The 121,896-nt window shown below is 34.9% G+C and overlaps 1 protein-coding gene across 2 annotated transcripts; it reads left to right on the top strand.

Moving 5' to 3' along the window:
- The first annotated feature begins 21,847 nt into the window (after positions 1-21,847).
- Positions 21,848-95,514, top strand: MMRN1 (multimerin 1). Of its 2 annotated transcripts, XM_038582138.1 has the most exons (9): positions 21,851-22,000; positions 36,299-37,121; positions 56,523-56,642; positions 59,898-60,004; positions 71,845-71,949; positions 73,248-73,421; positions 79,618-81,606; positions 93,274-93,426; positions 94,675-95,514. In XM_038582138.1, exons 2-9 carry the CDS (start codon positions 36,547-36,549, stop codon positions 95,094-95,096), a joined length of 3,645 nt encoding a protein of 1,214 aa, XP_038438066.1. In that variant the 5' UTR covers positions 21,851-22,000; positions 36,299-36,546; the 3' UTR covers positions 95,097-95,514. The 2 variants fall into 2 exon arrangements, with proteins under 2 accessions (XP_038438067.1, XP_038438066.1); XM_038582139.1 differs by lacking the exons at positions 93,274-93,426; positions 94,675-95,514 and adding an exon at positions 82,959-83,124 and having other exon boundaries at positions 21,848-22,000.
- Positions 95,515-121,896: the final 26,382 nt, after the last annotated feature.

Here is a 121,896-nt window from a genome sequence, read left to right as displayed (position 1 = left end):
TTCAACAAATAAGATTCATCATATGTCTTTGTGGAGTGTAATAGAAAATATTATGAAAAAAAGAAAATTAAAGGGTGTCCTTGCTTTCTTGAGAAATTTACAAACTAATAGAGGATAAAAAGAACAGATAAAGAGGGATCCCTGGGTGGCACAGTGGTTTAGCGCCTGCATTTAGCCCAGGGCACGATCCTGGAGATCCGGGATCGAATCCCACGTCAGGCTCCCGGTGCATGGGGCCTGCTTCTCCCTCTGCCTATGTCTCTGCCTCTCTCTCTCTCTCTCTCTCTCTGACTATCATAAATAAATAAAAAAAAAATTAAAAAAAAAGAACAGATAAAGATTATATTAATACTAAATAGAATGTGCTAAACATGTACCAGAAGGCTTTCTCCATGTCTAAACATTCCAAAACTTACTATTATTAAACTTTGCTTCTGCAAGTTTTGATTTAAATGAAATGAAATTGCTATATCATAAAATCTCTTCATTTTTTAAGTGTCTCATGTCCTTGAACTTGTGTAAATATGTTTTCCTTAAAAGCAAATCAGGGGATCATTTGTTGCTGTATGATTTAGAAAAAAGTTTGCAATAAATATCCCTCAAAGGATCTTCATGGATAACCTAAAAGAAAGAAATGAAGAAAGGGTAGGTACTTTAAATGAAGAGAAAGGAAGTTTGGAGTGTAGATTTAGAGAGCTTAGTGTCCATTTTTCCTAAAATAGACTAAATTTGGAAAGTAGGAATGAATACAATGCTGGATGGCCAATTCCCCCACTGTTTTCACAAGTGCAGACATTTGGCCTTAATTCTTTGTGAATAAAAATGTTTAGTCCACAGCCTGTAGTAAAATGTGCTTCTGATTTATTGAACTGAATAGAATGAAAACTGGAGCTCAGTATTAAGCCTCAAAATCTTTGAATATGTGTGTGTGTGGGGGGGGGGGGGGGGGGAATGTATCAGGGCAGGTCCAGAGACATTGATGTGCAATAGAAAAAGCTGTATGGGGGCAGCCTGGGTGGCTCAGCGGTTTAGCGCCGCCTTCAGCCCAGGGTCTGATCCTGGAGTTTAGGGATCGAGTCCCACATCAGGCTCCCTGCATGGAGCCTGCTTCTCCCTCTGCCTGTGTCCCTGCCTCTGTGTGTGTGTGTGTGTGTGTGTGTGTGTGTGTGTGTCATGAATAAATAAATAAATAATCTTAAAAAAAAAAAGAAAAAGCTGATGGTGTTTCATGGGATGAATTATGTAATAATAAAAGGTAGAGACTATGAGGGAGCAGGCAGGTCAGATCAAGAGCATGCTAAACTGGAAGGTTGGATGGAAAAGAGGTGTTGAATATAAACACAAACCTGTATTTCAGCAAAAAAACCCAAACATTTCTATGTTAACATATAGACATCTGGAAAAATGGAAGTAGCTTTAATTGTGAAAAAGAAGGTAGGAAAAAAGCTTGCATTATGAGGAAAGCTGAATTAGGTTTGTTTCCTAACACTTTAACAAACCACTAGGGTAAATACTTCCTTTCACATTGTCTTTCAAAGCTGTAGACCATTGTTTATGAATGTGAGGTATGCTTACCCTAAGGCAGCCTGGCATAGGTGCTAAAAGGCTGTGGAACTTTATCATTTTCTGACACGTAGTGAATCCTTGATATCTCAATGCTTCTGCTATTTACTTCAAATATTTACTATAACCTAACCATGAGCCTAAGTTGGGAGGGGATAATGGACCAACTTGAGGTAAAGTTGATGAGGCTAAATGTGAATGGCTGAAAACAGCAGTCAGATTCAATATAACTTTTTCACTCTCTGTCTTTCTGTATATAATATTATTAATATATTAGCCAAATAAAACTTCAAATAAACATTTCTAATGTATTTTAAGACTGAACGTTTTTAAGACATTTTTTATTTTGAAATAATATGAGATTGACAAAAGACTATGAAGTACAGAGAGTTCCTGTATATCTTTCACTGTAGTGTTAACTTTTTATATAACCATGGTCCTTTTACAAAACACTAAATATTTGAAAGTTTTTGAAACATGAAAGCTTCCACCGTGGTCAGAAGTTTAAAACTTGCCTTATGTTTTACAACTTTATATACACCTATCCATAGGCACATCTTGTCCGATGTCATAAGCAAAATGTTGATTTTCCAAATATTGGGCTGTAACATTTTGTGGACTCTGAGAACATAATCTATAGGTTACTTTAAATCCCTTAAAGCCACTGCAATTGGCCATGTTCTCTTTGAGATGGCTTATATCCAGTGAAATTACTTATTTATTCTGTTAGTAAAATTACAAATGAACATTTTAAGTGGTTCACCCAATAAATTCAAATTGAATTTTCGTCTGTTTAGACCTTTAAATTTTATTTCCATTACTCATTATGAAAACAAGATGACAATTTAATTAAATCAAATACAATACAGAACTGCTGAAGATGTGTCAAATTAGTCAAAACTGATTTTTGCCAACTAAGAAACAAATATTCCTTTATACTCTGGCTTTTAGGCAAATCCTGCAGCAATTTTATTTAAAATACATGGTTAGAAATGTATCATTTATGCCGTGAAAATAATGAGTGCATTTCAACCATTCTAGTTACCATAACAACAGAGTAAAATGCATTTCCTTTATTTTAGTTTCAATCAAATTCATTTGGATTGTCACAATCAAAACTGAGAAAGACGATTAATACAGCATTTGTACTTTTCTACTCAGTTAAAGGACTAGGTTTCTATCTACACTAACTTTTTAATGTGGGTTACATAGATCTCTGTGTTGAGAAATGTTCAGGGATAACATCCAGGTAGAATGGAGAAAGACACATTTTCTATAATCTCTTACAGTTTGGTGGGATATGAGATTAAGTTTTGGCCAATTAAATGTTAACATAAGTGTCACCCTCCTGTAAAGACATCTGCTGCACAGCTTTTTGTCTTCATTTCTTCTCCATATAATACTTTGTTCTACTTCCTGAAATAGAGATATGATGGGGAAAGGTGTTATTGCCATTTTGGACCTTAAGGACATGGGACACATACTGAGGATGGCGGAGTAGTAGATGAGATGTAGTTTTGATCTTTGAAACCTTCCAGAACGTGGTTATCATCCCAGCTCCTGACAACTTTGAATTTCTCCAAAAGAGAGAAATTGTTATTTAAGTGATTGCTATTTTTCATTTTTCTCCTTTTTTGCAATTGAAACTAATCATAACATACGACATGTCTATGAATAGTGGCAATAGGAAAGACAGCACTATGTCTTTTTCATGAAAAATGAATCTTCCTTCATTCATGTACGCATTTATGTGTCACCTGCAAGCACTTGTTTGCTCCTCCCGCTCTTACTCTTATTCTCTAGGTGGAAGCCAGACTGTGAATAGGACCCCAACAGCTCTATCAGTGATGCCAGTCCTACCCTTCCTGAACTCCAGACACCACTGAGTTTTATCTTGGTTTATTCGTAGGTTTGTTTTTTAAAGCATCATGACCTCCCAAGATAGTAACACTCCGGAGTTCTGCACAACCAGGAATGGAAACTGATTTACTTAAGGCCTTTTGTTTTTAAATCCCGGGAAAATAGATAAAGACAATTAAATCTTATTCTTGGGATCCCTGGGTGGCGCAGCAGTTTGGCACCTGCCTTTGGCCCAGGGCGCGATCCTGGAGACCCAGGATCGAATCCCACGTCGGGCTCCCGGTGCATGGAGCCTGCTTCTCCCTCTGCCTGTGTCTCTGCTTCTCTCTCTCTCTGTGACTATCATAAATAAGTAAAAATTAAAAAATAAATAAATAAATTAAAAAAAATAAATCTTATTCTTGATGTTACTAAATCAGCAAAACAAATGCACATTGTTTATGGTAGAGTCAAAATAAATGAACAAGCCATTTATACAAACTTAGTAGAGAAGTGGCAATAGTGAAAGTGTAAACCACAGTGTGGGTATCTTCTGAGTTACACATGAGGGATATTCTGTAACAGAAAAAAAAGTATATTATTAAATGGGATTAAAACAGTTACATTCAAAATCCATTTTATGAAGCATAATCAAGAAGTTGAAAAGAATGAGGTAGGAGGGACCCCTGGGTGGCTTAGCGGTTGAGCTCCTGCCTCCCACTCAGGACATAATCCCTGGGGTCCAGGGACCGAGTCCCACATCAGGCTCCTTGCAGGGAACCTGCTTCTCCCTCAGCCTACTGTCTGCCTCTCTCTGTGTGTCTTTCATGAATAAATAAGTCAAATCTTAAAAAAAAAAAGAATGAGGTAGAAAACATGGAAAAAACTAAATCTTTAATATTTTGCTAAGTAAGGAGAAAAAGATATATAATTCATTTTTGAGTGACAAACAGAAAAAGTACTTAAAAAAAAGATATAAACAAGAGAAATGGGATAATGATAGATCAAGAGAATATTTTAGGCTCAATTTCCAAAATGTTGTTCTAAGAAAAACACTTGGCACAACAGAATGATATATCACTGGCATTGCTGAAAGTGGGACAAAATACAACACATAAACAGATGAGCACTTGAAGTTGGCAACCCTACCTCTGGCCCTACTTGGCAGAGCCAGGATGGACCAGAATAAGAATAAGAGAATCATCAGGATAAAGTTGCTAACTAAACTCTTCAACCAAAGAACTTGTGTTTACAGCATAGTTTCACAATAAATAAATCTGTTCTTCCTATACCAGACTGGAATATCTCTCTTCTGTGAGAATGAACCTATTTTTTTTCCCATCTTTCTTCCTTCTTCTCAGCTCTTTCCCCATATGTTCTTCCCTAAACTACACTTCTTGAGGGAAAGAAAATAACAGTTTGGCAAATTTTATTGGTTTATTTTATTTTAATTTTTAGTGTTTATTTTACCTTTAGAATCCATGTGACCATCAGGCCTTGCTTGGGCTTCCTGATGGCTACCATGTTCTAGTGTACTTCAACGCAGGCTTTTCCCTCACAAACCATCATAATCTCTGCTCAGAGGAGATTATTCTAGGGGATTTTTTTGTTTATTTTTTGTTGATTCTTTTTTTTTTTTAGATTTTATTTATTTATTCCTGAGACACACACAGAGAGAGAGGCAGAGACACAGGCAGAGGGAGAAGCAGGCTCCACGCAGGCAGCCCGACGTGGGACTCGATCCCAGGACCCCAGGATCACACCCTGGGCTGAAGGTGGCGCTAAACCGCTGAGCCACCCGGGCTGCCCTTGCTTTGTTTTTTAAGAGAAAGAGGGGGGCAGGAAGAGAGGGAGAGAATCTTAAGCAGGTTCCATCCCTACATGAGCCCAACTCAGGCTTAAGCCCATGACCTTGAGATCATGACCCAAGTTGAAATCAAGGGTCCATCACTTAACCAACCAACTGAGCCACTCAGGTGCCCCCAGATTATCCTAGTTTTAAAGTGGAGTGTTCCAGGGTTATTAGCGTAATCAATTGAATTAAGAGTTTGATTTCCTTTGTTTTGATGTTAATGCCTCCAAAATTTAACCAATTGGCTTTCAACTACTATCAGATATTAATTCTGAAAAAGCAGTTCTGCAAACGTTTTTCCTCAGGAATTAATGTCAGTAAAACTATATTTGTTGAATTAAACCTAATTGTGTTTCTGAGGTTAAGCCAAGCATTGCATTATGAGTTAAAAAAAAAAAAAAGTTTAAGAAAAAAAAATAGAAAAAAAAATATTGTAAAGTGAATCTAGAATTTGATACTGCCATCTGCTGTTTAGAAACAAAGTTGCATGTACTTTAAAGCTAAAATTTCTTTGTTAGTTTCCAAGAAAAAATAGTATAAGACTGATTTATCCTATGCTATCAATATGTTAAAAAGAGAGAAATATGTGGCGTTTTATTCATACTGTATTTCTAAATTTGTATTTAAGAGCTTATATCATTTCTTTTATATTGTATAATGTGTTATAGCTTTGAAATTTTTATAAATATAAATATTACATAACTATCTACTTAAAAGTTAGCAATGAGGGGTGCCTGGGTGGCTCAGTCAAGTCATAATCCCAGTGTCCTAGGATGGGGCCCCACACCTGGCTCTCTGTTCAGTGGGGAGCCTACTTCTCCCTCTGCCTGGTACTTCCATTGCTTGTGCCCCTTCTCTCTCTCTCTCTGTCAAATACATTTTAAAAAAGCAAAAACAACAAACTGAAATCTTGCCATTTGCAGTGACATGAATGGAGTTAGAAAATATAATGCTAAGTGATATAAGTCAGTCAGACAGACAAATACCATATGGTTTCACTCATATATGGAATTCAAGAAACAAAAACAGAAAAGCAAAGGGAAAAAAATAAAGAAAAGGAGAGAGAGAGACATATCACGAAACAGACTCTTAAGTACAGAGAATAAATGGTAATCAGAGGGGAGAGGGAATGGGGAGATGGGCTAAATAGGTGATGAGCACTAGGTGATATACAGAAGTGGTGAATTACTATATGGTATTCCTGAAACTAATAAAACACTGTGTTAACTAACTGGAATTGAAATAAAAACCTTAAAAAAAGAAATCTTCAAATACTTTATGTAATTAATCTTATGGATGCACACAAAACTAAGATTACCTTCACTGATTCACTAAAAGTATTTGGAGCTTTTATATAAAATCATTTCTATAAGAAATATATAAATATATTTTTAGTTATTTGAATGATACAAAAATATTTTTATTTTATTATCTTTAATTGCTATGGCCTTTGTTTTTACTTTGCCAGATGATTTTAAGTATTGATAATAGCAAATCAACTAATTAAATATTGTTATTCATGAAGAAAATAATTCAAATCATACATCAACTGTGATTATTTGTTACTAAAAATCCTAAGTTTGTTAAAAAATAAAATAATTCCAGCATAGGATCTATATTTTGGATAAATAGAAGCAAAATCCCAAAGAAATGTATTAAATTCTCTGTTCCATTTTCCTTTCATAACTAGCTAATAGTCTTCATATGGAAATTATCTACTGCTTAATCTTTGTCATATTTGTCTCCCCATTTAGTCAAAAAGATATTTTATATAATGAATTTGTTAACATATGAACAGATAAAAGAAAATCCAGGGAAGTTCTGAGCAATTTAGATTTGTGATATTACAAAAGGATCATTCATCTGGGCTACATTTCAAATGACTTTATGTTGTTCACAGAGGTAGTTTAACATTTACATGCTAAGTCACTTCAATTTAGTTCGTGTCAGGGTCTTTTCTAATGTTATTAAATTTACAAGTAGAACTGTAAAACTACTTTTTAGAATTGGATTCTCTTTAATAATTACTCTAAGAATACTCTAGAATGGTAAAAATAGAGGATTCCTAATTTTTTCCAGAATGTGCTAGACACTACTATAGCTTACATAAGGAAAGAGTTCATGAAGATTATATTCTTCTCTTATGTTTAATTCTAAATGAGATTCATTAGTAATAACCTCATTCTAGGAATAAATTTATTTTAGAGTATTTTAAGTATAACATATCAGACCAGTACATGAATCCAAATGTTTAAAAAAATCTTCCATCCCTATCTCTCCAGCAGATAAAAACCCCAAAAGAAATTGAATTAGGAAACTTCTGCTTCTACCCAAGTTGGAGTTAATAGGGAGTGACTCTATCCTCTTGCTTGATATAGCTACAAAAAATCAGGAAGGATATATAAAATAATGGCTTTTTAGGCATTGGATATCAGGGAACAGTGATTGCTGACACAAGAGCAATTACCAAGGTGAACCTTGTGGATATCCTAGATTACTGCCTGGATAAAGTGCCCAGGCCATGGCACAGCAGGAGGATCCTAAACAGAGCACTGCATTCTCTTCAAGTTGGTGGATAGAATTGGGAATTGGAAAACCAAAGGTGCCTATAGCTTACAGGACAGCATACTGGAGGGAAGAGGGCTATCCAGAGAGAAAACTGCAGAGTTCTGCAGAGGGCCACTTTATAGTATTTAGTTGGATACTGCTGAATATAAACATATGAGGAAATATATGGGAAAGGACCATGGAGAAAGTATGAAGGGGACAAACTCCTGAGATCACATAGGACCAGGAATAGTGTCTGTTCCTCATACCCAGAGTAGAACACCACATATTTCACAAGGCATTGGAATACCAGGAATTATCTTGCCTCAGTAGTCAAGAGAAACTAGCCCTTAATTAAATGCTTCTCTGGTTCTACCTGACAAAAATTAAAAGTGAGAATTAAAATGAGCACGCTATTTCTGAGTAATTTAACCATATACCAGAACAACACTTAATATTTAAAGGAATACAAATATATCTAACACTCAACAGGAAAAATTTGCAATGTCTGGCATACTATTGAAATTTATAAGACATGCAAAGATAAAGGAAAATACAACTCATAATGAGAAGAAAAACAAATCAACTAAAAATGACCCTGAAATGACACAGAAGATAGATTTAGTAGATAAGGATATTGAACACTTTTAGCTGTATTCTATTCAGTCAATAAAGTAGAAATAAGGTTAAACATAGTAAGTGTGAACAGAGAAGATATAAAAAACACTCAAACAATGTCTAGGATGGAAAATACACTGGATGGGATTATTAATGCAGATAAAACATTGCAAAAGAAGATTAGTCACCTTGAAGATCTAGTACTAGAAATTGCCCATGATGAGACCTAGAATGAAAAACAACTGAAAAAGAAATAACACATCACTAGTGAACTGTGAGATAACTTCAAGTAGCCAAATATATATGGAACTCTCAAAAATGGAAGAAGAGGGTATCCCTGGGTAGCTCAGCAGTGAGCGTCTCCCTTCACACCCAGGGCATGATTCTGGAGTCTGGGATTGAGTCCCACATTGGGCTCCCTGCATGGAGCCTGCTTTTCCCTCTGCCTCTGTCTCTGCCTCTCTGTGTCTCTCTTGAAAAAATAAATAAAATCTTTAAAAAAAAAAAAAAAAAAAAGAAATTGCCTAGGAAAAACTCTCAAAAGCAGCCAGAGAAAAAAGACACATTGTGTAGAGGGGAACAAAGAACAAAGATAAGGATGTCAGTACTTGTTTTTTCTTGCTTGCTTTCTTCTTCTTCTTCTTCTTCTTCTTCTTCTTCTTCTTCTTCTTTTTTGTCAGAAACAATGCAAACTAGACTTTGGAGTAACATCTTTAGAGCACTGGTGAAAAAGACTACTACTTAGAATTCTTCACTCAGCCAAAATATCGTTCAAAAGTAATAGTGAATGAATCAGTAATTGCAAAATAAAAATAAAATAACAATAATAGTAATAGTAAAATGAGGCTTTGTTAGACATGAAAACTGAAAGAAGTCATCAGCAGCAGACCTGCATGATAGGAAATGTTAAAGGAAGCTTTTCAAGCAGAAGGAAAATGATACCAGGTGAAATCGCATTCCTATACAAAGGAATGCAGAGCACAAGAAATGGTAACTACATGAATAAATATAAAGGTTCTTTGTCTTATTATTTAAATCTCTTGAAGAGAGATTTTTTTAAAAAGATTTTATTTATTTATTCATGAGAGACACAGAGAGAGAGAGAGAGAGGAAGAGACACAGGCAGAGGGAGAAGCAGGTTCCATGCAGGGAGCCCGACGTGGGACTCGATCCTGACACTCTGGGATCACGCCCTGGGCATAAAGGGAGGCGCTCAACCTCTGAGCCACCCAGGGATCCCGAAGAGAGAATTAATTCAAAAAATTAACGATGATCTATTGTGTGGTTTACAACGTATGCAGAAGAAAAATATATAGCAAAATAACACAAATTGTGGAAGAGCAGAAAATGCAAAATACTTTTGTAAGGTTTTTCTAGTTTACAGGAAGTAGTATAATATCCCCTAAAAGTAAGCAGTGATGATTTAAAGATGGATAATAACACTACAGAAACCAAAATGATGGGCAGCCCCATTGGCGCAGCGGTTTAGCGCCGCCTGCAGCCCGGGGTGTGATCCTGAAGACCCGGGATCAAGTCCCACATCGGGCTTCCTGCATGGGGCCTCCTTCTCCCTCTGCCTGTGTCTCTGCCTCTCTCTTCGCTCTCTCTCTGAATGAATAAATAAATAAATCTTAAAAAAAAAAACCAAAATAATATTATAAAGAGTTATTGCTAATAAGCCAACAAAGAAGAATCATGAAGTATATCTTAAAAACAAAGAAGACAGGGCAAAGGAAAAAAGGCAAGGGTGGAGGATGTGGTGGCAAGGGACAGATGGGATGAATAGAAGACAAATAGCAAGATGATAAATTTAAATCCAACTATATAATAATCAAACATAGTGATAAGTCTAAACACCCCGATTAAAAGGCAGACATCAGATTAAACAGTAACTATATGCTGTCTTTGGTAAATCCAGATTAAATATAAAACAAAAGCAGGTTACAAGTAAAGGATTGTAAAAGATATTCCATGCTAACATTTATCAAAGAAAGGTAAAGTGGTTTTATTAACATCAGACAAAGTAGATTTCAGATCAAAGAGTATTCCAGTGGCAAAGAAGTTTGTTTCATAATAATAAAGCTTCCAATTAATTACGAGGACATAGAAATCTTAAATGCTTATGCACTGTTTCAGCTTTCTGCTGCTTTGCATAACAAATTACTTCAAATGTAATGACTTTAGAACACCTATATGTTAGGTCACAGTTCTATAGGTCAAAGTCTGGGCACAGTGTTCTCTACTCAGTTTCAGATGGCTGAAATCAAGGTGTCAGCTGGCCATGTTCTAATCTGGAGGTCAGTGTCCTATTCCAAGTTGACATACTTCTTGGAGAATTTACTTTCTTGTGGCCACAGGACTAAGGTCTCCATTTCCTTACTGGATGTTATTGAGAGGCCTCTCTCAGCTCCTAGAAGCCCTCTGAAGTCCTTGCCACATGGACCCCACCATCTTCAATGCCAGGAACAGGGAGTTTCCCTCACACAGAATTCCTCTCATCCTTCAAATCCCTCTCACTTGGACACTTGCCCCCCCCCCCTTTATTTTTTTTACACTTGTCCCTTTTAAAGCTCACCTGATTAGATGAGGTCCACCAAGGAAACACTCCAAGGATTTTATATAGACAGGTACATCAGGGGGCAAGATCCCAGGTCTTAGAATCTCAGAATTTCAAGGACTAATAGACAAATCCATAATTACGGCTGTAGACTTCAACAGTCTTTCCTCAACAATTATAAAATAACTAGACAGAAATTTAGTTAAGGATATGAAGGACTTAAATAACATTACCAGTAAACTTGACCTAATTGATATTTTTAGAACTCTCTCCCCCGAATCAGCTGCATATACACTATTTTCAAGTGCATATTGAAAGTCTAACAAGATAGACCATATCCTAAGTCATAAAGCAATTCTCAACACGTTTTTAAAATAATTAGACTCATACAAAGCATGTTCTCTGAACATAATGAAATTAAATTATAAATCAATGACAGAAAGCTTCCCCAGAAAATCCCTAAATGCTGGGAAATTAAATAATACATTTCTCAATAACACATGAGCTGAAGAAGAAAGAAATGGGATATTTAAAATATCTTTAAGAATGAAAATGAAAACACAGCACATAAAAATTTGGGAGTACAGATAAAATAAGGACATACCAGCACTAAATGCCTATATTAGGGGCTCCTGGGTGGCTCAGCTGTTGAGCGTCTGTCTTCAGCCCAGGGCATGATCCTGGGGTTCTGGGATCGAGTCCCACATTGGGCTCCCTGCATGGAGCCTGCTTCTCCCTCTGCCTGTGTCTCTGCCTCTCTCTTTGTGTCTCTCATGAATAAATAAATACAATCTTTAAATAAGTAAATAAATGCCTATATTAGAAAAGACATAAAACCAGGAAAATAAGTGCAAGTAAAACCAAGAATAAGCAAAAGGAAAGGAAATAATAAAATCAGAGTGAAATCAATGAAGTAGAAAATAGAGGAATAAATTTCAGGAATAAAAGAGATGACATTAAAAAAAAAAAAAGAGATGACATTACTACGTAACCTACAGATATAAGACGGATAATAAGAAAATATTCTGATCAACTTCTGGCCAATAATTTCAAAAATCTAGAGTAAATAAATGAATTCCTAGAAAGACATCAACTGCCAGGTCTCACTCAAGAAAAAGTCACATCAGCAGATAACCTGAATTGCTCTATATTAATTAAAGAAATTGAACTGAAATTATAGTTTAAAATCTTCTGACAAGAAATCCCAGGCACAGATGACTTCACTGGAGGATCCTATCAATCATTTAAGGAAAAAATAATATCTATACTACACAGACCTATTCAGAACATTGAAGAGATGTGGATGCTTTCTATCTATTCTGTGAGGCCACCACAACTCTGATACCAGAAACAGACAAACATATTTAAAAATCTAACATAAACAAACATATATGTAAAACTTTTAAAGAAAGAAATCTACAAGTATTAAACTCTTTTAGTATATTTTTTGATATTTAAGAATGTCTACAATTTAAAAAGACTGACCAAATCAAGGATGGTCAATAATGTAAAACAACTGGAATTCTCACACATTTTTGATGAAACTATAAAATGATGCAACCATTTCAGAAAATAGTTTGTTTCTTAAAAGTTAAATATACATCTGCCCAAGAAAAATGAGAGCATATGTCCATACAAAGACTTATATATGAATATTCAGAGCAGCTTTATCTAATAGCCAAAAAAACTTGAAACAATCATATGTATATCAATAGATAAAAAGATTAACAAATTGGAGTGCATGCACAGAATAAAACTGTACTCTGAAATAAAAAAGAATGAACTACTGATACATGGATAATTATAAAAATAATTATGCCAAAGGGTGCCTGGGAGGCTCAATCAGTTAAACATTCATGATCATGATCTCATGGTCCTGGGATTTGAGCTCTAAGTCAGGCTCCTTGTTCAACAAAGAGTCTGCTGGAGATTCTCTTTCTCCTTCCCCATCACTTAGTTTACCCATCCCATGACTGACCCCCTCTGGTAACCACCAATTTGTTCCCTATAGTTAAGAATCTATTTCTTGATCTCTCTCTCTCTCTCTCTCTCTCTCCTCCCCTTTGCTTTTTGTTAAGTTTCTCATATTCTGCATGTGAGTGAAATCATACAGTATTTGTCTTTCTCAGACTGTCTTCTTTCATTTAGCATTATACTCTCTAGCTCTATCCACGTCCTTGCAAATGGCAAGATTTCATTCTTTCTGATGGCTGAATAATGTTCCATTGTAAATATAAAAAGGCCTTCATCATTTATCATTTTCACATGAAAATATTTGTCACTGGGATGCCTGGGTGGCTCAGCAGTTGGCTCAGAGCGTGATCCTGGAGTCCCAGGATCGAGTCCCACATCGGGCTTCCTGCATGGAGCCTGTTTCTCCCTCTGCCTATGTCTCTGCCTCTCTCTGTGTCCCACATGAATAAATAAATAAAATCTTTAAAAAAAGAAAATATTTGTCATTTCTTGATTGTCACAGAAATCTTTTCTAAGAAATTCATCATAAAGTCTGAAAAAATAAAAGATTTAACTTTCTGAAGATGTTATTTTAAAACACAACTTTTGACCCAAGTGGAATCTTATGGTGTGGAATGTTGTATGAGATATTTTTGAACAAGAAGACGGTTTCTGGGACGCCTGGGTGGCTCAGCGGTTTAGCGCCCACCTTAGGCCCAAGGGCATGATCCTGGAGTCCCAGGATCGAGTCCCACATTGGGCTCCCTGCATGGAACCTGCTTCTCCCTCCTCCTGTGTCTCTGCCTCTCTCTCTCTGTCTATCATAAATAAATAAATATTTAAAAAAAAAAAGAAGACGGTTTCTGTGCTTTCTGGTGACTTTGAGCCAAACCACACTTGAGTTGAACCACACTGCTCTTCTTTCGATACTCCCTCAGTCTCAGAATCCTTGCCTGGTAATCACAAATGAAAGTATAACAATTGCTGTATTTGTACCATTCTATTTTTAAAATCTGCCCTATAAGTTTATTTAGCAAGTACTTGAAATATTATAGAGACTGCAGTAGGAACAAAATTCTGCCTTCACGGAATTTACAGTGTTATGGAGAAGGGGTGGGCAACACATACAATTATGAGTTTATTGTCGAGTACATGATGAAATAATAAGTGCTGAATAAGAAAAATACAGCAGGGAAACAGATACAGAATATTGGGGCAAGGCAGGTGGGTGTTCCCATTTCGAAGAAAATGATCAGATCTGATGCATAATGTGACTATAGTTGATAACACTGTATTGCATAGTTGAAATTTTCTCAGAGAATAGAACTTAAATCTTTTCTCTCTCACACACACAAAGATAACTATGTGTAGTGATGGATGTGTTAATTAACTGGATGGAAGGAATCCTTACACATACACATATCAAATCATCACCTTATGCACTTTAAGTATCTTACAATTTTGTCAATTATACCTCAATTCAAAACATAAGTAAATAAATAAAATAATCAGGGAAAGCCTCAATGAGCCAACATTTAAGGAAAGACCTAAAAGAATGAGGGGGCAAGCATGAGGATCCCTGGAAAAGAGTGTTCCTGATGGAAGAAACAGCTTACATAAAGGCCTTGACATAAAACTATTCAGGGAGGCCAGCATGCAGTTTACAGTGAGCAAGAAGTAGAGTCATGGTCAGATGTGGCTAGGCCAGAGCTATATGGCCATATATGTCATTCTAAAAAGGTAATCAAGTGATCTTGAAACAATGACACACAACACTCATCCCTATGGAGGGCTTCTTCTGTTCAAATCATTTTCTGCAAGAGCATAACGTAAATAAGCAAAATAGATGGCATTTAAAAACTATTAAACATATTTCTTTTTTAATGCATTTCCTAGCCACCAATTTTTCATTGCTTTTACACTCAATTATCCTTGTAAAAATGTATTAGAAAAAGAGAAAATAATAAAATAAACTCCCATACCAAAACCAGAGAATCAAGATTTTTATAAAATTATGGATATTTTATTCTTTTTCTCCTTTCCTGAAATATTTTAAGGCAATTCCAGATCTACTCATTGCACCCTTACACATTCATTTGCATTGCTAAAAATAGAACCATATTCTCATGTAACTGCAAAACCATTATCACAGATAAGTATATCAGATTATTCCTGTTCATTTAACATAGTTCATTACCAAATTTCTCTGATTTTTCAAAATGTCTTTTTGTGACTTGTTTGCACCAATACCCAAACTCAATGGCACTTCCTAAAGAGTAATGACAATTTTACTGTCTATGTGGTCTCACCTTAAATCATCTTATTACTAAAATATTTTTGTCTTCTTGACTACTAAATTAGAGAATTAAGCAGTTAATTATAATTACAAGCACAAATTCTATACTGTGTGTGACTTTAAATGAAGATGTTCAAAATTAATGCATTAGTATTAATTTTATTGCTGCTATTACTAAATCAACTAATTCATTATACTATTACCTAAATTGTAGATCTGTTGTTTTATTATTATTTTTTTAAACCATAGAGGGCTTAGCTTACATACATATAGCTTAGATATATTCAAACTTTATGCAAAATCACTACAGGAAAGAAAATAGGAAAAGCAGCCCAGGTGACAACAGCATAGAAAATAAACTGGAGAATATTATGCTGAGTGAAATAAGTCAATCAAAGAAGGACAATCATCATATATTTTCACTCATATGTGGAATATAAGAAATAGTGAAAGGCATTAAGGGAAAGGAGGGGAACTGAGTGGGAAAAATTAGAGAGGGAGACAAACTATGAGAGATTCCTAACTCTGGGAAACAAAGGGTTGCGGAAGGGGAGGTTGGTGGGGGGGTAGGGTAACTAGGTGATGGGCACTAAGGAGGACACTTGATGGGGTGAGCACTGGGTGTTATACTATATGTTGGCAAATCGAACTTAAAACCAATGTAAAAAAAAATAAAGCAGAGGTCTTGAAGTGACCTCCAGGTTAATACTTCTAATTAATTAATTAATTAATTAATTTTTAAAAATGGTCCCAGCAGGGATAAGTGGAGGCCCAGTGTCCTTTCAAATAAGGATTTATTTTGCATATTACTATTAGGAATGTTAAGCCTTAGTTCCAACATTATTGCAATACATTTACAAAACAGCATTTGATTTAGGTCATATGAATCCGTAGCAGAATTTTTACAAAGCTTCAATTTCCCCTTCATATATTTCTCTGAAGCTTACTCATGCATTTTTATAAAAAATAAAAATTTCTCTCCTGTTTTAGTTCAAAATCAATGATAGCATCTCTCTTTTGCTTCATGTATTTGTTGAGTTTTGGCCTTCCTTTATTAAATATTCTTCAGTAGCAGATCACTTGGTGTAAAGAATGTAGAAAATGAGTTGATACTGATGGCCCCATTTATCAAATACCCGGAAAATATGATTTTGTGTTATCTTCAAGTATACATTATTGAAACTTAACTGAACAAAGGACACAACTTTAATTAACTTTCCTCTCCTTTCCCAAAAATCATATGCTGACTGATGGTAAACTTTCCGGTGTCCTTCAAGTTCAAAGGAGAGGGGATTTGAAGATTCTAACATATTAAAGTCACACATGTAAACTTTTCATAATGGAGGTTGATCTCTGACTGACATTGAGTACCATGACATTAACTTCCCACAACTGGAATCATTTTTCCACCTTCACAAGTATGCCTTTTTTTAAAAAATATATTTTATTTATTTATACATGAGAGACACAGACTGAGAGAGAGAAGTAGAGACATAGGCAGAGGGAGAAGCAGGCTCTCTGAGGGAAGCCTGATGTGGAACTCGATCCCAGAACCCCGGGATCACTATCTGAGCAGAAGCTGACGTTTTACCACTGAGCCACTCAGGTGCCCCCACAGGTATGCTTTAAATGTAAAATATAGTGTAGGTTTTCATTGAAGTTTAGGGACACAAGGTTGAAAACATGGGTTATACTAGTCTCATTATTTTGTAAATAAGTAGTATGATCTCAAGAATTAGGAAAAACTGAAATATCCAAGTTAACTTATGATAGATTTGATATGTTCTCCCATTATCTCTCAATCATATTAATTTGCCTAAAAATGATCACTTTCCTATAATTATTGACTGATTGATTCAAATTTCAAAACAATGTTTGAAGCTCTGTGTAATTTACTCAGTTAGCACTTAGGTTGGATGCCAATCACTGGAAATCCCCATTAACTGTGGCTTAAATTGTATAGAAGTTTACTTTTCTCTCTATTCAAAAAGTCTGGACATGGTCAGTCCAGCATCAGAGAGATATACCACAATGTCAAGGACCCAGGCTCTTCCATGCTCATACTTCTCCCCACATGGATTTTGTTTCCAAGCTATTCTCTTGATTCAAGGTGATTGTCAGAACTCCAGATACTTCATTCAAAAAGAAAGAAGGGGCAAAGAAAGATGCAAATGCAATTCTTTAAGAACATTTTCTGGCAGATCGACACAATCTCTCATTACAACCCACTAAATTTAGTCACATGGCTGTAGTAGACTGCAGGGAATACTAGGACATGTGGCCTTCATTCAGCTAAAATAAGGGGTCCTTTACTATGGAAAAGGGGGAATTAGATATTTGCAGATGTTACAGTTCAATGTCTCTGGGAAACAGATTATAAAATGGAGATTAGGGGATCCCTGGGTGGCTCAGCAGTTTGCTGCCTGCCTTTGGCCCAGGGCATGATCCTGGAGTCCCGGGATCGAGTCCCACGTTGGGCTCCCAGCATGGAGCCTGCTTCTCCCTCTTCCTGTGTCTCTGCCTCTCTCTGTCTCTCTCTCTCTCTCTCTCTCTGTGTCTATCATAAATAATAAATAAATAAATAAATCTTTAAAAAAATGGAGATTACTTCCAAGGGTGTTTACTAGAAAGTATTCCTGAGAGCAACAGTTATGGAAGGCTGAGGGAGTAGTTGTGGGCTGGGAGACAAGTTGAGATGCTTTTTAGTTCCAGTAAAGACCTAGGTCAATCCATTCAGAATTATCCGTAGTCAGCCTGAGGAAGCTGAGTTTTTATATTTCAACTTTGGTCACTTGCTGTGGGCTACAGTTGGGAAAAGGTCCAGCCCTGAGCAAGGCAGTTATTTTCAGCTGAGATAATTCCCAAAGAAAGTTGACAGTTTCAGGCTCTCTTCCAGCAGTTGGGGGAATAAATTCTTTATTCCTGAAGAGGAACCTCGGTGGCATCTACCACAGCAGACTGCAGATTGGTGCTATGGACAACTGAAAAAAAAAAAAAAAAGAAAGGAAGGAAGGAAAGAAAGAAAGGGAGGAAGAGCACATCCTGCCCTGTACACTTGAGGACTTAATGTGCCAGTTCTATTCCAAATAGCTCTAACACAAGTAGAAAGGATTAAATCTTTAAAGAGAAGTACAAATAAAAAGCTATGGGAATTCAGAAGTTACTTTTCATCTACTCAGTTACAATTCTTATCAAGAACCTACTGTATGTTAAATCTCATGCTAGGCAATGAGATAAAACAAATGAATGTGATTAATGTGTTCCTTTGCCATCATGGAATTTCTCCCTTTGGGGGAGAATGATTGAAAACAAGTAAGTGAAATAACAGCTAATTGTGATATGTGGTAGGAAGGAAATGAATACTAAATAAACAACTAATTGTGAAATACATATTTGAAGGAGATACTTGTAAGGAAGAAGGAACAGTTGAGAACTAATTGAGAATTAATGATGAGAATAAAGCACCCTTTGGAAGACAGATTTCTAGGCAAGGGGCTCCCAAATGTTCAATGACAAAGTAGCAAATTTGAGACCAAAGGAACATCAGCATGACTGGGACACAGTAGGCAAGGAAAAGAGTAGTGTAAGGTGAGATTGAAGTAAAATCATTAGTGTCCTGAGAATCTGGGTTGCATTTTAGGCATTGTGGAAAAGTCAAGAATTGAACACAGGAACACACATAATCTGATTAGACTTTTATGTAAATTACCCCTGGCTGCAGTAGAGAAAGTGATATTTAGGGATTGAGAAGGCTTCAGAAAACTTGACATTACTTTTTTTTTTTTTTAAGATTATTTATTTATTTATTTATTTGAGAAAGAGAAAGAGCATGAACAGAGGTGGGGGGAACAGGGGGAAAGGGAGAAGCAGGGAGCCTGCTTCTGAGTCCTCTGCTGAGCAGGGAGCCCAATGCGGGGCTTGATCCCAGGACCCTGATATCAGGACCCGAGCAGAAAGCAGACGCTTAACCCACTGAGCTACTTAGGCACCCTAACTTGACATTACTTTGGAAAACTGCTTTCAACAATTATTCTGGAGATGCAATAATGAGATCAAAAGAAAAATTTTGACTCATGAAGTTTCTTTTCCACAAGGAGATTCTCTCTGTTTCTCTCTACTTACATACACATACCAGCACATAAATTTATGAAAATCAGTATGGAAGAAAAGTAACCTCTGAATGACTCCCATGTCTCTTTATTTTCTATTGGCTCTTTAAAATGCTTATTCCTTGGGGTGCCTGGGTGGCTAAGTCAGTTAAGTATCTGACCTCAGCCTAGGTCATGATCTCTGAGAACTGGGATTTAGCCCCACCTTGTGGCCTGTCAGACTTTGCACTCAGTGGGGAGTCTGCTTCTCTCTTTCCTCTCCATCTGCCCCTCCCCTGCTCATGCATCTCTCTCTCTCTCAAATAAATAAATAAAATCTTTTTTTAAAAAATGAAATGCTTATTCCTTTACCTTGTATTAGAGCTATTTGGGAGATACACACACACACACACACACACACTCTCTCTCTTTCTCTTGTTTATATATATATATTTCTTTCTCTTGTTTATATATATATAATTATATATTCTATATGCTATACATGTACTTATGCATATATACATATATACATTATGCATAGATACGATATATACATAACACCACATAGACATTACATATAATATACTATATACTAAATTATGTAAAAATAATGAGTTTTCTTGTTTTTAAAAAATTTGAGTAAGATACTAACTTTATTAGAATACCTTAAATAGTAGAATCTCAATTTTATCATGCCTAATGCTACACATATGCTCACACAGTATTTTCTGTTGAATTCACATACTTCTGTTTATATATTTCTGTGAAAATAATTTTATATTTTTCTTGTAATGAACAATTATTGTTTTAAATGCTTTTGCCTCTTTTTCAATTTTATGTGAAATTATATCCATCCAAGCATAATTTTTTATTTTACAATGCAATGTTTAAGTCATTTAGTGCCAAAGCAAAAATATTTTTATTTATCTATGACTCATGATTCAATTCATTCTATTTGTGATGAGATAATACATTTATAAGGTATTTCAGGAGTTTTCTACCCAGACTATAAATAGGACAGGCCTGGGGAGCATAGAGAAGAGCTAGATACAATATTCCTCATGACATTGTATTCTTTTTTTTTTTTTTTTTTTTTTATTTTTTTATGACATTGTATTCTTATAGAATTCTGGATAGAATTTTGAATTACTTCATGTGAGAGATTAATGATAGTATTTTATGGTTCTACCTACTTCTCAAAAGTTAGATAGCTAATGGAATACATGCCTCATTAAAAAACAAAACAAAACAGAAAAAAACCCCACTGTGTTCTAGTTATTCCTTTTTTCTCTAAAAATGTCTTTGTTTATATATCTCTATATAATAGATATATAATTTGTCCCTCAAAAATAGACACTAAAAAACTCACTGAAATTTAGTTATAATGACATTTCCACCCATGTGCATCTAAACTTTCAAAAATGTTTCACACAGACACATTTGAATGCCCTAAAATCTGGAGACTGTGGGTTTTTGTTTTTTTTTTTTTTTTAAGATTTATTTATTTATTCATGAGAGACACAGAGAGAGAGAGGCAGAGACACAGGCACAGGGAGAAGCAGGCTCCATGCAGGGAGCCCGATGTGGGACTCGATCCCGGGACTGCAGGATCATGCCCTGAGCCAAGGGCAGGCGCTCAACGGCCATGCCACCCAGAGATTCCTGGAGACTGTTTTTCAACAATGAACAATGTGTTTGGTTAGGGAATCTCAGCTGACTGTAGAGAAAAATCTCTAAGGGAGCAAAATATACTTGAGGAAGAACTCAAACTTGTGTCAAAGCTTCCACTGCTTTTAGCTACAGGGGCAGGCACCCACATACTTATTGATCACCTACCCTGTGTAAGATTGGTTCTGAGGATTTAAAAGACAACAGAGCAGGGGTCCTCCCTTGGCTTGCATAAGATTTGTTTACTTTATAGAAGAAAGGTGACAAATGCTAAAATAGGCAGAAGCTGAACTGAGCGGATTCAGTTGACTGAAATCTATGTTCTAGAAAAATTTTGTCTGAGATGCAAACTTGGAAGAACTCATTCTCCTCCCACTTACAAGAGCTGTAGAAGAAACGATAGAATGTTCTAGCAAAGAATTAGATTTATCAGTGAGGTGTGGCTGGCTCTGAAATGCTCTCAGGAATGCAGCCCAGGGCTGCAATAATGGTGTTCATCAGAAAGCTAGAGCAGTTTACCCTAGTTTCCATTACAGTTTTTCTTGTTTCTAAATGGGATAGAATTAAAAGTCGAACTCTTAAAAATGATGATTTACATCTTATGCCTGCTTTCGTACAGGCTTAAATATTACAGATTAACGAAATATATTGCCATCAAGAAACTGGAGAAAAGTCTTGGCCTTGCATTATTTGGAACACATTAATCACAGCGGTGACTAAACCTTCATCTTGGGTAACACTTTTTAGTAAGAATCTAGGATTAAATGCAACACTGAAAGGACAGGAGGCGGGCCGGGGTCAGTGCCCTCAGGCATCTTAGTTTCTTGGTCTCTGGGCTTCTGTTGCTAGGCATTCACAGAAAGAATAAAGGCAAGGCCCTCCTAAGGGTGCTTCCCCCCCTGCTCTTCTTAAGCTCCTGTTTCTCTGCTTCAGCAAACAAGTGAATATTTGTGGAGACAGCCTAAAGAGAGTCCCACAGAAGTTTCCACATGTATATATCCTGTGCAAAGGATATTAAGGTAAGAACGACCCATGATTTCTTTTTTTAATCAACATTCTGCCTGAAAGAAAAAAATCCTAAAGATAGAGAGAAGTTTGCTATTTATTGTTGCTTCTAACAAGATTACTGGTCACCTTTGAGTTATTAATAGTGTTAGCACTTCTGTAACATACAATGAAAAAGAATTTTACAGCATTTTTCCATTAAAATTTTTCCAAAACATTGTAATCCAGTAGGCATGTGTGTAGATAAAATCTTCTGGTCAAATTTCACGCTTTTTATGAAAATAGCCTGAAGAAAAACATTTCATTGGAAACTGTTGTAATGTTATTATCACTCATGGTACAGTCAATTGCATGGCTATTCTTTTAGTTGATAGACTAACTCATCTACTAAATCAATAGTCTTTGTTTCATGAAACTGTTACTTTTTTGGTGGTTGTATGTTGCTGCTTTAATTTCACAGATACTCTGCTCTGGGTGTAGAAGCCATAGGGAGAGACAATTAGTATGTTTGCAAATATGGCTGCTTTCTTTTGAAACCAAGCTCTGTGTTCATTGTTTCTACTATTTCCCTAATGTAACAAGAAGTTGACTTCTATTGTTAACAAAAGTTAAGAATCTAAATTAATATGTGAGATTAGGTTAACCTGGGAGAGAAGGTTTAGTTTAAGCTGTAGGCTTAAAGGATCTGGATTCAAATGGCAGTTCTGTCATTTTCCAGTAAATACCCTGGCCAGTTACTCGATTTCCTGGTAAAATGGAGATTGTGAGTCACATGTCACATGCCTTAGAGAAATTGAATAGGATTAATTTAGTTTATGTGGCACTCGATGCAATGCTTAGCACAGAATCAGTGCATAATGAGCTAACAATCATAATTGTCAGGAGAAGGCAAATCAGTGTTAATCTGTTCTTCTATTGGCCTAACATCTGTCCATTGAGAGTTAATAGAACAGGGGAGCCATACAGAAGGCTTTCTAGTGTGTAGAGTGAGAATAAAGTTTAAAACAAGCAGGGATGGATGGGTCCAGGCTCTTGTCTTGGTAGGAGGAGAGGAAATGTAATGGAAATTAAACTGAGGATTGGTAAAGTATAGCTCTGGTTTTGTGAGATAATAATATTCCAACTTTTATTAATATATGACTTTACATTGTATACAATGGTCTCATAGGCCCTGAGCCATGTAATCATTGGAGGAAGAATACAGAGGAGGTAACTGAAGCTTGTCTAGACCAAGACACATGTCTAAAACCATACCAGCGGTACATGACGGAATGAGATGAGAAAAAGATCCTGGGTTCAAACCTGCAGCCATTTGACATGCTGCCTTCTTTCTATGCCCCCTGCCTATGGTTCTAAAAAGAATAAAGGATTTAGAAGAAAGCGGTTCATGAAAATACGAGAGAAACATTGTGTTTTATTAGGCTAGATGTATTCAGGGGGGAGATTATTATCTCTTGGGATTTGGAGGCAGCAGCACTGATAAAATTAAGGGAAGGTTATTTGTTGGCTTTTTCATGAAAATCTGGAGAATTTCTGTGCCTATATTCCTAGGAATGTTTTGAGCAGATAATACCCTTTTCTGGTTCTTTAATTTAACCAGTGGTACGCAGATTTGCATACTGTAAGATAAGCAACAAACTGTAACTACTGAGAGAGGTAATTTCTTAATTTTATTGTTGTGTTGCTAGCATCTAGCTAAATTTAAATCAAATGTAAATTCTAATCTAGCAGATACATACTTCCAAACTAAAAATTTCATATGTAAATTTGAAGCTATACATTTATAACACATTTCTTAAATTTAGTAATTGCTTATTCTAAGGTATTAAGGTCTCCAAGGGAATGTCGAGGTTTCTAAGTCATGACATACAAAATCTTTAAAATTTGAGAATTAATATCAGGTGTACTTGTTTTGTTAAAATGAGTTCTTCTAACTCTAAAAACAAGTGTTCTCGTTTTGTGTGAATGATAATATATGAATAAATTATATATGCCTTTTCTTTCCTTTTTTAATGAAGGCCTGAGAAAGGAATATTAATGAAAGGTGTTTTGTGTTTGTCAGTGTTGCTCAGGGCGAATGTAAAATGTCATTCTGATTGCACTGTTACTACAACTTTAGTAATGGTGTATCTAGCATTGATACATAATCCCACCTTCTTCCATCTACTGATGTATTGTTGCAAATTATATATTGAATCCATTTCCACAAGGCTTCCTTTCAATTTATAATTTAGCTTTTGAGAACTGAACAGTAATGATACAACTAATGAAGGAATTTGGTATAATAAGTTATGTGTCAAAGTTACTAAGAATACTTCCGATGAAAATGAAGTGTTTTGTGAGCTATTTTTGTTCTGATTATAACACTTCTTTACGACATCTGGCCATTTCCTAAATTTATTACTAATGAGGGTTTGTCAGCAGCTGATATATCTCCAAATTTAAGTTAAATTTATTTAAATTGAGGGGTTATATTAACCACTTTCCTGCTGCTTAAGAAAAGTAACCCTTGCAGAAAGATTACTTTCATATTTTGATGATATCTATATGTTACAATGACATTTCAGTAGAACAAGCATTCTCCTTTAATTTAATTCTATAATACGGAGAAATATTATTGGCTTTTCATTTTTCTACCATAAGTGGGTTTTGTTGTGATAAAAAACAATAATCATAATTGTTGGATTTATCTTCAACTACTTAGTATTAGGTCTTTTTGTAATTGCTGTCTTATTACAAAGTCATGCTCTTTTTTAAAAAAAAAAAAGATTTTATTTATCTATTCATGAGAGACACAAAGAGAGAGGCAGAGACATAGACAGAGGGAGAAGCATGTTTCTTTCAGGGAGCCTGATGCAGGACTCAATCCCGGGACTCCGGGATCACAACCCAAACCAAAGGCAGGTGCTCAACCACTGAGCCACTCAGGCATCTCATAAATCTATGATTTTGATATTTAACCATTTTTACCAATATTTTGGCTTAACAGTAAATATAAATATGGATATATGTAATTAGACATGTGCATATATATGTATATGTATGTGTATGTGTGTGTAAATATATGTTATTGAAACAGTACTTTAACATTTTCCCCCATTAATAAAATTAGGACAAGTCTAAACTCTAAATTTATCTGGGCTTATGTGGTTTTAAGAGAATGTATTATGAAGACAGAGTTAAGTATAGAAAGACTACTGACTTGGTTTTAGAAAACCTAAATTTTAGTCCTGGTTCTAACACTGAAGTTTCCTTAATGTCCCACTGTATTCTTATCCTCCATTTCATGTCCCAGGCATATGAAATTTTTGGTAAATATCAAGCCAACTTAAGATGACCCTCTGTCCTAGAAATCATCTCTGCTTCACAGATGGATGTAAGAATTAGATTTGTTTTATTTAGAAAAGGAAAGATTGTATACTTAAAAAAGATCAACTCGCTGCTGAAAAGAGGCAAACATTCTTGATTTCAAGCTTATTAAGTTATTTTTCTTACACTTAAAAAATTAATGTGTAAATTACACACCATAAAATGTTCAGCTCTTCAGTATTCAATTCATTGATTTTGACAATTGTATATACTTAGTACCCACAACCCAAAGCAAAATGTAAAATATTTCCATTATCCCAAACAGATCTTTCATGTCTGTTGCTAATAAATCCTCCTACGCCCAGAGGAAGCTACTTTCTGATTTTTACCATAAATTAGTATTTCCTGTTCTTCGATTTCACATACACAGAACTGTAACATAGATACTCTTTTCTGCTTCAAATCTCTCACTCAACATATTAATTTGGAAGTCATTCATGTTATTCACATACATCCGCATTTTATTCTTTTTTATTATAGTTGTATTTTACTATTAGACATTTCACTCTTCATTTATACCTTCTCTTGATGGACATTTGAATTGTTCTCAGTTTGGGGTTACTACTACAAATAAGACTTTTCTAAATCCTCTTGAACGAATGTTCTTGTGGACATGTTTTTATTTCTCCTGGGTAAGTACATCAGTGTAAAATTCCTTTGTCACAGGTGAGGTACCTGTACTTTGTTGCAGGATTTCAGGGTTCTTGTCCCACGAAATCGAAGAATGAATCTCGTGGTCACAAAGGGTGAAGTGAAGTGAGAGTTTACTAAGTGCAGGTGAGAACAGAGAAGAAAGAAAAAAGCTCTCTAGAGCAAGAGGGGTCCCGAATGGGTTGCCACTGAAGGTTGTCAATGGCAGTCTTTTATTGAGAACTGACTAGGAAACTTGTGGCCTTGAGACTTTTGTGCCCTTCCCTTATCTCTATTCCCCTCTGTCTTACTGTCTTCACCTGCCAGGAATAGTTTCCTAGGCAGTCAGGGGAGGCAGGGGCTTCCTCTCTCTCCTGCCTACCACTTACCCTCTTCCCTACTCACGGGACCACATCTGTGGGCAGAAAGAGCTATCCTGGGATTGTGAGAAGTGATTGATTATATACTTTTTAATTAGTGTCGGTGAGGGATGGTCCCAGTCTCCAAAGAATATGAAAGCAAGGCCAGCTGCTGCCATGGTAAGGTTACTTTTAAACATAAAGGCACAAAGGCAGCCACAAATTCCTTGAGGAAAGTTATGCTCTTCATGTCTCAGGGACCTCTCAGTGCATGGCCAGCTGTAGGAGATTTCAATTTAAGCTACATTTCCTTTGCCTTTATTTCCCACATCACTTTCAACTTCATAATTGCCACACAATTCTCCAAAGTGGTGGTACCATTTTATATTTCTACTGGAAATACGTGAAATTCTGATTACCTTATTCCCTTCCAGCACTTGGAAACAAAAACCTTGTTTTTGTTTTTTACTTTTAGTTTTTCTAATGCCTGAGAAATGGCACCTAATTATAGTTTTAATTGCTTTGCTTTGCTCTGATAACTGAATATATCAGGCACCTTTTCAGGTATATGTTGGCCATTTGTACATCTTCTTTTGTTATGTGTCTGTTCAAGGGGCTTTTGCCAATTTATTAATAGGATTGTTTGTATTTTTATAATTGATTTATAGGAATTTCTTTTATATTCTGGATGAGTAATTTGTTTAAATATATAAATGCTTATGATTTTTATTCAGTGTAGGGCTTGCTATTCATTTTCTTAATTGTGTCCTTTAAATAGCTGAAGCTTTTAGTTTTGAAGAGGTTCAATGTATCACCTTGTTTATGGTGCATACTTTTTGTGCCCCATCAAAGAAATCTTTTTTAAGATCATGAAGCTATTCTGTTTGCTACTTAAAGGTTATGATTAGTTTTTATTTAGTATTTAGTATATGATCCATCTTAAGTTTTTTTTTTTTTTTTTAATTTTTATTTATTTATGATAGTCACAGAGAGAGAGAGAGAGAGGCAGAGACACAGGCAGAGGGAGAAGCAGGCTCCATGCACCGGGAGCCTGACGTGGGATTCGATCCCGGGTCTCCAGGATCGCGCCCTGGGCCAAAGGCAAGCGCTAAACCACTGCGCCACCCAGGGATCCCGATCCATCTTAAGTTTAAGTTTAAAGTGTATTAGAGGTGAAATTTCATTTTTAAAATTTACATATTTATTTGCTCCTGTATCTTTTGTTAATAAGATGTTGGTAGGGGGCACCTGGGTAGCTCAGTGGGTTAAGTATCTACTTTCAGCACAGGTCATGATTCCAGAGTTCCACATTGGGCTCCCTGCTCAGTGGGGAGTCTGTTTTTCCCTCTCGCTTTAAGCCTCCCCCCTGTTCCTGCTCTCTCTCTCTCTCTCTCTCTCTCATTTTCTCTGTCTCTCAAATAAAATATTTTTAAAAAGATTTATTATTATTATTATTATTATTATGATCATCATCATTGAATTGACAGTGCTTTTTCTCAAAATCATTGTGGATTGATTCCTTGGCCCACTCTTTTCTTCAAGTGTTCTATTTTAAGAGAAAACTCTCTTACCCTTACATTATTTGAAACACCAATATTACACTGTTCTGATTATTATAGACTAAATCTTAAAATCAGATAGTGTGAGCAATTCAATTCAGTTCTTTTAAAAAATTTCTGGACTATTTTGCACCCATTATATTGTGAATTGCCTAAATTCACTGATTTGTAGGATTTTTTTTTTGAAGATTTTATGGAATTTCTGTGTGCATAGTTATGCCATCTTATAAAAGCATTTCACTTTTTCCTTTCTAGTCACTATGCTTGTTTCTTTTGTTTACCTTGTTGGAATGGCCAAGATTTCCAGCACAATAGTGAATAGAAGTTGTCAAAGCAAACATTTTTACTTGTTTTTTATATTGGGGGAAAAACATTTAAAGTTTCATGATTAATAAAGATGTTATCAGCACATGTCTTGTTGATGCTTTACTATTTCTAGTGTGCAGAGGTATTTTAATATAAACCAGTATTTAGGGTAGCCCTGGTGGCTCAGCGGTTTAGCGCCGCCGGCAGCCCAGGGTGTGATCCTGGAGACCCGGGATCGAGTCCCACCTCAGGCTCTCTGCATGGAACCTGCTTCTCCCTCTGCCTGTGTCTCTGCCTTTCTCTCTCTGTCTCTATTAATAAATAAATAAAATCTCTGAAAAAAAATAAACCAGTATCTAATTTTGTTCAATGCTTTTGCTGTACTTATTTAGACACATACACATACTTTTTAAAAGTTAACTTATTTTCTTTTGCTAATATGGTGAATTACATTGCTTGATTTCTAAATGTAACTCAACCTTGAATTCTTGGAATAATCTCCATGTGGTTATGATATATTAGCCTTTTACATAGTGCAATTTAGTTAGAGTATTTTGTTTTCATGTCTGTGAAGGATATTAGTCAGTGGTTTTATTTTTATTGAAATATTTGGCATTGTAATAGTTGGTATTCGTGTTTTTCTGGCTGCATAAATTGAGCTGGGATATATTATTTCCTCTTCTATGTTTGATAAAACTTCGTGAAAACTTGTGGTATTTCTTCCTTAAATTTTTGTTAGAATTTGCTAGGGAAGCTATTTGGGCCTGGAGTTTTCTTTGTTGGAAAGTTGTTTTTATGAATGGAGCTTTTTAGATTTTTGTTTCTACGTCTCTATCACTTTTAATGATATACATTTCATTTAAATTGTCAATATATTGGTATACAGGTCTTCTGGAGACTAATTCTTTCAGGGTTTGCCTAATAAATATATCTTTATTTCCCCTTTGACAGATATTTTTATTAGCTGTATAATTCTAAACTAACAGATTTCATTTTTTCTTTGAAATCTTTAAAGATGTCATTTGGCTTCATCTCACATTGACTATATTTAATGAAAAGTCAGCCATAACTGTTCCACTCTTTATGTAATATGATTTTTTTTAAATTATCGAGTGCTTTCAATATTTTCTTTTTATTCTTGGTGTTTCAGGATTTTACCTATGATATGCCTAGGCATAATTTCCTTCCTGGGGTTTTCTGAACTTCTTGATGTTTGAATTGATGTGCTTTATCAATTTTGGAGAATTTTTATCTATTACCTTTCAAAATTTATCTTTTGTTCTAATTTCTCTTTTCTCCTTTATTTTTGTCTTTATGTACTCCAATTATATGTATGTCATACTTATGAAAGTGTCTCACAGATCTCCAGCACTGTTCCTTTCTTTCATCTACACATTTACCTTTTTTGTCTTTCAGTTTGGATAATTTTTTTTGACCTGTCTTCAAATTAGCTAATTACTTTCTTTGATATTTCCACTGTGCTATTAAACTTATCAAATGAGTTTTCTATTTTTGATATCATGTTTTTTTATATCTAGCATTTCCATTTAATGTTTTTAACAATTTTGTCTCTGCTGAAATTCTCTTTGTGGTCAGACATATTGCCTGCATTCGCTACCACATTCTGTCATAGTTATGTTAACTTGTCTTTCTAATATACCTAATATCTCAATCTTTCCAGAATATTTGTCTGAGGATGTTTTCTTTCTTGACTACGGGTCATATTTTCTTATTCCTTCATTTGTCTCATAATTTTTGAGAAGCATTACGTGTAAAAGAACTGTAGTAAATAAACTTTGTCTCAGATAAGAGCATAACCTTAGTCCTGTCAGGCCTTTAGTGTGGGGGCTGAGTCATCAATTTGTAGTTGAGCTAGATCTAATCTAGACTAAAGTTGTTTTATCTTTTATTGGTTTTAACTGAACATAGCCTTTAAATACTTTGACAGCATGATCAGGATTTTCCTTCAAACTAAGCATTCTGAACACAGACAAAACTCCAGAGAGTTCTTACCCTTACAACACAGAAAAAAGGCTTTCTGAACTGTATGTGGTATAAGGTCTAAAATTAAGGTGCAATATTATGTACTGCCTTGACATGTGAAACACAGAAGGCCTTAGATGGCCTAACCACAAGTTGCCTTCCCCACTTTGTTCTGGTGGATAAGGGACTCTGGTTAAACAATCCTCCTTATCAAAGGGACCAAGCACATTTCCTGCTTGTCTCTAAGTAGTGGGTTTCAATTCCCTGCCAAGCTGTAGAATTATTTAAACAAGCCAAGTGCATCCTCCCATCAAAGCCAGGAGACAGCCCACCCTCTCATTTTTACAAAGCCTGTTTCATATAGCCCTAGTTGTTCACTCTGTTTCTGAGTGCTACCTATGTGTGGCCCTGTTTGATAGATGATGTTGTCATATGAACTGCTGCCAATCTTATCCATCCGGTGTCAGCTACCGCCTTAACCCTAGGGTGGGAATTCCTCCCTCATCAGTGGGGTGAAGAAGTGATTATTACACGGGGGAGACCTCATACTTTGTAGTAAGAAGCCACTTTTTAAAAATCTTTGGTGGGTTGTCTTATTTTTCTAGATATGAATTTTTTCACCATGAAGATATCTCTCTGAACTTTTGCCTTATCTCCAGTCTTTTGGGGACCATTGAAGTGTACTTAGTGAGGACCTGGAATGCCTCAAAGCTTTTTTTCTTTTTTTTCCCCAGTCCTCTTGCCCTTTACCCAGCCCTTGTAGGGTGATAGCACTGACTAGTCAATAGAGCTCCTTCAATGATGAAATTCCTGGCTTCTGTATTGGCCTTTTCTGACACCCAAGGGAGGGATGTGAGCTGACACCTTATTGCAACATTATGAGGGTAGAAGTCTAAGGCTCTTCGTTCAGTCTTTGCTGGCAAGGGTGGAGATGGGATCACATTTTTTCTGTGGTGTTTGGTGGGGGTAGTGCAGCTATTGTCTGAATAGATTACTGTCTTTCTGAGCTGGCCATTTTTAAGTCCTTTTTGGCTTTCTTGGGGCTTTTGTTGTTTGTGTCATTGGTGTTTCTAGTTTGACAAATTCTCCAGCACTGGAAAAGAGACAAAAAGAAAATTCAGAGAACTCAGTGTTGTACTGTTCCTGGGATCATCCGAGCCAGTCTACCTTTATTTCTCTACCTTTCTGAGTCTTCTTATGTTTGTTTTATAACTACTGTGCAGGATTTTTAGATGTACTTAGCAGGAAGAATAATGGAAAATTATATCTATTCCATATTTTTGGGAGAAGTCACTCAACAGATGTAAATTGGGAAATGAAATATTTTTCTTTCTAAAATTCTCAAAAGAAGTTAGTCTTAATTCATTTGAAGTGTAGTGCTCTACTTACATGGGAAATTTAAATTAAGCATTAGGATAATGTTGCAAACTATCAATATAGACATTTGCTTATGAGGAATATTTTATCTTGTTTTATCAATGTGTTTTTTATGTTCTTAATTATAAAGTTAAAAATCTAATATTAAGACAAACTATGTTTTCCTACCAACCCACTAAGACCTAAATTTTGTTCTTCATTTTAATTTGTTCACATACCTTAGATTGTTCTCTAGTGTTACCACTGCTTCATTATCCTTTATTACACAGCTCTTAGGGTTTGCTTTGATCTTCATTTGCCTGTGATAGCTTCAAAATAACCTACTTAAAATATATTTTGAAAACAGGTGAGGTAAAAACAATGGGCTTTCTAAATTTTTTGTAGGACAGATTTACAAAAGACAATCTGGTTGAAGGGGTATTTTAGGAGACTTCTGAAATTCTATTTGTAAAGTAAGTATATTGTGCTCATTTAGACTGTTTTTTGTTTCTCTTGTGTGGCTATGAGTTAGAAAAATAGATCCCCTTTTTAGCCCTCTGACAGGTGCTTTTACTGAAGTACAGTCACAGTTTCATCCATTCATTCATTTATTTAACAAATATTTATTGAATGCCAACTAAGCACTGTTCTAGATGTTGGGGAGGTTCCATTCTTTTTTTTATTTTTATTTTTATTTTTTTTTTTTAAATTTTATTTATTTATGATAGTCACAGAGAGAGAGAGAGAGAGAGAGGCAGAGACACAGGCAGAGGGAGAAGCAGGCTCCATGCACCGGGAGCCCGACGTGGGATTCGATCCCGGGTCTCCAGGATCGCGCCCTGGGCCAAAGGCAGGCGCTAAACCGCTGCGCCACCCAGGGATCCCTGGGGAGGTTCCATTCTAACAAATAAAAGAAGTGTAGTATTGTGCTGCCGAAAATAAGGCAATGTCATCCCTTACAATACTGCACAGAAATTGAAAAAGGCACCCAACCAAAGAGAAAAAAAGCAAACAAACAGAAAAGTTTAGACTAAAAGCAAACTTATAAAAACACAAAATTTCCCCTCTAATTCCTTAAACTCAAACTAATTGAAGTCATTAAATTATTAGTGTACCTCAATATACATTTAGCTGTGAGATAGAAGCAAAAATAAAAAAGTTAAAAATCATTGAGGATTGAATTTGAGACAACGGCAATTATTTTCCTCAAATTTCTGTGAATTTAGAAGTTTTCTACGTCTTTTATGGGGTGTATTAATAGATGGTGGAAAGAATCAGAATAAGACATAAATATCTGCTCTGTCAATTACTAGTGTGTTACGCTAGGAAATTATTTAACTTCCTTAAGCTTATTTTTTTATCAGCAAAATGAGAGTAGAATACTTACCTATTAAGTATTCTATGTAATAATTAAATAATATGCCAAATTTAATTTATCTAGTACATTGTATGGCTTATCAAAATCTCACTTAAATCTGTTTCTCTCCCTCCCCTGGCCCATGAACAACTCCATTTGTCTATATATACATTCAACAGATTTTCAATATTTTCAAGCAACGTAAAATTGAAAAAGGCTTAGAACATTGTTTTCTCTGATTATTTTTGACACTGACAATTTATGGAATAAGGTTATAATGAAATATTATTTTAAAAGTTTTAAACTATTTTTAAAAATAAGAATTTCTCATGTGAAAAGAAAACAAAGAAGCTGCTAAGAAATCCTATTAATCTAGTTACTCTACACCCCAACATTCTACAAGGAATAATACTCTTACAGCCATATGCTGAGTGAAACAAGTCAAATGAAGAAGGACAATCATATGTTTTCACTCATATGTGGAATATAAGAAATAGTGAAAGGGACTATAAGGGAGGAGTGAAACTGAGTGGGGAAAAATTAGAGAGGAAGACAAACCATGAGAGCCTCCTAATTCTGGGAAACAAAGGGTTGTGGAGGGAAGGAGAGTGGAGGGATGGGGTGACTGGGTTATGGGCACTAAGGAGGGCAGTTGATGGGATGAACACTGAGTGTTATACTATATGTTGGCAGACTGAATTGAAATTTTAAAGAAAGGAAAAAGATACTCTTACACCCATAAAAGTGGCTTTAAGTAATATATAACAACATGTACAATGAAATCCTTAATCTAAGATTCTCTTTTAACTCATTTATATTTTTATTTCAACATAATAAACTATTTTTGGTTTTTCCTAGTGATTAGAAAATTGACTAATGCATATTATAAGGGAAAAAGAAAAACACAATGAACCCAGTATCTCATTATCTAGAGAGAACTCATTTTGCAATATGTATTCAATCCTATGTCTATGATACAATGAAAAATGACCAAAAAATCCTCCTAATAGCATATAATATAATGAGTTTCATAGTTCTTTTCTTATAAAATTACTCAAAGTGAATAAATGGCAGTAAGGTAAAACATACTGTAAGCAAGCTAGTGGGCAATGGGGAGGTGTAGCAAAATGATGGGATACATGTATATAAAACTCTGATGGTATAGTTTAATCCACAGATAGTATTTAAAATAGCTAGAAGAATGGATTGAGTACTCTCTAGGCAGTAATCGCAGGGATATTATTTTTCTTAATTGTTATTTGATGAGTATTAATGAGTCTGAGAAAGCAGAATTTGAGGTTAGGCCTCTGACAGTCTCTGGAGTACAGATATTTTATGTCTCCAATTACAGGATGATCCATACACCTAAAACCTCTAAATGAGCTCGGGATTCTCGAGGGAGTTACATGGCAAGATGGCTTGGTGGATTGATAATGAGATACAGAACCTTTAGCCTTTTGATCACAAGGTCATTTGTAAGCTAGGAAGAGGGTAACCAAAAGTCATTATTGGTCAATACCTTACAAGAGCAAAATGAATTGCTTAGCTCGGTTCAGTTTTTATTACCGTTTGAGAGCTATTTGTTACCAGTTATAGATCCAATGAGTGACCCTTTACCACTGAAATTCACTTGTCCTGAACAGGATCAAGATGTGTTTTACAAACCATGAAAGAAGAAAAAAAATCTTTGTGTGCCATTATTCTGGTTGTTTTTTAAACTTCAGGATAGTCTATTCATCTACTTTTCCTAATCTAGAAGAATGGATTTTAAATTGTACACTAAGTAGAAAATTTTTAATTTTTCTGAATTTTTAGTTTGCTCTAAGCCAAGGCTAGTTGTTTGTGTCTTTTACAGATAGAGATCCTGTATTGTCTTTTCCTTAGTATTGAAAAAAACATGTTGTATTATGAAAATTAGGCAGTTTCGTTGCCCTTTTTAGTGATGAATTGCTGTCTGGATTGTCTGTGCTGGAACTATTTGCTCTTTTACTAATGCAAGGCTTGTAGGATTGTTTTGTAGTATATCCAAGAAACAGAGCCTTGTAGTTCATACCAAAGTTAATTGGGGTTGCTGCTGATTAATATGTGTCTTAGTTTAAATAACCTCATATTATGTGTCTCTAATTTGACAACAATTTACTTGTAGAAATAAATGGCAAAAACTAAGGGGAGAAAAAGTATTAAGACCAACTAGTTAATAATTCAGAGAAAAATTAGGCCTGGTGCTCTGTATACAGGATTAGGGACTGAAGTATATATCTACAATAGTATATAACCCAACAGGCAAGAGGTTTCCGGTTATCCAATTCTGAAAGAAAAACTTCTATGAATATTCAGCAAGAGCCTAATGCCTGGCACAAAAATTAGCAGAAAGATTAGTTATACATAGATTTAGCTTTCAGATAATATAATAGACCATAAGCAAATAGAGAGCCAAGAATACTCTTGCTTTATAATCTCAGCACCTAAGAGAGTACCTTGCTGAAGCTGACTGATGGTTGGGTAATTACTGAAAGAATGAATGGATGGATGAACTGTTATAACATGTTATTTATATGTCCAAAGAGTCTGCTGTGGAATTTTTTTTTTACAGATGAGAGAGCTTAATTGAAGCCTGAAAATCAGAGATTTGCTTTAGTAGTGAAATCATAAATCCCATGAAGCATCTCTACTAGGAAAACAACCATAAGAAAGTCTTTGATCAATTTAGCTCTCTATTATCTGCAGCTAATATATTTTTGCACCACAGCAAAAGTACAAAAGCATTATATATGATTCCATTCGAATTTATTTTCATGTGACTTCATTTTTTTCTTCATCCATTATTACCCAAAATTCTGATTATTCATTCCATTAACTGGTTCTGGTAGAAGTTCTGAGAGCAGAATTTAAAACGAGTTCCATGTATACCTGTATAACTCAATAATTTATACTTTTCTTTTTTGTTATCACTCATCATCGAGAATAACTTTTTTTTTTCCCATTGAGAATAACTTCAAGTAATGCTTTGGTTGAACTATATTTATAAAAATAGGGGTATATAAATATTTTTTCATAATTTGGCTTGTGATGCATAAAAGGTTAGAGACTCTATCAATGAGTTTTTGTTTATGTATGTGCATGTGTGTAAGCACTTGAACAAAATGTGATTCTCTGGATGGGGCACAATGGAAAAGAATGTCACATATTTTTTCTCAATTTCCCTGTGTAGTAGAACAAAATGTTAAATTCCTTGATTCAGCTCATCCAAACAAAATTCCATACTCTCTGTCATCAATGTGAAATTTCTCTTCAAAATCAGCAACAAATGAAACATGAGTGGACGTAGGAAAGGACGTGTTTTTCTCATTGGTTTTCCTGATAATAATTGCCTGTTTTCCCATTTACCCTTAGCCTCGTCAGAAACCCTTCACCACCTCCATAGATCCATCCTACCAGAGGTCACAGATCACACAAAACCTACAGAAACAGGAAATCAAACTTCCTGAGTCCACTACAAAACACAGAGACCTATTTCCTCTACACATCTCAAATTGGCAAAACCGTGTCTTAGCGGATTCAGTGTGGAAGCAGCTGTTGAAAAGACTAGGAGGACTATATCTCCCAATTTCACATGAGCTTTCTCACTTCAAACTACTGAGATGAAGGGAGCAGGGCTATTTATTCTGTTTTTTAGTTTATGGAATGGGGGCTTTGGGCTTATCGACACCACGGACACTTGGACTACCCCTGAGGATGCAAGCTCCCAGGAGAACATAGCCTCTGCTACAGTTTCTCAAAATAAAATGCTACCAACCCCTCAGATCACATCAGCTGAGATAGCCACAATTCCTGAGGCAAGAACCTCTGAAGAGAGTCTTCTAAAATCCACACTGCCTCCTTCAGAGACAGGCACACCTCCTGAGGCTATGAGAAGCCAAACTCTCACATCCACAGGGAAGACAGAAGGGCTGCTGAAGTTACAGACTCCTGCCCTCCCAGTCAACCCTAGCCTCCAGTTGAATCCAAGAGCAGAGTCAGTGGTCCTTACCAACTCTACACTGAAATTTCTTCAGACCTTCATCAGAAAGTCGAACCAACAAGCGATTGCTCCCAATTCCATTGAAGGCAGCATGGGGAATCGATCACCACGGGAAACCTACCTCAGCAGAGGTGACAGCAGTGGAAGCCAGAAAACCAACTCTCAAAAATCAAGTTTTGAAACAACAAGAGGAAAGTAAGAAACAGTCTTTTCTTTTCTTGTCTCTCCCTAACTGTAAAGTCTGTAAAGATTGTAAACTAACAGTTAAATTGTCTCACTCTCAGAAAATGTTTTCATGTTCAAGATGAAATTGGATCACGTTTCAGTTAGATAAGATAATTAAGCATTACTTTATCTAATGGAAAAAAGATGAACAAAAAAATGGAGCAATTTTGTTTTAATTGAACCAATCAAAGTCACTTATAAAAGGGCTTTTACTTGAGATATTCACTAACAATGTAACACCACAGTGACTGTTAGTTGTTTATTCAACTCAAGGATACGTTGGCGGTGCTCAGGACACCCACAACATGAAAGAAAAAATGACAATACAGTTGGGAAATGAACAGATTTAAAAACTGACATAGCCTGGCTATGGAGGGTATAGTTATGAAGATCAAGCCAAGGAGAGCTGGTGTGGAATCATGTCTCCAGTATTGCCTAGTTTTGTGACTTTGAGCAAGTTAATTGAGCTCCCTGAAACAGAGGAGTTTTTTTATATGTAAAATACAAATATAGTATAGGAAGTACAGATAAAAATACCAACTTCATGGGGTGATTGTGCAAGGTTCAGATTAATCAGATATACTTAGATGCCTCCTTCTCAAAGAACAGGTGGTAAGAAACATAGTTTACTAGTACTGTTATGTTGAGTTATGCCATTATCATGAATGTGATGAATAGAAAAGCCAATTTTTCAAGTTGATTTTGATTTAAAATTCAAGCAAATGCTATGTGAACTGTTGAAGTAAAAAAAATAAAACTTTAAAAAGGACTGTTAAAGAAGACGTGCAAAAGGACCAAAAAAAATCATACTAATAAAAAAAAAGTATTGTGAGAAATTCAGGTCAATGTTTTTATTCGTTTAATGTTCAGAGTGATCTGATTGGAATGCTAGTAGTTTAGTGTTATGAAACTAAACTTTCAAATACCTTTTACCTGGAATAAAATAATTTCAAGACATCAGATAATGCCTTGGGATCTTAGTTAAGTTAAAGATCATACTAACTATATAACATAGTTTAAGTTAATGATAGGAGCTTACACCTGCTCTGTGAAAGGTATTGTGTCAAAGTTGTTGTTGATATAAATATAAGGAGATACTGGAAAGAAGTCAATAGATTCAAATGTAATGTATTCAGAGGTTATAGAATTTTTAAAAATATATAAGTAAATCTGCTTTAAACTAAATACTTAGTGGAATTTAGAACAATCCAAACTTACAGATTACAAAATGTCCAACTTAGGGTTGGATAAACTTTCCCTATAACAGACATTTTGACAGATATGAATTAAACATTTTCATGTTAAGGGGCAACAGAATGTGGTCTATTAAATAATGATAGCAAATGCCATGCCACTTATATGATCATTTCTATTAGTCATATTTTATTAGACTCTATAATTTTATTTTCAAACCAATTATATAGAACTCTTAGGCACTCATTGAAAATGATCATGAATTTTTGAAAGATGCTGTCATCAAGAGATTTTTCAATAGAATATGAAATATAATCAAAACAAGAAAGGGAAAATTCACACTAAAATGTCACTTAAGTTTTATATAGAAAGTGGCATATAATTGCTTCATAATTAGAACTAGTAATTGATCATTTGAGAAATGCTAGCTTTTAAATAAATGCTAATTGTTTTATTATGTGCCTAAGACTATTCTAGTTTCTAAGGATATATAAAATTGTAAAACTAAGAATGATTCTGCCTGCATGGATGTATCTTATAAAAAGTAAGCAATAACATATCTTCAGGTTTTTAAAAACTCAATATGTGTTAGGAGGAAACGATATTTAAGGTGTAACCCGCTGAAGAGAACTTACTCCATGGATTTTCCAATGAAAATAATTTAAATTTTTTCTAGAGAAAAGTACTGACTGTACTTATTCAATAGCCTGAGGCCCTGGAAAGCCTGAGGTTTTCTTTTGGTAATGCTTTCCATCAGGTCCAAGATTTATTACTTGTTTGCCATGCAATTGAAATGGTGCTAGAGAAAACAGTTCCATGCCTTATGGACACAATGCTGACGCAAAGAAGCTTTGATGAAGTCTTTCATTTTTTCATTTGATTAGGAAATAATAACAATAGCAAACACTTTATGACACCTGTTCCTAGCACTGTATTGCTCTGTATTGCACTTTTCAATTATTTAATCTCTATCATAACTCCATGAAGAAGATTAAGAGAGATTAAGTAATTTAACTAAGATCACTTAAAAGTCAATCTCAGGGCAGAGATTCAAGCTCGGGTTGGCTGGCTTCAGGGACATAACTTTCAACCCCTACACTATACTCCTTTAGCAAGTGCAGTCTGTTCTCCCAAGTGGGTAAATGAGAGTTACGAGTTTATTTCCCTGCTTCTGAGTCTTCAGAGGATATTCCTTGCTTCCGGAATAAAGCCCAGATCCTTACCCAATTAGTTATACAATGTCATCCTTGATCTGACTTCTGCCTACCTCCCCAGCATTGTCTTCTGTGACTTGCTGGCCAGTAAAATTTGTGAGTCTCTGGTCTACAATATGCTATTCATTAAACCTATCATTGTACCCTGCTTGTCCCTTGTCCCTTTGGCTAACATGGTTTTTTCTCATCATCTACTTCCTTTACACCCAATAATAATAGCTCCAGGAAGCCTTCTCAGGCTGTCAGGTGGCCCTTCTAACTTTAATAGAGCTCTCCTTGAATTCTTCTATCACTACACTTACAGTAGTGTATTATAATTAGAGTGAACTTTGTGATCTCCTTTCTTATGGAGACATATTATGAATGCTAGCAAAGTCTCTGGTTTATAATAGGTACACAATAAATATTTAACAAGCTGGATGCAAAATTTAGAGATTAATATGTGAATATAAAGAGGAATCCTCCCCAAAGAAATATTCTTATTTCTCTATGATGAAATCTAGCGGATTCATTTTAGGTTTTTGTTGTTGTTACGTTGTGTTTGTTTCTTACTGCCCTTGGAATTTTATAGTGATTCTAAGTAAAAGGAATACCTCTGTCTAAAGATTTTTCTGGCATATTTTTGTCCCATCTTGTACTTTCTCTCAATTTAGTGCTGCAGAAATTCCTGGTTACCCTAGAGCTGTGGTTTCCTATCTGGTAGAGTGGTTGTTGGTCAGTGATCAAGCACTTTGAAATAAGCAGGATAAAAAAAAAATAGAATTAACATATTTATACATTGAACAATTATTTGCTGAGGACCTAATTTGTCTCCAGCATTATACTTGTGCTGAGGGTAAAATAGTGAACAAAAACTGCCACCTCTTCTGCCTTCATGGAGTCTACAGTCCAGAGGTAAGAACATTGGAAAGAAAAACAGTGAATCACAAATGCTGATATTGAATCCAAAGGGTAGTAAACATTCTGAATGAAGCTTACAGGAGTATGTAACAGAGTGAATGGCCTACTCTGAAGGTGAGTAAGTCTCCCCTAAGAGCATACTAAGTAATATGAGGTATTGATAGATGTCATTGCCTATTTAAGTTCTCCCACAATTCCAACCCCTGCTTACATATATGTGAATCTTCACCATCCATTAAATCTCTAGTTCTGTAACTAGAAACCCTGGATATATCCTTGACATTTGTCTTTCCCTCCCAGCTTTTATCTAATCTATCAAGAAGTCTTATTGGTACTCCCTCTACTATATCCCCAATCCCTCTCTATCTTCCCTATACTCTCCTTTCTTAGCCATCATTATCCCCCATAGGAATCGTAGCTTGTCCACATGTGACCACTCTTGCCCCTTGTAATCCATGTTCCACACAAGCAAGAGATTCTTTAAACTTAAAAATAAATAAATAAATTTGACATATATCATTGTGTAAATTTAAGGTGTTTAAACTTTTAAATTGAAATAATGCATTTCTTTTGATGTAAGACTTCATCTTTTGTGATATTATTTATCATACTAATAAGAAAAATATATCACTATTTCTTACAATTTTTAGATTTATCTCTTAGAGGTTATTTTTATTTCTATATATACATGTCACTCTTGCATACTTAAAATGAAAAGATAAATGAAACTGGTCAAGGTGTCTCTATAGCAATGCAATAACTACTATCTGACAATAGTGAGTGAAAAATACCAATGATTTTAAAATGTATTCTTGATTTCAGAGATATTGTCTTCAAATCTGTGGACTTTAGCATTTGGCACACTTGCTAAAAATCACTCAGTAGATTTCCATTCTATTTAGAATAAAATCCTAAATCTTCACTGTGGCCCACAGAGTCTTGCTTGTTATGACCCCTATCTCCATGATCCCATCATCATCACACTCTAAGTTCATTCAACCTCCGTTCCTCCAGCCATACAGGCCCTCTCCCTGGGTACTGAACTTGTTCAGTTTGTATGCATCTCAAGGAAGCTTCCTGTTCATTCTTGCTAGAATGCTCTTCTTTCAGTATATGGAAAGAGAGAATTCTTTTCCTCATACACCTTTAGCTTTAATATCCCTCCTCGATGAGAGGGATATTACCCTGATTACATCTAATTACCCATATGGAAATTTGCTGTTCTTATTGTATCACCTTTATCTTTTTTCTTCATGGCACTCACATGAAAATATTGGATTTATTTATGTAGATGGTTGTATCTTTTGTTTTTCCACAATAGAACATATATCCCCTGAAAATGGGAACATTGCTTTTCTTATTTTTTTTCTTTTTTTGGTTTCAGAGTAGAATTTAGTAATTCATCACTTACATATAACACCTAGTGCTCATCACAAGCGCCCTCCTTAATATGCATCACCCATCTGTCCAACCCACCCTCCATATCCCCTTTGGTAACCCTCAAGTTTCTCTGTAGGTAAGAGTCTCTTGTGCTTTGATTCCCTATCTCTTTTTTTCCCCTTCCCCTTTGTTCATCTGTTTTGTTTCTTTTCTTTCCACAGGATATTCTTTCCTGATTTGTTGAAAATTAGTTGACCATAGAGTTGTGGATCCATTTCTGGGTTCTCTATTCTGTTCTATTCTCCCCTCCCTTGTATTTTAAAACAAACAAATAAAAATGAACAAAAAACTCCCCTTAGCCAAGTGTCCATATTTCTATATTTTACAAATTTATATCTCTAGTCTTAATCTCTGCTTTGAACTTCACATCCATCCAAAAGTTAGCGGCAACTATGGCTAGTCAGAGAGTTTTCTACTTTTTATTATGTTATTTTATATACATAAGGGTCATCAATAGGGTAAAATGTTAATGAAAGATTCCAGAAGCAAAATAAAAGTTGAATATCAAGCAAGATGAACATTTTATTTGCTAAATTTAATGACCTTTCTTTTAGAACTTTATTCTTTTCCCATAAGCTATATAACTTGCTTTATGCACAAATAGGTAGTTTACTTTAAATGAATTATGACTTCTAATATAATGTATAAAATGGTAAGTTCTCCAAGATCTTTCACTAGACCACTTGTTCTTTTTTCACTAGACCACTTGTAAATAAACATTTTAAGCACCACATTTAAAAACATAATGCTTGAAATTGCAAAACTAACCATTAAATTAATTCTACTAATATAATGTGCATTTTGCTGCTTATATCTTTGAATTATGGGTAGGTTTTATGTGTGAAAAATTTGATCAGTTAAATTTATATGTTGTCTCAGTTCCTTGTGGCTGCTAGACCAAAATAATACAGACTGGGTGGTTTATAAACAACAGAAATTTATTTCTCACAGTTTTGAATGCTGGACATCTGAGACTAACATGGGCAAGGGAGAGCCCTTTTCTGGGTTTCCAGATTTCAAACATGATAAAAGGAAAGAGGAATCTCTCTAAGGCCTCTTTAATAAGGGCACTAATCCCATCAAGAGGCACTGCCATCTCCCAATGACCCCAGTCCCAATATTATTATATTGGACATTTGGATTTTAACATGTAAATTTTAGTGGGACACAAACATTTGATCTATGTCATGTGTATTTTGCAAAGTTATTATCAGACCTAATAGAATACAAAGGGATTGCTCTCACAAGCTATAAAATTCTCAAGAGAAATGCACCATTATGTTACAGTATATTTTTTTAATTTCTTCGGGAAATAAATGCATCTACTAGATTACTGCCAGTGAAAACTAACACTCAGTGGAGTACATTCTGTGTCTTAATTTTTTCTCATTAATCATTTCCTTTTATTTCATTCCTTTCATATTTCTCCTCTCTAAATTACTATTGAATATATAAATACATACTCTATTATACATGCTAGAGTTTAAGGAGTGCTTATATAGTCCTAGGTGGTTAAATGAGAAACTTTTGTATTTCCACACCTTTGGGCTTTTTTTAATATGAAAATATTACTTTAAACACCTATTATTTAAGACAAAATGCTAAAAGAGTTAGTTTACAGGAACAACTAGAGTAAGTATAGAGCTAAGCATCATAGCATCTGTTAGCCTGCCTTTTCTGAGGCTTTCTGGTTTGCACACTGTGAGAGCCTGACACCTACTGGAGTAGAAACAGTTTACAATGTCTCCAAATAGGCTGAAGTCACAGTGTGGGGAAAAGAAACAAAAAATAAAAAAGTTAGGTGAAATACAACAAATTTATGAAAAAGGTTATATTTAAGTAACTTTAAGAATTATTACTTATAAATATACAATTATATATATATATGTTATATATTTCTAATTCAACGCGTCTCTTAAAAATATATCATTAACTTTAAACTTTAAAAAATAGTGGATTAAGAGCAGCCCGGGTGGCTCGACGGTTTAGCGCCGCCTTCAGTCCAGGGCCTGATCCTGGAGACCAGGGATTGAGTCCCACGTCGGGCTCGCTGCATGGAGCCTGCTTCTACCTCTGCCTGTGTCTCTACCTCTCTCTCTCCATGTGTCTCTCGTGAATAAATAAAATCTTAAAAAAAAAAATAGTGGATCAAAAAGCAAACTCCATACATATCCCCTGGAATGGACACATTCGGTTCATTCTCCTAAAATGAAATGAGAATATTGTATATACACAATAATTTGTGACTCTGAGGCACTGTACAGTCATCTATCATCAGAAATTCAATTACATTTACCATACACTGCCCACGATGGAAGGCAAATTAATGATGCCTGCCAAAAGACTTTAATTGCAAAAGTTGGTATATAAAGAAAGAGTTTCTTTTTAAAACCTAATTTAACCAGAAAATTAAAATATTAGAATACCAGAAATTCCCCATGATCTGAGCTTTGCATGATTGCCTTTCAAAATTTGTTTTAAACATTTATTTACATGACTCTTTTATAAAACTAATACTTCTATCCAAGTTTAAATATTATGTGGAATTTTGAGATAAAGATGGACAATATAAAGGTACTTGCACTAAAATATTAATGAATTACAAACACAAATTTTATTTGTTTGAAAATAGTTATTTTCTTAAGGAGATTAGATGAAAACAAGTTATTTTCTTAAGGAGCTTAGTATCTATATGAAATTACCTTTGGACTATTAGCCAAACTAAATGTAAAAAATCTAATGTTTTATTCATGTGTGATTTACATATCAAGAATCTTTTTACTAAATCTAAGTACTTACGTTCAATTTCTATTTTTTTCTTTCATATTGTGTATATATACATATTTCCTTTGGAGTACTTTCTCATTTATGACTCGTGAACTCATGTAAATTCTAGTGTCTCAAATTAATAATTTGATAAAGGTATTCTTGTTATAATTTGATTAAAAAATAAAGACATAAAATAAAGATTTCATAACATTTGGGAAGTATTTATGTTCATAATTTTTTAAGACTATAGAAACATTTTAGGGTGCTTGGGGTGCCATATATGTATATATACATGTATGTATATATATAAAAGCAATTATGGTTAAGATAAATTTATCAGGTTATTAAAGAAGTAAAAAAGGAGCCATGTCTCTCTATTTGCATATATGACAAAAATTGGGAGATATATAAATATATAGATAGATATACAGACATGTATTCCCTTTATAAAAAAATCTTACAAACTCTCTGAATCTTGTAATCTTCAGCAGCAGCAAGGGTTTTATATATATTATATTAATTCATTTGGTCTCACAACAACCCTGTGAGATAGGTTATATTATTATACTTATTGTATAGATGAGGAAGCCACATTTAATGAACAAGCTAATAGCTAAGAGTTGTAGAGTCAAAATCTAAAAGTAAGCAGTCTGACTTGAGCATAAGTCAACAACGATGTTCCCTCTCTAGTTAGGGAAATTTTTCCTTATTATTTTGTTTCGATTATGCAGGTATACCAGTCTCTGCTCTTCCTCTTCTGCTTCATTCAGGAGAAAAAACAGAGACAAAAACTCCAGACACATAAATGCAATCTCTTGTTCATTTGCCCGCATATGTGGAGTAAAAGAGAATAAAAATCTTGCTCAGGAGGTAGCCCTTCATCATCAGAAATGACCTTCTGAGTCTGACTTAGAGAAGTGAAAAAAGCCTGTGTTTGTGATGGCTATGAAGTTGAGACAAACCCCTCCTTTCCCTTCTCTTCCTTTTCCTTCTTTTTTCCCTTTTCATCCATTCATATTATAGCATGTGGCTGAATTCCCTTCCTTTTTAAGGCTGAACAATATTCCATTATAGATAGATAGATGATAGATAGATGATAGATAGATACCTATATATCACATTTCTTTATCCATTCATCTGTCATATGCACTCTGTTTCTGTCTTTTGGCTATTGTTATTCATGAAATTTTAATGATGTTCTTAAATTAAGATAGTGTGCTAGAGAGAACATTTATCCTGACTGGTAAATCTGTTCTCTTTTTACAAACGTAGAACATATGTTTATCCTCCGGAACTTACAATAGTTCAATAGCAATTGAACCAAATAAGGCTTTGTTTGATTGTTTTCTTTCCTAATTATTGACATCAATGAAATTAGACTTGTGAGGATATATTCTTAACTTTAACATTTATTTTCCTTTTAAAGTGCATTACTTTTTACTAATTTATAGAAGAAAGAAAGGCAAAAGGAGAGAAAAGAAATTGACTCCATATGTTATTGAGAAATGAGTAGGTTGGATTTATAAAAGTAGTAAACACTTGTCACTAAAAACACATGACTGCTTTTCATATATTTAGAATATGTTCATCTCACTTATCACCTTTGAATTTGGTGGGAATTTAATTGCTCTGTATTTGAGGGGTTTAGTGTACTACACCATAATTTCGCTGTTAAACAGTGATGGTCAAACTTAGCTCAGGTACGGTTTTTTTGGAATCTATATCCATGTAATCACCATCTTGTAATAAAAACAAAAAGGTTCTTCATATGATAAATTAGTGGCAACATGAATGAACTGGGGTTTTTTTTGTGAAGGATTAATTAATATTCTCATCTATAAATTAAATCCCATAGAAAACTTAGCCCTTTCCCTGAGGCACTTATGAACTCATTAATACATGTATACATTTTTATCATTTGTAATTTGTAGTCATCTTTAGGTACAAGGTAAAGAAGGTTCTCAAGTTAGAGGCATAGGTGGATGTTAGGTGAGGTGTCGGAGACTGATAGGAGAGTTACAAAATAATCCTCTTTGAGAATGCTTTAATTTGAGTTCCCTCTTGTTCCTCATTGAATTCCTAAATCTATCTCAATAAGGAGATTGCGGGAGACAAAATCATAAAGATCCTTCACTTCATAAAGTCTCCCCAAACACAGAATCTTCCCCAACTACCTAGAAAAAAATTACATACCATTGGGTAATTTATGGTGAGGATTTTGCTGGCTTACCTTGATGTCTAGTGAATATCCTCAGGATCTGTTCCTTTTGTGCTATTGTGTCAATTTGAGCCACAGATTATCATGATCCAAGTTTAAACATTCATCCTTTTATGAATATGGTTGCAAGCAATTTATTAATATGAGTTTTAAGGACTAGTCTAAATGGACATGTTGATTGTTATCTTTTATTTCTTAAAGAAAATATCTGTTGTGGTCATTATTTAAATGAAACCTTTATTGCTCAGTCCACTCTTGGTTCAGGATAAGAATGGATATGATTGGGTCATGGTTTGGTCAGGGTATGCTGCAAATCACAAATCACTAATTAATGGAACATTTTTTTTTAAATTTAGTCTATTTACTAGCTCCCTGGAAGACTGGGTTTCTAAAACATTTCAATCAAAAGTACAGTAGATTGTTTATTTACAAAGCTTCTCTTAGTTCATTATCCATAAGACTTTGAGTTGTGGAAGTCAAACTAGAATCCTTTTTCTCCCTGCTATTTTGTATGCTCTGCAAGCTAGGGGGGTGTTCACAAAAAACCAAAACTGCCTAGTTTTTCCTAGAACAAATCTTTTACCTATTAACTTGGAAAATCCAAAGAATCAATACAAGCTTTTTTTCAGTACACGTTGCTGCACAAAAGAAACAGTGTTATTACTCTTATAGAGAATCCCAAAGGCAGTATGCTGTTTGGAGGGTTATGACCCCATGGAAAGCTAAACACTTCAAAGTAACTGCTCATCATCCACCATAATCAGTCTGGAAAGGTACAAAGGATTTTTAGATTCAGCAAAATGCTTGTCTGGGATCATTTGATTTGCCTTTATACTGTCTGTCACCATTTTACCATCCTTAATTTTCTGTTTTGAAACTTATATTTTCTGATAATTTGGTTTTAAATTTTCTATTTACATTTTCAACATCCCTTAATGAGCTTATTTCATCAGTAGCATAAACCCAATTATGAGTCACACCAGGGGCTCCTTGGCTGTGGATAGTTCTTCCAATTTATACCGGATCAAAGATTGCCGGGCCATGAGCGATCTGCTGGTTTGCTTTTTCCCTACTCAACTCTCTCAGTCATGAGATTGTTTCAGAATTTGAGAATTTAAAAAATCTCTCCAGGTGACACTGGGATTTATTCTCACAAACAATATCTATATCTATCATCTGTCTATCTATCCATCTATCATCCTTTTTTCCAAAGCCCAGAATACATAGGGATGGCAGTACTTTATTTTTCCTGCCTCATACACCGCCCTCAACAGTCATGCAGCCAATTCATGTGACAGACTTTAACTGCTTCTGTTGAAGTTAGTGATTCTCTATAATTAGGATAATCAGTGGATTTGCATAAAAAATCTAATTAATTTTTTAAAATACCCCTTTTTTTGTGATCGTGTCCATTTGAAACCTTTCTTAATTATATTTCTTGCTTTTGCCAGTACTTGGTTTCATATTATTTTTGCAAGGATCACCCTGCTTTTATAAAATGTGCCAAAAGGTCTTTATCTTTATGGAACTAAATATTCAAACTTCTCATTCAAAAGATCCATGCACAATAAACTATATGGTGCTCAATATTTTTGCCATGGGTGGATGAATGACTGAGTCAGCCTTATTTGTAAAAAAAAATTTGGTCCCAAGAAGCCTAAATACTCCAAACCAGAAGCTTACTAACTTCAGTGGCTCTAATATCAGGAAAAACTGTTCCCCCTTTGGTCTTTTAGATTGATTTTTGTATTATTTTAATTATGATTTTTATTTTTAGGCAAAATAGATTTCAAATCTTCTACTGACTTAGAGGCATGTATGTCATACTGATTTCTACTTGTAGCAATTAGATTATACAGCCATACATAGAACATTTGTTTTAATACCATACTTTGTAAATCATTCCTGCCCCTCCCCCCCAAAAAAAAAACTCATCCTAAGTGGGAGGGTAGAATATAAATTAAACATAACGAGCTGCATTTATTTACTATAGAAAAAAAATAAGGAGAAAAAAATCAGATCTAATCATTCAATTAACCTATAGCTATTAAGAATTTTCCATAGATTGGCACAGAGTCTTTTTGATAGAAGAGCTGGTATTGCACCAGGAGTGAAGCTGATTGCTCTTTTTCTAAACAGTATTTAGATAGATAGATAGATAGATAGATAGATAGATAGATAGATAGATAGATATATTCTGCTGCCTACCTTTAAAAATTAGAGAAGAGGGGATGCTTGGGTGGCTCAGCGATTTAGCGCCACCTTCAGCCCAGGGCGTCATCCTGGAGTCCTGGGATCGAGTTCCCCATCAGGCTCCCTGCTTGGAGCCTGCTTCTCCCTCTGCCTGTGTCTCTGCCCCTTCTCTGTGTCTCTCATGAATAAGTAAATAAAATCTTTAAAAATAAAATAAAATAAATAAAAATTAGAAAAGTGATTTATGTTACATTATAAGCACAATAAAAACACTTTCCAGACTTCTGCCTATAGCAACTAGATTCACCCATCTGTGCTAGATAATTTATTTTCTCATATAATTTGTTTAATAACTTATTTTTATGCAATTGCAAATAATATTTTGTGTCTACTCTTATTTAATAGGTATTATTTAATTCTCTCTTCATCCCATACAACTCCATTTGTAGCACTAATCTATGTTTACAATTTAAAATTCCTTGAGGTAAGAAATATCTTTAAATATCTCTATTGCTTTGGATGGCTTCTAATGTTTGAATATCATCTAAAAATACATACTAAAAATACAAAATAAAGGCTATTTTTGTCTGATCATGACATTTTTGTGGCAAATGACTTTGATGTGGTGAAAGTTTCCCAGCTATTTCTATCCTATTTTATATGTTGAAGAGAATAAGGATACATGGATGGATATAAAGAAAGTTTCTTAGAAACTGGTTTGAGAAAAGTTATAGATGCAGTATGGTCTAATTGATAAGACGTGAGTATCAGAACAGCAAGTCAGCTAAATCTATAAGACAGGATTTATTTATTTTACTCGTGATCATAACATTTTAAATTATGCTATATTTGGTTCATATAAAATTGTTGCATTATTAAATATAATTTTACCAAATATATAGGTATCATAACAATATACTATTGACTTTTATTTTTTAACTTTATATAAGAAAAAAAGCATCATATTATATTTCTTCTGTAACCTGTTTGTGTCACACAAGTTTAATAAGCTAAATTTGGACTATTGGATAATATTATATTATATACAATATACATTACATATATATTCATTTTTCATAGTGAATAATGCCCATTGTGTATATATTTCAGCACATATTTCTCCATCCCATGTTAAATAGACATTTGAGTTACTTTTAGCTTTTGATAATTATGAATAATGCCTGCTGCTATAAATATATATGATTACTGGTATACTTCTGCAGTCGTTTCTCTAAAATATATATCAAGAAGTATAACCAGTGGGTCAGAGGGATTTACATGCTCATTGTTACATAATATTAACAAATTGTTTTTCAAAATGGTTATCTTCTATCAACAGTATTTACGAGATTCCTTCTATTCTCTATCTTCTGAACATGTGAGATTGTCAAATTCTCAATGTTTGATTATTCTGGAACATAAAATATTATTCCATTTTGATCTTAATTTGCACCTTTTTGATACCAACAAAATGGACCTTTTTTTAAAAAAATATGTTTAATGGTCATTGGTATTTCCTTGTATAAAAAGTTTGTTCAAATAGTTTGTCCACTTTTCTATTGTTCTATTTTTTCCTGTCCTTATCATACTTATTGATGAAAATTTGTTACATATTCTGAATGCTAAACTTCTGATTTATAGCCTCTCTCTCTCTCTTTCTAGAGAGAGAGCAGAGGGACAGAGGCAGAGGGAGAAGGAAGAATATTAAGCATATTCTTATTCATATTAAGAATATTCAGAATATTCACCTCGTAAAAAAAAAAAAAAAAAAGAATATTCACCTCCTGCCGAAAACAGAGTTGCATGATGCTCAATCTCATGACCCTGAGATCAAGACCTGAGCCAAAACCAAAAGCTGGACACTTAGCTGACTAAGCCACCCAGGGGCCCCATAGACTCTTCTTTTCTCATCACTTCTGGTGTCTTCACATGAACAAAAATTCTTAAACTTTATACTGTTAAGTATTTTATTTAGTACATATAAGTATAATTGATTTTCCTGTATATTTGCTTTAGATCTTGCTAAATTCACTATCTTCAATAGCTTTTTTTTTTTTGTAGATTCATCATGATCTTCTACATAAAACCCAAGTTTTCTGCAAGGAAACATAATTTTACTTATTAATTTTTAGTCAGGGTGACTTCACTTCTCTTTCTTGCCTTATTACGCTAGCAAGAAATCCCAGTTCATGCAGATATATGCCTTTGCTTTTTTCTAATAGTTTTACAGTTTTAGCTCTTAACTTTAACTCTTTGATCAATATCTAAGTTGATTTTTTAGATCTGGTATGAGATAGGAGTCCAACTTTCCCTGCTTGCCTGTGGTTACCCATTTTGTCTTACCATCATTTGTTGAAAAGAATATTCTTTCCCTCTTGAATTGCTTGGCACCCTTGTGAAAAATTAGTTGACCATAAATGTAATAAAATAAAGGTTTATTTCTGGACTCTGAATTCTATTCCATTGATCGATAGCACTATTCTTACACTGGTCAAATACACTTTCAATTATTGTAGTTTGTAATAAGCTTTGACATTGGACAGTGTGAGTAATGAGCCCTCTATTTTTCAATGGTGTTTTGGCTATTCTGAGTTTCTTGCATTTCTACATGAATTTTAAGAACAGCTTTAAGTTTCTGCAAAAAATAGCAGGAGGGATTTTGAATGGGATTGTGTTGAAGCTGTAGATCAATTTAGAAACTATTACCATTCTAATAATATTAAGTCTTCCATTCAGTGAATGCTTTCCATTTATTTAGGTTGTATTTCTTTCTATGATATTTTGTAATTTTTGTACTTCTTTTGTCAAATCTATTCCTGAGCATATGCTTCTTTTTGATGCTATTGTAAATGGAATTGTTCTCTTAATTTCATCTTTGAGTAGTTCATTGCTTGTGTGTAGAAATACAATTGCTTTTTGTATATTGGGGTCTTTAAAAAGATTTTATTTATTTATTTGCGAGAGAGAACAGAGGCAGAGGAAGAAGAATTAATCCCATGACCTGAGCTCAAGGCAGACACTTAACTAAGACACCCAGGCATCCTGCTTTTAGTATATTGTAAACTTGCTGTATGTGCTTATAAGTTTTAGTAGCGTTTTTGTGGGTTTTAAATAATTTTCTAAATAGAAGAAATGAAAATACATAATTGCCTGACTAGAACCTATAGTAAAATGTTAAATAGTTTACAAGAGCAAACATTATTGTTTTGTTCCTGATCTCAAAGGAAAGTTTTCATTCTTTCAGTACTTAGTATGATGTTAATTGTAGGTTTTTCATGGATGTCCTTTACCAAGTTGAGGTAGTCCATTCTCTTCATAATTTGCTTTGTCTGCTTTTTGCTCTCTTTATGTTTTTTGTCTGGAATTTATAACATGCTTAAGGTAAGTTTTACTTTGTGGTCATTCTCCGGGATTCATTGAGCTTCTTAGATCTGAAGACTGATATTCTACCAAATTTAGAAAATTTTAGCCTTTATTTCTTCAACTATTTACTCAAACTTGATCTTTCTGCTTCTCTTCTAGAACTTTAACTAATATATTTTAGACCACTTGAGTTTCTTTTCATTTTTACTTTAATCATTTTTCCTCCAAACTTCAGTTTAGATGGTTTCTTTTGCCTTGCTTCCAAGTTTATTGATCTTAATGTCCAGGGTTCAAACTTCTGTTAATGGGACAACCTGGTGGCTCAGCGGTTGAGCATTTGCCTTTGGCTCAGGGCATGATCTGGGAGTTCCTGGGTCGAGTCCCACATCAGGCTCCCTGCATGGAGTCTGCTTCTCCCTCTGCCTATGTCTCTGCCTTTCTCTGTATGTCTCTCATGAATAAATAAATTAAAAATCTTAAAAAAAAAAACAAATTAACAAACTTCTATTAAGCCCAATCCAGTCCATTTTTATTCATATCCTGCATGTTTTTGTTCTATTTAATGGTTCTTTTTTTTTTTTGAGATTTGCCATGAGTTTATACACTATACTCATTTTTTCCCTTGATAATCTTGAAAAGGTTTACAATAACTATTTTAGTCATTGGTTACTAATTCAACATCTGTGTCATCTCTGCTTAGTTTTGTCCCTGTGTATTGGATTTTAACTCAGGTTTTGTCTTATATTCCAGCTTCTTCACATGTCCAGTTTTTATCATGGTTTGTTTTTTATGCTGGGTTGCTATGTTATGAACAGATTTTCTTGTCTTCCACTAAAGAGCATTGACTTCTTTTCTGGCATGAAGTTATTTATATCAAGGGTTTTTTTTTTTTTTTTTTTTAAGTTTTGTTGGGGTGAGTCTAGATTAGCCTGACCCTACTGGATGCAGTCATTGTTAGCTTCAGGTGAATACTCAAATGTTTAATAAGAACTCTCTCTTTGGTGATCAGAATTCTCCACAATGGGGTAAAATCTGGTATCTCTGTTCAGCTCATGCAGCTTCATAATACTTGTTCTCTGGTGGCCTTGCAAAGACTACTTTTTGCAAGCACTGCACAGTATTCAACCCAAGATTTTTTTAAAATCCTGTGTTGATTTTTAAGATGGCATCTCTGTTACTCTCGCTCATTCTATGACCTTTATCCACATATTTTAACCACCTCCGTAAGCCCCAAACTCAGATCCCTGTTTCCTTTACCCAGTACTCTCTCTCTTTGGGGCCCACCCCTTTGTGATGTAGTTTGAAAATTGTTTGCAGGCAGAAAACTAGATTTAATATAGAATTCACATTATGTTGGTCCCTTCTCTCAAAAAATCATTTCTCTGCATTGTCTGTTGTTTAACATCTGAAAATTATTGCTTCATATATCTTGCCCAGCTTTATAGATTTTACCAAGGGAAAGTAAATCTTTCCCATGCTCTGTTATGGCCAGAGCCAGAAATTTCTGAAATTCATGTTTTTTAGTTTATTACACAAAAAAATCAAATAAGCTTATGAAACTTATATCAAATTAAGGTTTTTTTTTTTAAGATTTTATTTATTCATGAGAGACACAGAGAGAGAGAGAGAGAGAGGCAGAGACACAGGCAGAGGGATAAGCAGGCTCCATGCAGAGCCTGATGTGGGACTCCATCCCAGGACTCCAGGATCACACCCTGCGCCGAAGGTAGGCACTAAACCTCTGAGCCACCCGGGCTGCCCTCAGATTAAGGTTTGACTTGAAAATGAACTAAATCTGTAGATTAATTTGAGGAGGATTGATACATATACCTTGGCTGTTACCATCCATTAACAGGATTTTTTGTTGTTGTTGTTTTTTGTTTTTTTTTGCCACTGGGGGAAGTTTATTGGGAAACCTCGAGAGGGGTGAGCACAGGATGGGCAGGCCAGGGTGGGGTGAGGAGCAAGTGCGGGCTCTAGGAGGCAGAGTCTCCTCATACAGGAGGAGAGTTTCCTCATACATGGAGGCAAAAACTCCTCATACAGGAGTTTTTGAATATTTGAGATAATGCAGTAATATCTTTCAGGCTTTTCAATAAAGCTTAAAAGTTATATATATTATATCTTATACTTCTTCATTGGATTTAACAAGAATAATGTTATTTTTGCTATTGAAAACAGTACCTTTTTTTATTGGAGTTCAATTTGCTAACATATAGCATAACACCCGGTGCTCATCCCGCCAAGTGCCCCCCTCAGTGCCCATCACCCAGTCACCCCAACCCCCCGCCCACCTCCCTTTCCACTACCTCTAGTTCGTTTCCCAGAGTTAGGTGTCTCTCATGTTTTGTCACCCTCACTGATATTTTCACTCATTTTCTCTCCTTTCCCTTTATTCACTTTCACTAATTTTTATATTTCCCAAATGAATGAGACCTATAATGTTTGTCCTTTTCCGATTGAGTTACTTCACTCAGCATAATCCCCTCCAGTTCCATCCACGTCAAAGCAAATGGTGGGTTTTTGTCTTTTCTAATGGCTGAGTAATATTCCTTTGTATACATAGACCATATTTTCTTTATCCAGTCATCTTCTGATGGACACCGAGGCTCCTTCCACAGTTTGGCTATTGGGGACATTGCTGCTATAAACATTGGGGTGCAAGTGTTCCCGCGTTTCACTGCATCTGTATCTTTGGGGTAAATCCCAGCAGTGCAATTGCTGGGTTGTAGGGCAGATCTATTTTTAACTCTTTGAGGAACTTCCACACAGTTTTCCAGAGTGGCTGCACCAGTTCACATTCCCACCAACAGTGCAAGAGGCTTCCCCTTTCTCCACATCCTCTCCAACTTTTGTTGCTTCCTGTCTTGTTAATTTTCCCCTTTCTCACTGGTGTGAGGTGGTATTTCATTGTGTTTTTTTTTTTTTTTTTTTAATTTATGATAGTCACAGAGAGAGAGAGAGAGAGAGGCAGAGACACAGGCAGAGGGAGAAGCAGGCTCCATGCACTGGGAGCCCGATGTGGGATTCGATCCCGGGTCTCCAGGATCACGCCCTGGGCCAAAGGCAGGCGCTAAACCGCTGCGCCACCCAGGGATCCCCTTCATTGTGGTTTTGATCTGTATTTGCCTGATGTCCATAATGCGGAGCATTTTCTCATGTGCTAGTTGGCCATGTCTATGTCTTCCTCTGTGAAATTTCTGCTCATGTCATTTGCCCATTTCATGATTAGATTGTTTGTTTCTTTGCTGTTGAGTTTAATAAGTTCTTTATCGATCTTGGATACTAGGCCTTTATCTGATCTGTCATTTGCAAATATCTTCTCCTATTCTGTCGGTTGTCTTTTAGTATTTTTGACCGTTTCTTTTGCTGTGCAGAAGCTTTAAGTCCCAATAATTCATTTTTGCTTTTGTTTCTCTTGCCTTCATGGATGTATCTTGCAAGAAGTTGCTGTGGCCAAGTTCAAAAAGTACCTTTTTAAAATTTATTGTTGGTACATTGAACTGTAACTAATGTTAACTACATGGCTATACATTTTGATTAATTATAAAAAATGTAACTTGATCTTAACTACATTGCTAAACTCATAATCATTTGCATCTAGACTATGTCATAGTTTTTTATTCAAAGTCATATCATCTGATGCTAGTAACAGTCGTTTTTTGTCTTTTTTTATTCTCACCGCATTTATTTATTTTCCTTTGTCTTACTGTACACTGTTCAATAGAAGTAATGGACCTAGGTCTGGGTCTCTAATTTAAGTACTAATACTGGTATTTGCCATAAGAGCAATCTTGGATTTTGACTTAACCTTACAGCGGAACAATACAAGTTCTGGTTTAACTCTTTTTTATTAACTTCCTTTCATCTTGTAGTGTGTCTTTACTTTTCATGTTTATAGCAATGCATTAACAAGTATGTTTTCTCTTGTCTCCAGATATTTTAAAGCTAGATACCAATTTTTCAAATTATCTAATCCATAACACTGATAGCAGTAGATGCAGGCCTATGAAAATAATTTTAATGGAAAGAATTCTTTTTGACAATGATTTCTTTTAACAAAAATTGTTTCTTCCTTAGGAATTGGTGTGCTTATGTACATACCAGATTATCTCCTACAGTGATCCTAGACAACCAAGTCACTTATATTCCAAATGGAAGAGGACCCTGTGGCTGGACCAGTGGATCCTGTCCTCAGAGGTATGTGACATTTTTTTTTTAAATAGCCACTGCTTATATTGTATTCGTGTATGTCTCTGAATATATAGAGAAAGTTAATCATCTCAGGTATATACATATAATAGGGTCAGGGTGGGGTCATCACAGTAAATTATATGCATGATTTGGGGTAAGTTAAAATGCAGATACCAATAATACATGCCTCATACAGGAGTTTTTGAATATGTGAGATAATGCAGTAATATGCTTAGTAAAGGGACAGGTAATTTGTGAGTCTTCAATAAATGTTAACTTTCATGCTTATTTCCATTTTTACTATTACTTTTATTATATACCTGATCAATAATCCAGTCCTTGAATTCTTATAAAATTCATACACGGTTTTAAGATTTTATTGATAATTTCAGCTTCATACTAGGTAAGAGAGAAGTCCATAACTTGGCAAGCCACTAATTGCAATGGTGCATGATAAAACAGCTAACTGAGGCCTTTCTTTATATGCCTATCTTAATGATTCATGTTATTTAATTTCCATTTTTTTAAAAAAAACCTATTTAGGACATTTAAAAATTGTCCTCAGATGTGGGGCTGAGTAACTGATAAATTCTCTGCATTCACACAGTCACAGTAGCTTATCTGAGGGTGTTTCAGAAGACCCTGAAATAAAAACTAAAATTATTATTCAGGCCATGATGGCTCATGTTATGCAAATTGTCATACAAATAATTCAGGCAATGAATCTGACACAGTGGCAATCAGGAACAATGCACAGTAAGGATATGTAAAATCAAGGTGTTTCTTACTCTCTGGAGGAATAGCTAAGGTTCATGATCCAGAGAGCTAAGCACACCTTAGGGATTTGGGAGAGCTGAGCTCCAGTTCTGCTTTCAGCATTTACTCCCTTTGTGGCAATTTCCTCATCGACAGGAGATACAAAGAATGCATTGTTAATTCCTCAGTAATGAAAATATTACCACAGTAACCCCATTATACTGCCCTTCTGAGTTCAAGGTGAGTTTTTTTTTCTCTCTCTCTCCCTTTAAATGAACCAGAAATACGTATCTTTATTCTCGTCTCTTATCTTTCTCTATCTTTGAATGGGTCTCTCCATTCATTCATTATTTCAATCTATACACAGTGTTTGTCACTTTTTCTTTTATTATGTCTGAGCCACATTTATCAGGGATCCAGTTTGCTAAAGCAGGGACTCTAATAATAATGCAGCTAACTGCTTGAATTCATCCTAATAACCTCTAAAGAGTCCTTTTCCAAACAGCCTTACCTTCTATTCAGCTTTGGCTACTGGACTGGAGATATTTCACTGACAAGAGTTATTTACTGAATATAATTTCCTGAAATAAACACGATAAATGCTAATTTATCTAGCCTATTTTTAGAAATGGAAAGAATTTATAGCTCATTTTACAATTAAGAAATAACCTTACCCATATTGAATTACCCTTCAAGTCACAGCGGAAACTAAAACCCAAGTTTCCTAAAGCCCAGTGAATTCCAGCACATTCCCTTCACATGATCAGGGTTTATCCATGAAACTGACTATTGTTGTCTCCATATAGTTGTACGGGACACACTCTAGATAATAAAACAGAGACTAACCCAAGCAGTATGCATTAAATTCCCACCTCGATCACTTTTAGATTCGAGACTTTGAGCAAGTTATTTCATCTCTCTGTTCCTCAAGTTCTTCATCAGCATACCAGGAGAATAATATATTTTCCACATAGAATTAATAAGAAAATTAAACAAGATATTATATAGTCATTTCATAAGCCCACTTGATAAATATTAGCTAAATATTGAAGTCACGGGGTAAGGATAATATGGCCAAATTGTATTTGTGATTTATATTTACATATAAAGGGCCTACAATTTAGTACTATTCACCATTTTATTGATTGCCATGTTAAAATGTTACCATTTCTTCATTTCCCTTCCATGTTTTTTTTTTAATTTTTTAAATTTATTTATTCATGAGAGATACACAGAGAGAGAGAGAGAGAAGCAGAGACATAGACAGAGCAACAGGCTCCATGCAGAGAGCCCGACACAGGACTCGATCTGGTGACTCCAGGATCATGCCTGGGCCAAAAGCAAGTGCTAAATCACTGAGCCACCCAGGGACCCCCTGCTTCCATGGTTTCTTCTCAGAAATATTTTCTCATGTTGGATCCCTTTCTTCCTCTCTCTCTCTCTTCCCCATTTCTTTCTATCAGAGACAAATACCATATGACAGAAATAATATTAAAAATAAAAATGTTAAAAAAAATAAAAAATAAAAAAAATAAAAAAAATAAAAATGTTAAAACTTTTTTTTTTAATTTTTTATTTTATTTTATTTATTTATGATAGCCACACAGTGAGAGAGAGAGAGAGAGAGGCAGAGACATAGGCAGAGGGAGAAGCAGGCTCCATGCACCGGGAGCCCGACGTGGGATTCGATCCCAGGTCTCCAGGATCGCGCCCTGGGCCAAAGGCAGGCGCCAAACCGCTGCGCCACCCAGGGATCCCAAATGTTAAAACTTGAGAAAGGAAAAAGTGCAGGTTAAAAATCATAGTGGTTATCATAATTTCAATGAGATCACTGATATACAGTTTTTATTTTATTTTTTTGATATACAGTTTTTAATGTTTGATGTTGATATGTTTGATGTTGATCTGGGGGAAAACAAATCCTTTTAATTATAAAGATACAAGGAATAATAAGAATTGAAATCAAAGAAATTATCCTCATAAACTATTTTAAAAATAAGATTAAATAAGTTTTAATATTGGTTTAGTAAAAAGTATTATCAAGGAAAAAGCTATACTATGTTTGGAGAATGTAAGGATGGGTATAAACTTAAAATACCAAATAGCATAACTCTTCATGCTTTTTGTAATTTATTTAAAGAAATGTAAGTTTAACAATAATACTGATGAGGGACACCTGGTGGCTCAGTTGGTTAAGCGTCTGACTTGATTTCAGCTCAGGTCATGATCTCAGGGTTATAAGATTGAGCCCCACATCAATTCTGCACTGTGTGGAGCCTGCTTATGATTTTCTCTCTCCTTCTCCCCCTACTTCTTCCCCTCCCGACCCACTCTCTCTCTCTAATAATAATAATAATAATAATAATAATAATGTTGATGAAGATTATAATAATAATCACAGATAACATTTACTGAATGCTTCTTGTATTTTAGGCATTGTCTCCAAAACTTTAATTATCCCAACTGATAATTTAATGTGAGACAAATAATTGCTCTCCTCTCCAGATCTCAGAAGATATCTAATCCTGTCTACAGGATGCAACATAAAATCGTTACCTCATTGGAATGGAAGTGCTGTCCTGGATTCAGTGGAGCAAAATGTCAGCTAAAAGGTATATTCTAATAGTAATTTTATAATAACACCTAGAAGCATAAAACTTATGAAGAATAAGCAAATAATTCTAGTGAAGAAGAGTTGTATTTTCCCTTTTGAACCACAGTTAATGAACAGGTGGCCAAATCATTAAAACTGTTACCTCTTGGGAGCTTCCTAACTTTGTAGCTACTCTAATATCCTAAATCTCATAATGGGATATCTTATATATTCTTATATTGTTATGTTAGTTTTAGATGATGAGTAAGTGGAGATCTCACTTTTTCTTAACTATATGCTGTGGAGGCATGCCTCATTAAAATATCAGAAATCCTAATTTTGTATTTTAAATAATCACTAGTAATGACCCTATATGAAAAAAAAAACTACCTTCTAGTTTTGTTCCAGTTCAATTATTTGAAATAATATTATGTATGTGAACAAATTCTGTTTTAAAGAAGGGCACTTGATGGGATGAGCACTGGGTGTTATACTATATGTTGGCAAATAGAACTTCAATAAAAAAATATATTGAATTAAAAAAGAATATACAAATGTGGCATGAATAATTGTGCTTTTCTTCTTAAATCCTAACAGAGCCATTTTATCAACTGTGATTTTAAGGATTTTCTGGTGGCAAGGCTAATCAAACACATGGTAACCTGCTGTGGGCTAACATCCATGTGGCTATTATTTTGCTTTTGGCTTTAAACAGGTTTCCTTTGAAAAATAAGATATGGCATCAGCATACATATTTTAAATGAATGAATATTACAAGGAAGACCATTAGCAGTGGTGAGGAATTCAATCAGCAGTATGAGAGACTGTGATTAAAAATTAATGTAAGTGTGGAGAAACCATTATGATTCACATTTGAAAAAAGAAAGTTGTAATACAAAAGCTCTAGGAAACTTGCGGTTTCGTTAGGGATGTCATAAATGGTTTTTCTAGCCCATTCAGGAGAATCTGTAGGCAAATTCAACTGTAATGTTATTTGTTCTGGGTCTGGCCTGAATTTCAGAAATGTTATACAAATTTAATACATTTTCAGGGTCTAGTATGAATATGTACTTCATTCATAATCAGGTAAAGTAAACTTTTTTTTTTTTTTTTTTTTTTAATTTATTTATGATAGTCACAGAGAGAGAAAGAGGGAGAGGCAGAGACATAGGCAGAGGGAGAAGCAGGCTCCATGCACCGAGAGCCCGATGTGGGATTCGATCCCGGGTCTCCAGGATCGCGCCCTCGGCCAAAGGCAGGCGCCAAACCGCTGCGCCACCCAGGGATCCCTTTTTTTTTTTTTTTTTTTTTTTTTAAATTTTTTAAATTTAGGTAAAGTAAACTTTTAAATAAAATATCATCTATACCCAAAGTATTTAGAAACAAGGTAATTTAGCATATTCTAAAAAAGTCCAAATATGATCTCACTTTCAAATGATTCCTGAATTTTGTTAGGTGCACAAATATATTCACAGTGGTAAAACATATTTTTGTATGATCTATATATAGCAGATGGTTAAAAGTTCTGAACAGTATTTAGAATTGTATTTCTAAAATCTAAGACCAGTTTTTTTTTTTTTTAATTTTCCTTCTTCTACAAAGAAGGACATCTTAGGAATATATATTTTTAAAGATTTTATTTATTTATTTATTTATGAGAGATATATATAGAGAGGCAGACATGGGCAGAGGGAGAAACAGGCTCGCCCTGGGGAGACCGATGTGGGACTCGATCCTAGGACCCCGGGATCACAACCTGAAGCCAAAGCCAGATACTCAACCACTGAGACACCCTGGTGCCCTCATTTTAGGAATATTAATTCAATTATTATTTCTTAAAGATTCAAGTGTTTGTTCACAGCATACTTTTCTAGAAATTTAGAATGTCATTACACACCCTACTGCACCTAAGGAACTGAACATTCATGTATGGCAGAAAACAAAATCTTTATGTCAAAGAATGCCGTGAGCTGCGGCTAATAAGAACTGCCATTACCTTATACTTTGTCCTTTTATATCTACTAATCTACAGTCCACTAAGGTGGACAGTATACACCTGTGAGGAAAAATCATAGAATTCCATCATTATAAATGTACATACAAGAAACAAGGCTAGTTGACAGTTTTGAATATCTACTATATATTGTCATCCTCTTTTTTTTCAAAGTATCACACAGAATATTTAAATTAATTCAAATAGTTTAGCTCTGATTATTTAATGACATCTCATGTTCTAATTGGAAGTAACCTATGGATATTTTTAATACTAGATTTACAAATCATTATCTTTTATATCCATTAACAAAAATGTTCCAGAACAGATCTGACGATGACTTTCTGTTACATTAGTGTAATTAGAATTACTCATGATTCAGGCATCCGCTGATTAAGCTGTGGTAGAAAGATCATCTTTCTATTGAAATCTATGGTAGGAATAACTTCCTGATGGCAGCTATGCCCATTGTGTCATGTCATACAATCAATTCGTTATAACGGTGATTCCAATAAAACCTACTGTTGCTCCCTATGATATTCTGACCATCCCGCTCTTCACTTTTATCGCAATACATAAAAGCTATTGAATTTTTTATTAGTGTGGTTGATGCACTGGTAATATCAAGAACTACTGTGTCCCTTTGTCCCTTGAATCAATCGTGATTATTTCATCTATCCTGGGCTTCTTTTCCTTCCTTCCTTCCTTCCTTCCTTCCTTCCTTCCTTCCTTCCTTCCTTCCTCCCCTCCTTCCTTCCTTTCCACATTTTCCCCCTTCTGATTCCTCCCCTACTACATCCCAAATCGTCTACCCTCCACCCACTCACCGTATCACACTTTATATATGTGCCAATAATTTTGTCCTTATATGGAAGTGAAAATTGTCAGGTTTCCTTTGACAACACTCTCCAGCATTGTCTCATATGACAAGCAGCCCCAAATATGACAAGAATAATCAGTGTGGCTCATCCATTCTTTAAACTTCTTCAGAGCCCTCACGGGTTTGGAATAACTGGTCATGTAGCTACTGTGATAATTACTTCAGTGCTAGTCCTTCACATCAGGAGATTATTTTACCCATGGAAAATTTATAAAATACTATATAAATTTTACAAATCCCTACTTCCCCAAAATTTTCATCCCCACAAATAAAATAAATGTCATAAAAGAAAAGTAACAATCTCTTTTTCATTGAGAGTGCAGAAGGGAGATCTTTTTAAATATACAAGGAAGATCCATAGAAGGAATAAAATGGAAGAGCTAGCAACTGTATTTTCTTTTATTTCGTCTCCACTTCTCTACATTTTTCTTCTTCTTTCTCCCTCCACCCCTCTATAACTCCATCTCCAACTGTTAGAAAGGGATGTTGTGATTAGAAATCCATGAGGCAATTCCTCCTGTTTTCTTACTCCACAATATGCTGTTTCTAATATTACTGAACTTCCATACATGCTCATTTTGCTACAATTTAGATAATAAAAATTCTGGCAAAATGTTCTAGATTCACATATTAAGAATATTAGTCATACTATCAAGAGGACACATATTTGTAAAAGTCTAAGTGAATAGCATATTGTTGAGAAAAAAAGGGAAGAAGTATTAAGTCTATTAGGAAAGTAATAGTTTTGATGTATTTTACATTTGTTATACCTTTCTAGGGATCAAAGAATTTCAGAAAGGGAATTCAGAAAGGGACCTAATTTTGTGATTTGGGATACAAGACAATTTTTTTGGAACATCAGCAACAATATACTTTTTAAACCAATTTTATGAAATTTGCAATAATGTGCTTTTCCAGTAGATGTCTCTAAAATGTTCTGAAGTAGAACGAGGAAATTGTGGCTTGCTCTAATGACACAAAAGACAGGAATTTAAGTTCAAATAATGTTAGTTTAGAGAGGAGGAAAGAAAAGCTTCTTCATAAATCTGTTAAAAAAATGTCCAGTCAGCTTTAGTCAGATGCTCCATATAGGAAAATTATGTTTTATAAAATGTATCACAGGTATTATGAATGCTGAAAAATGCAATCATGCAGTTCTTGAAATAAACTGACCCCTGCCATATGTTATGAATATATAAAAATATTTCATTTTACAAATGCTGTGAAATAATTCAATAAATTTTAGAAGCTATTGTAGCTACTATTTTAATATGGGACTACACCAGTAAAATTATTTTAAAATATTGCTTCAATTAATATAATTATTTAAAACAGAAAATAGTCTCTATATTTCCTGTGTATTTGTATATCTAATTCATTCTGGTGGCGTTTAATGTTTTCCCTTTAAGACAGAACATGATTTCCTATAAGCATCTAACTCAATTATGATACATTTAGTCAAAAGTCACCATGTATCTTAGTTCTTTGTTGCCTCAAATTGCTTTCTTTGATTTGATTGCCAAATCTCAATAAATCTTTATATCTGTACTGAACATCACCAAGTGAGCATTCACCTGGTATTGCAGGATCAGTGGGAAACTGATCTGGTCACACAGGAACGTTTCTAGTTGTAAGAGCAAGCTTCCTCATTTCTGAGTTACCATTAATGACCTCCTCTATATGCCTCAAAGGTCTAGGGAAAAAAAAGAAAACACTCACGGATAACATCTGTCTAATAGGAGGGGGGAAGATGAGGGGGAGGAGGGGAAAGGAAAGGAAAGGAAAAGGAAAGAAAGGAAAAAGCACCTAATAAGGAAGTTATTGCTCTTGACACTTGCTGACCTTGCTCTCTAAGTCCTTGATCCACCATGGTCAGAGTTTGCATACAGGGGGGAAAAAAGAGTAATTGTATTGAGGACATAGAAAAAAAAAAAAAAAAGAATCTTATTTTTTAAATACATTGCATTTTTTTTTTAATCTGGACATTAAGGAGGGCACGTGATGTAATGAGCACTGAGTATTAGATAAGACTGATGCATCAGTGACCTCCACCTCTGAAACCAATAATACACAATATGTTAATTAACTGAATACCAATAAAACTTTTAAAAATCTGAAGTGCATAAGGATCTTTAAAAGTTATTTGACTTAAATAAATGTCCTTCTGTCCCAGTGCCTATCTTTCAGAAAGAACCAAGAAAAAGAGACTTAGAAATCCGCTCTATAGAACAAAGCAAAGGTCTGTGCTGAACTGCGAGATAAGATTGCCTGGGAAATCTAGAATGTATAGCAGTCCTTGTGGTAGGGAATACATTTGTGAAGACAGAAAGAGTGCTAAATGAAAAAATAAAAGAGCATCGATCAACCAGGAACTTTATCACAGGAGAGTAACTGACTCCACTGTCAGCGATCCTATCAGCGGATCTCCATCGGCTAAAACCCATGCAATAAGCTGAGATGAATGCAAGTATTGAACTCCAGGCGACAAACAGAGCTAAGAAAAGATAAACTATTGAATTTGTTAAACAGGCATGTCAAGTTTTTAACAGCCTTGGTAGGACCCATGATCCAATGAATTTCAGAAAACAGATTCATATGACAATTGGATCTCAAGGATCTTAGTGTGATGGTTAACAGTTGTTTCTTTTACTTAGGAGTACAATTTCCTCACCTGGTTCCTCTTAAAACAATTACTTTAAAAGTAATTATGTTAAGAACAAATGGAAAGTTTTACATGCGCGCACACACACAGTCACAGTAGTTTTTGTCATTTAATATTTAAAGTATTTTTCCAATTACATTTTCTTTAAAATCAATCTTAACTACAAAAATATGGAGAAAATTTAATTTTTCTTATTTCATGTCTATTATGTTTTCATAAAATGAGGAGTGAATTACTGAAGATTAGTAAGCAAGAATACAAAAGCTTTCACTTGATACCTCTATGTATAATTCTTTGTCTTCTTTAAATAGCTTTCTTTTTTTCTCTGACAGTTTTATTTGCTTTCTCTTCCATTTGTCACTGATTCTACAGGGTTTATTTTTTGTCTTTTTAGTTTTTATTTCTAATCTTCTGCCTTTCTTTAGTATGTCACTTTCTATCCCCTTGTTTACAATGCAGTAAATAGCATTTTTCCAGATTGCATGAATGGTATTTGTCTGAAATACTTTTGACCCTAAGGGAAATAGAAAATCAGACTTGAATCCTCTTCATTTACTTCCTTTTTATTCTTACCCTTTTACTTTTTGCCCAGATTTGTTTTTCCCTCTTGCACATTTAGGATCTTGCCTGGACCACATGACACTGAGAGAACTGTGACTTAAGGAAGTAACTAACCAGTCAGATATGATTCTAGAAGACTTAAAATACCCTCTACCTCCTTCTATGTGTGTGTGATATTCTGATTTGCTGGTCCTTCTCAAATGAGAAAGGATACTAAGTGAAGTAATGTTATAATCTCTACATTAAATTTGCAACATGTAATACGAAGAGTGAGATACAGAGACTTGATCTCACTGGAATATAATACAACAATTAAAAATAATGCATTACTATTTATAATTAAGCTTTAGCAAAGTATTTTTAGCCTCTGGAAATAAACCCTTTTTAAAATGCTGTCATGATTTTTATTGTGTTACTCCACTCCAAGATGATGAGCACCCAAGCTGATCTGTCTCTTGATTATGATGATGGAGTGAGAAGGAGCAGGGGCCATATTCAAACATCTTAACAACTAATTTAATAATATCAGTTAATATATAAATCAATATAAAAATCAAAGGTTAAAAATGTATTATTTTTATGTTAATGCATATATTTTCAATGCATAAATATATTTCATAAAAATAAATATTGTGGATTATTTAAATAATTAAATATTTAATGATAGTGATTATGTTTAATAATTGAATATTTATAAATATATATTTATTAATTTAAAATAAAATATAAAATATAAGGTAAAAGAAACCATGACACAAATCATTCATCTTATTATTCTAGTAATTCTTAAATAATTTCTTAATTTTGGGACATCTGGATGGCTCAGTGGTTGAGCATCTGCCTTTGGCTCAGGGTGTGATTCCATAATCCTGGGATTGAGCCTTTCATTGGGCTTCCCACAGGGAATCTGCTTCTCCCTCTGCCCATGTCTCTTCCTCTCTCTCTGTGTCTCTCATGAATAAAATAATAAAATCTTAAAAAATAATAATTTATTAATTTCTAAAACTTACTGGCATACTCTTTTTTTTTACATGGGTGATACCAGCTAAATGATATCTCTATCAGAGAGATGATTTAATATAGAGTACCATCCTAAACTCCTTTAAAGAATTCTCCATCAGATTTAGAGACATTGAGTGGTATCAAGACTCAGCAAGTTGATCACTTCTATTAACATTAATGATAGTGCCATCCTGCTGAATTATCTACTAGTCTTTACTGAATTAACAATGATCGCATTCAAATTTTATCTAGCCCTTAAATACTATGTATATCTTTAAGTATTCAATGTATTTATTACTAACTAAATCATGAAAATTGTAAGAATGTCTTATTTAATTCAGTCATAGAGTTTTGCAAATGTCATTTGGTCAAATTTGTCGCACAATAAATCAAGGAATGTAAACATTCATTTTTTGAGTTTTGTCATATAAATATTATTTTCATATTAGAAAAATTGATGTTTTCTAATGTAATTGATCACTTGTTAATTTTTATTTCAAATACTCTATATATATTTTTCATGTCAGAAATGTCTTTCAGTTTTCAAATTATCTCCAGTTTAACAAGGTGACTTTTTTCCCCTATAGAGTTAAAAAAGATTGACATCTCTAGTAGAATGTCATTTCTGGAAGTACCTGGTGGCTCAGTGGGCTAAGCATCTGAATTGATTTTGGCTCAGGTCATGATCTCAGGGTTGTGAGATCAAGTGCAGCCCCTGTTCAGTGTGGAGTCAGCTTGAGATTCTCTCTCTCCTCCCTTTGCTACTCCCCTCCACCCTGCTCATGTTCATTCTCTCTCTCTCTCTCAAATAAATAAATAAATAAATAAATAAATAAATAAATAAAGCAAGCCTTTTTAAAAAACTGTCATTTCTGAAAAGCAATTCTCTACTTTTTAAAAACAAGGCTTATTGTCCAAATTCTAAACATAAATGGCAATGATACATCTATATAGAAATTATATTAAGTAAGTTCTATAATATTTTCTTTTTTAAAACAATCTATTATTTAAATTATATAATGTTAAAATTTTAATTTTATTGCTTAAGCATTTTCCTTTCTTTTATAGATTTTGTAATTAACACTATTTGATAAAGTGTGGAATTTTTTTATTATTTCAAAAATTTTGCTTTACTTGAAAATTTTTATTTCAAAAACTTATTTCATGAGACTAATTCCACAAAGTTCTTTAATATTTTCCTCTTGAAATAAATAAAATCTTAAAAAAAAAAAAAAAAAAGGGCAGCCCCGGTGGCGCAGCAGTTTGGCGCCCCATGCAGCCTGGGGTGAGATCCTGGAGATCCGGGATTGAGTCCCACATCAGGCTCCCTGCATGGAGCCTGCTTCTCCCTCTGCCTGTGTCTCTGCCTCTCTCTCTGCGTCTATGAATAAATAAATAAAATCTTAAAAAAATATATTTTCCTCTTGATTGCAAATGAACTTTAGCAGAAATTGATTGTCATGAACAATAAATCTAGTCATTTTAATTTTAAAAGACAAAAATTTAGAGCATTATTTGAGTCAAAGTTTATATAACATGTAAAAATCCACAAAATTTATTGAAAATAAAATCAAATTAATTTCCATTCCAGAATTACATCGTTTTATATTTAATTGATTTTTTATATCAACTGATGTTTTACGTATCAAAAGATGTCCCAGAATTATATTTTTTCTTTAAAGAGAGAGAGAAGTGGTGGGAAAGGCTCCATATCACCACCCTGAGGTGTTGGCCTAAACTGAAATAAGAGTTGGTTGCTTAACCCACTGAGCCACCTAGGCATCCCCACTATTGATAAAAATTTCTGTCATTTTTTCTTTTTTCAAAAAAATCACATTCATATGAAGTGCTTCCAAAATTTAAACTTTTGTCTCTTTTCCAATGTTTTCAATAATATATCATAAATTCCTCAATTATGTTTATTAAAATTACTTCCTTTATATAAGGCCTACTTTTCTACAGCATGATTGGAGACTCAAAGTTGTCATTTATTAGAGTTTTAATACATCATGTCTTGGGACACCTGGATGATTCAACACCCAACTCAGTGGTTGAGCATCTGCCTTCAGTCCAGGGAGTAATCCTGGAGTCCTGGGATTCAATCCCACATCAGGTTCTCTGCATGGAACCTGCTTCTCTCTCTGCCAATGTCCCTGCCTCTCTCTGTGTCACTCATGAATACATAAATAAAATCTTTAAAAAAAATAGATCATGTCTTTAACATATGTTCTTGTTATCAACAGGCAAGTGTGGTTGTTTAAAAGTCTATGAAGATCAATTTCTAGATTACAATTTTAATATAAAAATATCTGGCCCAGGGCAATATCCTGGAGTCCCGGGATCGAGTCCCACGTCAGGCTCCCTACGTGGAGCCTGCTTCTCCCTCTGCCTGTGTCTCTGCCTCTCTCTCTCTCTCTCTGTGTTGTGTCTCTCATGAATAAATACATTTTAAAAAATCTTTAAAAAATTAAAAATAGAAAGGAAATGGGAATTGTCACCTTGTTTGTATCCCACAAAACAATATAGTCTTTGCTTTTACTACAATTGTGCATTGCTTCTTAACAAAGTACCTTCTGTCTACCGTTTTATGGAAGGCTTTTAAATGCACCAGCTCTTTTTGTTTTCTTACTTTTTGGTTTTGTTTTCCTGTGATTTGATCAAAAAGTTAAGCAGTAATAAAATGTGAAGATCATTTGTTCATCCTTTTTTTTTTTTTTTTTTTTTTATGATAGTCACAGAGAGAGAGAGAGACAGAGACACAGGCAGAGGGAGAAGCAGGTTCCATGCACCGGGAGCCCGATGTGGGATTCGATCCCGGGTCTCCAGGATCGCGCCCTGGTCCAAAGGCAGACGCCAAACCGCTGCACCACCCAGGGATCCCTGTTCATCCTATTGAAGCTGCATGTTCCTTTTGCTGTAACTACTTGCCCGTATTCTGAACCTTCTTCCACTGCTTTGAGAAATAGGGAAGGGAGTGAGGTAGGCAGTTGCTAGGAAGACCTTCATGCTTTACTCCAGTGGTTCTCAAACTTCAGCGTGCATTGGAAACATCAGCAAGGCTTGTTAAAACACAAATTACTGCCCCACTCCAGACCTTTTAGCAGGTCTAGGATGGGGCCTAGAAGTTGTATTTTCAGAAGTTTGCAGGTGAAAAAAAATGTTACTCAGAAAAGTTGGTGATGCTGATACTGCTGATCTGGGGACCCTGTTTTGAGAACCATCACTTCACTTTTGAGTCACTCTCTTGCATAGCCGGAAAAATGCTTTGTACATCATCTAAAGAGGAAACTTGATAAAAAAATCTATGCAATTACTTGATAGATATATTTATATGAATTAATTTGAATTTAGGCTAAAGGAACCTTATTGCTAGGATCTAAGAGAAAATGAACACTTTTTGCCACTTACTGCAGCCCAGAAATAAGTATAATTTCCCCAAGCTGTGGATCATTTTCTTCCAAATAAATCAATAATTATACAGGACTTTATAATACAGTGAAGAGAAAAAAGAAGCAATATCAAAACAAAAACTGTGAACATGAATGAAAATTTGTTAGTTTACCTCAATGCCCTGAAGAAAAGCAATGCAAAATTCAGTCTAACAATAAAGACTCGCATTAATGACAAATACATTATTCTTTCTATGGAGTAGAGATCCTTCAGTACTATTGTCAAAGCTACATATGCCTTAGGGAGCATAATTTTTTTTAAATATTTTATTTATTTATTCATGAAAGACACAGAGAGAGAAGCAGAGATATAAGCAGAGGGAGAGGCAGACTCCCTGTGGGGAGCCCTATGTGGGACTCGATCCCAGATCCCCAGAACCAACCTGAGCAGAGGGCAGATGTTCAACCACTGAGCCACCCAGGTGCCCCAGGAAGCGTAATTAACATGTGCCCAAGGTACAGTTTCATTGCTACATAATTTTACATGGGAAGAAGGATAGTAAGACACCAAACACTTTTCTCATGTCTGATATGCAGACTTCAATGAATACATTTGTTTATTAAAAGTCTGCAAATTACAGACCTACCTTACTTGATGTGTTCAAAATGTTTAATAAATTTTCGCTCTAAATTGTGTTCTCCAATGAAAAACTATATTTCCATCTGAAATATTACCTGGTTCATGGGAAAGGGGAACCAATTCTTTCACAGAGTAGTTTTATAAGAATTTCTATTTTTCTGAAATTTCACTGATTCCCTTGAGACTTGCCATGTGAGAGTTTACTTTTACCTGTAGTCCTTATGTTTTGAGTCTATGTATTTCCTAAAAATCTAGGAACAACTCATTTATTTAAACAGATATTCTTTCACCAAGGAACCTGTAGCTTTCCTTTATTTCCAAGGAGACATCAGTTGGAAATTGCATTGTTAAACAGACAGCTTTTGTGGCAGTCCACTTATAAAGCCACTATAGCTTTTAACACAGCTGATTTTAAAGTCCCCTCAATTTTGCAGGCAGGTTACATCAGCCAGTTTGCACAGCTGCCACTAACTACCATCCATTTTCTCCTAAAAGGAGACCAGAATACTTTCTTTTTTTCCAAACAGAATTAGAGTCCAGCACTTCCAACACAAAGTGGAAGCACATTACCCTCCGGGTGGGGGCGGCGCAGCTCACTCAGCAATCATCACAAACCATCATGCTTCAGTACCCACCATAAATGAATGGTAGCCACAGCACTGCTCAGAGTGGGAAAAAAATGAGGCAGTCCCCATGCTTAACCCCCTCTCTTCTCTTTTTGTGTTCATCCAGCCCAAGAAGAGCAGCACTTGATACACAGCAACCAAGCTGAGAGTCACACTGCTGTTGGCAGAGAGACAGCTGAGAAACAGCAGCAGCAAGACTGTGGTGATCCAGGTCACAGATTATCACTACTAACACCCCTAACCCAATTATTGTCAACACTATTTATAACAACTTTCAAACAAGAAATCACTTGGCTGTCAAATGTTTGATGCTGACGCCTTAGCGTACCCCTGAATCCTTTTCTATGGGTACCCCATGTTGGGAGAGAAACTGTGGATGAGCCATAGGTTCCCAGCCTGAAGAGACCACGTAAATTTTGAAACCCTGTGTACAAAAACAGAAGACAATTAAAAATGCTGTTATACTAGTTGTAAGGAAATCACAGTTTCCCAAATTAAGGTAAAACTTTTTTCCTCTAAAGAGTACAATCATGGAAGAATCTTGAGGTAGAAGGAATGAGGTGATCATTTAAAAGAGCTGAGACAGCTCCTGTCCATTGATTGATAAGAGATCACCGAGATTGTGGATTACTGACTAGGAAAAAGAATTGTGACTGAGAACTTCACGTTGATCCAAAGTTGGCAAGCTACATACTTTTCATCTTTCTAATCATAAATATTTTACTGTTTCTTTTAGGCCTAACTTTATTTCTTAGAGACATAAGGTTGGTTACCACTGAAAACATCTCTATGTGTTTGCCGCAGATCTAATCATACTAAATAGGGCACTCAAATTGAGAAATGGGATTTAGGGGGAATAAAGATGAATATATCATAAAAACTGTACTTTTTTTTTTAAGGGATTGGAACTCAATATCTTCATAAAATACTATAAAATCTTCCTTGAATTATTGAAGTGCAAGCATAAAAGCATGGAAAGTATCATTGCTATGTTAAATGATTCAAACTAAATCTGAATCTTTATCATTCATTAAAGAATACCTTAGTGAAAAATAAAATCCTTAGACTGTAGAAATGACTATATACATATATATAGTTACACATATTTAATTCTGTAATGTTGGATTTGAAAGCAGAAGATGAGGTATTAGCTCTGCAACCTCAAACCAGTTACTTTGGTTTTCTGTCCCTTGGTTTCTTCATCTCTTAAGAATATAACAATAACTCTTTGAAGTTAAAAAAAAAAAAAAAAAAGACTGAAGATTCCGGGCAAAGTTAAAGCATTTTAGAAGTCTAATATATATATATTTTATATTTATACATTCTATATTTATATAGTATAAATATTCACCCTTGGTGTAAAATTCAGGCTACCATTTGCTAAGTGCATATACAGCAGTCTGTATTTTCAAATATATAGAACAAAACATGATTTATTTGTATATATATGTATATAAATATATATACTTTTTTTAAAATACTTCCAATATTCTTTTCTTCTACATGCAGCAGTGACACAAAAGATGACTGAGCAGATGAACTACCAGGCAATGAAACTGACCCTTCTCCAGAAGAAGATTGACAATATTTCTTTGGCTGTGAGTGATGTAAGGAACACGTACTCCTCCCTAGAAGGAAAAATCAATGAAGATAAAGACAGAGAATTTCAATCTTTTCTAAAAGGTAAAAGTAAAATATTCATTCAGTTGAGACAAAAATTAAATGACTCATTTATCTTTTCTCATATTTTGGAATCTTTGCTTTAGATTAGGTGGTATAAAAGTCTAAGACTTATATTTTTGGAATAAGATATTTGTAAATCAATTTCTATAATAATTTGAAACATCTAAATAATTTTATACTGCATAGCCAATCTTTTACTCGATATTTCATCTGATTTATTTTTATTAAGTACTAATTACAGCTTAACTTATTTCTTTATAGTTAAAATTAGCCGTAATTAATTTACTTCCATTGGGGTTTCCAGTTCAAGATGAAGATGAGGTTAAAAAAGGATTACCAAGGCACTAGATAATATGGTTGTATTAATAATATTGATGAAAATATTGAGAATAAATCTAAAGTATGTTATTACCCCAGAAATTATCTAGTTTATGGAGTATAATCAGTAAAATATATCCTAAAACATCTAAGGTAATAGAAATAATAATTTCTTTATAAATGTGAATCAGTTTTGCCCAACTTTTGTGTTCTTAAAACAGCAGGCTGTATTTCTTCCTGGAGGTTTTATAGGATAATCCATCTCCAGTTCATTCCAGTTGTTGTCAAAGTTCATTTTCTTGTAGTTGTGAGACTGAAGTCTTATTTTCTTGATTGCTATAAACTGAGGCTTATTTTTAGCTTCTAGAGGCCACTACATTTCTTGGTTCATGGCATTTTTCCTCCATCTTCAACCACCAGCAACACTGCTGAGTGCTCGTGGTGATGTAGGAATGACTTAGGGGCAGATGGGACTAGGCAGGGAAAGATAAGGGAAAGGGCCAGGGTCAAGATCCCAGAAATCTGTGGGCTCCCATAAACCCTAAGGACACCAAAAGGCCCGGGTCAGGCTCCTACCCATCCCAAGAAAACAGAGATAAGCTAGTAAAAACAGAAAAATAATAAACCTGGCTCCCTAGCTCCAAAATGTTAGGGAGTATCTCCCTATAACGGCTACTAAGTAATCACAAAAACACCAGACCACAAAGAAATGTGTCATTAAGGGATTATCAATAGTCCCTGCTCAAACCTAGACTGCACAAGAATCTCAAGGCCGTGGACTCCCTGGCTAGGTTCTCAATAAAAGACTGGCACTAAAAGTCCTCGGTGGCAACCTTGTCGGGACCCCACTCACTTCTGAGAGCCTTCTCTGTATCTCTGCTTAATAAATTTCTATCACTTTGCTCACTCTATTGTCCGCAAGATTCATTCTTCTACTTCATGAAACAAGAACTAAGCTCTTCCGTATCAATGGCATATTTCAAACCCACTCTTCTACCTTCCTTTTCCTCTCTTAAGGGCTCAGTTATTACATTGGCCAGACCTGAGTAATCCAGGATAATCTCCTTGTCTCAAGGTCTTTAGCCTTAATCACATCTGCCATGGCCCTATTGCCAGGTGAGGTAACATATTAACAGGCTGAGGAATCTAGGGTGTGGACATCTTGAGTAGAGCAGCATTATTCTGCCTACCATGGGGATCTGTATGTAGATAGTGAGTAATTGGTATAGTAATGTTATACACAGGGTACAATGTGACCATTTGATAGTTTCAACAAATCCAAGCTAAGGACACCAGAGAAGACTTCTACAAAAAGAAACCATCTCAACTAAGAAGCTAGGGACCAGGAGGAATTAATTAGGCAAAGGAGTTTCAAGGAGGACCTGGATTTTTTAGGCAAGGAATTTTGTCACTAGGAGTATCTCAGTTCTCCGGACTTATTGTATGTTTCCAAATTTCAGGATTACTGTTCCCTTTTACTTTGTTTTATACATAAACATATACTCATTGTACAACCCCATGACTATAATGTTATTTTTTCTTTATTTTTCATCTGTGGTTCGCAGGTAAAAGATAAGGTGGAGGTTTCCATATCATCTACCAGTATGACAGCAACCATGATTTTTTTTTTAAGATTTTATTTATTTATTCATGAGAGACACACAGAGAGAGGCAGAGACACAGGCAGAGGGAGAAGGAGGCTCCATGCAGGGATCCCAATGCAAGACTTGATCCCGGGACTCCAGGATTACACCCTGGGCCGAAGGCAGATGCTCAACCACTGAGCCACCCAGGTGTCCCCATGATTTTTTTAAATTATGTAAATATTTGATGCTATTAAGCCCCTGAAAGCAAGACCCTGCCCTACATTTCTGGCATGTCCCCCCTATGGCCAAACTTACCAATGACAAGCATGAGAGAGGAATATATTTTCTCTGAAGTGCTAACATGAGAAAGAAATCAAATAGAAACAGCATATAATTGACTAACACCGCCATAATGAAAAATTTTAAGCAAAATTTGGTTATCATAACCAAAGAGAATTAGAGAGAATTAGGCCTGTCAACAGCTTTTTGTGAAACTACTAACAAAAATTCTGGTAATGACATAGAAAAAAACATCCATTCATAAGAGCAACAACAGAATTCTCCCCTCAATAGAAGGCATTAGTTGTGTATTAAGCATAATCAACTATGAAAACCAGAGAGGGACACCTGGGTGGCTCAGCAGTTGAGCCTCTGCCTTTAGCTCAGGGCATGATCTCCGTCCAAGGATCCAGTCCCACATCGGCCTCCCCACAGGGAGCCTGCTTCTCCCTCTGCCTGTGTGTGTGCCTCTCTCTCTGTGCCTCTCATGAGTAAATAAATAAAATCTAATCTAATAAAAAAGAAAGAAAGGGGGCAACCCCAGTGGCGCAGCGGTTTAGTGCCACCTACAGTCCAGGGCGTGATCCTGGAGACCTGGGATCGAGTCCTGCATCGGGCTCCCTGCATGGAGCCTGCTTCTTCCTCTGCCTGTGTCTCTGCCTCTCTCTCTCTCTCTCTCTGTGTCTCTCATGAATAAATAAATAAAATCTTAAAAAAAAGAAAGAAAGAAAAGAAAGAAAGAAAGAAAGAAGAAAGAAAGAAAGAAAGAAAGAAAGAAAGAAAGAAAGAAAGAAAGAAAGAAAGAAAGAAAGAAAGAGAAAAGAAAGGAAGAAGGAAGAAAGCAAGCCTTAGAGCTTTGTAGTTAATGAATGTTCATTCAGATAACAGAAACTAAACTCACCCCAGGGTGCTGCACTTGGCCTAACAAAACCACAGCCTCTTCTCTTTCTTACTCTACAACCACAGTGAGGAATCCGGCTTATCTACTAGTAACCACAGAAATTGTCCCAATTCCTTAAGACGTACCTGAGTGTTATTAACAGGCCATACATTCACAACCACAGAGGGACACGCCCACGTGTCTGATAACATATCTATGGGTTTGATATCCTATGAGTCACATGAAGGAGAATCAAATAAAGTTAAAATTATGTCCCCATTTCAGATATTGACATAAAGCACTTTGATGTATTTTTGCAAAATCAGGTTCTTGCAGACAATTTTTTAGCAATAAATTATAGAAATGTTATCTGAAAATCTCCTTTTCCAGAGAGATCTGTTTTTAAAGCTAATAGTCTGTTTGATTTCTTTTCAGACACTGCTGTGATTTTACCCTTTATCCAGTGTATTTTTCCATTAAAGATTTAAAATATAGTAGCTAAAGCACCTCCTAATTTCCATAGTCGCCGTTTACTTTTTTCCTAGTTACTTTGATCAAATACTCTAAACTAAGTTTTGCCTATTTGCAGTGCTTTTACCTATCATTCTTATTTTGACTTTCAGATCACATAGTTGGGTTTTTTTCTTTAAAGATTTTATTTATTTATTTATTTATTTATTTATTTATTTATTTATTTAGAGTGTGTGCACATGAGCTGGGGAAGGGGCAAAGAGAGAGGAGAGAAAGAATCTCAAGTTCATGCTCCGCTGAATGCAGAGCCCAACCAGGCTGATCTCATGACCCTGAGATCACAACCTGAGCTGAAACCAAGAGTCAGATGCTTACCCCCTGAGCCACACAGGTACCCCAGATCACATTGGTTTTTGTTGGCTGAATTTAAACAGCTATTTTTTTGTCCACAATTATTTAATTCAGTTATACTTAAGTTTTCAATCTTGAAAAACATTTTAAGCAAAATGATATAAATTCCAAAATGATCTGATCCCTAACCTTAAATTTTTTATTGTATTTCATCAAGTTCTCATGAAAATTTAAGACCATTTTAACCAACAGGAAATGACTAAATGATCTTGTGGGAAGTGCAGTAAAAATAACTTTGCTATTTAGTAGCACCTTATACTGAGTGAAGCTAATATATTCTATTTATAGTATCAGAAATCTAATTTTCCAAATTTTGTTTTCTGTGTAGTATGCAGAATATGCTCAGTGAAGATTTGTTATGTAAATGGGTAACTGACTAAATGCTAAGTAAAATTAGGAAATAAAAATACTTTTTAAAAGTTTTTTAGTGTAAAAAAAAAGTCTTTTGGTGTGATTATTCATACTATTGCATACAAAGGCTAGGACTCTATCAGTATAATTTATCTTATTTGTGACTGCTTAAATTTTTCTAATTACTTTAACCTTTCCTTAGTACTTTGGTGCTGTGTCATTATTTAGTGTTCCCATACTTCACATTTTTACTATTATTTTTTCCATTACATACAAGTTGATTTTCACTTACTTATATTTTTGGACTTTTAAATGTATTTCAGGGGCAGCCAGGGTGGCACAGTGGTTTAGCGCCACCTTCAGTCCAGGGCGTGATCCTGGGGACCCAGGATCAAGTCCCACATGGGGCTCCCTGTGAGGGGCCTGTTTCTCCCTACCCTATGCCTGTGTCTCTGCCTCTCTCTCTCTCTGTGTCTCTCATGAATAAAGAAATAAAATCTTTTAAAAAATAAATGTATTTCAGTTTTCATTATGTCTAGAAATGTAAAATATTATATTTTTACTCTGAAAATACTATTCACTAAAGATCAATTAGCAATATTGACCTGTAGGATTTCCAGGGAAATATTTGTTCATGTAAACATTTACAGCTTCCTCTTTGTACCAGATTAATATCAGGATGCTCAAGCAATACATCATTCTATTTGTTATAATTGATCTTTCATGTACTTTTTATGCAAATCTCTAGTGCATCTCAGATTCTTTTTAAAACTTGCTTACAAAATAGAGATATGTAGAGACTGTATATTTTTATTCTACAATTACCTTTCTTAAATAGACTTTAGGACAGCCATAATTCATTTCACATTTATGCAGACCTTCCTGTTCAAAATGCTTTGTAGTATGTTACTGGTATTTTACATTACAGTCATTAGCTACATTTTGGATTGGAGTGGAGATATCTTCCATTTATATGTGCTTCATAGCTAGGTTCTATAAATACACCTAATGCATTTGTTTTACTTTTTCCCATTTTCTGTATTTGTATGTAACAGGTTTGGTTGGTTGGTTGTTTTCCATTTTTAAATATTAATTTCCCATTCTGAATAGTTCTGAGTTCTGAGTACTTCAGGATTCTTTTCCTTTTTTTTAATGCTACTTTTAGAGCGTCCATAATTCTGATTTATGATCAGTCCATGCTTTCTAATTCTGGAAATACCAATATGTGTTTCATTAATGGCAAGTTTCCTTTTATTTTTGTTAAGAATTAATGTCATATTATGGTAATCAAGCAAATCTCGAATTCCTATTTTCATTTGACTTTGTTTTGTGATCCCCAAACCTCTCATTATTATTTTATTGTTGCTATAAACTATTGTTGAATCTTGTAACTATTACTTCATATTGTTCCTTATTTGGGAATCTCATTAAATTTCTCCTCTGCAGTCGATTTATTAGTTTTTATGAGCTCAAAACACAAGCTCTGAAACCTAATTACTAGCAACTTAATAACATAGTCATGAGCTAACACCAGGTATTATTTACTGAACCAGAAAGCCCAAAGCCATTTATTTTCATACCAGAGTAAGACTAGACTTAGAATCATAATGTACAAGGATCTATTAACTAAAGTTAGTAGCAGTTCCTTCATGTCTTTTGTTTTTGGTTCTGGTATGTTCTACATCACAATTGATTTCTCCCCTTAGACTTATCAATTAAGAAAGTCATCACCTTCTATAATTTGTAATTTGTAAAATTTCAGAAGTGTAGTAAAGATGTATTTTTATTATTACATGTTATTACTTCTTAATCTCCAACTTTTTATCTTTTTAGAGATATCTGAATTTTACATAATTAAAATGATATATCATTTATTGTTGCTTAATATTTCTTTCTCTAGGTCTAAAATCCAAAAGCATCAATGATCTGGTAAAGAACATAGTAAGAGAGCAATTTAAAATTTTTCAAAATGACATGCAAGAGACTGTAGCACAGCTCTTCAAGACTATATCGAGCTTATCAGAGGACCTTGAAAACACCAGACAAATAATCCGACAAGTTAATGAATCTGTGGTTTCAATAGCAGTCCAGCAAAAGTCTGTTTTAATGCAGGAAAACAGGCCCACTTTGACTGATATACTAGACCTAAAAAATCACATTGTGAATATAAGGCAAGAAATGACTTTTAAATGTGAAAAGCCTATTAAAGAACTAGAAGCAAAGCAAACTCATTTAGAGGGTGCTTTAGAACAGGAACATTCATGGAACATTTTGTATTATGAATCCCTCAACAAGACTCTTTCTAAAATGAAGGAAGTGCATGAGCAGCTTTTATCAACTGAACAAGTATCAGATCAGAAGGGTGTTCCAACTGCTGAATCAGTTAGCAGAAATGTCACTGAGTACATGTTTGCTCTACATGAGAATATAAAGAAGCAGGGTTTGATGATGCTGCAAATGTTTGATGATTTGCACATCCAAGACACCAAGATTAACAATCTCACCATTGCTTTGGAGATGGAGAAAGAATCTGTCAGGGGTGAATGTGAAGACATGTTATCCAAGTGCAGAAATGATTTTAAATTTCAAATTAAGGACACAGAAGAGAATTTACAAGTTTTAAACCAAACATTGGCTGAAGTTCTCTTTCCAATGGACAATAAGATGGATAAAATGAATGAGCAGCTAAATGATTTGACTTATGATATGGAGATCCTTCAACCGTTGCTTGAGCAGGGAGCACCATTTAGAGAGACAATGGTACATGAACAACCAAAAGAAGCAATAGCTACAAGAAAAAAAGTGGAAAATCTGACTAGTTCTGTCAACAGTCTAAATATTCTTATCAAAGAACTTTCAAAAAAACACAATTTACTTAGGAATGAAGTTCAGAGTCGTAGTGATGCCTTGGACAGACGTATCAATGAATATGCCTTAGAAATGGAAGATGGCCTAAATAACACAATGACTATTATAAATAATGCTGTTGATTTCATTCAAGATAACTACGTGCTAAAAGAGACTTTAAGTACAATACAGTATAATCCTGAAGTCCATCATCAATGTACCCAAAATATGGAAACTATTTTGACATTTATTCCTCAACTCCGATATTTGAATGATTCTATTCAGATGTTGGTCAATGACAATCAGAGATACAACTTTGTTTTGCAAGTTGCCAAGGTCCTTGCAGATATTCCCAAAGATGAAAAACTAAGTCAGTCTAGCTTTCAGAAGATTTATCAAATGTTCAATGAAACCACTTCCCAAGTGATAAAATATCAGCAAAATATGAGTTATTTGGAGGAAAAAATACTCTCAGCCACAAAGATTTCCAAAAATTTTGAAACTAAGTTGCAAGATATTGAGACAAAAATTACTAAGACACTCATACCTTATTACATGTCACTAAAAAAAGGTGGTGTGGCTACAAATGAGAGAGACCAGGCTCTTCAAATGCAGGTACTAACTTCCAGATTTAAGGCACTGGAAGCAAAATCTATTCACCTCTCAGTTCACTTCACTTCACTTAACAAAACTCTGTATGAAGTTTTAGTCATGTGCCATAATGCCTCTACACGTATCTCAGAACTGAATACAACCATACCTAAGCAGATAAAAAGTTCTCTACCAGATATTCAGCTTCTTCAGAAAGGTCTCACAGAATTTGTGGAATCAATAACTGAAATAAAAACTCAAATTGCCATATCTAATTTAACTTGGTATATAAATCGAACGCTGTCTGATAGTCTTGCAAATGTTGTCAGGTCTCAGAAGCAAATAAAACCATTGCTGAAGAAACCCAATTCACTTAAAAAACCAACAGTGAATCTTACCACTGTCCTGATAGGCCGGAACCAAAGAAATACAGACAACATTCTAGTTCCTGGTAAGCTATTGGTAAAATAATAATTTTTAATCTCTCTTTCTATTTAAAGGGTATTTAGGAGATCTGTGGGGTTTATCAAGACCATAAGATATAAAAGATACTTTCTTGAACTTGGGCAAATAGTTAAGTAATTCAAAGGTCACTAAAAAACTATTTGAATCTGATTCCATATTATGTAATTAGGCATCAAGTGCTTATGTTTAAATATTTGTCTATATTTTCTTAACTTTTTTCTGACACATCCCCTATAATACAATCAAACTTGCCCGTAGAACATTTATGCTTTCATATGTGATTAAGGAAAACTATTAGATAATGAGTTTCTTGATGAAAATGACCAGACAGAGTCTTATTCATTTTGGCATTCTCTGAAAAAATGTCTGGTATACAATAGGAATTCAATAAATATCTGTTGAATGACTGAATGAATGAGCACAAAAGTGAGCAGGAATTCTATTTGTGTAAATCACAGCAAGCCACAAATACCAGGCTAAACATTCGTGCTACTGTAACAAGATACAAAGACCAGGTGGCTTCCAAAGAACAAAAAAGTATTTCTTGTGGTTTTTGAGACTAGAAAGTCCAAGATGAGGGTGTCAGCATGGTTATATTCTGGTGAGGGCCCTCTTTCTGGGCCACAGCTGGTGACTTCTTGCTGTGTTCTCCCATGGTAGAAGATGTGAGAGATCTCTTTGGGGTCTCTTTTAAAAGAACACTAATCCTGTTCATGAGGACTCTACCTCCCCACCTTCTAATAACTTTGGGGTTTAGAAATTTTTCTTTCTTTTTTTAATTAAAGATTTATTTATTTATTTATTTATTTATTTATTTATTTATTTATTAGAGACGGGGAGCCCAATGCAAGATTCGATCCCAGGACCCTGGGATCATGACCTGAGTTAAAGGCAGACCTTCAACCACTGAGCCACCCAGGTGCCCTAGAATTTCAATATATGCATTTTGAGCAGACCCATCATAACACTAAGGCATTTAGACATGATTTTGTAAGAGTGATCTTTGAAAATTTGGAGCACGGTTATACATGGTGGAAACTGTGTCTCAGAAACATGAAGCTAGCAGTAGTAAATAGCACGACTACAAAGAATGAAATTAGAGATACCAGTTAGGACAGTATTAGCAAGAGCAGTAAGAGCCAGATCCAAAGAAGAGTAAATTGAAACAGAGGGGACAAATGTGAAACATGTGAAAGTAAAATTAACAAGCAGCAGGAGAGTGGAAAAATTGGTGATCCAAAGAACAGCAAATCATGATTCTGGTCCTGGTTGTTTCAGTGATTTCTCTGTAAATTTAAGCAAATTCACCTCTCGGGGTCTCTGTTTCTTTCTTTTCAGTGATGGGATTGCAGTAGGTATTTTGCTGAGCTCATTAGTAGAAATATGTTACCGAGCGCATTATTGTAAAAAAAGCGTGAGCTGTTCACAGTCTGAAGGTAAGGCACTTGCAGAGGAGGTGATCTAGAATACTCTGAAGTTTAGGATTTGGGAAAAGAAAGGGTATCATTAATAGACATTGTAAACACCAGAGGAGAAGCATAAATTTGGGTGGAAGGAGGAATCCAATGCAGTACATATAAACACTCAGAAGTCTTTCTGTATGAAAGAAGTGTTTCATGAATATGTTTGGTGTATAAGTAATACTAAATAATCTTTCTGCAATGAAAAGAATAGCTACTGATTCTTACTAAAAGAAATGGCAATATTTCTCTCATATGAGTCTGCTATTAAATTATATGTCCAACTGGATGAATTTTTTATTTTATTACTTTCTAATTACAGAAGAGTGATCATTGTCCTGACATAATATGACTCCATATTTAATCTCTGAATGTTTCAATAATATCAAAAACCACAGACTAATACAAAGCTGCATTGTTTCTTGACTACTTAAATTACTGTATTTATTTATGACTTCTTTTCAATTAGTCTGACCCAGGAAGACTGATCTTGTAATGCGGAATCACAGAACAAATGATTCAGATGTACATGTTTCCTAGAGAAAGGTAGTAGTAGTCCAATATGAGATGTTCTTATAATAATAATTTTAGGAAACATAATAACTTGTTCTTTTTCCATTTTATTACAATCTTTAGTCTTCCCATGGATGTTGCAAATGAGTCAGTGAAGCTCTACTGCAGCACATGTGATCATACATCAGGCAAACCACATCATTTTTTTTTCTTAAACCAAAAATGCCTGGATCTGTAGAGTAAATATAAAATTTAGATAGCTTCAAAACTAATTGAGGTAAAAGGTTTAGTAGGACATAAGAACTTATAAACTTTTATAGTATAAAGAATTCATGTTAAGAGTTTATAAAAATTGTATTTGGATGTTATATAGTAGCTGACTCAATATTGGGCTTAATGGGTTAATAATTAACTTAGTTCTGATTCCCTTTTTTTTTTCAATGATGCCCTGATAAAATTGATTCCTGTTCTTTTATGTATTGAAATTAAAATTTTTATAGACTTATCTACCAAAATTAATAATTAATTTAAAGTTCTTTATTTCAGGAAAGATTGCCAACAATGTCAGGGCAATAAATATATATTGGCCTAATTTCATGACCTGGTGGATATTCACTTTATGTAGAACCAGCAGCATAATGTGTAGGACCCTTTCAGTGGGTGTGTAGATATGCATGCTCATTAAGCCAGCTCCCGTGGGCCATAAAACTGACAGCATTCATTGGCCATCTGAGCTGGTGAAGTCTGTGCCTGGTGATGGAACCTGTGGACTCAGAGTAAGTTCTCCTGTAAGACTAAACAAACTGTGGGCACCTGGATTGCTCAGTCAGTTACCCTTGGTTTTGTCTCAGGTCATAATCTCAGGGTGGTGAGATCAAGCCCCACTGTGGGCTCTGGGCTGAACATGGAGCCTGCTTAAGCATCTCTCTCTCCCTCTCCCGTCTCCCCTGCTCATGTTTTCTCTCTCTTTCTGTCTCTCACCCTCTCAAAAAAAAAAAAAAAAAGAATAAACCAATTGCAATTAACTCCTTCATTTGATACCCTGTTTCATACCAGGTGTATGTGCCATTGGCTAAATTTGGCTGTGTTTCCTTTGACCTCTGCTATTACACTATAAATACCATGTAGCCATATTACTCCCCTACCTAATTAACATTGGAAGATAATTCATCATCACCTTATGAACTGCACAATATTATTCAGATTAGAACCACTATCATTTGTAGAATAGTAAGTGCATTTAATAAAATGAAAAAACTATGAATTTAGTTTTTAAAATTTAATCTTAATTTTAATACTGGTAACTTCTTTTGAAGCCTAATAATAGTAGTATTATAGTAACATAATATTGGATATTTCTTATTAGCCCTATATCATAGGTGCTGTACAAATTATACTATATATGTTAGCTCATTTAACAACACTTAGGAAGTAGCTATCATTATTGTTTTTTGAATATAACTAACTGTCACAGAGATGAAGTGACCTATTCTGCTTAATTAAGGTCATGCAACTGGTTAGTGATAGAGCCTGAATCCTGGTCTGTTAGACTCAGGGCTCAGTCATCAACTACTGTTCTCAAAGAGATTATAGAGTATGTTCACCAGCCTTTCTCTTCCTTCTCCTTCTGTTCAGTGCATCAGATCTATCTCAGAGTCTGGCCATATCTGAATATTCCAGATGGTTAGAATCAATACTCCAAGAGAATTTCCCTTCTTGAGGATCCCACTACTGCTGTTCATTTCTGCACTTACCAGGAAGTAAAGGTGCTACTTTTCAGTTTGGATTTTCTGTGATATGGCTGATGGGCAGTTGTCATTGAAAGTGACCATAAATTATTCACAAGATCTTTTTTTGACTGATGTAGAAGGGCAAAATTCAGAGTCCTCATCCCTGTCACTTCCTGTGAGGCATCCCTAACATTCGGTTATGTTAATTATGATTCCTCCTAGGCCATTGCTGATAAGCTGTTCCGGTTGAATCACTAAATATTTGATTTGTGTCTAAACAATATTCCCATAGACACGGAGAGGGTTTTATTTCATCTTTGAAGGTTTGTTTGTACAGCAATTGGCCAACTCGTCCCTGCAGAGAGGGTTTGGCTGCTTGCCTTCTAAGAGGAGCTGAATCGTGCTGTAACACATTGGCAGCGACATTGCGGAGGACAAGCACTTGCTGCTCGTGAGACTACTGACTTTTTATTGTGACCATTTCCCAGCATTTACCAGATATACTTAACTCTCATAATAAACCTCTTTTATTCGTAATTGCCTCCTTAAACACTCCTTTTAAGAAAGACCACATTCTATATAAGACTTGGTAGTGTATAAAACACAACTTTTTAAAATTATCATTGCTGAGGATAGAAGCAATCTAAAAGAGAAAAATAGGAGCCAAAATTTATAACACATGGTCTGACAACAAAGGAAATGGAACAGAACACCAAGTCCCATTTACGTAGACACTCAACAGGCTGAGGTTCTTTAACAAGAGTCACAGCTATTTCTTAACAATTATATTATTTCTTTGGCACTCAGGAGTCGAAACCAAATTTGATTATTAACTAATCTACAATTAAATACAATGAATATCTAGATATCTTTCTCCTAGTCATCAAAACCACTATAAATTCAAAATTGCCCATGTGGTATTATTTTGTGTTATATTGCCCATCAAATATGAAAAGTTATTGGGATGAGTAAATCACATATTGTGAACCTACTTTTTAAAATCTAAACTCAGTGACTTTATGTAAACTAAGAAATATGCTTGAAAATCTCAAATTGTAATGGAAAAAACCTCCCTTCCTAGCAAAAAAAAAAAAAACACAAAAACAAACAAAAAAAACCCTCAAATTATGTATCTACCTCTACATCTTTTAAAAATACCTTCCTAGATTAAAGGTGAAATAAAAGTACAACAAGATAATTTATATTATTCAGTGTGATATTAGCTCAAAATGTGCTCAAAGATGTTTAAGCAGTTTTTTTCTTAGGGTCAAATAGATGTCTTTAGAGTTATTACTGTTATTTAAAAATAGTAATCATTCATAATTGTTCAGTTCAATTCAACAAATATAATTGAGTGCTAAATGGAATCAGATACTGTTCTAGATACCTCACATATATCACAGTGTTTTAAAAAAAGTTATCTTCCTAGAGTTTACACTCTTGCGGTGATAGAGAAAAAAACCCATAATAAATAAAAATATAAATTATGTTATATGTTAAAAGGTAATAAATTCTATGTATAAAGGAAAAAGCAAAGAAAGGTAAGGGAGTCTGTACTGTGGGATGTACCAGAGTATGCTGAGAGCAGCTTGCAGAATTGTTAAATAAGATGATAGGATAAACTTTAATTGTGGACAAATAGTGAGCTCGAATAACTGGGACTAAAAAGGGAAAGAAAACAAGGCCCTGGTTCAGAAACTTTGTAATTTTATTTTAACAAGAGTTGATGGTGGAGGATGTACCTATACAGCAATGTGATATTTGGTTGTTATTATGTTCTATGTATTTTTAATTTCTTAAAAATTTTTCATATGTCTATGAACATCACATTGTTATGACTATGTTGAATATGAAAGAAATATACCAAAGCATGTACTAAGCACTTAATGAGTGTTATATGTCTCCATTATTATGAGTTGAGTTTCTTATTGAGAGCTAGGTGTTTGGGCAAATATCATGTAAGAGGTAGATTTGGGCTGAGTATTCACTCAATCAATCATTTATGTCTGGTGTTGAGTGTACTATGTTTAGATTCATTCTGTTGGTAACCAACATTTTTAAGCAGGAATATGGCTAATCATGTATGTGCGTTTTTAAGTTTTTGTTCTTCAGATAGACCAATTAGAAAATCATTATAACAGCTCTGGCAGGAATTGATGAAGATCTCAACTAGGTGGCAGAGACAGAAATAGAAGCTGGAGTGTCAGTTAAATGTGAATATATATTTATTACAGAACAGCTAATTGAAAATACTAAGTCTTAGAATGAAGAGTAACATCAAAGTTTGAATAAAGCATCAGTGATGGGAAGTTGATCTTTCCTCTAATGGAAGTAGGAACGTTAAGGAGGAAGTTCAAATGTTTACAGGAGGACAAATTTAGTCTGTGATACGTTAGTTTAAAGATCCATTATCTCTATGGAAAAGTCCATAAATTAGTTAGTAATGTAGGCCTGGAACCAGAAAATTGCTTGCAGGTAAAAGTTGGAAGTTACTTGCACAGAGGAGATATTTGAGGACACAGAAGTAAATTAGATAGCTAAGGACAGAGAAAAGAAGATAAAAACATGGAGATTTCCTATATTTGATGAGAGTAGGGGAGAGAAAGAGAGACATCACTGAGGGAGAAGAGGAGTGATAAGACCTAGGGATGTGGAAGGATATGGCAGACTGAGTTTTGACAAATGCGGTCATGTAATCACCACAACAGTCAAAACAAATGACATTTCCATCACATCTCAAAATTTCCTTATGTATCTTTGTAGTCAGACTCTACCCACACACCCCGTCACTGTCAATAAGTGGTCTGTTGTCATCCCTCGCAGTTTTATCTTTCCCAGAATATTTTATAAATGAAATGCATGTACGAAGGCTTTTGAGTCTGCCTTTCATGGTATAATATGTTTGAGATTCATCCATGTTGTTACATTTATTCCTTTTTATTACCCAGTAGCATTCCACTGCGTGGACATACCCCAGTTTATTCATCCATTTACCATTGAAGGTATTTGGATTGTTTCGAGTGTGGGGTGATTATGAATAAAGCTGCTATAAACATTCACACATAGGTTCCTGTGAGTATACAAGTTTTCATTTCCCTTGAATAAATATATAGTAACAGCATATCTTGCTTATAAATAAGCATAGCTTTAATAAGTAATGGCTAACCACTTGCCATTTCCACTGGTAATTAATGTACAAGAATTGTTCCAGAAGCTTGCCAATACTTGACATTCTCAATATTGTTTATTTTACCATTTTAATAGGTGTGTAGTTGCATCTAACTGTGATTTTATTTTGTATTTTCCTAATGACTAATGATGTTAAACAAATTTTATGTATTTTTCATTTTTTAAATAGTGCTTTTGATTAAAGGTTATAACTTTTAAGAAAAAGGTGAAAAGAGTTGATAATATCAAATAAAAACATTTCATTTCCTAGGTCATGGCTTATAATGATATATGAATGATAATTTAATGACAAAGGTTAGACTAAATCTTCTGGGACAGGGCTAATACATTTGGTAATGATTGCTTATATGATTAAATGAGCTTTAAAATTATATTTGAAAAAAGAAGAAAAAAATATATTTGAAGGGCTGAGAAAAAAGATCCCAGAAGCAATATTAAGAACAACAGATATGATTTAAAAAGAACAAAAATAAGAACTAATCATTTGAAGGAAAAAGTAGTAAAGATTGTTGGAAACAATATTTCTATCCATCTATATGGCATGGACAGAATATGAGTAATTAGAACAATACATTTAGAAATTTAATATAAACAAATAATTATTCACATTTCTTGAAGTTGTTGGAAAGGAGCATACAGAGTATTTTTAGAGCAATGGAAGGATAAACCTTATTTAATAGGAACAATTTTGATAAATGGGGACACAGCATAGTGCTGAAAGTTAATGTATCCATAAATGGAAGAAATCGTTTTAAAAAGGCGAAAGATTTATGCGATCTGAAGAGACACCAGAGGATTGGAAGAAATGATTTTAGAAAGCATCAGAATTGGGATGAAAAATAAAGTCCTAATGTTGTGTGGACATGTTACCTTGAGCAAAGTAGTGTAGTGGATTTGTATATAATGTGTTTCTCCATGTCTGACAAAACTGGCCCAGGGCAATGCTAGGTTTCCTCACTAATCTATTGGAAACTCCACTCTGCTCTAAGAGAGATCAAGGTGATCTGCCTTCTGTAATGTTATTGTTTAATTAGAGAATGAAAAAAAGAAAATATTGGTGGTAAAACAAGACTATGTAATAAAAATACTAAATAAAATAAAAATAAAATATATTATATAAAACCTATACATTAGTTTCAGATGTACAATATAGTGATTCCGCAATTCCATACATAACACTGTGCTTTTTTATTTATCTTTAAAAAGACATTTTAGTACTTGGTATGTGGGGCGCTGTGCTAGTTAGTAATGACACACAGTTTAGTAGAGGACCCAAGCCCTGACTTCACAAAAGTTCACAATCTAATTGGAAGTCAGAAGAACATGGGAGCAATTACAGTGGAGTGTGATAAATTCAACAAGAGAACTTCTGAGCATCTGACAATAATTGAGGAAATTAACATAATTAATTCAAATGACAGGGATAAGAGACGATTTCAAAAAGAAAATTATGCTTTTGTGGGGGTCTGATTTTTGTTGTTAATTCAAGAAAAAATTGCCTTTTGAGTACAAATATGTGCAGAACTTATAAAGGTGCCTAACCATTTTTAAGTATTTTAGTAATAAAGTAAAAATATATAAGTTGGATGATGTACAAATGTAGATTTTTAGCTGATTGCATATCAAAATGTACAAAGTTTCAATTTATAAATCAATGCCAAACCGTCTTTAGTTGCTATAAAGCTCTATGCTTGACACTGATTTTTATTAGTGACTTGGATGAACACATAAAACATAAATTTGGAAATGATGAAGCTGGGAGAGTTAATTAAAACATTGTACACAGAAGTAAAACAAAGAACAGTTTCTATGGACAAGTAATATGTCGAAGTTTAATAAGATAAATGTAATTGTTGGTAATGATTGTAAATTCATGCTACGATAAATTAAATAAATATGAGATGTTTTGACAATTTCAGTGACATCGGGACATAGAAGACCTGTTACGACACAATGTAATACAGATGCAAAAAATAGACAATGAACACTTAATGCCTATATAATGTTAACAGAAGTATAAGGTCACTTCATTTCAGTACAAGATCATACTGGCAATTGTTACCGTAGCCTGCTCTAATTAGTCTATTCTAATATACCCAGTGTTCGGAGCCATGGGCATAATTTTATGTATCATAATGTGAATTATTTAGGCAGTGACTTGGAGACCAGAGCTGTCTAAAATATCAAAGAAGGCAAGAAAGGAACTTAAAACATGAGTGACAGAAGCAGGTGCAGACAAATATGTGAGGCACCCTGGACAGGAATTCAGTGGGAAGATGAGAGGTGCACCAGAGGCAAACCATGTGTACTCTCATAGTTCGAGCTACTACAGCAATAGGAGATAGCAGGCTCCAAGCAAACTCAAGTGAACCCTTTCTCCAGATGAATGACCCTGCAAAAAAATCAGAATAAAGGGCAAAATGGCATCCTCTAAAACGACTCAAAGAGAACAAGGAAATACCCCATTCCTAGAGGTAATGGAATAGAGGGGGGAAAAAAACAAAAGGTGCATCCTAGACATTAAACAGAAGGCAAAGGACCTGGTCATGTAGAATCATAGTAGAGCCAATAGCAACACAAAATTGTACATTTCTGTTTGATTCCTGATTCATGCATGGGGCAGAGTCTACAGGTGAGAGTATCATTTCCCCATCTGGGAAAATAAGAATTACAGAGTTAATCAGATTGGATAAATAATTCAGTGTCCCCCTAGCCCCACAGTATAGTTGATTAATTCCTAAGGGAAACACAGTAAATGAACACTACCCTGTGAGTCGATCACTGTTCTAGATTCAGAAAATGTGAAAACAAATGAAGCCAGTGCTTTGACATCAATAATTCACATTTCCATAGGTAATAAAGAATCATTGAAGTTTTTAAAGCTAGGAAGTAATGGGCTAGGTTTTAGAATGATAGCTAACAGTAAATGGAATGGTTTAATAACCTATTCATTTGGTTAGGAAATGATGTTAAAGAAACATAAGCCAGTTTGAAACATTTTTGAAAAGATATTGCACATATGTAATGTTTTCCATATGTGTCTTAATGAGCAAAATAGTTTATGGAATATTGCAGAGAATATACCAAAATAATGTAAACCAGTTTCTAGTTGCATAAATAATACCTATTTTCTTTGCAAAAAATTCTAATAATACATGCATGTAGTTTGGTCACATTCTATGTGAATTTGAATTATTTAAACATGAAACATAATGTATATAAAATATTTACAGATCTCACTGCTTGAGAAAAATGTTAAACAAAACAAATAACCCTAGATTTAAAAATCATCAACAATAGGATTTGAAATGAGTGAATTAATTTTAAACTGTTTACACTTTTGTCACGAGGTGGCGCCATAGTGGTAACTGTGGCCAGAAATGTATTCTTCCCCGATCTTTTTTCTGTTTATATAATTATGTATTATGTTTATAACCATATTCATAATTTGAGGTTTTCTAAATAATTAGAATTATTGAGTATCTAATGTGTGAACTGAAGTTTGCTGCCTTCAGTAAATCCAACGTGTTGGGGGATCTATCTCATTCTTTAAAACTGCTGTCTAATATTCCCCAGGGGAAAAAAATACTTATAATTTATTTAACAATGAAATGGTCATTTAGGTGTATCACAATTTTTCACTAATGCAAATTATGCCGTAAAGAACATTTTTTAGCAATTCTCTTTGTATATATAGGCATCTCTGGAGTATATCAGGATATAGCAGGCTCCAAGCCTGCTAATTTTAATTCTGATAAATATGGTTAAATTGTTCATTCAGAGGTTCTAACAATTTAAGCTCTAATCAACATTGTGTGAGAATGCCCATTTTCTTCATGACTGAATATCTTTTTGAATGTTGGCACCTGATATTAAAATGTTGGTGGTGAAAATTTATTATTCCATAATTAGCAATGAGGTTGAATAGGCTTTAAGAATTTTGATTAACTTTTGTGGTTTTGTTCAGTAATAGGCCAATTCCTATCATTTGCCCATTTTTCACTATTTTCCCCACAATCTTTTAGATTGGTCAGAACTTCTCATGTTATAGATATTATTCATTAGATCTTTGTGTCTGTCAAAACATTTTTCTCTTACTCTGTCACTTATATTTGAACCTGATAATGGTGATTTTCACTGCAAATGTGTTTTAATTCTTAGGTGGTCAAAGGTCAGGACTTTTGTCTTATGGCTTCTGGATTTTTTGTTTTGTTTTGCTTTGAGTTCTCCAAAATTTTAAAGCTCTATGAAGATATTCCTTTTACTTGATTGTAATACAATCATATGGGTTATTGTTGTTTTTGTTGTTTTTACATTTAGTATTTTTGTACATGTGGAAAGCATATTTTTGTGCGTATTCAGTTATATTAGCACCATGGATTGAATAAACATTTTTCTTCTCCAGTGCTTTGAAATATTACCTTTATTATGTATCAGTTCCAAAAATATATAAATCTGTGTCTGAAACCCTTTTCTGTTCTATAGTTGACCAAAATCTTAACATTTTCACACAAAGACATGCAACAGACTATCCGCATTCTGAATATCACAAAATGATCCTTACTTCAAAGAAGCAGTAGAAGGAGCTCAGAGAGTTAAGAGGTTTATATGAAGTCCTGTGACTACGCTGGCAGCCAGCCTGGAGCTGGGGACCCATTTTTCTTATTTCTACTTCAGTGTTTTTCAGTGTTCTGTTGCAAACCATAAGATCAACGAGAAAATAGGTCACTCTCACCCTCTTTTATCTTGGTTCTTTTTCAGTAACAGAGGAGTATTCAGACTGTAGTAGCTCCCCATGCCAAAACGGGGGCACCTGTATAAATGGAAGAACTAGCTCTGTCTGTGCTTGCCGACATCCTTTCACTGGCGACAACTGCACTATCAAGCTGGTACAGGAAAATGCTTTAGCTCCAGGTATGAAAGTACATGCATCCTTGGATTTGCTCAGTATCCTACACATAAACACTTTCTGAAAATACTTACAAATGAATATTGAAACCTGGTTATCTGGACTCATGTGAGGATTAATTCCTTTCACTTCTGAAATTGACTGAATAATACACATGATTTACAGGTGGAAATGTCTGTCAGGCAAATCCATACACTTGTTGAAATTTTCAATACTGATATGACAGAAGCAGTCTTTTTTTTTTTCTTGTGGATTTTGAAAGAAAATACAGATATATATAGATATAGATATAGATATATAGATATATATATAACTGATTGGTATAAACTCTTTTTGAAACAAGTTGATAACGAAATATATCTTTGATTTGTATCAGATATGATTATTTAAATGAAGATTTTAAAAAGTAATTAGCAGCATGTCTTCCATGAATGTTAAGCTAATAGTGTCATTTTGCCTGGGTGAGGACTCTTAGAACATGCTCAAATGGATTGAGTAGGACAAAATACTTTTTTTGTCCATTTCCCTTCATAAATATTGCTTGTTATAAACTAGCTTAAAGAGTGTACCATTTCTGATTTCTATATAAGAAAATATGTGCCACATTTAAAATATATTTTCTTTATTGACTGCAAAAACATATTCCAAATCAGGCTTTTCTTAATAATACACTGCATAGCAAAGAGTAAAATTTTTGGCCTATTATTTAAATTTCAGCCTTTGTAAGTACATTTGGCATTAATTACATGGAAAATTGCTTTTGTCTACTTCTCTATAGTACGTATGACTTGGTTTGGTTTCCGTTTTAGCCTCTAGGAACTGTTTGACAAGGTGCTGGAAAAATTGTTTCTGCATCATGTCAGCTTCAATTCCTGCAAGGGGCTTTAAAACACTCTGGCATACCATAATAATCATAGAGCACTTTGAATTCCTTTATCTCTGGAGAGATCAAAGCAACATGCAAATTAATCTTTGAGGCATTTCCATGTGAGATGTATCAAGCGCTATTATCATTCTATCTTGACAGAAATAGAGAAACTGAGGCTCACAGAGAGCAAATGATTTCAGGTAATTCAGCCAAAAGAAGAGGCAAGAATCCAGACACCTATACCCTTGTTAAAACTGATGAATGATCTGTTTTCCTTCTGATAACCCTTTTTATAACTGAAATAAAATGCTAAAGAAGTGAAGAAAGACAAAACATGATAAAAAAAAAATACATGAAACCTGACTCCATTTTTTTCCTCCAACAGATTTTTCCCAAGGATCATACAGATATGCACCGATGGTAGCATTTTTTGCATCTCACACATATGGAATGACAATACCTGGTCCTATCCTATTTAATAACTTGGATGTCAATTATGGAGCTTCCTATACTCCAAGAACTGGAAAATTCAGAATTCCTTATCTTGGGGTGTATGTGTTTAAGTATACCATTGAGTCATTTAGTGCCCATATCTCTGGATTTTTAGTGGTTGATGGAATAGACAAGCTTGCATTTGAATCAGAAAATATTAACAGTGAAATACGCTGTGACAGGGTTTTAACTGGGGATGCCTTATTAGAATTAAATTATGGGCAGGAAGTGTGGTTGCGACTTGTAAAAGGAACAATTCCAGCCAAATTTCCGCCTGCTACTACATTTAGTGGTTACTTATTATACCGTACATAAATTAGTATGAAAGACAGACTATCACCTTTACTGAGAAGGAACCAGTGTTTTTACTTATCTTTGCATGCACATCTGCTCTGTTTTTGGCTTTTCTACATGAAATGAAAATTAACTTCTTTTTTAATCTGAATGAGGCCATAAGTTTGTTTATGTCATAAAATTATTTGAATATCTTGTGGATAACCTGTATATAAAGAAGTTCTTGCTCCTAAATAGATTTAGTGGCAGAGACAATGAAGTGCATTTAATAACATAACGACTTTTATTCTCTTGTGTTAAGTCACTTTATTGTAATGTAATATGATTAAATGGCAATCATTCAATTGTGTTGGTCACAGTAGTCTTTCCAATAAAATGTTTACCTTTTGTTTATAGTTCCTAAATTCACAATTCAAATAAATTACTCAAAGACCAAGGAGTGGGTTTTTTTTTTTTTTTTTTTTAACTTTGATTTTTACTCTTCACTCTTGGGTTGATCAACTTTATATATTTAAATTTTCATTTGCAATCAAAATTAAGAAAGTTGTACTTGAAACTTAAAATATGCTTACCTATTGTTATCCACCTATAATAAGAAGCCAATTAAAGTTGGGATCCCTGGGTGGCGCAGCGGTTTGGCGCCTGCCTTTGGCCCAGGGCGCGATTCTGGAGACCCGGGATCGAATCCCACATCGGGCTCCCGGTGCATGGAGCCTGCTTCTCCCTCTGCCTGTGTCTCTGCCTCTCTCTCTCTCTCTCTGACTATCATAAATAAATAAAAATTAAAAATATAAAAAAAATAAATAAATAAAGTAATAACTGACAAATAATTAAACATTTACATCTCTATTTTATTGCCTCCATTGTACAATATCTCCAGAGAAAAAATAAAGGCTTCCTCTAATGAATATTTTTCCGAGGCAGTTCATGCAAGCCTGCTCATATTCTTATAAAGGGCACATAACATTCCAAAGTATTACTATGATTTACGAATGTTCACTATGTCCTGATTCTCTTCTAAAGAGATTACCTGTGATGTCTCATTCATTCTGCACAAAAACTCTTATAAAGAGGATATTAGTATTATCATTTTTACAGATGAAGAAACTGAAACTTTGAGAGATTAAGGAATGGACCAAGCTCCACAACTAGCTAGGACTGAGGCAGGATTGAGAACCAGGCCAGGTCTCCTCCAGGGCCAGCTGTCACACTTTGTCTATATTGCCTCCAACAGATATACCACAATTTATGTAATAATCTTTTTAGATTGTTTATAGTGCCTTTTTTAGGACTTTATTTATTCATGAGAGGCACAGGCAGAAAGAGAAGCAGGCTCCCTGTGGGGAGCCTGATACGGGGACCGGATCCCAGGACCCTGGGATCACGACTTGAGCCAAAGGCAGATGCTTAACCCTTGAGCCTCTCAGGCATTTCTATAGTGTTTTATTATAACAATATTGTTGTAGTGGACACCCTTAAAGGTACATTTCTTACATATTTGATAAAGTATTTCTGAAGAATAGGTTCCTATAAGTAATAGTAAAAATAATAATGGAAAAGAATTTTGGCATGGCAAGCATTTTTCATGAATTAATTTATTTAATGTTCACTATAATCCTATGAATTACATATTAAACCTATGAGATACATATTAAGTGTTATTGTCTTTCCACTACCAGGAAACAGAGATACACAGAGGGTAATTACAGCAAGTTATGGGGAATTTCTGGAATAAAAGATAAACACATTTTTTAAAATTTTGATAAGTACTATCAAATTGCCCATGAAAAGTTTGTGCCGATCCAAAGTCCCATTTTGCCCATGAGAAAGTGTTCTTTATTCCCTCTACACCCTCATCAAAATTGACAATTTTTAAAATATTGCCAATCTAGGTGAAAATGGTATTTTCTTATAGCAGAAGCTTGAAAAGATTTCAGATTTGCCAAAAGTTGAATGCATATGTCCATACAAAGACTTGTTTGTAAATGAATGTTCACTGCAGTTTCATTTGTGATAGCCAAAAACTAGGTACCACCCACATGTCCAGCAGCAGATGAATGGTTAAGCAAACTCTAGTGTATCTATGCAGTAGACTACCAAGCAGTAAAAAGGAATTAACATGCAACAACATGTATAATCTCATAATAATTATGTAGGAGAATATTTCAAACTGTAGCTTCATAAAACTTGGCCCACCCTGCAGAAAAGTATAGCACATTTACACAAAATGGAACAGAAATTGCAAGTCACCAATAGATAGTGTAATTCTTAAAATTTCTCATCACTAATATATATATATATATATATCACTTTTTTATGGAGTGAGTTTTTTTTAAATTAAGATATAATAGACATATAATTTTGTATTAGTTTTAGGTACACTATATGATGAATTGGCACATGTACATATTGCAAAATGATTACCCAATAAATTTAATTAATGCTTATCACCTCACACAGTTATAACGAGTGTGTGTGTGTATATACATATATATATATTAGTGATGAGAAATTTTAAGAATTACACTCTAAGCAACTTCGAAATATACAACTTAAGTGTCCTTAACTTTAGTATTGCCCATCAACATGTCTCATTTTGAGCCGAAATAGCTTATAGAGCCTCACAAGGTAAGAGACTCAGGCTACCAAGGAATTACGTGAGCTAGATACTGGTAAGTATCTATCTATCTATTGGTGACTTGCAATTTCTGTTCCATTTTGCGTAAATGTGCCATTTTCTTTTTTTTTTTTAATGTGCCATTTTCAAAAATATTTAGAAAGTTTTGATAGTTTCTTTAGTCCTTGCCTAAAATTGCATCACAATCTAAAATGTTTTTCATTGTATTTCTTCAAGTACTCATAGATGAAACAATTTTTGTCTTACAAACGTACTTTCAATATAGATTCCAAAGACTTCAATGTACTTTATTTTTTTAAATGTACTTTAATATTAACAGAACAAGGGTGCCTGGGTGGCTCAGTTGGGTCAGCATCTGATTCTTGGTTTTGGTCTAAGTCATGATCTCAGGGTCCTGGGATCAAGCCCTGCATTGGGCTCTGCACTCAGTGGGGATTCTGCTTGAAGATTCTCTCTGTCTGCTCCTCCCTGCACTTGCAAGCTCTCTTTCTCTCTCTCAAATAAATAAATGAATGGAATCTTAAAAAATATATTAGCAGAACAGAAGTAAACCATTTGACAATATTTGACACTGCCATGCACAATTTAGTTAATTGATTTTTTAATTAGATAATTAAGAACATTTAGCATTAAATGATGCTTTGGTGTTTGGAATTTTAATTATTAATATAATTCTTTATTTTTATACATATTTTAGAAATATACATATGACAAATTGCTACCAATAGCAAAGAGACATTGTAGCAACTTTTAAGTTGCTGTGATCTTGTTTGGCTATTTCTTTTTAAATCCACCCAATATAATGTATTTCTAATTGTCATGACCATACTTATCCATGTGTAAAAAATACAGCACTGGGGTTTTCTTGATTTCTCCTATGGAGACAGCAACTTAATGGATATTATTTTGTAGTTAAATTCTGGAGCCCTTCTCTAGTGCCAGATCCTCCTGCCCAGCAAGCTCCTGAAGTATAGTTGGACTCTAGTTACTGATGACAATCTCATATCCATTCCTTAATCAATTATTTAATAAATACCTACTTTGTGACAGGCAGGATAAATCATATTTTTAAATAACATAAAAATAAATATCAAATAGATCAGTACAGACAGATGCTGCATTTGAAATACATTATCCAGACTCATGCTGACATTTATTACCACTGAAATCATAAGTAGCTCTGTAAGGATGGGAAATGTATCTTTAATAACAATCCCCTCTTTTTTTCTGCATCTGTGACCAAGCTCCCATTGCCTCCTTTGTATCACTCCAGGAATTGAAAAAGTTCATATTCAAAGCCAGGTGTGCCTAAGTTGTTCTTCCTTATTCTTTTGTAGCAGTCAAAACTCTTCTTTTGGAAGAATGAGCTAGTATTATTTGAGCATTAAGAAATAACAATTTAAATTTATTAATATAAGCCATCTTGATTTTCGGTCGACTAGCCTATTTAATCTCCTTAGAGGGGATTTTCTTTGTCATTGTAAATCTGTTTCAAAGTTTAAGTTTACTGGGGATCCCTGGGTGGCGCAGCGGTTTGGCGCCTGCCTTTGGCCCAGGGCGCGATCCTGGAGACCCGGGATCGAATCCCACATCGGGCTCCCGGTGCTTGGAGCCTGCTTCTCCCTCTGCCTGTGTCTCTGCCGCGCTCTCTCTCTCTCTGTGACTATCATAAATAAATAAAAAAAAAATTAAAAAAAAAAAAAAAAAAAAAAAAAAAAAAAAAAAAACAAAGTTTAAGTTTACTGAATCAAATGAATTTCCATTTTTTTAGATTATTTATTTATTTATTCTTGAGAGACACAGAGAGAGAGAAAGAGAGGCAGAGACACAGGCAGAGGGAGAAGCAGGCTCCATTCAGGGAGCCTGATGAGGGACTTGATCCCAGGACTCCAGGATCACGCCCCAGGCTAAAGGCAGGGGCTAAACCACTGAGCCACCCAGGCTAATTTCTGGTTTGTAGAAGCTCAGTTACATTATATATAATTGTGTTATTTATAAATATATTTGTATTAATATTATATATGCATTCAGTCATAAAACTTAAAATTTTCATTGATCTAATATATTTAACATAAATATATATTTATCTCATATATAAATTATAATATATATTTATAAAACTTAAAGTTTTGATCACATACTTTTCATTCAAGTCTAAAGAAAATGTGTTGACAACCTTTTAAAAAAAATTATTGCTACTATCAACTTTTTCTTTTTTTTTTACTATCAACTTTTTCATATTAAAAACTAGTTGAAAAAAAAACTAGTTGAGGAATATTCTTCATCTTCATTAAAAAAGATCTTTAATGTAACAAAATTTTCCTTATTATTCAAACTGTTCCTGTGTCCTCTATCCTTGCAAGGCGCATGCAGGACACATTAAAGCTAGAATGCTAAGGCTGCCCTCTTAGACTGTACAGTTAGTTGGGTGGATCTCCCTTGTCGGAGGCAAAGATGTTTGCTGCCCCAGTGGTTTCAAATCTGAGGTTTCATCAACAAGCCAAGGAGAGTTATAAAGCCTCTTCCCTTGAGAGCTTTTATCACAGCTCAGTGAGAATCTTCAATGAGCTATACTGTGTTTGTGTTTAGAGAAAACAACAACAAAGTAGCATTCATTTCTCTGGGCTGACATCCTAATTAAACAATCCTAAACTCTGGAAAAAGTCCAAATTTTGGAGTTTTCATTACTTCTTTTCATGGATTGCTTCATGAATTGTCAAAGGCTTTAGTCAAAACATCTTACAGTTACCAAGCATTGAATGTAGTAATATTTAGAATATTTTAAAATGTTATTTTCATAGTTCAAAAATGTCACTCTATAGTAGATTCTGGTTGTAATGTGATTTCCTATTAGATGCAAATAAATACTCATATCAAGCCCACTGAAGATCACAGTGAAAATGCTCCATGACATAATCTGGGAGTTAGTTGTTTTGGTTTTTGTTTTTGTTTTTCTTCCAGTGTCTTTTCTGTGTATCTGAAACTAAATCCAAAAATTTGGTTTCAAATACTTATTTGAGTTTTCTACTTTTTGAATTAAAATAAATACTGTTTCAAATTATTCAAATTAAGGGTGAGAATACTACATGACACTACCCAGAGGGTGGGTGTTGTTTTGTTTTGTTTTTTTTAAATACTACTCTACTTTGCTTACTTCAGCCACTAATGAAAAAATAACTCACTAGATTCTTTTTTTTTTTTTTTTTTAACTCACTAGATTCTTACCAGGATATAATTACAAATATTTTCTAAACTTTTTTTTTTAATTTACTTACCCTCATTTATCTTTGCCACCACCATCACTACCACTAAATCATTAGATGGTGCATAATTTGTATAAAGGGAACCACATGTCTATTTCTTTATCTCTATGAAATCTGTAGATTAGGATGACAGTAATTTGTCAGAAAAAGTATAGGAAAAATTCATTTATTCATATTACCTAGCCATTTCCAAAAATGATTTGAGGTTGCTAGATGGATAACATATGATAAGAGAAATATTAAACTTTGACAAAGATAGTGGCTACTTATACATCAAATATACATCAAAAACACTTTTTAACCTTAATTTCATAGATTATATTCACATGCACTGATTTTCATGATTTATCACAGAGTTATCTTGCTGTTAAGAGAATATCCCACAGAGATGCCTCCCATAGTCTCATTCTCTTTCAATTCCCTACTATCCCTTACTCCCTCTCTCATCATTGTAGATTTGCTATTTAACGAATATGTTTAGATCTCTTTAATCCTGCTGAGGAGCCAGCTAAATAGTGTGGAAATTATTCTGTAGATGAAATTTAAAAGACCCTCCAGAGATCACGTGTCTTTTTAATGTGACTTTCCTTGTCCTTTCTGAATCTTGTCATTAAATCTTTTGAATCAGGATTCTATTTCATATGCTCTAATGTTATTTCCTTTAGATCGTCAGCACACTAAGAGGTCATCAGTGGGTTTTAGTCCATAACGCAGCTGTCTCCACATTCACAGCAAACTCTGAACTCTACCCTCTGCAATGAATGGAAGTAATAACCAAAAATGATCACAGCATTTCTGTATCATTTTGGCTTCTCATATGCAAAGTAGAACATGTTTGGGAAAACAACAACACCATATAACCTAAAGACATTCTTGAGTACCATAAAATATTAATACATTGTAGATATTATAGAGCAATATTGATATCTGAAAACTGATTTATCTGAAAACTGATTTTGCAGTCTGTTCTGAAAAATGGACAGACTAAGATGCCTATATAGCCTCTGAAAATTCCTTGAGGCCTATTGATAATGTTCTTGGCACTGCAGCTAGTGGAAGGTCATTGATATTAGTAAATGCACAGAATGTGCTGAGGTTGTGGAAAGAATGAAATACTTTAAATTCATTAAATTAAATTTTAGAAATTTAGAAAATTTTCTAGGAAAACTAATTTACTCAGACTAATGGAGACCTACTTGAATTTGTAATCATCAATCCCAAAACTATTCCAATTTTTCTTCTTTTTTAATCTAGAAAATTAAAAGGTGACATCTGTATTTGGCTAATGTTATCTTTGTTAGAAGTTTTAGGTCTATGATGACAACATGAAATTTTCTTGAAATGCTCTCATTCTGGGATGTAGCAAATAGCTACTACATGCTCCAGATGTAACCTTAATATATTCATGTAGTTTTGACAACAAGATACATCTTTTTCACACCAGTGGAAAAATTATCTTGGCAAGTGACCTTGTGAGACAACTATTTGCAATAGGGCCAGTTACCACCTCAGGGGAAATTATCACTTTCAAGAGTAAAGAATTAAAAAAAAAAAAAAAGAGTAAAGAATTAGGCAGAATTTGGTCTGCCATTTTCTTTTTGAGGTACACAAGACCTCAAGTTACTAATCTCTCTTACATCACTACAGTTTACAAGTTATAACATCATTTCCCCCTACAATTATAAAGTCAAAAGCAATGCAAACTTCAGGGAGAAAACTCCTATGTATTTTCTTTCCCTTTTGTTTCTGGTAGCTGTCAGAAAATAGCAGAGATATGAAGAAGAAGTAGAAAAAAGAACAAATCAGAAATAAGGAGGAGAAAGAGGAAGAAGAGTGGGAGGAGGTGAGTGTCAATGAGAGGAGAAAGGCAGGAAGAAGGAAAAAGAAAAACCAAGAGCCAAATTGGGAAAAAAAAAAAAAAAGAGCCAAATTGGTCAGTGGTGAGAGATAGATAAAGAGTGAAAAGCAACTGAGTTGTAAAATACTGCTATCACTTCATCAACTTCTCTCTGGCCCAGATAACATAGAAGACTAGCAGAGGAAATTTTTTGATTTTTTTTTAAAGATTTATTTATTTATTTGAGAGAGAGTGAGAGTGAGAGTGAGAGAGTGAGAGAGTGAGTGGAGGGAGGAGCAGAACTCGAAGCCTGACATGGGGTTCCAACCCACAACCCATGAACAAAAAAGAATCTTATGTTCAACCCAGGGGCCCCCAGAAGAAATTTATGATAAGGAAATTACTGCCTCTACTTACCCCCCAGCTGCCATTTTGAAATCTTGTGAATTTGTCTTGAAAAATTTTTAAGACATATTGGCCTTTTGACTTTGGGGAATGCTAGTCTGTGTAATTGTAACAATAGCCCCACAAACTAGGAAGGAAAGGAACACAGATTACTCCCTAAATCCCAAGATTCTTTGTGGTTAATGTGTTCTTATTTTTCCTTCCCTTGTTTCTTTAAATATGGCGAATTGTCAGACAAATTGTCTAACAAGAGAGAAACTTAACACCCCACACATATTCTTTTAGTAGAATCCCAAGATAACATGATTATCATATGTTGTTCAGCATACTTCTTGAAGTCCTATGAAGCAGCTCTGTAAGTTAAAATAAAAGTCATAAATGGGGAAAGGGGGTACATTTTTTAATAAATAGAGCTTAAGCTCCAGTAATGGAATTGCTAAGTTTCTACACAGGCATTGCTGCTGAATAAATGTAGGAAGTAAGCAAATTTAGATTTTTTTTATGTTTTCTGAGCTCTAAGTGAAGAAAATGCTATAGAATTTTTTTTTTAATTTCTTAGAGTAGCGGCTTTAAAATGAATATACACTGAATTCAGATTTCCATTAATATAAAGTAGGTTCAGCATAAAAATTGATCAGAAAATGGTTCTAGGGCAGCCCGGGTGGCTCAGAGGTTTAGCGCCGCCTTCAGCTCAGGGCGTGATCCTGGAAACCTGGGATCGAGTCCCATGTCAGGCTCCCTAGGTGGAGCCCGCTTCTCCCTCTGCCTGTGTCTCTGCCTCTCTCTGTCTCTGTGTCTCTCATGAATAAATAAATAAAATTTTAAAAAAGGAAAGAAAATGGTTGTAATAATACATATTTCTCTCTCTCCAAAACAGCTCTTAAAAGAGAAAACTTCCACCTGAACTAAAATTTCATCAATTTCACCTGCATCTCTTTTGGAAAAAGGAGAGAATGCTTGTAAACAAACATTGAAATAAATAACTGTGGGAGTGGAGCTTGGAAGGGGAGGTTTTTATAAAATCTCAGAACAAGTATCAGAGGCACATTCTTCTGATTTTCCCTTCCTGAGACAGAACACCATCCAAGATTAAAATGACAATTTTTCAGGTTGAATGGAAAGACATTCTGGAAGTTACACTACTTTGTTTTCCAAGCCTTTGGTTGGAAAAAGCAAAGAAATAAGAGTGATTCTGTTCCACTTCTGCCCACTTTACATCTTACTAGGACCTCTAGATTCACTCTCCCTGTCTTTCCTCAGGAGCCTCTCAAACCACTGCATTTACCCAGTCACCGGGAAGCTTCCAGGTGCAGACAAAGGGCAAACACAGTACCTGAGAACTAGCCAAGACCTAACTGCCTCTCCCCAGGTCCCATTGGCAGGAACTTTTATTCATTTCTGCCCCCCACACACACATCCACTCTTTTCTATGAAAGCAAGCCTCAAGGCAGGATATCACCTTTCCATTACCCAACAGCTTGATTCTCTACGTGAGCCTCTGAACGTCCGCAGAGAATGTCTGGCCTTGCTCTGGAAAGGAAAAGCTTTGGTCTTTAACTTTCATGACTGCTTCTTTTGTGACTCCTTTCTCCTCTTTCTCCTTCCCCTTTGCCCTTCCTCCCTGCCTCTCCTTCTCCTCTCTTCCCCTCTTGTTTATCTTGTTGATCTGACTGTATTTTCTCTGCTTATCTCTGTATTCCTCTTCTTTTTCGTTCTCTTTTCTGCTCCCTCCTGTCCTTTTTCCTTTCCACTCTGCATTGCTTACACACTTTCCCACAAAGCATTATCTAAAGAATGGATAGATTATAAAACCTTGATGTTCATTTTGCCATGTTTATTTTTACCCCATTTTTTCTAAGGTCCAATAATAATTCAAAATCCCAGGAAGTACTGTGTTTTCAATGAAATTTATTTTCGTTGTATACAGTACTGAAGCAGCCCTACCTGTATTTTCTTTATGAAGGTATCACTGCTAATGTGCTGCTCATAGGATTCTATAGCTATCTAAATAAACTGCTATCTGAGCAGTATATCTCAAAGAAATAATTTAACATCATTATTTACAAATTGTATCTAGTTTAAGAATAGATGATATTTTACTTCTGTAGGTGAAATATCTGCCATGTGCAAAAAACAAACAAAACTTTTTTGTTTTGAGCAACAAAAACAAAAAAAGATTCTATCTATAAAAAACAATAGCTACCTTTTAATCAAGTAATATGAACATAATACACAACTAAATAAAATCATTTATTTATTTTTAAAGATTTATTTATTTATTCATTTCCTAGAGAGAGCACATGCACATGTGTGCACACAAGCAGGGGAGGGGCAGAGGGAGAGAGAGAGGAAGCACCCTCTTTGCTGAGCCAGGAGCCCCACTTGGGGCTAGATCTCAGGACCCTGAGATCATGACTTGAGCTGAAAAACCAAGTGTCCCATGCCTAACACACTGAGCCACCTAGGCTCCCCTAAAAAAAAATTATTTATAATGGTGAATAAAGAAGTCCTTGGGGTAAATTAGCCATTATACAAAAAAAAAAAAAAAAAAGTCCCAGTCAAAAAATTTATTCCTAAGTATCAGAAGCCTTTGAGTGTACAGAGCTCACATTACTGAAAATCAGGACATTTCAATTGATGAAGATTAAGCATGATGAATGCTTGATTGTCTCCGATGAAATCACATGTGCTGACAGGACATCTGTTACAGCCTCCCTTCTTGTTATTTTATTGCAAATTTACAACCTATTGCAATTAAAATAACATGATTAAAATCATAGACATTTTGAATAAAGGATAATTTATAGACCTCTCTAAATAATCAAAGCTACTTTGCAAATGACTGAAATTTTTAAAAAGAAAAGATTTCTGAAACCCTATACATACTGCTTTTCATGACAAAGAAACACTGGTATTTAGTATTTATATTCAGCATAGCTACTGAAGAATTTTTTTTTAAAAGGGGAGGAGGGAAGAAAAAGAATCCCAGAATCAGAAATCTGCAATACCTACTTCTTTGTTATTTTTTGTTTTTCTTGATGTTTGCAATATTCACAAGGTTCAGCCCAGTGGCCAACATATAGCAGGCATTTGTTTACTATTTGTTTACTGAATGCTTGACTTGAAAAATAAATGTATGAGTGAAGTGTTCATAGGACATATGTTTTCGTTGTGCACAAATATGTCATGTTGCCTAAGAGAGTAACTAAAATTACCTCCACAGAAAGGTGTCATAAAAATTGCTTGATTTATATATACAGGTGTGTGATATAGTAAAAGTCATATTAAATGTTCATAAAAACTACCTTTCCCTATAACTGCAGTTCCCTGTAATCCTCTGTTCAGTGTAGCAATTAAATTAAATCCATGGAACTGGATCAAATCCAAATAGAAGGCTATAAGAATCATTTATATACTACAGTTTGACTATTTGTGTGTTGCTAAAAGTTTTTATTTCATTATTTCTTACCTTATGTCAAATTCTCTGACCAGATTAATCACAGATTTAGGTGCCAAGAAAATCAGGTGTTCCTTTCCTAACAAGGCCAGAAATTGAGACAGGGAAACTAAAGGAGTCCCCTAAAAATCCACTTTTTTTGCTCCTTTTCCTACTTCTATTCTTACTAGGTTCTACACCCCTGCCACCACACGCCTTATACAATAAATTATGTTCTCCACGTAAAGGTCAAAAATTTAATGATTTTTTGGAGTCTTCCAGAACAATAGATAACATCTAAGGAGTGACTAGGCAGAGTCACCATACACGTCTTCCAAGACCACTGACTCATCAGGACCCCTGCCTCCAGGGTACAAGTGACTTATGGAGAACACCTAAACACTTGTCTTTGTTCCTGGATGCCTGACAAGAAGGGTGCACTAGACCACCACCCTCAATAAAATACCCAGACCCTGAGCAAAGAAGAGACTTACTCTTCTTTCCTTTCTAAGTCTTCCAGACACTCTTGTTCACATCTACACTCTCTCTACATCTTTTTTTTTTTTAAGATTTTATTTATTTATTCATGATAGACATAGGGGGAGAAAGAGGCAGAGACACAGGCATAGGGAGAAGCAGGCTCCATGCAGGGAGCCTGATGTGGGACTTGATCCCGGGACTCCAGGACCGCGCCCCAGGCCAAAGGCAGGCGCCAAACCGCTGAGCCACCCAGAGATCCCCCTCTCTACATCTTTAATAAACTTGGCTCCCACTTCCTCTCAGCTCATTTGATTTCCATCCTGCTCAAAGCTTTGGACTCTCTTGGCTGGTCATGCTGGATCCCCTCTGGGTTCTTGGAACTGGCCTGCCAGCATCAAAATCAGCTGTCAGTTGGTCAAACCCAAAGGTCACACATGGTTTATGTGAGAGGCAATCTATAAAGGATGGGGGATCTGAAGAGCGAGGATGGACTGTGTTCAAACTCCAGCCTTCGGTCATTTGACTTGAACTTTTTTGTGCATTTTCTTTATTTGCAAATAACCATAAAAATTAGTTCCTACTTATTACTAGGATTCTCATGTGGATGACAATGCATGTAAAACATTAAACACAATGACTAGCACTTAGAAACTGATCAGCTAGCATGGTCATGCTAGGAAGAAGATGGTGAAGGGGAAATGGGGGATGCACAGAAAAGTAGAGGTGATCAGCAAGCTCTCCATAACTCCTTATTGTTGGATTTGAGTTTTAACAAAGAAAAAGAAAAGTAACAAAATGAATAGAATTAGTAGAATAAGAAAGCTAGTGAAAATGAATAGGGCAAAAAATGCCACCAGATGTCACCAGAGAAAACTTGCTCAAGCATCATGTGACATTGAAAAACTGAAGGGAAAAAAAACAGATAAAAGATAAGTCCGGCAGGCTGGATTGCATACATCTGAAAGCAGACTTTCCCTCTATTTTGACCATAGTCTGTACTTATTAACTGATTAAATTCTTCTTCCCAGTTTATCTCTTACCTCAGGCAAAAGACAGGGCAGGCTAAGCATCCTGTGACAGAACTGAAACAACCCCCTCCAGCAATAGGGACTGCACTGATGTCAGCAAGTCCCCACGCGATTGACCTCAAGACAATGAAATACTTGACCCTCACTGCCCACCTGCAAGTACTCACCAACCTTTGATCCATATATAAACCTTCTTTATATAAACCTAGAAGTATTTTCAACACTTTGTGGAGACATTCCTTGAGACGTTAGTCCACTGTCTTCCGGGGTTGGTCTCACCGAACTAAATTCCATTCTTGTTTTACCACCACTCCTTTCTTTGCATTTGGGTTTTGTCAGCAGCCAGTAGCCCAAGGTGAACTGTTTGGGGCCCCCAGCCAGCTGTTCTTGCACCTTGAGCCCCAGTTATAATTCTGAAACGAAATAGCCTGTTACCTCATCCTGAACTAACACATCAGTGTTTAGGGAAATGAAGATATGGGAAGAAGAAAATACAACAGAAAATTATTTGTTGAATTTCAGGTGCTGTATTAATTCACCACTTTTGTTTATGTTTAGTGACATGTTTTAACTTTGCAGGGATATAAAAAAGTTGGTCAGTTATAGAAGAATATGAAAAAAATCATTGCTAAGCTAAAGCAAAATCTTCACATGAATAAATTTGTAAAATCTACTTTTAGCTTGATGGTTGTCTTTTTAATAATCAGTATCATTATAGTTTTCATAGATTATTTAGGTGTTATATGAATCAGAAATGTCAAAAAAAATCACATAGAAGAGGTAGAAGCTAAAGCTGTCCAACTTCACAAGCTGTTCTAATGCATCAAAATTGCACGAAAATTAAGGAAATCATTTTATATCACTAAAAATTGTTTGGTTCAATATTGGTAAAATCCCTTCACTAAACTTTCTTGATTGAACTATCTAAAGTAAGAATTTTCAAATGTTGGATAAAAACATTTATGCCCTTCTCTGGCACGCTGGAAAAGACATGAAAGGAAGGCAGATTAAAAGGTTTTAAGAGGCAGAAAGCATAATGGTCACAAGCAAGGATGCTTAGCTCAAAACCTGGCTCTGCCGCTTACTTGCTGTGTGACCTTTAGTTAGTAACTTAATCTCTCTGAGTCTCCGTTTTATCTTCTGTAAAATAAGTAATAATAATAATTTGTAACTCCCAGCTTTGGTGCAGGGATTGAAATAATTAATATGCAACATTTAGAATACCAATTGGTACATGGTCAGTAGTCTTGGAGTATTCACCAGTAGCGTTTCTGGAATTCTTCACTTAAAAAATGATGGCAAGAATTATTTAACAACCTCGAAGTAAATACGATGTGATACAAACTTTTTGGGTGTCAGTATAGTGTTGCTCAGAGCTGTCCACTTCAATTTATTATCTAACAAAAATTTTTTTCTTAATTTCAAAGAGACATCTCTTTGAAACAAATATTTTGAGATTCTTCAAATCTTGCCTGAAACAAATTTAAGGACAAAGCTATAGAAAATATGTTTTAAAGAATCTCTTGAGTAAGCCAGTGTAGAACAGAAATACTCCAGTGCTAAAATCAATTTCCCACTCATGATTTCCTTCTATCTTTGTTGTCCTGCTAAAGCTTTTTTTACATGATGAAGTTCCTTGCCTATGTTACAGGTAAATCACAGGATTCAAACTTAACCCACTTGGATTCCTGCATGCTTGATATAGTTATCTGTCACTGAAGCAGAAGGTCAGAAATGTTCTGATTAGGTATTTCACAGAGTGGGTAAATCCACTTGTGATGTGGGTGATATAATGAGAAATGAATATTTGGTCTTTATCCCAGGTTCCTGGCACAAAGTCCCTAAAACCATTGTAATTTCTTGAGTGTTATGGTTGAGAGGAGTGTCTTTTGTTATTCATAAGCCTGGTTCAACCACACCTGAGTTTATATTAGTTAGCTGACTCATGGCTGGAACCTACAAAGAAGCTTCAGGATGAGGGCTGGTTGCCAGAGGAATCAACCATGTGATTAAGGGGTTGAAACTTTCAGCTCCACTTGTTTGACCTCCAGGAGGGAAGAGGTGCTGAAGATTGGGTTAATCATTAAAGATCAACGATTAAATCAATCATGTCTAGATAATAGAAACTTTCATTAAAACCTTAAACAAAGGGGTTCAAAGGGTTTCGAGGGTGATGAACACATCTGCATGTGGGAGTGTGGTGTACCCCAAACTTTTGGAAACAGAAGCGCCTGCACTTGTGACCCTTCCATTCCTCACCCCATGTACCTCAAAATCTGACTGTTCATCTGTATCCTTTATAATAAGCTGGTAATAGTAAGCAGAGTTTTTCTCCTGAGTTCTGTGAGCCACAATAGCAAATTATCAAGTCTAAGGAGGAGGTCATAGAGACCCCCAGTTTGTAGCCAAGTTGGACAGAAATGTAGGTAATCTGGGGACCTATTACTTGTGATTGGCATCTAAAGGTGGGGAGGCAGTCTTGTGGGACTGAACCCTTAACCTACGGATCTGCACTAACCTTGAGTAGTTAGTCAGAATTGAATTAAATTGTAAGACACCCAGTTGGTGTCTACAGAGAATATAGAATTGCTCGGTGTGAAAACCCTACACATTTGGTGTGTGAAGTGTTCTGTATAGATAAAACACAGATCAGAGTAGTAGACCACTGTAAAAAGGTATTGTGAGTAAAGGACTATTCATGAAAGAATAAGCATATTAAAACAACCCAACATCCACTGACAAAGAGTATAGATAGGTAGAGCAGGATGGGGCTAGAATTAACTAGGTTAAGACTGACTCAGTTGTGCTATTGGATTACTGATTTTGGTAGAGGGAAAGAAAAGCAACACGATGAAAATTGACAATGAATTAACAAGACACTATGGTTTTTCTGTCACATGTATATACATATATATATATGTATATACATTTATGTATACACATACATCTGAAAAACAAATATTGGGGGGAAAAAAGCACCAAGAGAAAATGGTATTGTTCTCTGGATTTCCCATCTACTTCTGAAATGCAAATGTGTCATTAACCCCTAGTAAAGCAGTCAGTCTGTGAGGAAAAAGCTGGATATTTAAAATGAGAGTATAGACAAGGGGAAATGTAATAGGAAATTATTTTCTGAAATTCAGAATTCCACTTATTTTATGCAATTGTATAAAATAAGTGAATATCTTGTTCTGTTTAGAGTTGAGAATAATAACACTGGCATGAATTATAACATGAATATAGATTGAAACTATATAAAAAGGCCAGATTTTGAGAAAAAAAATACCATGATAATATTTTTAAATTGTTTTAGGATATGTGTTCACTTAACTATAACAAAATATTGGGGAAAAATTCACCTTAACATTCAATATGAAGAAAGGACCAAGCTACTTGTCAGGTGTAACAGTATCAACCCGCCAGGAAGACAGGTGTCAACTTCGTTTCCCTTTCTCCTAGTACTGGCTCCCTCCAGATGAAATCTAACTCCTGACTTTGAGATCCTATGCAGGGAACATGACACCCTGGGGAATCTAATTCAGTCACACTTCTTAACCCTCATCTCCCATCTTCTTCCCTCTTATGCCTGCTTTTGTCTTGGAGAGTGGCTCCCTCGCACAGGCCTTTCTGTATCATTGAGAATAAAAATTTCTTCCTTTGGTCTAGTCATTTGATCAGTCATGAATTAGGAGACAATACAAAGAGTAGATATATAATCAGAGTGGGGCAACATTTTTGATATTTTTTAAAAAAATCCATCTGCTTAGTATGGTAAGATATAGCTCTTATGCCACACAATGGACTGCACAGTTGATTCTCTGGTGAAAAAAACAGGGTGCATCAGTATATAGTGTCTTTTATATTGAGGAGAACACAACTGCATAATACAAAAAGAAGTCATTAAAAAGAAGTTCTCAGGCTGATTTTTAAATTATTAAATTAATAATAGTAATAAATAAACAAATTTAATAATAAATTAAAATAATAATTTCATAGTAAATCAATTTAATTATAAATTATTAAATTAAGAAGAATAATATGGTAACTAGCCTATTGTATTTCACAGTCTTTGACCTTCCAAAAACCCTGGATGCCTTCAGATATTAAAAGGGCATGCAGCTTTGCACATATCTACAGGGTTCTTTTCTCTGGGTACAGACAAATCAGTAATTGCATGCAGAATTTAGATAATATGCAAATAATCCAGTTACATTAACAGAAATTAAAAGAGAAGAGTATTTCATGGAAGGTGGTCTAGGGATTATCCTGCCTCCAAATAGTTTATTGGGTGGTGGGGGTTATTACATAATGAGAAGCCCATTCTATTTTAAGGCACATACATTGTTCTCAATATTAAGGTAAAATGCATTTCCTGTTATTCTCACAAATGAGTTTAATTCTGTTACACAGAGTCACATAGAAGATAATTTCTATGGCCTTATTTTTGTTCCTCAGTGCCTCTTTCAGAGTGTCATACCCCAAAGGGAATGCTGTATTCCAAGGAACAATTCAATGTCATGTGGGAGGTAACCCAGAACAGGAATTGTCCGGGTTGTCAGACTCTTGATACTGAGATTGCCAATGTCCACCTCTCAACACTTTCAGGTTTGTTTGTTTGTTTTTTTTTAAGATTTTATTTATTTACCCATGAGAGACACACACAGAGATAGAAGCAGAGACACAGGCAGAGGGGGAAGCAGGGTTCATGCAGGGAGCCTGACATGGGACTCATCCCAGGTCTCCAGGATCATGCCCTGGGCTGAAGGCGGCGCTAAACCGCTGAGCCACCGGGGGCCTAACACTTTGTTTTCCTGGAAGTGGCACTCAAAGGTCATTTGAGATAAGAGCATAGGCATCTTTCCCCACTTTTGTGGCAGCTAAGATCTAAAATGAGTCTAGAGCCATGTCACATTATTTAAGACACCTCTAGAAATGAAAATGAAACACTGAACCTAATGATAAAGGTTAACAACTATAAGCAAACTCTATTAATCATATGATAATACACATAATTCCAAAAAAAAAAATACACATAATTCATATAAAATATATTGTTAGCGTTGAACTGTGTGCCCCCCCAAATTCATATGTTGAAATCCTAACCCCCAATATTTCAGAATGTGACTGTATTTAAGAGATAACTAAGTTAAAATGATGTCTTTAGGGTTAGCCTAATCCTTTGACCTATGTCCTTGTAATTAGAGGGCCACTCTCTCAGAGGAAAGATCATGTGATGGCACAGTGAGAAGGTGGCCATCTGCAAACCAAAGAGAGAGGCCTTAGAAAAAACTAAACCTGCCAACATCTTAGATTTCTTGCTTCCAGATAAAATAAATTTCTGTTGTTTAAGCCACTTAGTCTATGGAATTTTGTTATGACAGCCCTAGCAAACAAAGACATATATATTATATATAATATCATTTATATATGTATTGGTTATCTACAATGATAAATTAATATGTAGTATACAATATTATTTATTAACATAAATTAATATGTAATATACAATATTATTTATTAACATTATATCTATGTCTATATCATCTGTACCTATAAATGCTTCAGTTGAGTGAATTTCCTTGGAGGAGATATTGAGTTCAAAAAAACTTATTTATGTCAGCAAGCAAATTTTATAAGTATTTGTCTAAAGTGGAAAACACTAACTGTGAATTAAAGAAATAATAATAGAATACAGAGATCATTTCTCATAGATAGCCTGTATGGGATGTTTAATTCTACTTTGGTACCAAGCAATTTGCCTTCCCCAGGCAAGAGCATTTTAAAAAGAGCTGACAACACACTTACACAAGTGCCTCCAACCTAACAACCTTAATGAGAAATTTCTATCTGTGTTTTGATCTTTCCACAGCATGATGGCTGCCTCTTTCAGAGTATTGTACCAATCATTTGCTCAGGTATGCTGATAACCGCGTGTTGTCAGCTTCCACGTTGTTGGGCCTGTCAATTGTATTTGACACACTTGATCATGGGTTCACACATTTCTATATAACATATGTTATTGTCTTAAATAAGGTTTATTCTTTACTCATGGAGTTTATATAGCATCTTATTGCTAATATTGCCGAAAATTTTCCCATTTGTCTTAAATGTACCATTAAGATCCGTGGGATTTAATTATTGAATAAAGGTGGCTCTGGAATTGTGGCATCTAAGTTATATTCTCCTTTTAAGGCCATAATTCTGAAGTATAGTTTCAGTTGACATTGTTATGTTTATGATATATGAGTTTATTTTTCATCTCTCAAAAAGCAATTTAAAAATTGATTAAGTGACCGAGTGTCATTTGTAAAGTAAAATTGTGAGCATCCATCCATCACCTGGATGGTGCTTTATAATTCTCACTTTCACGTGAGTTGTATTTATTCCACAGCTAGAGGGACATTTTGATTCATATATTTAGTGACAGCAAGAAACTTTACCAGATCCTACTATAGTTCAGGTTGAAAACATTTTGGTACATTTTTTTTCTTTTAAATGCTTCCAAAAGTGGCATCTTGGAATAACATCATATTAAGACATTTTATATATAACAATGTAAAACTCAAAATGAGTCTACCAGGTAAACATTGTTATTCCTATTTTACATAAGAAATTATTGAGGCACTCACAAAATTTAGATTATCCACTAGTCTGAACTGGATATCACAGGGAGGATATGAGCCATGTCTGATGCCAAAATCCACTCTCTTCCCCATTATGCTACACTAACACATAACTCCCATTAAAATAATTAGGAATGAAATCTAATTGGGGTTTGTACCTGAAGATTCATTATTTTAAGGTTGATGTTACTCCATAAACCTGGTGTTTCAAAATAGTCATTTAAATTCATGCGGCTGGTTGATCATGTGATTAATACCTAGCATTAAAAATGGTTGTATAAGCCCTACCATAAGAGAAAAATATCAGAGATTTTATTTGATACTAAAAGTAGGGCAGCCCGGGTGGCTCAGTGGTTTAGTACGGCCTTCAGCCCAGGGTGTGATCCTGGAGACCTGGGATGGAGTCCTATGTCAGGCTCCCTACATGGAGCCTGCTTCTCTCTCTGCCTGTGTCTCTGCCTCTCTCTCTCTTTCTGTGTCTCTCATGAATAAATAAATAAAATCTTTGATACTAAAATTAATCATTTGCCCACGTACAAAAATGACACTAAGAAAGTGAAAGGCAACCTACACAATGGAAGAAATTATTTTCAATACATATATCCAACTAAGGATTTATATTTGGAACATACAAAGAACTCCTATAAACCAACAAGGAAAATACAGCTTAAAGATATTTATTTATTTATTTATTTATTTATTTATTTATTCATTCATTCATGAGAGAGAGAGAGAGAGAGAGGCAGAGAGAGAAGCAGGCTCCAGGCAGGGAGTCAGATGTAGGACTCAAACCCGGGGCCTCCAGGATCACACCCTGGGCCAAAGGCAGGCGCCAAACTGCTGAGCCACCCAGGGATTCCTGTAAAATACAGCTTAAAAGAGAAACGGGCATAAGTCTTCCACAAGACAAGAAAAGGATATTCAAATGGGCACAGAACATTTCAGGAATGCACAACATCAGGAAAAGCAAAGTAGAAGACCATGAAATAAGTGTACATACCACTGAATTACTAAAAATAAAATGATTGAATATAACAAGTATTGGTGGAATGCAGAGGAATGAAATGCAGAATTTTCCTGAGTATAAAATCAGGAAACAAGAATCAGAACATGGTATTTGTCAAAGCTCATCTTTCAAGAGTGGTGTGGTGGGGCTGAACACATTCATATTTGGAAAAACTTCCTCAATAGATACTCACAACTGTTTCAAACAGCTTTAGGCCTCACCCCGTTATTGTCAAGAAATGCCAATTTTGTCTTTTCATCCCTCCCTCTGACAGCTTTGAATGACTGGAATATTCAACTTAAATTTGCACGTTTTTCTCTTATACTGTATGCTTTTTCACCTAATAAGATTGATGTGAAGGCTGGAAAAGTTTGCAATGATGACTGGCAACAGCAATTTTACCACACTGGTACTCCCAGTGGTATGACTGAATCATCTAAGACACTGTTTTTAGCTTTTTTTTTCCCCTCCCTTTGGCTAGGAAACCTTATTTAGGAGTGTAAACAAATAAAATGGGGGAAAAAAAGCGTGCCTATCTGACGGTAAAAAATGATTTCAGAAGCCTGAAAACCTTGCCAGTCTTCCCTGCAGCCTCACCAGGGAGTACCTTGGCCACAGAATGCTTAACTCTGTCTCTCCAGGTAATTGACGGGAAATAATATTTAATTTTCTGAATGACTAATACACTGAAATGCAAATCTATACCACTGCTTCCAAATACTGTTTTTCTTTAGAAGAAAATTTTTCAGAATCCTTGGGAAAATTATCCCAAATCCCAGTTGATAAACATTAATGGAAGATACTCAACTCTGACTCTGACAGAAGGTTTTAAATTACGAATTGGTGCTATAAATGAGAAGCTTCATCTGTAGAACTGTGAAAAAGAGTTTGTAGGGTTATCATTGAAACCAAAACCCGTGATTTATTATTTCTTTCTTTCTAAATTTTTGATCCCCATTCTCTGTGTAAAGTTTGCCTGTACAAGCCCAGTTTCAGAAAACAGGAAAATGTGTCACCTGCTTCTAATTTAATGTGAGCTGTCTCCAGCAAGGAGGCTGGCATCTGGCTTCAGCCCTGTCCCTGATGAAGTGTGTGCCCAAATAAGTTGCTTCAACTCTGCCTCTTAGTCCTTCATCAGAAAATGTTACACTAAGTGATCTCTGAGGACTTGTGTAGGCCAGATAGCATGCCTCTCTCCCAAACCTAACTCCTAGAACCAGTAAGATTGATCTCATGTAGAAGGTAAGGATCTTGAGATGTGGGAATAATCTGGACTGTCTGATGGGCCCTAAATGCAGCCACAACTTTTTTTAAAGATTTTGTTTATTTATTCATGAGAGACACACAGAGAGAGGCAGAGATATAAGCAGAGGGAGAAGCAGGCTCCCTGTCGGAGCCCGAAGTGGGACTCATCCCAGCCTGGGATTACGCCCTGAGCTGAAGGCAGATGCTCAACCACGGAGCCAGTCAGGTGTCCCTACAGCCACAATTCTTTATGGGAGGGAGAAGAGGGGTATTCGGTAAAGAGGAAAACAGTATGTGACTAGGTGAATGAGCCAGCCATAGCCAAGAACACCAGAGTGACAAGAAGCTGGAAGAGGCAAGAAACAGATCCTTCCCTAGAGCCTCTGGAGGGAGTGCTGCCCTGCTGTTGGCACCTTATTTTGACCGGTGATAGCTGATTTCAGAACTCTGATCTCAGGAACTGTGAGAGAATACAGTTCTGCTATGTAAAGCTGTCAGGTATGCGATCATTTGTTACAGCAGTTATAAAAAATTGACACAGGATTCTTCCACTAATACGGGATCCTTTAAAATTGTTTGACTGACAAAAACAAATTGAAGATGTGAAAGTCAGTAGGCATTCAGAAGAACTTGCTTTTGCTTCCCAAAATTCTAAAGTACAACTGGGAGTTAAGAGCTTCTTTGACATCTGTGACTCTGATAGATGGAGAGATTGGCTTTGAATTTTGTTAACTTATAGTGAATGCTTTTCACTTGAAGTATATAAAACCAGTCATTTGTTGTTAGTCTGGTACTGGCCTAATGTCTAATTTATGATATTTACACTCTAGTCACCTCTGATATGGGCCTTTCCTGACCTTTGTCATTTCCTGTCCCACAGTTCATCCTGTGGTCTGCTCAACATCTCACACTTACTGAGGGACCCATTGGTTGTTTGAACATCCAATTCTCAACAACTACTTCTCAGGAACTCACTCTTTCTCTGTTTTCCATTGTTGTCTGTAATTTCTCACCTCCTTCTCCCTCTTTAATCTGCTCAGCTCTGGCTGTCGCCCCCACCTTTCTGACAAAATTGTTTTTCTAAATGTCACTAATAGCCTCCATACTGCCCCTTTTTTAGCAGGTTTGTACTTTTCTGGCCCTGCAAGATGCTCTAGAATCATCCTGTATTTTTCCTGCCATGGCTTCTCCAAGGGGCTCTGCTTTCTCGTATTGGAGAATGCATTTAAAGATCCAGGTCTGGACATTAGATGTACTCTTTGATAATGAACTAGACACTGCTTCTAGAACCTCTCAGTGTTTGAAGCTAGGAAATATATGTATATCAACCCTTACACACCTACATTTACATGTATTTATATAACTATCTCCTTGTAGATATGTATTTTTCATTAGTTGCTACTGACACCGATCTAATTCAATATCATTGGGTTTCATCCTACCTTTTGCTTATTTGTAATCCCTTTCTCTGGTAGTGAAAAAAATACTGAAAACCTTTAAAGGGCTTTCCTTTATACTCAGAATAATATTATTTTTATGGGCTACAAGTCCTGCAGCCTCTACTGTTACTGTTATACACTCTGCTGTGACCTCATTGGCCTTCTGTCCTTGTCTTGAAAACCTTTGTTTTATTGCAAATCTAGTTATTTGCTATAAATGCCTTCCTTGTGTTCTTTGTCTTACTGGATCAACTCAAATGTCACCTTTTCTAAGAGGGATGCCATTTCTAGCCTTGACCTAAAAGTGACCCTCTCCTATACCTTGATCATATATCATCCTGGTGACTGCACTGAACAGTAACTAAAATTATTTTTTATACTGGTTAACTTGCTTATAGTCTGCCTCCTCAATTGGAATAGAAGTGTCATGAGGGAAAAAAAATCCCTCTCTGTTTCTTTACAGCTACATCAGCAGAGCATAGAATAACTCTTGACACATAATAGAGACTTAATACCTAGGGGACGACCCACAGAATGACTGCCAGTCAGCAGTGGGAGTCTGTTCATCAAGATTGGATGCCCTGAATTTACTATAGTACCAATTTATGCAATTGTAAGAATTCGGTATCTCCTGTATGGGATAGAAAATTTCTATTTTCCAAGAATCTGTTTTGAAGTCATATGTGTTTAGATGAAGACAGTGCAGGCAGATGATCTGTGAGGTTAACAGTGAAAAAACAGAGAGACCAAGACTGATCCTTGACTGGTCCTAAAGGGAATAAAACAAACAAACTACAACAATGAAGCAGCTTAAAAGACTCAAACTGCCCAGAGTGTCCAGAACCTAACAAAAATAATTGAATGAGACATAGATTTTTTTTTTCTTCTAAACTTCATGATCTCTTTCAGGCCACTAAAGTACAATTTAGTTCACTAGAAGTAATTACTAAATGTATTCTGGAGGAATCCCCGAGTCCATGTATCACTGAAAATGAGCAATTTGTTCCTTTCTTGTAGTAACAGGCCCAACAAATTATATAGAAATAGGGGAAGAATAAATGTCATTAAATATATTGAACTGGTTGAAGTAGTGGTTTTCAAAGTGTGTTCCAAGGTCAGAGGCGCCTTTGCAGAAGGGTAAAGACGAGGCAGCTTCAAATAGATAAGCTCCATTTTTATCTGTTTTTTATATTGAGCTTCAACATGGGCTTAAATTTAAAAGCAGGATTCTGCTTTACAGTAAATTAGGAAGTCATTGCTCTTCTAAAGATAGAAAAGATGGAACATCTTTAAAGTATACCACATAGCTATGTTCATATATATAACATATCAACGAATATAATATTTTAAATTTCTGTAGCTATCATTTAAAAATAATTTCTATACATCTACTTTAGTAATTTAAAAAAAAGGAAGTAAGAAAGAAAAAATGAGAATGGGAGAGGATCATAGGTTAGGCTGGATTCCAGTCTCAAATTTATTCCTTTTTTTTTTTTTTTAAGATTTATTTATTTACTTATGATAGACAGAGAGAGAGAGAGAGGCAGAGACACAGGGAGAGGGAGAAGCAGGCTCCATGCCGGGATCCCGATGTGGGACTCGATTCCGGGACTCCAGGATCGCGTCCTGGGCCAAAGGCAGGCGCTAAACCGCTGAGCCACCCAGGGATCCCCAAATGTATTCCTTTTTAAGGTAAAACATGGATTGGCAATTCTTAAAGTTTATGACTATGTGAAAATAGATTTTAACTAGATGTGATTATTTCTTTTTATTCATAAAGGTAATAAAACATTGTTTTAATAAAAATAAAATCTCCCCAGGAGGAACCAACTGATACTAAAATTGAGCAGAACATACTGGGAACCCTATGAATATTTTTAAAATAAATAAATGGTGAATAAGGTCTAAGGAAAAGATATAAAACAATCATTTCATTTATTCATTCAAATATAAGATGATAATTGAAATTTTGTGAAAATACATATTTCTACATATTGTTATGAAAATTTAAGAAAAAGGGGGAGATCCCTGGGTGGCTCAGCGGTTTAGTGCCTGCCTTTGGCCCAGGGCATGATCCTGGAGTCCTGGGATTGAGTAATGCACAAAGATATGAGAAATTAAAAGGAACAAAATGTATTAAAAAGATATTAAACAGGGCAGCCCAGGTGGCTCAGCGGTTTAGAGCTGCCTTCAGCCCAGGGCCAGATCCTGGAGACCCAGGATTGGGTCCCATGTCAGGCTCCCTGCATGGAGCCTGTTTCTCCCCCTGCCTGTGACTCTGCCTCTCTCTCTCTCTCTCTCTCTCTCTCTCTCTCTCTCTCTGTCTCTCATGAATAAATAAATAAAATCTTTAAAAAATTAAAAGGAAAATTTTTACCTTTTTCTTGGTTCTCAATAAAAAGACTTATTTGGCTCTCTCTTTTTAAATTAAGGTGAGATTCCAAAGCATAATATTTTGAAGTGAACAGTTCAGGAGGATTTATTCCTGGATTCACAATGTTGTGTAACACCTAACCGTATTCAGTTCCAAAACATTTTCATCATCCCAGAAGGAAACCTGTACCCACTAAATAGTCATTCTCTGTTCCTCTCTCTCCTCAGCCCCCGGCAACCACTAATTTGTTTTCTGTCTCGGTGGATTATCTGTTCTGGATATTTCATATAAATGAGATCATGCAATATGTGACTTTTTTGCATCTGATATAGTTCATCCACTATAATGTTTTTGAGGTTCATCCTTATTGTAGTATGTGTCAATACTTCATTCTTTTTTTATTACTAAAAACATGTCACTGTATGGGTACCCCACACTGTGTTTATCCATTCATTGGTTGAAATATTTGGATGGTTTCTACTTTGGGCTATTGTAAATAGTACTACTCTGAACCTTCATGTACAAATATTTTGTTGAATACCTGTTTTTATTTTATTATCCAGGGTATACATCTCCAATGATATTGCTGGTTCATATGGTAATTCTATTTTTAACTTTTTGAGGAACAGCCCAACTGTGTATTATGGTGGCTGCACCATTTTACATTCCCTGCAGCAAAGTATGAGGGTTTCAATTTCCCCATGTCCTCACTAACAACAGTTATTCTCTATTTGGCTGCCTTTAAAATCAAACATTTCTGTGATTAAATATAATTACTGATTTTATAGGAGAAGAAATATTCAAATTGAATTTCCTTTTTCATATAGTTGCTTTGCTGTTTTTCCAAAATTGAAATCCTTACTCTTCTTCATTTACTGTATATAAAATAATAGTTTCTGGCTTTATTAAGGCCCAAATGTAGAACATTATACTGTGGGGACCTGCTTTCCTTAAACAGAATGCCAGGACTCATCAGGAGCCCCCTTAACATTCCTAGTAGTTTTTATCTCTTCTCCATTCGTTCCCATAATGCCATATGTTTTCTTT

Source organism: Canis lupus, chromosome 32 (genome assembly GCF_011100685.1).
Source record: "Canis lupus familiaris isolate Mischka breed German Shepherd chromosome 32, alternate assembly UU_Cfam_GSD_1.0, whole genome shotgun sequence".
NCBI classification, from domain to species: Eukaryota; Metazoa; Chordata; class Mammalia; order Carnivora; family Canidae; genus Canis; species Canis lupus.
The sequence above is the reverse complement of the archived record's forward strand: the minus strand, read 5'-3'. Positions and strand labels throughout refer to the sequence as shown.

Excerpts from the sequence above, each read along its gene's own strand:
- MMRN1 (XM_038582138.1), top strand. The coding sequence starts at position 36,547 with ATGAAGGGAGCAGGGCTATTTATTCTGTTTTTTAGTTTATGGAATGGG. Across the intron at positions 37,122-56,522 it reads TTTGAAACAACAAGAGGAAA|GAATTGGTGTGCTTATGTAC; the intron begins GTAAGAAACAGT and ends TTTCTTCCTTAG. Across the intron at positions 56,643-59,897 it reads AGTGGATCCTGTCCTCAGAG|ATCTCAGAAGATATCTAATC; the intron begins GTATGTGACATT and ends TCTCCTCTCCAG.